General features: G+C 40.6%; 4 protein-coding genes across 4 annotated transcripts; all 4 read right to left on the minus strand.

Moving 5' to 3' along the window:
* Window positions 1-17,811: 17,811 nt before the first annotated feature.
* Window positions 17,812-30,439, minus strand: LOC311213368 (TPA-induced transmembrane protein; the record flags this gene model as incomplete). Its single annotated transcript, XM_084293321.1, has 7 exons — window positions 30,386-30,439; window positions 28,914-29,141; window positions 25,780-25,903; window positions 25,078-25,211; window positions 24,116-24,186; window positions 22,124-22,323; window positions 17,812-18,002 (listed from the first exon to the last, which is right to left on the minus strand). The coding sequence occupies exons 2-7, from the start codon at window positions 29,088-29,090 to the stop codon at window positions 17,812-17,814; spliced, it is 897 nt and encodes a 298-aa protein (XP_084149447.1). The 5' UTR covers window positions 29,091-29,141; window positions 30,386-30,439.
* A 3,005-nt stretch (window positions 30,440-33,444) lies between these two features.
* LOC311213447 (suppressor of tumorigenicity 14 protein-like) lies at window positions 33,445-56,995 on the minus strand (the record flags this gene model as incomplete). The annotated part of the gene is made up of 17 exons (XM_084293445.1): window positions 33,445-33,603; window positions 35,984-36,120; window positions 37,710-37,981; window positions 40,084-40,267; window positions 40,895-41,014; window positions 42,980-43,084; window positions 45,971-46,104; window positions 47,006-47,118; window positions 47,824-47,921; window positions 50,690-50,829; window positions 51,717-51,936; window positions 53,356-53,394; window positions 53,491-53,672; window positions 54,630-54,697; window positions 55,620-55,744; window positions 56,419-56,587; window positions 56,915-56,995. The coding sequence occupies 17 exons, from the start codon at window positions 56,993-56,995 to the stop codon at window positions 33,445-33,447; spliced, it is 2,346 nt and encodes a 781-aa protein (XP_084149571.1).
* A 1,993-nt stretch (window positions 56,996-58,988) lies between these two features.
* Window positions 58,989-91,769, minus strand: TMPRSS7 (transmembrane serine protease 7; the record flags this gene model as incomplete). Its single annotated transcript, XM_084286106.1, has 18 exons — window positions 58,989-59,159; window positions 61,414-61,550; window positions 65,676-65,944; window positions 66,131-66,308; window positions 67,857-67,973; window positions 69,116-69,226; window positions 69,835-69,942; window positions 70,856-70,992; window positions 74,823-74,929; window positions 76,979-77,091; window positions 78,389-78,519; window positions 79,479-79,707; window positions 82,122-82,160; window positions 83,038-83,231; window positions 83,430-83,497; window positions 87,268-87,398; window positions 88,167-88,359; window positions 91,719-91,769. The coding sequence occupies 18 exons, from the start codon at window positions 91,767-91,769 to the stop codon at window positions 58,989-58,991; spliced, it is 2,484 nt and encodes an 827-aa protein (XP_084142232.1).
* Window positions 91,770-112,582: 20,813 nt separating this feature from the next.
* TAGLN3 (transgelin 3) lies at window positions 112,583-123,070 on the minus strand (the record flags this gene model as incomplete). Its single annotated transcript, XM_084285490.1, has 4 exons — window positions 112,583-112,724; window positions 116,873-116,975; window positions 121,837-122,011; window positions 122,891-123,070. 4 exons carry the CDS (start codon window positions 123,068-123,070, stop codon window positions 112,583-112,585), a joined length of 600 nt encoding a protein of 199 aa, XP_084141616.1.
* Window positions 123,071-131,670: the final 8,600 nt, after the last annotated feature.

The raw sequence follows: 131,670 nt of genomic DNA on the forward strand, positions 1-131,670 counted from the left end.
GCACAGCAGCATCCCAGCCAAGGAGCACTGATGAAAACAACAGGTAGTGAAACCACACATCCTCCTCTCTCTGAAAGGTTTGAAAAGCTTCAGTGAGTCAAGATGCTTGTTCTTATCCCTTGAACTCATCTGTGAGATTAGATTTACTGCTCTTTAAGATGTGCAGGCTTGAGCACCAAAGGACTAAATGCATCTTCTAATGCCAGACAGTAACAGTGAATTTGTGTGTGGTGACACCTCAGGATTTCAGTTGTGGAGGTTTTATACTTACACATCTTTTCTTCCCTCTGGGTTGTCATGGTATCCCTCAAAACTTTTGTTAAAGATATTTTTTCCAAGCTCCTTCTCACCCTAGAAGATTTGCAGATGCTGTCATATTTAGTCAGCAGATGGGATGTACCATGGGCATCATTCATACCTACTTATTTGCTTGAAGCCAACTTGTGGGTTCCTATTTGTTTGAACTGTTTTTGCAGGGAATAAAGAAGGGGGAAGAGCACAGGCAGCTATCTTCAGCCTGGGTAAAATGCCAGGGAAGATCTGAACACCTGAGGACACATCTGTCCCCAGATCAGGGCAATCTGTTCCCAAGAAAGCAGAAAGAAATGCAGGGAGGCTGAGCTCTTCCACCATGGAAAGTAGTGAAAACAAGGTGTTTGGAGTTGGAGTGAAATCTGTGGGAATCTGACAGTACAAACTCCTTAGTAGGCAACAGGACAATGGAAAAGGTGCCCAAACCTCCAAACCTTACTTTTTTTTTTTTTCTTTTTTTGAAATATCAAAGTAAAATTTGTGTGTTGAACTTCAAGCAAAATCAACTATTTATTCCTCAGCCATAAAGTCGTAGCATAACTGAGGTTGGAAAGGACATCTGGAGGCCACCTAGTCCAAGCTCCTGCTCAAAGCCAGTCTAGCTAGCTCAGGCTGCTCACGCCGAGACTCATAAAGGCACATAACTCCATTTGGGAGTGCCGTTTCCCAAATACAAGGGTTCCAGGTGGCAGTTCACCAGCCTGCCCTCTACTTCAGAGCACAAGCTGATGGCATAGGGGTCCAAATCATATTCTACTTCTGCCTGCCTGTTTCTGATAACACTACTTTTTAAAATCATTTAAGTGCAGTGGTATCTTTAGTTTTATTCAAGTTTGAGTTAATATGGATGCCCTGTGATTTAACACTTGTCTGTTAGTATATTTAGTAGTACCGTATGCATATATTATTTACATAGCAAAAATAACAAATCAGCAAAATATTAATGCTGAAATTGACTTTTGCCATAACACTAGAAAACATGTCACTGTTATTCAGCAATTCTGACTTAAACCAAAAGATTATGTTTACTCTTACAATGAAAAATACTTTTTTTTCCCATTTGAGCACTAAATGAAGGTTTGCATATGAATAAGATCAAATGATCCTGTTAAAGGGGGAAAAGGTACATGGTAGCTGCATAATGGCACCCATAGCCCCCTGGTAAAATCTCATATGCACCTCATGAGGCTGTCTGGATTGTCCAAGTCAAAACTGCCAGCAAGACACTTTATACCATCAGCTTTGCTTTTTTTTTTTTTTTTTTTTTTTTGTGTATGTGTGTGTGGCTATGCCTCATTATTTACTATGTCTGTGACTGCTTAGAAGAATGATGTGGATATATTTTTTTTTTTGCATCACCCACAGACAGAAACTCAAACCCTACTGAACTGATGAAACCCCACTTGCAGTGCTGTGAGAGAAACAAGCAGAGCATTTAGGGGGATTTCAGCTGGAACTTCTCAAAATCTCCCGTGTTTGAAACGACACAAATAGTCACAAACAGTTTATGTTTTGATTAATAAATGATCTCTGAACTTCTTCTTTCACTCACGGGATCCATAAAAATAACATATCCACCCACAGAGTTAACTTTAAATATTAGGTTGCGACATCCAAAAGCAGTAAAGGAAAACTGTCACAGATATTTCCCTTGAGAGGGTTTTACTGGAGCAAGGGTGTTAAAAAGCAGGGAAGGCAGACTGGCACCATTGCTGCCATCTGGCAACCTCAAATTTTAACTGAGTCCTAAAGATTAAGGTGAACCTTGGCTTATAAAGGCACACAGATGGGGTGAGAAAAATTGCTCAGCATCATATCTTGACAGGCATACATGCATCCCACTCTTCTCACTAGGCAGTCTTCTGCCTTCCCATGTTGGACCCTAGGGAATGTTTATTACGTGGGAAAATCTTGCATGGTTGCTCTTCCCCTTATGTCTGTAACAGATGCACAATCAAAGCCTATAATGACCTTGTTTTGCAGTAAAGTCCTGCTGTGCTGCTTGTTAGTGTGTGCACACTGTTGAGGTTTGATGAACGTGCTTAAATTAACTTCTGCTTTTCTCTTTTAACAAAATATTTGTTTCCAGTGAAAAACTACCCACAGGACATATTGTGCTCAGGTACATGATGGACATTTTCAGGAATTAGAGTATGCCTCGTGAGTACATTAAGACTTCATGGGTAATCAGCAGCAATTTCCGTGCCTCAGTTTCCCTGTCTAAGAAATGGCTATGGCACTTCTCCACTGTGCTGGAGCCCTCCGGGTGGATGGGGCTATCTACCAGCAGACAGGTGTCTGACCCAGCAAGGTGTCTTGCCCAGCCTCAAGTGACACATCACCTCTCTCCATACCTAGTAACTCTAGCCCCTTTTTGGGTTTAGATCCTTTATGTCAACAAAGGTCAGCAAAGCATTTCTAATGCAAAACGCAGAGGGAAGAGAAGCCAGCAGTTCAAAGGAAACCTACCGAGCACACTTGAAAATACTCTGTGCCAAAATGGCTTTTGGTACGGGATAGAAAACTGCTGCTGGTTCTTCACCTTGCCCCTTTCAGCCAGGCAGATCTGAGATTCCTGCTGCCTGTACCTGTGCAGCTTTTCTCAGCACCGTTTCTGGTTCTGACTGTGGTTTCAATTCCCTGTGCTACGCTGCACAGGTCCTGGAAGAACCCTCTGGCAAAGGCTGTTGTAATCAGGCAATAACCAGCCTGTAAACTCCCTGGCCATCCCCGCTGGATAGCATACGCATGCCAGTGGCTCATCTGTGGCTGACGGCATTGTCAGCTGGCTTGCTCACCTTGCCCAGCTTCCCTGTGCCCTGGCACATCCCTGCCTGCTTCACCTTCCCAGCCTGCGTGCTCAGGGAAGTTAATCCCCTTGTTATCAGCTGGGGAACAGGGGAATACACCTGCAGCTTTTAAACAGCATTTTCTAAATTAGCTATAATGAGAGCTTTTGCTTACATGCTCAGATCTCTGTAAGGGGTGAATCATAGCCACAGGGCTGGTGATTTGGGGAAAATTTCCCACACTTGGATCAAAAACAGACAAGATAAACCAAAGCCAATTTAACCCCGTGTTTAAATTCACATGGTAAACAGAAAGGGATTTCTGTACTAGTCACTTGTATATTTTCCTGTAATGCCTAACTCAGCATTTACTGTCCAAATGACTCAGGGTTGAGCGACTGCACTTTCCCCCTCATATCTGAAACATCAAGAGGATTTCTCCCACTAATTTCTTCTTTCCGCTCTAGAATCTTTCCCAGGAGAGAGGAAAAAGGACTTCTACGTCAGGCCTGGTTTTCCCCCATTTCCTTCTCTCTTTCCCCTTTTGCTTAAGTCGTTATTCCCCTATAAACCAGGGTCGCCTGTCTTTTTTCCCAGGACTCCTGGCATGAGATTTGACTCTCTCCTTGAAGCTAGCTGATGTCGATATCTGTACAAGAAACAGAAGGGGAAGAGCCCCTGAGTGGCCCTGACAGAGCAGTGGGGCTGGTGGTCACTGAGCTTTGGGGGCTGTGGTGAGAGCAGCTGCCAGCCTGGCATTGAGCCTGGGGAACTCTGAGGAAGCCGTAGGGCACACACCAGCTGCTTTGTTGGCTTAAAGGGGAAGAAAATAGAAGAAGTGTTCAACGGCACCTCCCCATCAGAAGTAAAACCATCGAGGGATGCAGAGCCAGGGAGGAAACCAAGCCACCTTTCCCTCATAAATTTAGCAACTAACAGTGATAAGGAAAGGCTTTTCCCCATGGGGAACAGCCTGGTCCTCAAAGACACAACAGCCCACCCGCGATTACAGTGCCTTACCGTAAACCTTGAGGCACATCCTGCCTGTGATGGCCCCCGAGGGAAAGGTGTTGAAGATGCACCTGTAGCATCCTTCGTCTTGCAAGGTGACCCTGTGAAGGGAGATGGCCGAAGTCTGCAGCCCGCTGTCTGCGAAGCTCACGTGGCCGTCATAGTCCTTTGCTATCTTCTGGCCATTGATGGTACTGTAAGTTGCTATGTTGCCTTCGGCCCCATCTATTTCCTTCTGCCAGGTCACTTGTATCACGTCCTCATTTGTGGCCAGCTTGCACGAGAAAGTCACGTTCCCGCCTGTCTGGACCGACTGTACCTTCCTGTGCGTCACCTGCACGGAGCCTGAGGAGAAGCAGGACTGTGCTCAGCACATCTCACCACCCCAGCAGACACCCCATGCCTCAGCCCTCACCCTGCTGCCAAGGAAAACCCAGGAACATGATTCAGAGGAGTTGCCCTGGGAGTCTGTCTGGAGGCGACACCTGTCAGCCCGATACCTACTCTGTGGTTAGAGATCTCCAGGGAGAAGGAAAAACTAATCACTCGCCTCTTCCAGTTCACCGACACAGGTGGGAAAACTATTAAGGGACCAGCAAGTGAAGCGGATGCTCGCAGGTTTGATAGCTCAACCCCACAGTGCTCTGGCTCTTAGGATAATAGCTTGTAGAGTTTACCTGGGTAGATGCTGCACGGGAAGGGAGATAGCAGCAGGGACAGATACAGCACTGAAAATGTATCATTCAGTTTGCAAGAAAGCGAATTATTGTTTTTAAAGAGGAGTGGGGTTATCTGCAGTGCCCAGAGGTGCACTTATCTACCGAGGGAATGTCTAAACTGCCTGGCATGGCTTGCCCAGGCAGAGCTGTTCAGGACACCCAGAAGCCAGCCAGGCATTTTGCTGTTTAGTCCTCAGGAGCACCACAGGCAGAATTCAAGCTATTGCCATAGAAGTTATTTTGGAACAAACTCAGGCTTTTCTACATGATTGTTAATTATGAAAACAAATGCAACATGCTCACGCTTCCAGTGGTCAGAACCTAGAAGCACCCTGTCCATCATTACAAATAATTCCATCATAACGACAGAAAATCAGTGCCATGCTCTGGCACAAATCTCAGCCAAGTCGGGAAATGAAATTCAATTTCAGCCCTGTGAGTCACGATGATTTATGATGTGCAGAATGTAAACAGAGCCAAACACTGGTCTGCAGCTTACAAATTCACCAACTTTAAATAAAGGAGTGGATGCTGTCTTTGTCCCCTGAGGTATGCCAATCCATCACAGCACTGAAGGAGAAGGAAATAGAGACCAGGAGGTTACCTGAGGCGAGGCTCCAGAGGCTGCAGAGGAGCAGGCAGATGGCCATCGTTTCAGCTGTGCGTCCCCGAGACCAGCGAGCGACCGACTGATCCATCACAATGAAGCTTCCTCTTTTTTATACGCCTCGCTCTTACTCTATGGACATTCCCTATGTGCGCCTACGGTAAGAGGTGGCTCGTAAACTCACCTCACGTGCACCCAGCTGAACAACAAAAATTTGGGGGGACAAGTGTCACAGACAGAAACTGAACATTTCCCAGTTGTGCCACTGGGTGGGTAGGCTTTACAAGGCTGGGGTTTTCTGAAGCACTTTTCTTGTGAGGTGTTTGTACTAAAACACCTGAAATAAAAGTGCCTGGGTGAGGGCCGGGTGGTGCCAGGGCCAGGCGCAGGGCAGGAGGATCAGGGCTGCAGGTGCTGCTGAGGGCCAGGAACTACCACTGCCATCAGCCCAGCACCTCTACCAGGCAGGGAGCATGGGGGCAGCTGGACCCAGATCCCCCGAGTCACTGTGTTTGTGCCTTTTTTGCTTCATCATCTCTGCCTCTGCATTTCTCTTTTTCTGCCAGCTGGGATCACTCTGTCGAAACCACCACAAGTCTCTGTCCCTGGGTCTCTCACGTACCCTTCAGTGGGGCAAGCAGCCAGTGGGACCTCATTTACTAATCAAACTTTTACTGTCATGCTGAGCCTCCTGTTTCTGTTTCCTAGCTGGGTGTCTTGTGTTTTTGTAAATGATGATGACACCAAACTGAGAGTGCATTAAAAACGTTTTCGTTTCTTTGAATCACTGTATGGACCAGCCTTGGATCGTGTAAATACTTGAGGGAAGCTCAAGCCATAACGTGACAAAAAATCATCTGGCATGCTCATACACAGTTCCTACTATCAGCTTTCAAGTGGTAATTAATTACCTGGAAAATAAATAAATAAATACAAAACCAGGCAAAAAGCAAGAATGCAAAATCTACAAAAAATACTTCCTGTGAGGTTTTCCAGACCATTTTGCAGCTATTATACAATCAAGAGCTCTACCAGGTAAGGCAGAGCAGAAAACTGCCAGCTTTGAAATGGAGACCTCAGATTCCCAAGCAAACGTTTAACTTCTGGTGCTCACCCTCAGAACTGAAAAGCTCTGAGGATCTTCTGGAACTATGTCCAAAGCCTCCTGTCAGGGCGAGAGTGATCTGAGTAGTGATGTGAAGATCCCTCCAGGCTTTGGTGGCACACTCACGTATAGCTCTATTATGATTTTGAAACAAAGCATCGACAGAAGAACTTCCAGAAGCCTGCAGACACTTTTGGTGCCTTCCCAGTTGAAGCTCGCCACTTAGCGATCACAAAAGGAATTGCACTTTACATAAGAAAAATACGAGCCCAGTTTACACATCTTTCTCTTCATAGGAACAGAACCTGACTCACAACTTTAAACACACAGCAACAGGAACATCGGGTCCCACTCCTTAACCCCACCACTGATATCAGTTTATAATTTTAAGTGCACTTATTCAGACATTTCCCAAACTTAGCTGTTTGCCAGTCAAATCCCATGTTCTCCTGCTTCAGCTGCACAGCAGCTTCATTTCTCAGAACAGCACCCAATTCCTGGGCTTAAAGTGTTCTCCAAAACACAATGAGAATTTGGAAATGATCAGGCAGAAGATGGTTCTGCAATCACATCTTGAAAAACACTGATTCATGTTCTTCCCTTCCTTCCGGCTGCACTAGGATGGTTTCTCCAGTTCCAAGTAAATCAAAAAAGGGTATACAGGAATTAATTGCAGTCACTAAGTGACAGCATTTCCACACAGCCCCAGTGACTAATACCATTGATAAATCACAAGTCTGAACTTCTGGAAAACGCTGCTGGCCAGGCATTCACACATGATTGGAGATTCAGCTCTCACAATCAGACCAAACCATGGCTGTTTTATTTATAACCAGTAAAAAACAGGTTAATAACCAGGTCACCTACCACGTCAGCAGGTTCAGTGCAGCTTCTCAAGATGCTGCCTATAAATAGAGCAAAACAGAGAGAGATGGCTTCACTCACTGATGAATTTTAGTGACTTTGGAGGTCAGTACACCGCAAGTAGCACAGCTGTATGAGCAGCAGCACCTGCTGCTACTAATGGGAAACAGCTTGCCAAATCGAATGTGCCTGGTGCTTCTTACCACCACCATGAATAATGCAGATGTGAGACAGTGTGGGACCATGCAGTACTGAAACACCAGAGAGGGGCTGCTTAGCTGAGACCTGACCCATGGCAAAGTATGCCTGTCTGCAAAACGGCACCTTGCCAGGGGACAGCACACGTGAAAATGTCTGGCTAACCACCCACCGTTGTGTACATCTGTGCTTTGGGCAACATTGCTGCAGACACCTGATGCCTTTTTAGAGATACTTTTTTTTTTTTTTTTTTGGGGGGGGGGGGGGGGGAGGAGGGGCAGTCAAGTGTTGTGAATTATAAGATTACTGAACCATCAGCCCTCCAAACTGCATTTTTGGTTCTTTAATTATACTTCTCCTTGTAGCTCTGGAGGAAAAAAAAATAGATTAAAAAAAAAAAAAAAAAAGAAACAGAGGAGAAAGTAAAGCTAGCTTACACTGGAAAAATCTAGCAGCAAATGTTATGGTTTTGGGGGGTCTGAAGGGCTTGTTTTTTACCTTTTGTTTCATCGTGACTTTTCTCAGTGGCCAAGCACTCTGATTTCTTCTTGACAGCACTCCACATCCCCACATTGCTCTTTCAGTCCAGGGATCGTAGAGGGAGTCCATGCTGCAGCCCATCAGCCTCCTCGTGGGGGCCACCACCAGCAGCATGCTCTAGCTGGCCTTGGCTTCTCAGGAAACCACGTCAATCATTCATCCTCCCCTTCTCCTTTCCCCACCTCCACACGTCAAGTGGTTGTCTGTGGTGGAGGCTTTTTTTTTTTTTTTTTTCATGTACAGTATCTGGGTGGGAGAGATAAGGAGCCTGTACAGCCATTGAGTCTCCTTTGGTAACATATCCAGTACAGAAAATTCAGACAGCAGAGAAACCACGCCAAAAGCTGGTTACCAAGGGTGCAGAGATCCAGTGGGAGGATGGGAAACTGCCAGCCAAAAACAAGGTACGTTCAATGACATTTTGTGTTTAATTACTAAAGAATAAGGCTAAGAGAGTGGTTTCAAAATGAGAGAAATTAGGAGATACCTGTGATGAAACAACCTTAAGGAACCAGGGAAGGTACCACAAAGAGTCCCTTAATTAAATAAAAGTAATTTAGCAAGCAAGTTAAAACGAATGACATAATTCTTAGTATGTCAAAGAGCATTGCCTTGGGCTCTTCTTTACAGAGGTAATCCCATCCATAGGTCTCAGCACGGAGTCTGCTGAGACAGGGAAGGACATTACAAGCGGGGAGCACAAGGAGCAGAGTCCTTGTCATCTTCTCTGGCCTTCCTGGCTGGAAAATCCTATTTAGAAACTCACCTTAGTTTCATCCATTGCACTGCATCTCATAAAGACAGCCTTTTACATACACTGCATATAAATAAATTATTTGTATAATGTACATAAATACACAGAATTCACGTGCAGCAGTGCGTATGACCAGATTGTCTCCTAATGAGCTGTGAAGACAGAGGAGGACCCACCCCCGTAAAACCAGCTGCTTCAAACCCCCCAGGAAGCAGCTGATAGCCTTTGTCAGGCTAACACGAGCAGCAGATTTGCTCTGGGAAAGTGGTGGCTCATGTGCTGTCTTAGAGCAATGTGGGATTTCCAAGGATGCCCATCCCCACATGCACAGGCAAAGATGCCTGAAAAGGCAACCTTGCTTGGAGGACTCTTCAACCCAGATGTCCAGCCCCTCTCACCACTGCCTTGCCAGGTATTCGTGTGTCAGCCTTGCTGCTGCTAAAAACTCCCTCAGTTCTCAGCCTGTGCATTTGCACTTCCAAGGAACAGTAACCAGGGCTCTCCGGTAACATGGCTCTCAGGAAGAACAACCGAAAAACCACTGTGTGGACAGACGATTTCCTTGAAGGCTCATGGAGAGGAAAATCCCCTCTTGGTCCCACTGTGGTCTGAATGGGTTAAAGAAGAAATCGTGCAGCCTTTAAGTACTGTACCCTGAGAGCTTGCTCAGTCTTAAGGGGTTTGAAACTAGATGATCTTTAAGGTCCTTTTCAACCCAGGCCATTCTATGATTCTTAAGGAGCTCAAATGAGGCACTCAGGTTGCCATAATTAAACTTTCTGTTCTTTTCCAATGCGAGGGCATCCCTCACTTCCCTGTGGCCAGAGGCCAATGAATGAATGCGTTAACTGGTCTTGAGGGGAAACAAATAAAGTCCCCAAACCTTGAAGTCCTGCTGTCAGCGGCAGTTTGAGTCGAGACTGACTAAGCTCGCATGAAGCTGGTGGGTCCTAACCTGTGCCTGCAGAGTCTCGGCCCCGTGCTCCTGGCTCCCAGACTTGCTGAATCCCTGGGTTTTAAGTGCCTGTATCACTTAGGTGGATAGGACTCCTGCTGCTTTTGAAAACATTCCCAACTCTTTTCAGAAGCAGGAACCAGGGCACATTGAACAAGGTGTTCCTAAGGCAGATCTTTCCTACTAGGTGGTGGTGGGGCCCCGAAGTCCATTTCCCCCACCGAAGAAGACAAGAGGATGGTCCCCACAGCAAAGGGTGGCACCTCACCTTCAGAAACTCCTCTGTGGCAAACTGCTGCCAGAAGAGGTAGGTGGCAAAGTGTTAACAGGCTGCCCTCCTGGAACAGGGAGCATCAGGCAAGGTTGGTTAGTGGCACCCGCTTCCCCTCAGCTTCTCCTGGCAGTTCACCCCTCAGTCACAGCTGCCTGGTTGCTGATAAATCTATCTCTTTCTGAAAAATCACAGAAGTTCAGAGGGGTAGTTATTTTTGCGCGTTGTTCAGAAAACTCTCCTTCCCATGCAGTGACTCAGCATCCTGGTACAGCTCTGCTGCACTGTGCAGGTCCAGCCCTGGCTGCCCCCCGACCCCGATCCTATCAGAGCTGGTGCACACCTCCTGGCAGTCTGCCCATCCACGCCACCCCAATCCTGCCTCCCTGGCAGCGTGTGGCACTGCTGAAGGGCTGAACCCATAGCACAGCACTAAGTTCTCTCCTGTGGTGGCAGCTAGGCCTCAAAAAGTCCTCCCCAAAGCCTTTTGTTCCACATTCACAGCTTATATTGTCACGAACCTGAATTCCTAAGGAGCCAGGAGCAAGCAGTCACGCCACCCAGCTGTCCGCACCTCTGCTGAGTAGCTTTAAACAAGTCTGGAAAGAAAAAAAAAAATAAAGCAGAGGGGTATCAGCAGATAGTGTTTAGCTTTTGGGGGTCTGGCAGTTTTATGTCAGATGTGGCTTAAGGAACCAGGTAGGAAGAAAACTATTTCTGGACCATTACCTCTTGTTGAGGTAGAGCAAGCTGGATGGAGAGAAGGGCTGCAGTGGCACTCCACTGAAGTTCTCTGTCCTGAAGGCTCATGCTGTAACGCCCCACCACATCATAGGACCAGAGGAACATCATATTTCTGAAAGCAAAAGAGGCTGGCATCACCCCTTTCAAATATGTGTGCAACCTTAGCAGCAGCATATGTATACCGAAGCTTGACACTTCATCCCATCTATTCAGAAAGCTTACTTTTTAGTGGCACTTCTATATTTGTCTTGACCACTTCCCCTGTGTGACAGACCCTGGAGCCTGTACAAGAGCTCAGACAGCTTCTCTGCATGGTGCAAAGCAAAACTACAAAACCAAAATTAATTCTGTTTTTATTTCAATAACTGAATCACATTCTTTCTGTTTTGAGACTGCTGGCCAGGACTATTTCCCAGCATTTTCACTGATAAAGCAATATTTATAATTGCCTACAAAACCAAATAAATTAATAATAATAATAATAATAATAATAATAATAATAATAATAATAATAATAATAATAATAATAAAATAAGCAATGCCCCAAGCCCCTCCAACCACAGACAAGTCAGGGTCTCGTTCTCTAACTCAGCACTTGCCTCTAAGGAGACAGCACGTCTATATTATGAGCATGGCTGATGAAAAACATTTTAAATTCTCAGACTACGCAACTGACTTATTTTCCCACAGTATTCTGCATTATTGACTAAATAAGATCACTTTATGTAAGGGTTGTGCAGCAGTTCACAGGTCTAACTGTCTAAAGAAACATGGTATTTATTGACCATCCAGGACAAGAGCTATCCAAGCCTGGTGGCCAGTATCACTTCTTCTTAGCAAGAAACTGAAGAATCAGAAGCAAATTGAAAATAAACAAGAAACAGATGAATAAATTGATGAGAAAACAAAAATACTTCTATCAAATTTATATCAAATCCAGTTACAATATATTCCTGCTACGAATTTTGTGTACTGTAAACATACCTAACACATACACACACATTTTTATTTAAAATGTGCCTCGTAGGACTTCTAGGACCAAACTGCATGAAGCCTTCATGCTGGTGTCTCCTGCTAAATTAGAGAAGTTCATGCTCAGCGCAGGCTGTATGAAATTCAAAGAAAACGTGTAGGCCATCAGAAATGAAATAAGATCAGCTTTATCTTTATTCCCAGCTGCATTATGAGAACTAAATTTCCCCCTGAATGGGAAGGTGGGAAGTTATGCTCACTAATATTTGTGAAACTTCCTGCTGCCCTGATAAGAACACCACTTCTATGTGCAGGAAGAAATTATGTCACGCTAGCTGCTGAGCTTAGGAAGCATAGTTAATAAGTTAGACCTAGGACCTATGTTTATTAAGGAAAACTATTAGCAGCAGCAGAGAATGGTGGCATTGCCTTTTTACCTCAGGTCCTGGGAAAGAAAAATACAGTGCAAATGTTCAATTAGGGAGTGACTTACAATTCAAATGAATGACCACACTTATGCAAGTTCAACCTTCTGATCAAAACAGCAAAGCTTACTTCGGCTGCCACAGATCAGTCTCTCACAGACTGGCCTGCTGCTGCCCTTGCTGTGCCTGCAGCCTGTGTTGCACAATCGCCTTCTTCTTGTTCCTTTCGGTTTGTACCGGGACATGCATCTCCTAGTTTGTCAGTGCTGCTGCCCAGCCACAGGTCTGTGACTCATGCCACTCCTCCTGTGAGCCACCCCTGCTCCCCTAGCAGGTCCCTGCACATTTGAGATGCCATACAAAGGGCACCTGGGGAGTTGCAGTGGAGAGTGAGGTCCAACCAGCACCAGGCCTAACCCCCTGTCCTCGTGTCCCCATTCCAGGTGGGAGGTGAGCATCCCTGGGAGGAGGAAGAGGTACTCCAACAAGGAAAGTAAGTAAAGATGCTCCTCCAGCACCCCGAAGGTGGCAGGGAGAGGGAGGGGACGTGAGGTACCCTCAGCCACACAGCAGCACTGCAGCCCCAGCCATGGGGTGCTACCACAAGTGTACTGCCCCTCTTAGGACTGCTCCCAGAAACACAGGGCAGAGATATGTGCTTCAGTTTGGGCAGCAAGTTTCTCCACGTTTTATATCTAAGACATCTACCTAGAATTGCACCTCCTTGCACTTCACTATTGCATGGCTGAAAGATTAAAAACAAACAAGAAAGCTGGGGACTGCGGAAACCAGGTGTTCTGCTAATAAAATAGCTTTGGCCTATTAAACGTGAATAGGGAAGACTCATGTAGTGGCTGGAATCACACGCATTCACATGAACCACAGCATCTTGATTTTGTCTTGGACTGTTACCCTTTCTGTCAGGGGTAATGTGACCATGTAGTGATCAGTAATAATTTGACCAGTGTAGTTTAACATGCTCAGCTGCTTTCAGGAGCGGAATGCTTGCTCACTTGTTAATCATACACATTAATGATCTTGTGGCTGCATCAAGGCAGCACGATGCTATTTGGCACCACTGCCAGATCTGCACTTGGTAGGTTTAACGTGACATTCAGAGGCTGATGCCTTCCCTCCAGCCAGACTGCAAAGCAAGAACACTTTAAGTCCTGCTACCTTAGGCAGAATTGAAAGCTCAGCTCTGAAACTTTGTAGGAGCAAACAATAGCTCAACCAATTTCCTTACAAGAACCTGATAAGCAGCTAAAAATAAAGCTGTGAAAAAGGGTGACGCAAATAACCCCTTGCCACTTAGATGCCCACGGGGCAGAGAGACCAATTTCCCGACAAACCCTGGCTGCTGAATGAATGAGGTTATTCACCTTGGTTTCATTATGGTCAATGAGCAGTACAGCACTGTAAGCATGTGTGAAACCAGAGGAAAGATAAATCTTTACCAGCCATCAGATGTCTCTAGCCCTTGGAGGTTGATCCCTTTCCACAACCCGTGCTCCACAAGCTTATGATGTTGCACAGCCTGCAGCCAAGCCTGAGCAAGCCCCGTGCTGCAGAAAACCGCGCTCCATCCCCCCACAGGGCATGTTGGCCACCCACACCTCACTGCTTGCCTTGCCTGGCATCCTGCAGCTGTGCCGAGGACCCACAGTCACCTGTTTGCTTCCTCTCTCCCCAGCTCAGACCGACAGCTGCCCGCCGAGCCCTACCCAGGTAATGACTCAAAGCGGATGCTTTCGCTGCTCTGCCCGGGGGCTGGGCTCGAGACATGCCCCTGTCTGAAAAACAAGGTGTCCACCACCTTCCCTCGTTAGAGACGTAACCCCACCATTGGGACATTCCCCTGGGAGGCAGAAAAACAGCTCAAGCCTCTGCTCCAAGTAAACCAATACATGTATGCTGAAAGGGTGGGATGCAGCCCCACTCTAGGGCCCCTTTTGGAGAGCATAATGCTGCCTGGCCCCAGTCCCACAGCTCGGGGGCTTGTGCCTCCTCATTCTGCCCTCGGTGAGTGGCCCCAGCCACCAGGCAATGCGTGGCTGTGGGGTATTCCTCCCACCTCACCCTCATGACCTTCTCCCCTCGGCTGCCTGCTAGCCAGAGTGACCTCTCTTGTCTGCAGCTGCACCAAAATTGGCATGTTTTCCAGAAGAAAAAAAAAAAATAGTTTCGGTTTCAGCATGACATCTTTTAATAAAAAGCTGTTTATCTGGACTATTGCCAATGCAATTTAGTAACAAAAGAAGTCTTTGGTTGAAAGACTAAAGGAGATTTAATACTTAGAAAAGTTAAAAGGCTTTGGTTAATCTTTCCTCCGTAAAAAATAGTGATGAATGGCTAAATCACTGCTGGAACAGAATAAGGTTCCTCTTGCCAACATCTCCCTGCCTCTAGGAAAAAAGCCTCAAAGCACGCACTGTTAAGCTGACCGTTCAGTTTCAGTTTCTTATAAACCAGAAGGGATTAAATGGCTGCACTGCAGGAGGACTGGCGTGATGCCACATGGCTCAGTCCATCCTGTCTCTCCATTCTGGGGTCAGATTCAGGAGTTGTTGTAAGGCACCCTGAGGTAGTTTGAGAGGCAACCATCCCTTGGTGCATGCCTACTCATCTCTCCAAATTCATCTTTCTGGAGGCGAAAGGCAGAAGAGCAGCCTCCTGTCAGCTGAGGCACTTGACTGTCTCATGCACTCATGGTTTGGGGTTCACATGCCAGGCTCTGAGCACAGCACTTGAGTACCTGTGGTCTGCTACCTCTGCTAAGAAAACAATCTTAGCAGTGGGTAACTGATGTGCCTTAAATCACCAGTCATGACCAATCACCAAAAGCACTGTGTACTGCAGAGCAAAGCGCTGCCATTTAGCAGCCCACCCTATTTTCATACATTAAAAAAAAATAAAAAAAAATAAAATAAAAAATGACAGCAGTAAAGCAAAAGTTGTTGCCCTGAAGATACGTGGGTGTTTAACAGAAAATTTTAAGAAGGTGGTTGGGAACGATGACAGAAAAGAGTGTGATTAAATGAGCTCATCATTTGTGCGAGTGTGGGGTGAGCTGTGGGGGCAGAGACGAGGAGGGGTGGAACTTCAATGGGGAACCTGCCAAGGAGCTGTCTCGTTTTGAGACTCCAGCCCCAAGTGAAAGCCACAGAGCAAGGTTCGGAGACAGTCTTGGTAGGGTCTTCAGAACAATATGAAAGTCATTTCTTCCCTGTTTTAAACTCAGTGTGCGGATAGTGAAAGACTCAAACAAAATCCTAGGAGTCTTCATGCTCACTCCTCCTGCACCGTCAGTGTGTGGGACAAATCACCCCACCTCTGCACTTCGGTCCCCACTGAGAAGAGGTAAATGACAACAGCCTGTCAAAATGTGTAGGCTGGAAGCACTCTGGAAAGTGTAGCTACAAGTAAGGCGTAGGTAGCCCAGTGTGTTGGAAAGTACAAGTGGCACCCCAGCCTTCACTTAGTGGATTTGGAGCCAGTTAGTCATGAAAATAGAGAGCCTACCTGTTCTCATTTTGCAGGCACGTGAAGAGAAATGCCTGCTGCCCTCCCAGTTCTTTGTAATAGTGGCTAGGGGAAGGGAGAGCCTGGCTTCTGCAGGTAGATAGGGAAGACAGGGCCTTTTCTTAAGCAAGTCTTTCCTGATTCCTCCACTCTTTAAAACGTCTGTAATTTCTGAATTTCAAGAATTCTATAAAGCCTCAACAATAAACTCAGGAATTATTTTCAAAATGCTGTTTCCTGAAGGTCCTGAAGGAAATCTTTCACACCAAACTGAATACAAATAGACAACATGATTCATACAAGCTGGGAAGATCTGAAATTCCACAGAAATTATGTCCTAATGACAATTTCTCACTTCTAGGTTTGAAAAACAAAAGATAACCCCTTGGGTTTACTAGCCCATGGAGCAGAGACCTCTGTTCCACTTAGAGAACATGAAAGGTGGCTGCAAATGTCAACATGAACTCAGCAACCCCCACTTAAAATTACTGCTATTACTCCAGACTATAGTGGGTGCCACTAAAAAGGCAGTGTTTACTCACTGTCTTTATTAGCGAGTTCAAATCAAGAGCATCAGAGCGAGAAACATTTTAACTTCTGACCCCAAATACATACCCCAGTTCACATCATCCCTTTAGACTTAATGAGCCATCCTACTACCTATTTAAGTGCACAGTCACACAAAACACATTAGTGAACAAAATCAGGAGGCAAAAGGAGGGACAAGTCTAAACAGAGCTGGGAAGGCATTTACTCATGCAATCTTACCTTCTTCTTTGTTAATGAACAGTTCTTTCTTCTCCTCCTTCTGTTTTCAAGGAGCTTGTTAGATGAGGGCCACCAGGGCTTGGGCAGCCATCTCTGCATCTCTGATGTCGCTGGGCCCCCTTCCAGGAGCCCTGCCTCCTGCTCGGCGGGTTCCTGGCTGTATGAGCCATGGTCTCCATCCCCTCCAGGGCAGGCTGACAGGGGGATGGATGAAGGCCTCACGAGTGTTAGGTTTCAGTAAGTCAATCTGCGTATGTATGACAAGGTGTCTAGAAGCGTGAGATGATGGAGAGGGCAAGTTCCCAAGGGGAAGCTCGCTGTCTCTGTCCGTATCCCTCTCAGCCCACAGCACTGCTTGAATAGCCTTCAAATGCAGCCAGCTCCGACGCACAGCTTGCCTCCTCTTCTGCGCATGGTGACACAGCACGGTGGCTCAAGGGGAGGTAAAACAGATACTTTGATGTCTATTTAAATTCAGAAGTCAAGAACAGAAATGCTGGAGCTAGAAACTATCCAGGCTAAAGGAGTTAAAAGTCTCTTTTAAGTGGTAGGGAGCTGCCAAATCCTGCAGCTAAATGGAGGTGAGGCCGTTGTGTGTACACAGAATAGTGAGCCCCTCACCCAAGAAAGAGGGTTAGAGATTGAATTTAAGGAGAAGGCAGGGCAGAACATGTTATTCAGATGCCGTGTAAGGCCAGACAAGGGTACTGACCTGTTTACACGTGAGTGGCCCCATTTATCCCCCTATCCACCCATATTCCCATGCTTTTTCCTCCACAAATCCCCCTGCTCTCCCCATCTGCTTCCTCCCCTGAACACACCATGACAAGCCTAGTACAGGTCACCAGAAGCTCTCCCCCTCATGCACCAATTCCTTCAGGCAGTAGCTCCCCCTGCAACTCGACCAGCCAGGAAAGCTGGAGACACTCCCTTTGACACACAGTGTGGGTGCCATCCCTCGCCCACAGGGCTGGCAGCTTTCCTGGGACAGCCCTGGAAACAGATGGGGACAGGGCTGATTGGGGATCCCCCCACCTGTGTGGGGTGATGAACTTTTTGTCACATAACCTATCAGCAACAGTACCAGCCTCAGGAAAAGAGTCAGGCCTTGGCTCTCCAGCCACACAGCACAGGTGTAAGCACGCAGCTACAGCCAACACAACCAGGGAAATGGCAGGATTTACCAACGCTTCACATACTATGTGGGTTAACACCACTGCCTGAGCACACAGGCTGTGTGGACTGCCAGGTCTGTTCACGCTGCAAGCTTCTTCAGCAAGAGAGTATAACAGTGTTGGAGCTGATCGATCTCTTTTTCTCTATCTCCCCCCACTAGGAACATTGTGCCAGAAGAGACTCGATGAATGCCAGCGGGCTTTGGTATTCCACTGTCACCCACAACGTCAAACATGAGTCCTTTGCGACTGACACCAAGAATCAGACAGACTATGATCAGACAGAATATGCAATTGTCAGTGTGCCTACAAATAAGCAAAATACCACCTACTCCGAAGAGCACAGTGCATATGATTATGTCCTCATGAACTAGAGAGTGACTCTTTCTGCTCCCAAGAGGGCCTACTCAAATATTCACTTGAATATTTAAGCCAGCCTTCCTAGCCACTTCACCTGTCAACTCTTCAAACAAACCGGAGAGCATCTCTCAAGTTACAAAGCTTTAGGACGTGTCTACCAGTCAGTTCCAATGAGACAAATCTGTCCATGAAAAGGTGATCACAGGAACAGGGTACAGGGCTCAACAAGTAAAACAAGAGGAATCAGCAGTAACTACCATTGTAAAGCAGGGCTCCTCTACAGAAAACCAGGTGCTTCCTTACTAGAAGAAACTGAGACTGCGCAATCTTTCTGGATAATTACAGTATTTTTAAGGGGTTAAGCAGAACTAATGATAGAAATCTCAAAATTGCAATAATAATTACCCCCCTCCTTTTTTTTTTTTTTTCCCCCATAAATAAAAAGCATGAACTTTGTGTTAGGTGTACTTAGTTTTTTTTTTTTTTCCAAAGTTTTTCTGGCCAGCTTGATATAGAACAGTATATATACCACGATGCAGCATACAATCTGGACAAAGAACTCATTTCTCAAATTTTTCCCCCTGCCACTCCTTAACATAACACTCCTTGTCTCAGAGTGAAGTCTTAACAAAGTTGGATGCAATTAAAAAAAAAAAAAAAAAAAAAAAAAGGCAAGAAACTGTATACAAAACAACAACAAAGTCCACTCACTGCAAATGACTGCCACTTAGAAGACCATGAAACCTACAAAGACCCCTGTGCTGCACAGGTGGTAATTACACAGCTCTCAGTGGAGGTTTTGCCTTCGCCACTCAATGTTTCCAGCTCATTTCTGCTGGAGTTTGGCTCTCCACAACGCCAGAATATAACTTCACCACAGCCTGTCAACCTGCTGCAAACAGAATTTTTGGAGTTGCACGTAGGAAGCTGGTTATTGAACGATTCAGCAGAGCTCATGAAATGATTATGTGCCCATGTGCTTCCTTAATCATTATTTTTTTTTCTGTATTTTTGTATTAAAACAGTTTGAAAGAAAACATTGAGTGGTTTTCCTGATTTTAAATATTCCCTTGTATCCGATCTCTGGCTGCAGTCCTAGCTTTATAGCATGGTTCCTTTGCACATCCCACCTGCAGTTTCTGTGCCAGAGGGTCCCACAAAGCAAGTGGCTGCACACAGCTGAGGACAGATGTTGCAAGCATGGTGTAGGCACTGCTGCAGTGACAGGCAGCTGAATCTGCCCAGAATTCATGCTTTGCTACACAGGCTGCCTACCATGGGATTTGTAAAGGGCTGGCTGTACAATCCACAAGCTGAATTACCAGAAAAATCTTTATTTTCCTTTTTGAACCATAGCTCAGTTTCCTCAGTCATCTCCATGTCATCCACACTCCTATTAAAGTGAACATTATGCATTCTCAAATTAGCTAAACAGATAAAATATGTTCTCACACTGCTCTGACCCTAATGGATGAAGTCATAATTATTTTATCTGGCTATCTTCTTTTCCATTATCAATTTACCTCAAAGATATAAAAACAGATGACTGTCTTTTTTGTACATTTCCTTCAATTAGATTTCAAAGCATGGGTGGAGATGGACTGTAAAGTCAAATGTTTTCTGCTTAAAATAAATATATAGAAACTATTGAGTTAACTATATAATCATAGTGTTTCATCAAATGAGAACTGAGGCATGAAAAGAGAAATTACGTTTTTTATAGTCACTGCTACATCTTACAAATTAAGATGTGGTCAGAATTAGTCACAAGTGACAGACATGTGATACTGTAATTTGGTTTAGACTGTTTCAAAAGCTCTTTTAAAACTCAGGCAAAAACAAACGTGGTTTTGAGTGTATGTCTTTGCCAGACAGGCAATTCATACTACTCTCAGCATTTAGAATTCCCATTGTTATTTTTCAAGTCAAACTGCTGAAAGACAGGAGCTGCTGAAGAATGAAAACAATCACTCTAAGAATAAAAATAAATAATTTAATGTACAATATAGTCATCAGATTCTTTAAATAAACATTAGGAAAAAAAAAAAAACAATTCATCATAGTTCTCACAGTACAAAAAGTTTCTAAAAATATTTTTTCCTATACAACATTATGAACATTTATACAGGCTACAAACATTTCTAAGTGAGAAGAAGTTACACTTCACTAACATGGTAGTGAAACTTTCATATTCCTCAAAAAATTAATGCTTAATTTTTAGTTTTGATCTTATAACCAGTTACTGGCTATAACATTCATGCTACAGTGGCCTACATGATCTGCTTCAGCACCTTTTTCTTGGCATCAGTCTGTCCCACATGATTTATTGTCAACAATTGTTTGCTGCCTTATTAAGGCAAGAATTCTGCTTTTCTTTTTTTCCCCCCACTGCCAGGGAAGGGCAGAAGGGTGTAGACCCATTTTCCTTTGAATTTAGAGATGTGGGTCTAATACATGTGTGTGTCTTTTCACAAGCACCAGTAGCTAATTAATAAAGTACACAGCTAATTTGACCCTTGAAAGATTCCTGCAGCATTCAGATGCATTAGTGAACAAGTCACATTTCTTCACAATGTTTCTTCCTTCTTCATTTTTATTTCACATTACAGAAGAGGAAAAACAGTGCTGATGACAACTTCTCTAGGAAGAAGTACAGGATGAACAAGGGGATGATGAGAGATCCGTCTTACTTCAGAAGGAAGTGTAAAGGTTTTGCATATAATTAAAGAAAACAACCTTATAAGTTAAATATCCTTTCTGTTTTGAGAGAAAAGAACGTTGGGGTGGATATGGCAGATGAAGTTGGTGGGGAAAAAAAAGTATAAGACATGAGCATGGGTGAACATGAAAATTAAGGATGAAGCTGTACAGATAATTTTGCATAAGCCAAGAGCAAAAGAGAGGAGACACGTAGGACTGTTTTTAAAGCTCGAGCAGGGAATCTAGATTTCATCATAAGACAAATTAGAGTTTTCCAAGTCAGTAGAGCACTTTATCAAGCAAGATATATGATTTTCACAAGACTGACATGGGTAACTCATAAATCAGGACAGAAATGAAGAAGGAGGTAGCAATGTTCTAGGAGTACAATACTGTTAGCAATACACCACATTTTCATTTGAAGAAAACCATCTTTAGAAGTGTTTCAACCTAACAAATAGCTCCCTAACCTGGGATTACTAACAGACAGTAGAAGCCCATCTCTTCTAGGAGGTGAGAAACATGAGGAGTCCATTATTTCTCTGAAAGTAAAAACAGTACATTATTAACAATAAAATGAAATCTTAATGTTTCTGAATACTTTTTCCCCATCTTTTTGTATTTTTCTATGAATGCTGCCAATATATAAGGAACAAAACAATACTGAGATTTAGAACTTTTGACTCGTTAATCTCTTGTCCCTTGTTAAGGGTACCAAGGAATTAAAACACAAATTAAGCACAAATCTTACTTATATACATTGTACTGTGAAGTGTTAGCCTAGGATCATAGGATATGATAGGATAGGATTCAAGTGTGAACATTTGGTTCATTTAAAAGGTATCTTGGTGCATAACAAATTTTCTCAAAAAAAAATCCGAAAAGATACAAATTAGGAGGCTTTTTCATCCTTGACCGTGAAAACATCAGAAACTCACTCCCTAATTACACAGCCTTTTCACTTGGATTTAAATTGGTGAGGAAAAATAATTTTAGTTATTTTGCTCCCTGTTATGGTACACATACATAAGGAGATTTTCTTTTTAACTGTATGCATTAAATCTGGAGATCTGGAAAGTCTGGTTGGACCCTGTAGCTCAGCATTATCATCACTACTCAATCACTCATCACAGTAACAAATAAAGAATTCCGGGTTATAAATTAAGTGTAACCAGACTTTCTTGAAATATAAATATTTAACTTTTTTTTTTTTTTTTTAATAGAGTTGTGCAAAACATGAACTAATAAATCTCAACATCTTCCCAGAAAGATTTTCCTTTTTTCCTCCCTCCTTTTCCTAAAGAAACAGTTCCTGTAACTTATACCACTTACATGTTGATGTGAGAGAATCTGGGTCAAGCTTTAACGTGTTACATTCAGACGTCCCAGGATAAAAAGTATCTTCTTCATCATAAATATTCTGACGTAGAATGTTTCTTATAAAATCTGGGTCCATTAAATTTTCCATAAACCCCTCTGCTGATGGCGGTACAGAGAACTCTAGCTGGTAAAATACAGCGGAGCTTTCATTGCTGAAAAACAAAGTCAGCACTGAATCTTTCCTTTTTTTTTTTAAGACTGACTTTTCACAAAGTTGGCATGGATTATTTATTTTTTAATTTGTTCTAAGGAGAAGAAGGGAGAGGAAGAGGCTGCCATCAACAATTCTAGTTTCATTTTTCCTCTCTCTTCTCAAATCAACTCTTGACATTAACAAAAAGTAGGCACATTACCAGAGACATGTTTTCAAATGCACAAAGGGCAATTAGGCATGTGAGGGTGAGGTTTTCAGCACTCATGCCTAACAAGTACATAAGGGTAGAGGTGCTGCAACATCTTGCACATAGCTTAGCTGAGAATGTGCAGAAAGATTTGCTCTCCTGATAGCAGTACCTGGCACAACCCAGCTGTGCTCCTAAGCCAAGCTGTGGAGTGGATTAACCAAACCACTGAACCGGAGTCCATCTCTGGAGATTTCAATATTTGTGATCTACGAAACCCACAATGTACAATGAGACAGATACATTTTATACAAACAGAATTCAAGGCATCAAAAAATAAGTTGGATGGGGAAAAAGACAGAGAGACACAGATCAGCTAGTCAGTACATACACAATGCAACAGATTTGTACTTGTTCTAAATCATGATTTATACCTGAAAAACTAAGGAGTTGCAACTCACTCCTTGAGCGCAGCCAGTGTGCCCAAGGCTGATGGTGTTCCTTCCCCAGAGTGCCCTCAGGTCTGTCTCTTGCCCCAGCTCCAGAAGGGTTTTCCTCCACCCTTTCTCTCTAGGATCTTAGGCTTTTGCTTATCTACTTCCCAAGTTTTTCTCATGTTGTCTTAATCCACTTGAAACATTGCTTTTTCGGAAATGCTTCATAAACCCTTTCAGATTTTCACTCTGCTATGTCTCCATGACAGGACCACACTATAGCTGATCTTTCCAGCCCACTTTTCCTGCTGATTCTCAATCTCACCCCTGTTTCAGGACTGTGGTATTCCCGTAGCTTAAAATATTTGTGTCTCAAACACAGTGAACTCCTTAGCCCTCCTTCAGTGCCGGTTTCTGCTGACAGTAAGATCTCCCCTCTATTTCAGCTTGAAGCTTTCTTCTGCCTCTGCAAGACAGGTCTGGATGCTTTTCTCCTCCTTCCCCCCACACTACTCCCCAGGGTCCATCAGCCTTTGGTGGCTGAGTTTCTCCTTTGTGTGTACCCAGCCATTGCAGGGACTAGCCTAACCTCCATTATGCTGGCTGCTCTGCCTCTTGCTCCTGCTCCACCAGCCTGTCTAACACGCTGCTGCCTTGAGATTTGCTCCCATTGCCCAAAATAAAATGTGAGGGGAAAATGGTCCAAACAAAGCAGGAATGTAATATTATTGTTTTGGCTCTCACCGATGCTCTTGTTGCCTTTAGCTTTTAGGAGCCCTATTGTATTTATTTAATAGGGCCTTTCCATAGGCCCTATTGTATTTATTTAAGGTTATTTAACCCACATTGTTCTCAGGTAGTCCCAGTAGCTCATTTTCTTCTTAAAACATTTTATTGAATAAGCATATTAAGGCCATAACTTGGGACCAAAGATAACAGAGGAGATACTAAACAGCAACAAAATGCTATTGTCATTGTATATTACCAGCACTTGTCCTTTACATCAGAGAATCCTTCAACCAGTTTTCACTACCTATATTTTTTACTCTCCCCTAAGCATTTTATTTTTCACAGTGCATATTTTTCATTGTGCGTATTTACTCAGGCACATGTATGCCTTATCAAAAATTTGCAAATTTCTGACAATTTTGGTGATAGAAATTGCTTACCTGAAATGAACCACTTGAGCTGACCTAAAGTAGCGTCCTAGAGCAGGAGATGAACTGTAGACATCCGTTAACTTGGAGAGAAAAAAGAGGAAAAAAAAGAAAGAAAGATATATTTCTTCCATTCACTCTCTGTCTTCCCCATAAAAGAAAGGACAATGAATCATTCTTAAAAAGGTGTTTTAAGGGGCATAAACACAGGTGCTGAAAGTCACTTATCAGCACAGGAAAAAAATACGCATTCCCTTTAAGCTTGACAGACAAGTTAATCTGTGTGTTTGAGCGATTACTATATTACCTTAACACACTGGAAGGCATTCAGGGTGAACTAAAAGTATGTGCTCAGGTTGCCCTGTGCAATTTATGTTGTTTGGCTTGGGTTTTTATTAGTGGCAAAAAGCCATTCTATTCTTACTTGGTAGAGGAAAAGATGTCTCTACTGAGACTTCCTTTACACAGTAAGTCTAAATCAGTACTGCCATGCCTGCTGAGCTTACTTCATCTCTAACAAGAAGCAATGATTTTTCAATGGAAATGGCAGCTATAAACCAGGACTGACATCGTGTACTTACAGGGGAACACAAAGCGAAAGCCTTTTAATTGGCATTGGGCTAGAAGTCCTCCACAGATCCCTCCTAAACTAAATTGTTCAATGGCTCAGTGATAAAGGTGAAGGTTATGTCCCAGTTATTACTCAAATGTAGAGTTTTTTGGTTTTTTAATTAAACTGTTGTTGATCCTTCCCTGGATCAATGCAACTGCCCATGTGCTTAAAATCATCGATTTCTTTGCTTGGATCAGGACTTAAAATTGTACTACAAAAAATACATCTCAGAATTTAGTGAATTATGTGGACTTGCAAAGACTGAGTTGCTACACAGAGCAACAGAAACTTCTTTAAAGGAAAACACTGAATCTATGTAACAAGATGAATCAACTCCGCCAAGAACAGTGTCAATATGTACCTTCTTAGTAATGTCATCAATAAAAAGGTGTGGAAGACTACACTTCAGTTTGAACTTTCCAGAAAAATTGTGATAATTTCCACTCTGTAGTAGTGCGTCAGCATCCCAATAGTCATCCTCATCTGTGTAAACATCTAATATTCAAAAGAAAATGGAAAGAGTAGGAAAAGTTCCAGTTAGCAGAAGCATTGGGAAAGCAAAACAAAATAACCTTTTGACTTTCTCCAGGATGGCTTTTTCACAGACTTCCTAGGTAAGGATTGTCTGGGAGCAACAGAAAAGTGGGAGTCACCTGAAGAAAAGCAATAGCGCACAGAGGTCAGTGACCCACCCTCTCAGTGAGGGTCTGCTGCTCTGGGAGCCTGGCAGACAGTAACACCACGCAGGGAGAGGTGAGTGATCCAATGCACTTGCTGCAGTGTTACAAGCATCATTTATTTGCACGCTCATTCTTTTCTAGAAACATTTTCTCATTCAGCTACAAGAATTGTCATCTGATCATGATACAGGTTACTGGTTGCCCACAAAACTAAAAGCCTTCATATCCACTACTCAACACACCACCTTCTGCAGTCAGCATCCCAGTCTTCTCAGCAGTTTACAAAAAGAGTTTAAAGGATGCTACTGTTCAATATGTGTTCTTGTTAGATTGCACATATTGTACATTCTTGTTAGAAGATGAACCAAGAGTAAGATACTTACTAGAATATAGAACTAGGCTGATAAGAATGACCAGGAACAATACTACAAAAATTGTAGTTAAAACCATCCATAGTTCACACTTCCAAAAAATGACTTTTCTGCATGATTTCCACTGATCTCTCTCCTAGATACAAAAGGAAAGGGAATGTTGATTAATAAAATAAGGTGGGAAAAACATTTAAGAATACTTCTACTGTCACATTTACAAACACACACAAAAAAAACAAACAAACAAACAAACAAAACAACACATAAATGACAGAATGTCTCATTGACAAGCAATGCTCTATTCCAAAGGTTCCCACCCTTGAGTACTGCCACAAGTGGGAAGGTAAACAGGCAGAAGGCAAAGGACATCCAAAGGCAGTCTATTATTCGAGAGATGTAGCATTTCCCATTTGCACTGTCTACAATTCTTGAATTGTCTAGAAAGCTGAGGTGCTACAAAGGTGCTATCTTTGCCTTTTTTTTTTTTTCCTGATAAATTTGATTTGCATGTACCACGAGCTATCTGATTAAAGTCTGCCATCTCTCCCAGACAGAAATGTGTCTGGAACAACTTCCAGAATCATTCACCTCTGTGATGTTAATGATATCAGCCTGTATAGCTCCTGGATGCCGGCAACCAAAGCTAATGGGCCACTATTTATTAGATATTGTTGCATTGAAGACCACTGGAGTAATTAAGTCTTTTTCAGCTAACTACATTTTTCTTCAGAAGACTGAATACTGGAAGGCTATTGAGTAAATTTAACAAAGCTTACTACAAATCTCACCTGTTCTAGATGACAAGGAAATAATCTTCAAAAAATATGTGTATGCATGCATGTTGACGTAGGAGGGAAAAAATACCCACCTTTCATTTCAATTTTAATATGATTTAAGATTTGAGGTTGTTAGTTAGCCCAGTATTACTATTATTTAAAAAAAATACTTAGGTGACATAATAAAACAAGTGAACAACTCCAAGTAATTTCTTCGACAGACAGAAGCGTGAATGAAGTACAAGAATGCATAAGGAAGAAGACCATATTGCTTTTTAAATTCATCCTCCTCCCCACCTACTGTAAACCCAGGTGTAAACTCCATGTCCTTTTTGACTTTGGTACTTCCAGGTAAGGAAAATCACATTCTGTGGGTAGTCTGGGACATGCACGTGCAGGTAGGCAGGAACCAGCTGCTAGATGGAGGCAATAATCCACTTTACTTTCCTTTACCTTTTGAACTTTCCAAGAACCTAGCATAATAGAGAACTTTTCACTGAGTTTAACTGACATCCATCAGCTGGCTTAAAGCTTCCTGGGGAGTAGCAGTTGCACAGGGAATGAGAAAAAACACCTACAGAAAGAGTTTACGTGAGTCATTTCTCCAGGAGCAGGGGGCAAACTAAAAGAAAGTATCCTCTACTGATATCCCTGCATGGAGAACGAAGGGCAGCAAGGTTAACATATTTGCCCTCACACCATGCATTCATGTCATCACTTGTGTGACATGACATCACATCAACCAGGGGCGTTATTTCATATACATATATATATATACACACACACATATATATAATGCATCAGAAGAATGAATCTTCAGTTTAATACCTGACACTAGCATATCATTTTGTACCTGAAAAAAATAAACAAACAACAACAAAGAAACAGTAACTACTGTCTAGAGTACAATTATGAAATTTGCTTTGTTGTATCTGTTATAAATATTAATTATAGACAGTTATAAATAGTCCAACGTTTTCAGACTATCACGAAAGTGTAATGGCTAATCAAGCATAGTAAACTGGGTTGATCTTGAGCAAACATTCAGCTCTGCAACTATTCATCACCGGTTGGGCCAACACCTTCTGGACATTGCCCATATAACGTCATGAGAGCACCAGGAAGGAGCGACAGAGAAAATCTCTCCCCGATGGGGACAGCAGCTGTGATTAATTTGCTGGCCAAGCAGGAAGCAGAGCATAACAATTTTTCAGCAGTCCCCGTAGGGTAAGAAGCCAAATGTCAGAATCAGCAGAAACAGAGCCTAGATGATAATTCACAGTTATGGGAAGGGGAAGGCTGAACTGAAACTCAAGGGTAAAGTTTCTAAAAGCAGCTCAGCTGATCTAGCTCCCCTCTATCTCTCCTCCACCCTTTCTCCTGTTCCTGTTTGAACCACCCTAGAATTTGTCTGACCATGCAGCATGCTGATTCAACTCTCCACAGATGAGAAGTAACTGGCCCCCAGTATAGTATAGGAGATAGGGCTTTTGCCTGTTTAATGGGATAGATCAGCTCACTGAGATAATGAGTGGGGCTCACACAAGGAAGCAGGCACTGTTGTTTGACCCGGAGGAAGAAGGCAGAGATGGCATGACTAATGCTGCTGGGCTCCCAGGTGGGCTTGGCCATCCTGGAAGATCTGCCCCCACATAAAATCGGGAATATTCCTTTTTCTACCACAGATTCTCCCTCTGCTCTTGAGTGAGTAATGAAAATCTTTGTACCACAGCCACCCATGAGTAAATACTTCTCTTCTGCCAGCTTTATGCTATCCCGTAGCTTTAAGCTAAATGCTAGGTACTGACTACCTCAGGATTTACATGCTGGTCTTAACCGAGGCTTTGGGGCACTTTAGTCATACACATTCCTAGGTGTTAGCAACTGCAAATTTCTCAAAGATAAAAAGAGGGACAATCCAGCACACTTTAAAAAGTTTGCTGCCTATTCTTGATTTGGCAGTGCCATTTTCTGATTAATTTGTTCTTAAAGAAAGACTGATTTTAATATGCATTTCAACATTTCTCCTTTCTAGTTTTGAGCCTAATCCCACTGGCAGCACATGAAAAGAGAAAGCAAAACTTAGAATACCAAGTACAACTTTTGTTTGTTAACTTAAAGTTCACAAACATACAGCACCAAAAAATAACAGTGCTCAAAATCTGACTCCCGCATTAGAACTCTTCATTAAATAAGATAAAATAAATATACTTCACATGCTTTCATCCTTTACTTTTAAGTGAGCACTCTTTCCCCCTCCCTCAAACAAATCAATCCCTACAAGATGTTCCTGCAAAGTGTCACTTCTCTTACTGTGTGGTATTTCCCCAAGAGCTCCACAGGCATCAAATGAGCAACTGAAATTCCTACCTTGCTCATCGCAGCTGCTGAAGAATTTAGAGGCTTCTTGTGATCAACTTCACTTTCCTCCCCATTAACTTCTTGTAATTCAATAACTTCATGTTCCTGATTAGAGCTTTGCCTTTTCATAGCTTCTGTCTCAGTGCAAGGACCTCTGTCTATGAAGCAAGCACGGAGCCAACTCATTTCCTTCTGGTTTCAGCTGCAGTTACAGCCAGCGGCAGTTCTGGTATGAAGCTGGAGATGGTAACAGTGAGACAGCTGGAACAGCTTTCACAGGAATGATGTCAAAACATCGATAAGTAAGGGGAAATCCTTGGAAAGGCAAATATCATCTGAACAAGCCACATAGGAAAGGGAGGGTGAGGAAGGATTGATTCGCCTGTCTCCTGAACTACAGCCCTTAGCTGTGCAATACTAGGCTTTCCAGTTCATCTGGTTTACCTGCCAGCCTTTGACAAGCACAAGCAGGTGACTAAACCTTCAGCAATGCTGCCACTTGCTGAGGTGGTTTTGAGAGTAACTGAAATGCTATTCCTGCTGCTTTCAGCTGAAACAGTAAAATGCTTTTGCTGCTGTCGGCACAGATAAACAAACAGATGTGTTTCACGACAGTATAAACCAAGTAAAGGATCACATCGCTTGTGGTTCAGTTGGGATCTGAAGGGAACTTATAATTTCCATCAGTGCTTCTAATTTTAGTCTCCCAGTATAGCCTATTGAGAACTGAATGCTGCTGACAATTTGCTCTCTCTAGCTACTCTGTTGTCTGAAATCGTGCCTAGTGCTAAAGAAGCATTTATGTCTATTCACACACTATCAAGCAAAAATCTGAACAGTCACTTCCATGTAAAAAAGAACAAATCTGAAGAGAGAGGTGGGTGACCTTCAATTTTATCCCGTGTTCTCCAGGGTATACTTTTATAAAGCAAACAATCCTGTGAATTGAGACCTGATCTGCACTAGATTGCCACATGAACTCTCCCATGCTACATCAGTCACACAACAGCCGGGGGCTGACTGATCCCCTCCCTCCCAGTATCCTTCATCCTACCTCTCATTTCTCTTGTTCTAACTCCATCCTTGGGTTTCTCCTTCCTTCCCACATAGCACTTCTTTTGCTCCTCTGGATCAAAAGGGTTGGGCCAGTAACTGCACTCCTGCTCATTCTCTTGCCTCAGAAGAGAGGACAGGGAAAAAGAAGCATTAAGAAGGGAACAAAGCCTCTTTCTCCAACTCTCTCCTCTGCTGTATGAACACCCACTCACAGGACTGCTCCTTCTTTTCCCTGCCAAATGCTACGAATGCTTTCCCCCAGATTTCCTCATTGTGCAATTCTTCTGGCTACAGATGACTAGAGCATTCCCAGGGGGGTCCACTGCTGATGTCCTGTGGTAGTCATCCAGGCAAAGGCAATCAATCAGGCCGAGTGCAGAGCTTGTTTTCATTCAGCAAATAAAGAAACAAATTCCATGCCCCACCTTTTGGTGAATCCTTATAAGACTGGAGGACTGAGGATGAAGCTGAGCAGTCATCAAGATCAAAACCGGTGTCCGGATCCACAAGGATTTTCTTGGGAAAACTTTTCAACTAGAAAAGTCTTGACCTGCTTGTTCTCACTAGTCCTGCTGGAGATTAAGTTATTTAATTTCCACTCATATAAAAGACCTTACCTTCCTACCTTCCTAGTGTATTGTCTGAAACCAAAACTTTTTTTTATATGTATAAGTCAAACAAGTTAATGATTATGGATCTCACTCCATAAACGCCAAAGTCCACTTGTTCACCTTTCTTAATGATCTCTGTACAAACTCTTGAATTTCTGTCGTCTGGGTGATCTAACTTCCATACTTGGTGCTTTTCTTGCCTGTGAAGCAACTGACCCTTCTGATTCATGGAGCTGCAGAACTCTTAAAAAGGGAAATTGAGAACTGATCTGAACTTTGTGGCCTAGGCTCTTATCTAAAACTGAACAGCAGGATAACTGCTTTCTTCTGTTGTGAAGACATCTTTGGTTTCAATATCAGGAAAAAAAAAAAAAACATGACCTTAAGCATGTGCTTTAGTACAACAGACAGGTCTGGCTCAGTTTTATAAGTGTGAACTCCGAGGTACCATTGCAGTTCTGATCACATCACGGGGTTGAAGTTTCAGAGGCACTGAAAATGAAATGAAACATAGCCACTTACATTTTTATCATGTGTTTATTTGAAAGGAAGAAGCGAATGGCTGAGTAGTCTTTAAAGACACTAAAACCCCTATAGAATACCATTTGAGCATAGTTTAGGTAGGAAGCATTGCCAGGCACATAGCAGGCGGGAATGCCCAACACTAGCGCAAGAAAGGAGATGGAAGCCTGTCAGACACCAGAAACCTACTATTTAAAAATTACAGTACTAACTCATTGCCATGTTTTCCCCAAAGTTCTAAAGCTAAACAAGAATCAAATACTTATGTGCAATAGAAAAAAGCATGCTGTGAACAGCAAGGACTGGTACTCAAGTTGCCTGCTTCATCTTTTTCTTTTTTTTACCTTAAAGATGAAAGCTAAACACTTTCAAGTAGTCAGCACAATTTTAAGACAATCTAGAAAGTACAGGCAGACCTTTTATTCAACTGAATACCAGAATTCCGAAGTCTCATGAAGAGCTTTGAAAACTTTAAATCAGCTATACTTGGACTCATCAACAGACTATAATTTTCTAAGCTAGGTTTACTTCTAGGGATAAAGGATTGACCTTATGACAGGAGTGTAGCTGTAATTTCCTCCTCTGCTTTCTTTGAGACCAAAGATGCATCCAACCACCTAAGACCATTTTCCTTTTAAGTCTCTTTCAGTGCAGTGTGCCCATACGGGCACAACCCTTTCTTCTGGCTAGAAAGAGAGACAAAACAGAGAACCTGACCTCGAAATTCTGATCACTGCAGACCAAGGACATCAAGGAAAGCAGTGTGAACCCACAAGAAGCATGCCAAAGTTGAGAGAGCACTCTGCAGCCAGACTATGTAAAACTATGTGCAAAGAGATTGTAAGAAAGCGCTAAATGCTGGGCGAGATGTCCAGGTACATCAGGAAAGTCTCAGAGCTGCAAAATTTTGCTTGTGTTTACAAAAAGACTGATTTCAACATGAAGGCCTTCCTGACAGAGCAATAATCCTGATGCAGACTGCTTGCAGGTGCCCCAGGAGAAATGCCACTGTGCTGTGTTTCACCCAGTCCTGCATATGTGGTATCTTCTCTCCTCAGACAGCAGCAGCAATGTACCCCCTTATTTTAGCCAGGTGTATGTGCAGTTTATGGTACCAGAATCTCAGTGAAGCCACTGACATTAGCTTTCTATCACCCAGACACTATGCTCATGCTGGTTTGAAGACCAATATACCATAACACAATGCCACTACAATTGCTACGCACTACTTACAACATGAGAGACAGCTGAGTCTTCAGCTGTTTGGAGGGGGAGAAGAAAAAGAACAAAAAAAAAAAAAGTCATCTTGAAGTATGGATACATACAAACTCACGTTCTAGGGTACAGATCTGAGTCCTGTTGAGATCTGATTCCCACCTCCTTTTATAAAGGAAATCATTCTGGTTTTGGTGATTTCACCACAATCTAATATCAAAGAAGGCGATTAACTCAAACATACAATATTCTCTTGATCAGCTACATGCACAAATACATCTAATAAAGCCTATAAAAGTGATAAGAACGGACAGTATTCTAAATCCCTGGCATTTTGCTAAGGAACTGGTAGTTTGTGAGGTCTTGTAGAATTTTTTCTTGGGAACTTAATTGAAACATATTTCTCAATGCATTTTGACATGCAGTTTCCTATTGTTTCATTAGAATTCAGTATTCCTTTCCTCTTCTTTAAATGTTATGCCAATAAAATAAATTATGCTCTTACTGCCTTTTTGTTTTTTTATCTTAATGTTTGTGAGCTAAACTTTTGGTGGTTTTAGTAGCAGCACAGGAGACAGCCTAAAAGTTACAGTCCAGAAAACAACAGTAATGCAGCATAACTACAGAATGAATTAATCTCAGATTTGTCTACTATTCTTACTATACTAATTGTATTTTGAAGAAACATGAAATAATTATTCATGTTTAGAATCCTGTAACATCACTAAGTGAATGTTAGTATTCATGGCCACATCCCAAATATATCCACATAGGTCTATGCAGCGACATATACAGATAGGAGGAGAGATACGTGTGCATCTCAGAGATGGAAGGAGGGGAGAAATTTTTTTTCTCCTCCAGTTTCTAACCCCCCCACCCATTTTTTATTTTTATTTTATTATATATTTTTTTTTAAGGCTTTGCTGCTGGGGATAAGGAAGATGAATCCATAAGGAATGTGCAGTTGCTCTGAATCCAAACAATTCCTGCTGGATGAATAACAAATGATAGTTACTGTGTTAAGAAAGTGCATTCTTTCACAATGAAACAGCCAACAGCATTTTCATGTCCATGACAGACTACTGTAGGAATCAGCTTTCATAATGGAGATCATCTGCATTTTCTCCTTTCGCACATCAGTTTGTATTCTGACGAATCCAGTCATAAAGTGCTGTCACCTTAGTGTATACACCAGGACGATTGCGCCGAGCACATCCTTCACCCCAGCTCACAATGCCGGCAAGGTACCATCTATTTCCCTTTCCTGTGCAGGCCAAGGGACCTCCAGAGTCTCCCTAAAATGAAGGGTGTTGAGCCATTAGCACCAAACACAGACCACTATAGCAAAAGTTAGTTACATAGGGACAGTAAATACCTGTCTCTCTTCTTTCTCAAATTACAGTTCAATATTGGCATCTACTATATACTCTCTATATACTATATATAGAGTATATTATATAGAGCGCACCCAGACAAAATAGCAAATTTACTCATTTTGTTTTAAGTTACATAAGTAACACACCAATTAATACAACAGAAAGGCAAGAAGGTAAAAAATTGCTCATTGCTAATGTCCCATTACAGAATTCATAAAGCAAGTGATCACAAATTGAATGGGCAGAGGTAAAGACAGGGATGAAAAAGGGGAATGCTGCTACCATTTGACCATAAACTGTTCAGACTGAAGGCAGAATTCTCTGTGAGGTTAAATGGCAGCAAAAAGATGCCATGGAAAGGCACGTTTAGGTATTAGCAGCTTCAAATTCGAGACTGCAGCTACATTCATAGAAGAAGGAGAAGAAAAAAGACCTGAAGGGACATGCAAATAAGAACTGGCTTCTCAAAGGGAACATACAGGTCTGTACAGCAATGTAGAAAAGTAAAAAAAAATCCTATTTAGATCAGTTCACAGGATCAAAATGCATTTGGGCTCAAAAGTGATTTGTGCCCTATGTTTTAACTGTCCATGCCTTCAGTGAACAGATCAGTTCACTTTGAAAAGCTTATAAATGCAGCTCATCTCTGCAGATTCTCTTCATGCATACAAGGCAAACCCATACACAAGTCTGCGGTTTGTCTGCTGCCCCCAGTTGGAGCTAAAACATGGAAGAGGGCAGAAGAAAGCCATGTGTTCAGAAGAGTAACAACAGAAAGCCATCAGCAGTATCCAACATAACTGGTGTTTTTATCACCGAAACTGATAAAAAAAGCCAGAACAGTTATTCTCTCTCTCAGGCTGCTGTCATACTGGCATTTTTGATCATCCCAAGAGGCTGATCCTGAGGTGATTTGAGAAAGGAGGCTGGCCAACATTCTGTCCAATTACACAGATGGTTCCGAAAGACTGAGGGACTGTATGCAGTGGAAAGAGGAAGGATTCTGAAAAGAGGAACCATGAAAACCCAGCCTAGAGTGATAAGATGACTAAGTCTAAAAGAACACACACTATTTCTCACTGAAGTATCACATCATCTAAAGATGAAAGCTGTTTGGAAAATTCACATAAACTGGGAATGTACTGCACAAGTTACATGTCTATAAAGAAATAAGGATGCCTACAAGGCTTGATCTGTAGTAAAAGGGTTTCCTAAACTGCCAACATCATTATTCTCCAGCATTGCACAGGAAATATACTGGAGGCAGAAAGAAAAATATCAAACATGCTACCCAGACTAAGGAGTTAAAGGTCCAGAGGGCCAGCATACTTGTGCACAAACATGTTCTGATGAAAACTGGATTGACCAGTATGGCATATAGCAAAACTGGTTAAAATGACCATCTAAAAAAATGAACAGTACTTTTTAAGCAACATTTATTTTGGAGGAACAAGAAGTATTAGGTGTATTGCAACATGTTTTAAGCAGAACAATTCCAAGGCCTAAGGTTATAAACAAACCACACATAAAACTAGCAAAAATAATACTCCATTGAATTAGAATTTACAGACTACAGGAGGATCCTACAAACAGCCCATTGTGTATAAAGAAGTTTGATCCATTAAGAGCTATGATCTTGCAAAAATTTTCCCATTACGGTAAAGCACTAAACTTTATATGTTACACAAAACTTCTACCAAATTACCACAGTCTATAATCAGTAACATTTTTCTCCCTTTACATGGTATCTGGTAAAATGACCATGATTGTAATTTGGAATGATTGTAATTTGGAAAGGGGATATTCATCTTAGAACATTTAAATCATGACAAAGTGCATAACTAGTTTAACAAATGGGAAGAAAAAAGAAGGCAGAGCCAAGACAGTTCAAGTGTGTCCAAAGAGCAGTTTCTGAGTGCACGTGCAAATAAACTACGTCATGTAACTCATGATCATGATGTAATCAAAACTCATCATTATACACATGAATGAGCATATGAAACTAAGAGGCAGCATTGCAATTGCATTTACCAAATTTATCTTACCTATGTGTTTTGTATTTCTTGCAAAGAAATCTCTTTCTTAAGAGATTCAGATATTATCTGTACCAAATTTCCTTTCTAATTTTCTAGAGCCTTTAATTACTGTATTAAATTATCTGTACATCCAAGACATTTCACTCTACTAGTAAGGGAAAAAAAAAAAAAAAAAAGGCAACAAAATGCTATCCCTAAATTCTGAACAGTTTTCCAACGAAAGCAAACCTTTCTTTGCAGTTGCTTGCCAAGCCCCATGTTACCTGGCATGCATCAATGCCACCATTAAGATTCCCAGCACACAGCATACGTGACGTAATGAGATCATCATACAATTTGTTGCAAATGCTTTGATTAATTATTCTCACTCTAGCTTCCTGCAGTGTTCTGGCAAGATGACCTAGAAAAATAGAAATGTTGCAGAAGTTATGGCAGCTCTACCACAGAGATCACTTATCTAAACAAAGGAGAATTGATCTAAAATCAAAATCTACCCAACTGGAAGCAGGAAACTAATTCCTCTCCCTTCAAATGTGGTCTGCACTCAGATTTTGAACACTGCTTTCTACGTAGACAACTCTAGACACAGACAACCGTATGTACCACCACTGTACCTTTTCCATTTCCTCAGCCTTTTTTATGAACTTTTTCTGCTGGAAAGTAATAAAAAAGAAAAAGCCATGTACATTATAATACAAGATTCCACACAATGTATCTTTTGAATGCCATCTCAAATTATGCTCAAAGCTTTGTTATTTGCATTATGGGTGTGCTCCAAACATGGTTTAAGTCCTAGTAAATGAAATTTACGTTTTCTATCTTTTCACTTCTAGGTAAGGAGCTGAGGAATGAAGCTGAGGGGTTGGGGTGAGGAAATCGAGCCTGTAAGCCACAATTTATACTAAAAGTTTGATTCTGTACTGTAGCATTGTCATAGGGTGTCATTGTTAACTACATATGCTCAGTCGTGTTTTGGCCCAACACTGAAAATAACCTATTTAATACCTGGATGATCAAAAGTACTGGCTTTTGGTTCGTTTGTTCATTTGTGAGTGGGATAGAAATCAAATAAGCAAATCAGAAAAATTTTGTTCCCCCCCCCCCCAATACTTTTAGGTTGAATTTAAATATTACCTGCATTATGTTGTTACAGTACAAGAAGGCATCATTTGAAAAAATCTTTGCACTTTATTAGGCTGTTATGTGGTTATCTTCGATTTATTTTTTTTTAATTCACATTATGAAAGTATTAGCAGCTTCCAGTATTACCATATAGATGGCTTCTAATCAAACATGGAGGATTAATGAAGGATTAGGTCTCCATGCAACACTAGGGACTATTGCAATGCTGAGGAGCTGTCTAGGAGATGCTGCCCAGGTCTCAGAGCTGGCTCCAGTTTGATGCTGAGATAGGGCCAAGATCTTGCATGCTCCCCCACTACCCCCCTCCAACTCTGCTTGCTTTTTTTCTGCCTCCCTGCTTCAGCATGCTGCTCTGAGCTGTGCATGCAGAACTCTTCATGTGGCATATGTGAAATTACCTTTAGTTAAGACAAAAACAAACAAACAAACAAACTATTTTTGCAGTTATTTCTGTTCATGGCCCCATATTGTCAACCGCAGTCTTAGAAACAAGGTCTTGCTCCTCTGCAGTTTGAAGTTCCTGTTTTCCTGACCTGAAGGTTGCTTATAACCTATTCACCAGATAAATTGAACCATGAGAATGAAAGGGGGCTTGTGTTTGTTAATCTATGATCATGTGCTTTTCAACAATGTGTGACGCCATCTTTGACCGCCTCCTACAGAGTATGGGTTATTACCTAATATACAAATATTCAGAATTTACAGACTAGCTACAGGAACAATTTAAAGCTTTTTATTAACCTAAGTTAACCACAGGCATTTTTCTCTTAGGACAATAAATATTTCATTGTTAGAGTATAAAATTAAGCCAAGCTTGCAAGAAGTATATCCAGGAAATGAACATACTATTTTCTTTTATGGCTCCCCAGCCAGTTATATAGCAGACAGTTCCATAAAGAAATACTCTAGAGGTGCTTGGTAAACAAATAGGCTGTACCAGCTCGCTGAAGAATACAGGCATCTCCATCTCCAACAGGGCTATATCATAGTCTGAGATAGATTGGTCATACTGTGGGTGAACAATAATCCTTTTGATTGATCTCATAGCTACATGATTGCTTTTTTCATTAATAGTGTGTAAGCCCATATATGCTCTCCACCCTGAAGGAGCCGAGTATCTGTAAAGAGAGTGTTTTTAGAACAGCCCATTGCAAAGTAATGCAGCATCAGTTCACTCTGCTTTATATACAGTTTGGTATTTGTTGAGATTCATCAAAACAGTGACAGGAGTAGAATACCACTTAGGAGGATAGACATACTATATATAGTCTGTGTCTCCTGAAACATTAACTAACAGTATAAAATTCTATTTTGAAAATAACAACCTCCTGAAGCTATAAGATCAGTTCCATGCAATGCAGATTTTTCACCCGTCTTTACCATAAGCAAAGTATTCCATATACTCTGCAATACTTACAAAGCTGGCTTTCATTCAGGGATAATGAAAACAGAGTGGTACATGTTATGTTGTTGTAAACCATGCAGTTTCACTCTGTAACACAACTGTATAGTTTTCTGTTGGCACAAAAACCAACCCCATTGGAGTACAAAGGTCAAATCTTAGTCAGGCTAAAAAAAATACAGAGGTACAGATGCATGGGTAGATCATCTGTCTTGACCTTGGCCCACATGTGCTAGCCAAAGCAGAACCAGATCGAGCAATTAGCAATAAGTTTCTTGATACTCTGTCATTACTGCATTTAAACTTTCAACTAGAGTTGATGTATCACTTATTTCAAGTAAGAACCAGTAGTGGTCGTAAGTCAAACCTTGATCTTAGTAGACCAAAGTAAACTGTTCTGACATACAAGCCTCAAACACGCATGGCCATTTCACATTAGCAATGGTTCTTCAGGGTTTTGGTCATACTTGTGCTAAGTAACATGCCTGTTTCAATCATTAAATTACTTTGTGCAGATTGGATAATTAAACTTGAAAGTGGCTATTCAAACATAACTATATTCTATTTTAGCATGTCACTGCAGTCTTCAAATATTTATGGTCCAAAGCACAAGCATCAAAACCCTACTCAAAGTACAAATGGTCAGTTATTCTGAGAATTCTCTAACAGTCATGCTGACACTTTGCAACAGAGCAAAGCTGTTAGGCCTCAGATACCAGAGTTCAAGTTAAATCATGTTACACCAGGGCATACAGAACTGAAAAAAAATAGCTTTTTTATCCTTGTACACATACATGTTTCTGTCCTCTGGAGAAAAGAGAGACCATCTAGTCATTTAAGGATAACTGGGATGCATTTACAGCTCAGGAAAATTTTGTGTACAACCACCTTTATGCTGAATAAAAGCCAGACTATTTCATGGAAACACGCTCTGAATTGCTATGTCTCCAGTGTATCAACAACCTTTATTCAGCGTAGTTCCTCTCCCATTAATGCACTAATGCACATTCCCCTACTGTATGCAACACTAGTGCTAGCGGATTAGTAACAAGTATTATCATGAGGGCATTTGTTTTATCTTGAATGTAAAGCACAGGCATATGACGCTTTCTTCATCAACTGAAAAACTTATGTGCAATCATATCACATGTACACATTGCAACAAAAGAACCGTGATGTGCTTGACAAGCAAAAATATGATCTCAATCTTGTTTGAGTATGCGTAAACATATTGTATAATTTAGAGTATAAGATTGTCTTAGACAAAGGCTACACAATCTTTATGGTAAATGATGTCCAGCATACTGCCATGAATCCAATCTTAGTCTCAGCAATTGCCTTTTATGTCCAGAATACATTCAATCACTGAAATTGAAATGCATGATTTTCTATGCATTTTGAAACGTAAATGACTTAGAAGCCTTCTCAATTTACACTACCTCAACTGAACACTGGTGAGCTTTACTTGCTCCTTATCAAGAAATAGTTCTTTTCTTGTGAGAGAAAGGCCGTAGACTCAAAAGGGGAGGAAAAAACAAACAAAACTAAAGAAAAACCAACAACATTTACCCTAAATCAAAAACAAAAGTGTGTTTTGTCATGCAGGATTCACTGTCAATGGAAGCAAAATAACTGCTTCCAATATTTGAGACTTTCAAAGCCAGCATAATATGTCAAGGGTTCGTGTACCGTCACAGAGTTATATGCTGACTCAATTTATATACACCTGGAATACCTACTGCAAACTTTTGAATGCAACATTTTGAGGTTATCAAACTTCTCATTGCAAAACTCTATGACAGCATAACCACTCCATACCTTACAGAATCAGAATCCAAGAAGCAATGGGCAGCAGACACAAGCCACCTCTTGGAAATAACAGATGCACCACAAACATGTCCACGTGCTCCCATTTGTAAACTTGCTTGCCAGGGCCACTTTCCAGGTTTTGCATCTTCACCTCCAACAATCCTATTTTTCTTAAGCAGGTGTCTTCCACAAGCTAATAGAAATAAGAGAATAAATTAGTAAAGGAAAATGCAAGATCATTTTACTTTGTCATGCTTAATACATAAACACTTACCTACATACCACAAAGCCACTGAAAAAGAAAATAAATAAAAAACAACCAACCAATCAAAAACAAAAACATATTTTCTTAGTGTGCAATTGGAACAAAGGTAAGGGTACTTGCCCATTTTCACTCAATGGGTACATTAGGAATACACCAAACATTGCCTATCCACCCTTACAGATCCCTTAGGAGGTTAGTAACCCAGAAAGAAAATCCTAAACTGGGTTATTACCAAAACATTACTTGAATAAGATTCTTCTATTCCTTCTCTCCTTACACAGATCCTTAACTATTTCATTCAGCTCAAATGAACACTAAGACCTACTAATTTAATAAATTGTAAATGTGTATTCACTTGTATTAAGTCATCACAGACGGATCAGTGAGTTTAAAACAGGAAGTACAAAATTCAAGACAGACATTTTCATACAGATGTTACCAGCATTTTTTTTTTAAATTCAAGTCTGATGTTATCAACTTTTACTTGACCATAGCATCAATTCCTTACTTAGTTTCCCATGTCATTAACTAATCTTCAAACAAATGTTACCACACCACAGTTCATTTCATCAGATCCATCTGCACAGTCTCTTTTCCCATCACACTCAGGATTTGGTTTCAACAAGCATTTACCATTAAGGCATTTGTATGTATAATGGAAGCAACTTTTGTAGGCTGAAATGAGAGAGAAGACAATGTCACATGTTTAAAGCCATGACTTCAAGTGATTATAAAAACATGCACATTCAACCTACTCATCTGTTGTGAAGGTTGTTCAAAGCCACACATTCCAACGTGCCTGAAGCCATAGTCTGTGCAGGTGTAAACTGGTCCCTGTATCAACTAGGACAGTGGGAATCTTCTACTCAGATTAACGACTGCACTAATTTAAATCTCCACCATCTGTGAGGAAAGACAGCAGAGCCTTCAACTGCCCTCACTCCCATTTTATTTAACTCTAAACTGAGTGAACTAGGCTCATCAGATCTGCTGTTTTATCTTCACCAACAGTACTGGCATTGCAAATTATACATCTATGTAGCAGATGTCATCTAGAAGTCAGCTCTGTTTTTAAGAGAAAGTTGAGCACATATCATAGAAGAGCTTTATATCTTCCTCCAAGAAAATTTAGGTTAAGAGTTATCATAGTTTACTATGCAGGAATCCTGACAGATCTCAGCAGTGGGCATCCATTGCTATCATTCTTATTATCAGTTGTTTATAGTGACCTCTACACAGTGGCAGGGATTTTTCCAGCAAACAAGGACATACTGCTGGCTACTTCAAGGACCTTAGATTCAAAGCAAGGCAAATATTAGAGGCAAAATGCAGCAAGTCCTTAGGGAGGCATTAGTAGTACCAGCAATGTCATTAACAGTGGCATAAAGAACACGCACATGGCAAAAAAAGGGCAGAATTCCCCAAATTTATGTTTCTCTCCCTTACATTATTTGTTACTGATCTGGCAGTAGTTGGGGGAAAAATTGCTATTTTAACAGGATCACCATCAAGCTGTGGTTATGTCATCCAAATAAATCTTTGTTATCCTGGATTTAGCTTCATGAATTTGTCTAAACTATCCCAAAATCTAGTTATACTCTGCATGTTACATTTTCGTTATTATGAAACTTGCACTTAGTGCTATGACAAAATACACAGAACTACTAAATTCAGTAATAATGCAGAATCATTTCCATTCACATTCTATGAAAAGGCACTGTGAAGTAGGATGACTGTAACACTAAGATCACATCAGAAGAGAATTGAAGTTCTTTTGCAAATTAGATAGTATTGAGCAGGATTCTTAGATAACAATACTGTTATTACATTTAGTCATTGAGTTTTTAAGTCAGAGGACATCTCTAAGGATTCATTTATAACCCCAGTGGATCTCTGTGGTTACACCTTATGTTTCATTTGCACAGGGATCAGTATTTGAAGAAATATCAAAATAGAACAGGTTTTTACTTCAGTCATAGGTCCTTATCAGGGGCTGAGCATATCATTTGTATTAAACAGTGACAACCACTTGTGACAGCAGCATGAATCATTCCTGCTGCAAAAACAGAGCAGGGAATACTTAGTAGTTAAACCACAGCAGAGAGTAGCTAAAGTTAAATTATTTCATTAAGTTAGAAAAATAGCTTCTCAATTTTGTGTATTTAATTCTATTATTGATAGGCATTTGGAGATGCTGTTTGCTTTCCTTGCACTTCTCCAAACTTTTCTTAACTATGGACAGAAAAATCTGAAGAATTCATGTAAACTTGTACTGTATACTTATTCAGACAAGTAGAACCCACAAAAAGGAAGGGGGAGCCCTTTAAAAAAATGTATTTTCTGTTGTAGGAGGAAGAAGATGGTATAGGCTGGCCATCAAAATTAGCAATAGCTGCTTAAAGTCTTTTCCAGCAAGTTAATGGACATTTACTACAAAAGTACTTCTTAGAAGGAAAAAAAAAAGCTTGGCTTTGTTTCTTACACACAAAGAATTCAACTCTATTTCTAATCAGCATGTCTACTGGAAGATTCACAGACTTAAAGATACAGTTTATCTGTGAAAAAAAAAAAAGAAAATGAGCATATCCCTGCTTCTGCCTTGCACCATCTCTCAAATAATAACTAAAAATATATACTTACAGCAGTTCTCATCACTGTCCTCCCCACAACTATCATCACCTTCACAGATCTTGTACTGATGCTTACAGTTCTCATCACCACAGTTCAACTGTTCTGGCTCACAACCTGAAGAAGAAAGGTCTGTAAATTCTTTCTATCTCTCATATCTGGCTAGTGCTACCTTCCCTGCTACAGGTCAGCTTGATGTTACTGTGCCATCTCTGTCAGACATAAATCTACCTTCTTGATAGCTTCAAGGGATGGGAAGATTCACTGCATTATTTAACTTGTGCTGTGCTCTGCTCTCTAACACTGGATTACCTTCTAGTAACTCTTTCTGGAACCTCTTCATTGCTTCCCATCTTCTTTGATGTGCAATTTGGATATAGTACTCTAGCTAAGGCCTTCCCACAGGCAGCTGGGAAGATCTCTTAAAACTTCTGTCTTACGTCCTAGTGTGATGCTTTTTGTTTTTTGTTTGTTTTAAAGAAAAAAAAGAAAAAAGAAAAACAACTGTATGATTTTGAGTCTCAAGACAGATTTTGAGCCACCTAAGTATTTAATTACCTATTTTCAAACCTATACTTTTTTGAATTTAATATAATTTTATCTACATATTCTCCAGTTCATCAGATACATTTAAAAATCTGTCCCTTTTCCCACTGTGTGGCATTTTTTAAATTTTGTAATCATCTGCCCATCATATAGATCACTATCAGAGATTATGAGCTGTCCAGTAACAGATACTGTCAAAATAACAATATAAGAAAATATCCATTTTGGCAATGAACCACTGGCAATCACACTCTGAAAACAGTTTTCTGTAGTTTGCTTTCACCTTGGTTCCTCTAAGTTTCTGACATAATACATTGTTAAAGTACAACTTCTTCTATATTTCTCATGGCATAGATCAAAAACAAAATCAAAAACTCCATCATGATTGCTCTTAACAATTTGATACATTTTTTCAATACTTACAAGTAGTTTATTTCAACTACTTGTTGCTTTGTTTCCTTTTTCTTTTTTTTTTTTTTAAAGCTTAACTTGTGAAGACTGTTATAAAATCCACATTTTTTCCTGTTCTCCCACTCTTTATAGGGATGCATGACATGGCCTCTCCTCCAGACCTTTCAATTTTCACCCGTATCCTTCATGTCACCTTAAAGATAGCCGCCAGTATTTTATAGACTTCAGTCTTTCCAAATATCCTACAACAAACTGATTACAGGACACAAACGAGAAATAATTGCCCTGCCAATAATTAATCACTACCATCTGAACAGCCTTTCCAACCATCAGACTGATTGCCTGAAGAAGTGCACGTTCCATCTGTACATCTAAATTGTCAAAGACAAGCTAAAAAACAAGAAATTAATGGCACTAACATGTTGTCACAGACTAAATTCATTAAGGCAGGACTGTGTCATGAAGAAATGTTAAAATGGCTATTAAATAACAAGGCTAATTCATTTACAAACTCAACTGAAAGTTAAAAAACTAAGTGCTATGTCACTTGGCATAATCTGTCAAAGATTTTTATTAAGCTGTCTGAATTAAATGGATCAATATTTATTAAATGGATGTAGAAAATTAAATTCACATTTACTTCCATAAATTAAGATCAACTTTGAGGGTTGAAAGTGATGCAGCAGAGGTACATATTACAGTTGATAGCAAGCATCTGTGTTTTTTCACTTTTTTTTTAAGATAATACATTTGACACACAAGGATATAACGAAAAAAGTCACAAGTAGGCTTAGCATCACAAGTTTCCTAATGTAAAAATGTTTTAGCAATTCATCTCTGTCCCGCTACACTCCGAATTTTTTGATGTAAATGTTTTATGAAACACTTTTCAGGCCTAGAAATTTCATTATGAAACAGCCTTTCAACTAGAAATTCTTTCACTTTCACTTAAACTAACTATTAATATCTAGGCAAAGGTGTTTCTCAGCAATATATCAGAAATGTTTGTTCTCTTCCACTTCTTCAGACTTATCACACACACACACACAAAAAAAAAAAAAAAGTCTTAGGATTTGGCTTCTACACGCAGATACACAAATATCTGTAGAAGAATAAGCATACAAAAAGTTCCTGCTTCTCTCCAGGTCAAGGAGACTTAAATGTTTTCCCCTCTAGCACTGAACGCAAATCAACAGCTAAATCAGTTTGAAGGACAAAATACATTTGTCCCACATTTATCTATTTATCTAATCAATTCCAACCTGAAGTCATTTAATCCTGTTCACTGCCTAGCACATGATGCTGGCAGGAGGAAAATGCACACTATTCAGCCAGCACTAGCTCAAAGCAGGAGTCACTCTGCCCTTATTTCTGATGAGATGCAAGAAAAAAATGTATTTCAGACATAAATACTTCTAAGACAACAACAAACAGAAGTGCACTTGGTAAAAGCAACCCAAGGATCCAAGGTTTCACAATCAGATCTTTTGAAGTCACAGTGAATTTAGCTCCCTAGAGGTTAACTGGGAAAAGGAAGTTGGTCTGTTTAGATACAAAGAGAAAGCATGTATCTAGAAATTATTAAAAAATAAGCATTTACAAAGAATATACTGCATATATGTCTTGTCTAATTAAAAACACAAGTAAATGTTTCCATCTTCTTAAAATCCCTGTTTCACCCTCTGGATGTCTCAAAAAAGAAAAAAAACACTCACGTTGGCAAAATAGTTGTGCTTAGAGTCTCTCTGCCATACTATTTGCAGCTTGGCTATTTTAAGGTGTTGGTAAAATACCAAATAACTAGTTCTACAGAAAGTAAAAAAATTGTATTTCCACTTTCCATTTTACAGAAATTTTGTGAATAGTTAGAAACTAAAAGCATAATGTACCCAACTTTCTACATCTAGTTGTTCAATAAAATGCACAATAACACTTCAAGCATTCCTCTTGGAAAATAAATTAAGGAAAAAAATGCACATGGAGTTCTTGTGTGTTGTTTGTCTGTCAAAGCTCCTTAAGAATCCAAGTGCATGCTTATTCACTTACGGTCTGTGTGACTGAAGGCTTTGTATTCAATATAAAACCCTTTATGGGTGACCAGCTCATCAGAATGGAAGTTGATTGCAACAGAATAGCCATATTCTTTGTTTCTGATGTCTTCTGAATTATCTTTACAGTATCTGACAGGTAAAAGAGAGAACAATGAATTTCTAAGCAAAATGACCATTACCACCCAGTTACTTCTACTGCTGAAGGGTACAAATGCCAAAAAGTAGTAAAGATAAGTTTTTGTTGTCATTGTTTTTTTGTTTGTTTGTTGGTTTGTTTTTGGGGGTGGTGGTTTAAGTGTTAAAAACTTTTCAGTGCAACAGAAATATTATAAAGCCTATTTGCAAATGCTGTCCACTCCATTCCAACCCACCATACCCACAGCTTTCCTGGGACAGCAAGATAATCATCATCAGAATCTACCTTATAAATACCAACCATTTCTTAGCATGCTTGCCTTCAGTTTTCCCATTTAGGTTAGCAAATTCCAGAGGTTACAAATCCAGCAATGATATCATACAACCAAACCCAAAAGCTGTTGCTATTTCAGTACATTCCTTCCAAGAGACAAATCACTCCGAATATTCCCCCTTCTCCCTCCTCAACACCCCCAATCCCCCTCCTAATTTGCTTTATTTACTGAAAACAGTTACAATCTGTAAAGAGTAACTTGCAAAGAAAATGAAATTTCAGATAACAAAAGCTCTTCACCCACATCAGTATCATATCCAGGAATTCACAGTTTCACTGCAGCTGTATAAAATCCCAGTTTTCTATGTGGTTGCTCTCAAGCAGCACAGCAAAGTAAATATTTACCATTGCAGGAAAAGCAGGATGCTTAAATTAACATAAAGACAAATGCTTAGTACTAAGGCAGGTTTAAGAATATTATTCTACTGTAATTCAATGAAAGTATGCCTTTATTTCTTGAAATGTATCGTTCTACACTGATGTTTTTTCCTTAAGGTGTTTCATGTTGCATAGAACATTAAAGAACACATTAATATGTCAGAAAATAGTGTATTTACTCACCTAACTCCTTCAATTTCTAACCAGTCTTTGTCACATTTACTGGACCCTGGCGACTTCTCTTGAATTTGTATTACAAGGATTTTTAAGGAGAGCTTGTAGGCTGGCAATGGTGCCTAAAAATCAAAGGACATGTATCCCAACATACACAACCACAAACCATAAAAGGCCTAAGCTTCTGAGATAGTAAATCTTGTTTACTTATTATCAAATAGAAAATATTGCCTTTTTTTCTTCTTTATGATGCACTTCAGCACCTTTGAGGAACCAAAAACTTTCTAATTTAAACATATATATAGAAAGATTTTTAGGCCAACCTTTGGCCAGAACGTGCCAGATAAAACCTTCCTGCAGCCAAAATGAAGTACTATATCTTGAGGTTCACGCTATGTTTGCATTATCATGTGGTTCCAGTAGGTCAAATAAAATAATTAAGAAGGTCCTGCTTCTACACAATTCAGGGAAATAGTGTATTGTGTATTATAAGGTCATGTAAATCATGTCTCAATTTCTTTTCCTAATATAGAAGCAAAGCACAGACTATTAGCCATTTACTCTGGCTGTTAGGAATTGTCATCCTATCCACCATTTTGCATCTGTCACTAGTAACACAACCTTTTGGAAGCTGGAAATTTCTCTCTCCCATAGATGGCACATGTACATTAAGAAAGAAAAAACAGGGTGTACTAGAATAAGTCAGGTGCAGTGGTCTTAGCATGCTCTCCCTTCATTTCACCCACGTCAAAGAACATTTCAGCCAGTTTTATGTCCATATCACATGAGGTAAGTCACCACAACTCAGAAAATCTCCCAGCACTTACTCGTATGATCCAGCTGCAGTCAATATTTGGAGGGTAGTAACTCGGGAAATAAGGAGAGCTCAAAGTTCCATTCCAGGATATGTAATGACCACCACACACTGGGAGAGAAATACATCAACAACAAACACAGTTAGCTCAAATGGGCTAAACTTGTGAGCCCACTTCACTTGCTAGGATCCTTCTCTATGCAGAGTTGGAATAATGACTTGTAACATGATTAAACTCAGTTCTTGCCTCTATTAACTGAGAATCATGTAATTAAGCTCAGTTCTTGCCTCTATTAACTGAGAATCATGTAATTTCCAGCTTCCTCATCTGACTTTTTTTTTTTTAAATCAAATTTCAATTGAGAATACGTACAGAACACCTCTGACTGGAGTTTTAAGAAAATATTCTTTGACATGAAATGGAAGAATGAATCAAATGCGTACACAATAGAACATCCCTCCCCCTGCTTCTAGTTTCCTTCTGACCTTTCCGTGGACATTTTTAGAAATTAAAAAGCATTCAATGAGTGAAAACTCTGATTATCTTCATGTAAACCAGGAAGTTTGAATGTGTCATTTCTCTGTCTGAAAATGCATACCACTTCTGAGCAATATCTCTGAGGTTTCATTTTCTACCAAAAATTCTCCTGGATATCCATCCCCTACTGTTTTTGCTTTTCCTTTAGCTAACAAAGGAATGCAAACATGTGTGTTAGTGAAACTGAAGAAATTTTTTAAAGTACCATAATTTTGATGCACAGACTGGGTGTTACATAATTCTGAGCACACATCTTCAGAACAAAGTATTTCTAATTTTCAATGCCCATAGGAAGAGTGTTTGATTAAACAACACCCACAGAAGCATAAGTTCAAATGGATAACCTCCTCAGAAGCTTACAGATATGGTATCCTCTATGATTTGTTCCACATTAAAAAAAATAAATAAACGACTTCTTAAATGTCAAAAACTTTCATTTGGACTGTACCAAATAACCATGGGTTAACTTTCTCTTGTGAATCTTTTCTATCTCCCATAAAGCATTAGGGCTTATCCAAAATATTTTACTAATCACCCAAAACATCTGAAAAATTCATAGTACTCCATAGGTTTGGAATGTATTTCTTGGGACTTGGATCCACTTTAATTATACAGTCAACTACATTGAAAAGTGCTTTCAGAAAAGGATCAAAGATTAATATTAGAAGTCTTTGCTCTCATTTTCAATTTTTCATCAACACACTTCCCCTGAGCTGGGGAGCAGTTAGCAAAACTGGTAGTAGTGCTACTCTGCCACTGGGGCGTTTGTCTAGACAAAGTGCCTGTAGTGTTATCTGGTTGCCTACTCTGATTCTGTTACTCATGGACAACAGCATTATCTATGTAGTGTGAGTAATCTCTGGGAAAGATGACTTGGGTAGCAATCAGGAAGAAGAAAAATCTTCGATACCAAAGAATATGCATACTAAGTCAGTTTGCAGATGATACTAAATTAGGAAGAGTTGTCAACTCCCTCAAGGGTAGAGAGGCCTTGCAGAGACGTCTTGACAGATTAGAGGGACAGGCAATCATCAACTGTATGAAGTTTAACGAGCAAGTGCTGGATTCTGCCCCTGGGATAAGGCAACCTTGGATACACATACAGACTGGGGGACTAGAGGCTGGAGAGCAGTCCAGTGCAAAGAGATCTGGGCACTCTGGTTGTCAGCAAGTTGAATGTAAGTTAACAGTATGCCTTGGCAGCCAAAAGGGCCAACCATATCCTGGGGTTCACCAGGCACAGCATCGCTAGCTGATCAAGAAAAGTGATTAAGTGATTGCCCAACTCTGCTCTTTACTGGTTTGGGTACTCATCTCAAGTACCATGTGCAGTATGGGGCACGACAGTATAAGAAGCACAGAAAACTATGAGACAGTGTCCAAAGGAGGGCTACAAAGATGGTCAAAGATTAGAGGACAAGATGTATGAGGAGCAGCTGAGGTCACTGGGTTTGTTCAGCCCAGAGCAGAGCAGGCTGAAGGGAGGCCTCATGGCAGTCTGCAGCTCCCTCACGAGGGGAGCGGAGGGGCAGGCGCTGAGCTCTGCTCTCTGGGGACAGCGACAGGACCCGAGGGAAGGGTCAGTCTGGGAGTCAGAAAAAGGTTCTGCACCCAGAGGGTGGTCAGGCACTGGGACAGAATCCCCAGGGCTGTGGTCAGGGCACCGAGCCTGCCGGAGCTCAGCAAGTGTTTGCACAATGCTCTCAGATAAAGGGTCTGATTTTTGGGTGGTCCAGTGTGGCCTGGGGCTTGATGATCCATGTGGGTCCCTTCCAGCTTCGGATATTCAGTGATTCTATGATATTCTCTATTCCTTGTTCAGTTCTCAGACATTTATTTTAAGTGGGTCAGAATCACAATTGCCTGATTTATACACCAACACTCACTCCCCCAGATATAAGACACATTCGGGCAATGCTCTTTTTAGGTACCTCAAAGGAGGCTGTAGCGAGGTGGGGGTTGGCCTGTTCTCCCACGTGCCTGGTGACAGGACGAGGGGGAATGGGCTTAAGTTGAGCCAGGGGAGTTTTAGGTTAGATGTTAGGAAGAACTTCTTCACTGAAAGGGTTGTGAGGCACTGGAACAGGCTGCCCAGGGAAGTGGTGGAGTCACCATCCCTGGAAGTCTTCAAAAGACGTTTAGATGTAGAGCTTAGGGATATGGTTTAGTGGAGGGCTGTTAGCGTTAGGTTGGAGGTTGGACTCGATGACCTTGAGGTCTCTTCCAACCTAGAAAATTCTGTGATTCTGTGAATATCAGCTTTTTTTTTTTTTTTTTTTTTTTGAGGTAATGAGGAATAAATCTGCTTACGTAAGACATTTGTTTATATTTAGTCACTTACTGACTTTAGGGATTGCCTGAAAGTGAGCTTTTAGTATGTTCCTTTCTTCTCTTTTGTCCAGTGAGAAGGTAAGCAACATTACATTTCTTGATGAAGTTAAACGTATAACAGGAGGTGACCAGGCCCCAGATCCACACCACCTGGATTACAAAGATTGCATTTAAAAAAAAGAAAAAAAAAAAAAGAAATGAAATGAAAGAAAGAAAACAAACAAAAAAACAACTCACATTCCTGTCATCTTTGCTGAGAAGCTGGGCAAAAACAACACTGATTGGTCATCTGTGTTTCAGAAGTGTTCCCCTGGCTACCACTTTGCTTTCATTCTTCCACTTCATTGATACTACATGAAATGCTAGAGTTTCATCACATCAAGGCTGAGTCACTCAGGCTAAGCATCACAGATATTCTTGCCTAACAGGGACCCTATGTTTTTCAGACCTAAAGAAGAATCAGAAAATCAGTGCTGGATTAGGTTACTTCAGTAGCAGCAATAGTACTGAGAAGTGGGTAGTGCTGAAAAGGCCACAAGTGCTCAGGGTAGAAGTGTTGTGCAGCACCTATGCAACAGATAACAAGCTCCAAAACTTTTCAACCTATTCACATTTAGTCCCAAGAGCTGTTTCAAGATCATCTGATATCATTTATGCAAGTGGACTACAAAGGGACTTTGGGGAGGAAGTCCTCTCTAGATAAAAGCCTGTTTTCAACAGAGGTTTGCCTGTGACTGGACATATTTTCTAAGTAACAGAATACAGTACTATAAAAAATTAAAGCCTTTATCTCTGTATCAATAATTGTATGAAATCAAACACTGAAAAAATAGAATGCAAAAAAAAAAAAAGGAGTTATAAATCAGTGGGGGTGGATAATATGGAAGATCTTTTCATTACCTTATTCAAGATTTTTAATTAAGATCTAATTGGAGGGTTTTACATTTTGGCAGCCTGTTTAATATCAATTTAAAACTCTGCAGTTTCAGAGATTTTCTGTACAACTCAAAAAACATCTTTGTCCTGTACTACCATACCTTGCAATGATCTTGTTCTGCAGAGGAAGAAGGAAATCATATGCAGATAAGTGGTGTGATGCACAGTTCTCTGGAGCGACACCATGCAAAGTGGTAACTACCAGTCTCACCACATAGTTAGAAGGAACACGCAACCTCCATTGATAAAAAGACTTCTTGGGATTCATCAGAGTTAGAGTTCTGTTGTTACCTGGCTTGGCATACAGGTCAAAGGATACCACTACACAAAAGAATCTAGATTAGTGTCTGAAAAACTGTTAAGTTGAAAGATAAGTTATTGGCAAAAGTTTCAGAAGAGGTGGCAACAATCACCTACCTGCACTTCTTGACTATTCTAATCTCTTCGTCACTTACTTCCACAAATCTACCCCTTTCCCTTCCAGGCTGCTTCCCTGCTCCCAGCAAGGAAGCACAATGCTTCACAACCACCACTGGTTCATCACACATGCAACAAGGAGAAGGGGACCTGGCTGTAACTGCTATTATCTCTGATGGAAATCTACTGCTTCCTTTGACATTTCTTCGTCCATCTTCATGTAATGCAAACACTAAGTATAGGAAGCTAATCTTGAGGCTTGTTTGGTATAGAAAATTCACAGAATCACAGAATCACAGAATTTTCTAGGTTGGAAGAGACCTCAAGGTCATCGAGTCCAACCTCCAACCTAACGCTAACAGTCCCCACTAAACCATATCCCTAAGCTCTACATCTAAACGTCTTTTGAAGACTTCCAGGGATGGTGACTCCACCACTTCCCTGGGCAGCCTGTTCCAGTGCCTCACAACCCTTTCAGTGAAGAAGTTCTTCCTAACATCTAACCTAAAACTCCCCTGGCTCAACTTAAGCCCATTCCCCCTCGTCCTGTCACCAGGCACGTGGGAGAACAGGCCAACCCCCACCTCGCTACAGCCTCCCTTGAGGTACCTAAAAAGAGCGATAAGGTCACCCCTGAGCCTCCTCTTCTCCAGGCTGAACAAGCCCAGCTCCCTCAGCCGCTCCTCGTAGGACTTGTTCTCCAGGCCCCTCACCAGCTTCGTCGCCCTTCTCTGCACCCGCTCAAGCACCTCGATGTCCTTCTTGTAGCGAGGGGCCCAAAACTGAACACAGTACTCGAGGTGCGGCCTCACCAGAGCTGAGTACAGGGGGACGATCACCTCCCTAGCCCTGCTGGTCACGCTGTTCCTGATACAAGCCAGGATGCCGTTGGCCTTCTTGGCCACCTGAGCACACTGCTGGCTCATATTCAGCCGACTAAATTCAGGCAAAGCTAACTGAAGTTCTCCAGTATTTGACTGAACACTAAATATGAATAAAAAAAATGATCTAGTCATAAGGTAAATAAATTTTGTATAATTTTATGCAGTAGCTTTTTTGAAGATGCCAAGGAGCCACAGCTCACTGCAATTCAGTGAGGACTACTCAACGTCAACCACTCTAGTTAGCACATCAGATTAAAAGCTGTGAGACATTTTCAAACCAGCCCTTATTTAGTGCAAAAATAGGCCAGGGAGATCCTTACTCTGGTTTGTTTCATAGGCCCTACACCCATATAAGAATAATTGGGAAAATGTCTTTTTCCTTTTACTGGATATATGTTTTCCCCCAAAGCAATTCTGCTTTGAACTGAAAAATAATTACCTGATTTTAGCATCACATCATATTCCGTGGAATCTGAAACTGAAATTTAACAACTGTCAGCTACGCAAGCCAAAGACACAAACTGAAGAAAGCAAAATAGGCAGAATAGATATTAAATGACAAGTACATTGTTACCAAAAAGCTCCATTGTAACAAGATCAAAATCTTTCTCCCCAGAAGTACTGAACAGGTGAGGGATTTGTTTACTACTGATTTCTTTTTGTTCCAATGGGATTAACTTTTTAAGAGAATCAACAATATCTTGTGGTGCCCAGAATGTATTCCAGTAGTAAGCTCGAAGTCCATACTCTCCTTCACTGTGTGTGGGGAAAAAAAAAAATCATAAATACACTGTAATTAGTATTTTGGACATGCTTTCCACTAGTCTGCATTTTTGGCTTGCATAGTTTTATAGTCAGTTGTAACTGCCAAGGGCTGCAGCTTCACATGGTGGCAAAAAGCTCTCTCATTCAACATTTTTTAATTTTTTTTTAAATACATTAGAAATTCTTGGAAAATATACTGCTTAAACAGTAACACAGAGACTGACAACTACACCTAACAGAAAATCCTTGAAATAATTATATGGAATTGGATGTTTTCATCCCTGCTGTATAATTAAAAGGTCATATTGTTCTAGATGCATTTTACTTGATATATTTTAACTGAGGCTACACACTATACAACAATATAATTTTATGCCCATACTTTGATACAACACTGCACACAATTCATGTTAAAATAAATTATCTGCATAAGTACAAACGCAAAGTAATGTTCCAGTGATTCCAAGAGACTGTTCATCACAAACCTCCTTCCAAAATGGCTTACAGACTGACCTCTCAGAAGTTTTTAGTGATTTTTTCAGAGACTTGGGACAGCAATACATCTGCTCAATGTATTTGCATTTCTCAGCAGGAGCTTAAATAGAGTGCCCTGCCCACAATTGCACATTTAAATTTTGTTTGGAGGGGTTAAAAAGGAACTTCATTTAAATAGACAAAACCAAAATAAGTAGCAGAGGAAAAAAAAAAATACAACATGCCGAACTATGATTTCAAAAAACAGTAGGTTAATTGTTTATGGGTGGCTCCATTTCACTCACCAGTTCTACAGAGATCATGAATCACACTGTTAGCTTAGTTCACGTCTTTATTATGTGTCTTTCATTCCCTGATATAAAGATCTGCATATTATCCCAAAATAACTCATTTAAAATCAACCAAAAAGACTAGAGTAACATAATTAAGTATCTCATATGTAAACCTACCTACCTGAATGTAGCCACTACAGATTTCAAGTAGTACTTTCCCAAGGTGGAATACTCATAGGATTCTGCAAACTGACAATTCAAAATATATATTAAAAAAAATGTGAAGTGTTATGTTTTACTGTTAATATAATCTGTCATGTTAAAAAGTATTTATCTTATTTCTTCCCTTAACAAACACCCTACATATGACAGACACCATTCGTAATTTTCACAAAATGTGTCAAATAATGATCATAAATGTGCATTCATTTTCCATTAAAAAATAAGCCATCACATTTACAAGAACATTGAGAAAACCCTTGATAATTACCCATGGAAAAGAAGCATTTATAAATACAGCTTTTTTTTTTTTTTTTTTTTTTTTAAGAGTTTACATAGTTATCTAAAATTTGTGGCAAATTTCTGTCATGCAATCTGGACATGAAAACTTGTATTGGCTATGCACAAAACAGCTCTGAGACACTCAATTAGCCCTTTTGGAAAATACAGGCTAACAGAGAACTGCTTTGTGTTTAAGCCTTCTGTTTGCAAGTACCATAGAAACAGTATTGATCTAAAAAATACAAACCTGCATGAGAAGCTTTAGAAAGAAAGCATTGTTGTGGGAATAAAGGAAAACAAAATAAAAGGTCATGAATCAAATTCAAGCTATAATAAATAAATAACAGATCAAAGAGAAAGTAAGTAGCAAGGAAAAGCGTTCAACTATACCAAAACAAAACAGACTCCTAGGCTTGTTTAAGAATAATTCATCCATAACCTTAAACCTCTCAGACACTATTTTTTTTTTTTTTTTTTTTACCACGAGGGACAGATATATCTGTCTATCTGCATTCCTAACATGGTACACTTCCAAGCCACTTGTTTATTTTAAATTTATATACTTTGAAAGGAAAAAAAATTTGTCTCAAACTGGAATCTTCTCCTCAATCTCAATTTGATTCTGTAACAAATATTTTTAAATAATTACTATACTTATATAGGAACTTACGTAATTTTGGATTGCTTCTGCTTGCAGGAGGAATTTCTGTGATTTTGGATCACTGAGATCATTTGTGTAAGTCAGATTAGGAATTTCTATGCTTCCACCAATATATATAAAAGAGAAAGCTGGAGCTGAGAAAAAAGCATCAAAAATTACCACATCTAATAACGTTATGGAAAAGACTCCAGAACAAGAAGCTTGCACAAAAATGTATTTGTCCTAGCACCAACAGGCATTAGTTCTTAAGAGAAACAAATACTAACAACAAGAGTGCTGAGACAGTTCCACCGGTAGAATAACAGAGAGAAGAAGAATGAGGTATAGGTTCAGATAAAAGCATCTCCTGCAAAGCTTTCAGATAAGCATTTACTAATAAAACTCTAATCGTTAAACTTCCATATTTTACAGTGCAATCCTCCTGGAGAGAGACAATTTTAATGTCTATAAGTTGAGATTTGGGAAGAACCATACAAAAATCAGTTATCCATTCTGTTTTGAAAAAGTGAAGTTAGACGGTTAATTCCTATAGGTTCTTAGAAGAAATGATAGCAATTATCATGATGGTATTCAGAAACAGAGACAAACAATTAGGAATAAAACATATACCTTCACTATACTTGTGCAACTATCAACCACTAATTATTGTGCATTTTGTTCCCTTTGTGAAGATGTTAAGGAGAAAGGAAAGTCAGTAATTACACGCACATTACATGTCTAGCTATTTAGAGCAGAGCTTTTTACACTAATTATTCACACAGTGCAAAACACCCATCCCATTCACACTATGCTAGGCAGTAACACTTACAGAATGAGTAGTGCAGGACTAGCACAATTACTGTAACCATTAAAGAAACCAATGGCAGTATTCCCAGAAACCATCTTCTCCAGAAACACAGCCTCTTCCATTTGAAAAAATGGTATTTCTGACACAAGCCCTCTTGGTAGGACAGGTAGTAGGGAATATATGGATTTTCCTAAAGATAGACACACATCAGTTAGAAGAGCTCTACAAGAAGAGCCACTGTCTCTCTCCTTTTTTTTTTTTTTTTTTTTTTTTTTTTTTTTTGATGTATTTGCTCTTTTAGTTTTTAAGAGAGATTTAAATTAAGATCATGCCTTTCACATTATAAGTTATGTCACACATGAAACCCACATATTTCTGGGTCACCTTGCAATTGTCATTTCAAATTATAAATGGGGAAGGAAATTACTATCACTTCAGTTATTAGCAATTACATATATGAAGAACATAGAACTAACAGAACATGTTTCTGTTTTAAAGCATAGCTGATATCTCTTACCTGCCCAGCAGTCTGCTCAGAGTGGTATGGAGTTGGTATGCTGTACACAGAAACCCGCCCAGAGCTGATAGCCTGTATCATGATGCCTTGACAAACACCTTTCAACAAACCTAATAACAAAATCATAGATGAACCTCATTTATTAAATATAACCCAAAACTGAAATGTAACCCAGAAGAGCATACTGCTCTCCCCTCAACACAGACCAGGCTTCTCTCATTTCACCTTTGCCATCCTGCTCAAAGCTGGAGCCAGGCAATCTGCAATCAAAGAAGGTGGGGAGGAAAAGTCACAATCACTGTAACTCTTTGTTTTCCTAACTGGCTAGGGTACGACATGGATCCCATAATTTGGGAACAAACTGGTTGCACCCTTCTTTTAGATACGCAATGGAGTAAGGTAATTTATGTCACAATGCAAAAGACATACAAGCAATTTACATGTAAAAAATCACAGATCAAAGCAAATGATGTGATTTCTAGACAACATATAATATAATCTACAGGAAGATTTATAAGAAAGAAAAAAAAAAACACACAATTTTAAAAAACACATGAATTTTTCAGTTGCAAATGTGATAGCCTCAAGCCTGTACCACAGAACAAACATTAACTGCAGAGCAATTAATGATCATATTACCTGTCTGGAATTAATAACAGTATCAAGTCAGCAAGCCAACGACTTCAGGGAATTTATGTATGTGTATATATATATATATATATACACGTGTATATATATATATATATATGTGTGTGTGTGTATATATATATACATATATATATATGTATATATATATACACACATACACACACACACGTGTGTGTGTCTATAGAGCAAAGAATGAAACCAGAGGCGTGGGGGGGTAGGGGGGAGGTACCACAGAACTGGCCCAAGAAACCTGTGCTCCAGAAAACAAATGGAAACAAAAGAAACACAGGTCACTACAGAAAGGATTTACTGGAAGGCAATCCTCACAGATAAGGAATGCAAAATACAGCTGTAGACAGACAGCTTTGTTCAAGTCCTCCTCTTTCTTCAATAGCCCGTCTCCACTACACACACAACCTGCTGAATGACTGATACGTGTACTTTGCCTTCTCCTTCAGGGAAAAGAGACCTACAGGAAAAGCCTAGAGTAAATAAAACCTCTTTCACATCGTCTCCAAAAATGAAATCAGGATTTATTCTTTTCTAAAATGACATATATTCACGGAACCCAATTTTAGAGATGTTTAAGATAGTTAAGATACCTCTCAGAGGGTAGAAGCATTGGTTTTATTTTGTTAAGGGCAAGATCATTGCAATAACATCACCACATTTATTCATCTTGTCAAGGTTGACTCAGATGAAGAATTCAAATTCTGAGAAGGATGAAGTATGAATGATCTTCAATAAGAAGAAATTAAGGTAGGGAATAATGAGTTAGCAGCTCTAAACCATACAGTCAATTACAAACAGAAACTGGAGAAGATATACTGCTAATGCTTTGTGTTCCACGCTTATCTGCAGAACTTCTGATCTCCGAAAACCAGTGCCCTGCAGATTTGAGAGAATTGGGCTCACTTGCTGCAAATCCTTCTCTTCCTCTGTCAGCTGTCACCCTAGGAGGCAGGAAACGTATGATTAGCAGGAGTACTGATGGTCATTTGCTATTTCACTGTTACTACTGTATTGAACCATGCACACCTCAGAGGAGATACGTGAATGAGGCTTAAGCTGTCTCGAGCTGGAAAGTTGACTCTTCGATTTCCTGACAGACGATTGCACGTGTGTATAATTTGTGCTAACAGTAAGAGTGAAAATTGCCATACATTCATTATCACTTCTCCTGTGTCAACAGACACCTGTACAGAACAACCACCACAAGATCAGTCTTCTTCTGATACTCATTTCACCAAGGTTTGAACAAAGGGTGCTTGTTACTGCTATATGTGTACTCCAAAATTAAATATTGTGTCAGCAGTATTGTGTCTTGTGACATGGAAAGAAATTCCAACACTGAATAGTTTTTAATCAACCATGTTTTAATGAAGATATTCAGTACATATTTTATTTCATTAAAACAGTTTTCAAGTTACATGACTGAAGGCACATATTTGTGAATCCATGGTGCAAAATTTGACACTCTTGTGTAGACACCAGGGAAATTTGGTCTTCCACATCCGTAACCCCAGCTAACAATGCCAGTCAAAAACCATTTTCCATCTCCATTGCTTTGACATGACAATGGTCCACCAGAATCACCCTAAAAAGAACATATTAAGTTGTATGAATTTAAAATCTAGAAAATAAAAACCGGGACAAAATTCAATGGGAGTCATTTTGCACAAATAATTGAAGAAATGCTTACATTTTCCCCACTCACAGACTTCAAACCAGAGTGAATAGTTTTATGTTTTTTTGTTTGTTTAATTGAAGCAGATGGGATCACACAGTTGTACCAAAGTTTACTCTTTTGCATGAGAGAGGACTAGCTGTCATTCTTTAAATGTATTAATATACTACTTTTTGTGAGCTGTATTTCAAATTGACAAATAACTTCCTAGCCTCAAACTAACAGTTAAACCCCAAATCTGCTACTTAATACGTATGTTCATTTAGAGGCTACACACCTGACAACTCCAAAAAACAAGCTTTTATAAAAAATTCAAAACTGTTCTAATATTTTTTAAAATTAGAATATTCAATAGTCAACACAACTTCCTTCAAATTAAAAGCAAACGGAAATGGAGTGTGATCCATCAACATTTAAAAAAACAAAACAAAACACTACGTGTTGTCCTATAATAGACACTAGCTAGCAGATAATGCTTAGGGGTACCACAATGCTTTTGGAATTAAGGCAGTTGAAACAAAGTTTGTAATAGACTTCCAAGTTTTATATAGAATAATAATGCTACAGAACAATGCAAGCAGTACCCTTCCTTTACAGGGTAATTCTTCTGGACAATATTGGCAGAAATTCAAGCAAAAAAAATTGCCACCATTTGCGGAAAGTCTCTTGGATCAATCTTTTTCTTCCTTGTAAGACTCCGTTGCAGACACAATTCCTCTGAAACAGCTGTTAGTAAACTGAGCTTTACCAAAGCATTGAATGTAAAAAAGTATTTACAAAAGCGAAGTCTGAGCTGGTAAGATTTTGATGTTTGCAAAGGAAGTGCTTTCCTTCTACACATATTTTCTGTTACAGCCAGTAACAGAAAATCTTTAACTTTTATAGGATTGTAGGACATTCCATGATCATCCTGAATTCTCATAAAATTATTAAAGGTTTCACATAGAAGATCTTTTTCTATGCTTGACAATTAAGATTTTTCATTTAGAGAGTTAAGCATTCAATTGATTCTTTAATTACTAGGACAAAAAGAAACAGGAACAGCAGCATTTTTCACAAAACAGAAATCCCACAAATCTATCAGCTCTAATAACTGCCAGACATAGTCAGACAACATTTTTCCTAACAGAAATGCAGCCAAACAACCTCCAAATTATGCCTTTCATTGACTGTCTTGAGTGCCCAAAAAGACAACTGAAGAAACAAGGTTCCCTGGTTAATGGAAATGATGCTTGCTGTCAGTCTCATGAGCTGCTAATAAACAGCCATTGCATTATACTTTTCGAAAACACTAAGATATTACTTGCCATGAGAATTCAGAATTGCACATACATTATTTCACAGCATTGCCGGATCAGAAGAAATATTATACATTTGAAATTTTATGTCTAGTTGTCTGCATCTCATCAGACAGCCCTCTATTTCAACACTAGGGGGAAGGGATCCTGAAAAGGAAACAAGCTAGCTTCTCAATTTGTTCAGCCTGGAGAAGAGGAGGCTCAGGGGTGACCTTATCGCTCTTTTTAGGTACCTCAAGGGAGGCTGTAGCGAGGTGGGGGTTGGCCTGTTCTCCCACGTGCCTGGTGACAGGACGAGGGGGAATGGGCTTAAGTTGAGCCAGGGGAGTTTTAGGTTAGATGTTAGGAAGAACTTCTTCACTGAAAGGGTTGTTAGACATTGGAACAGGCTGCCCAGGGAAGTGGTGGAGTCACCATCCCTGGAAGTCTTCAAAAGACGTTTAGATGTAGAGCTTAGGGATATGGTTTAGTGGAGGGCTGTTAGCGTTAGGTTGGAGGTTGGACTCGATGACCTTGAGGTCTCTTCCAACCTAGAAATTCTGTGATTCTGTGTGATTCAATTTCTTTTTTCAGTTTAGAGACCCTCTTGCCAGATACAGCCTACCTTCATCACGCTTTTAGGACTTGCAAATCCATTGGACCTCGGCCTGCAACTGAACCTTCATGAAGCTATTCATTCACACAAACCAGCAAATCTCTGAGAATACCCAAATGATAGACCACCTATTAAACGGCTCTTTTACATAGCTGTGTTTCAGAACTAAACCATATGTACCACATGGTGGTTTGCCACCAAGTTCTAACATCTCATCATGCAACAATGAAAGGCAAAATAAACTCTATGTGAGTTGTGATAAGATACATACTTTGCACCCATCTCTTTTTCCAGACATTAGTCCTGCACAAAACATCCTAGCTGTGATAATCCCATATGTGGAATGACATAATGATTGGTCAATAATTTCTACTTCTGCTTTCTGAAGAATCGCAGCACCTTCCTCACCTGGGAAACAAATTGAAAGGGATGGTTCAACAGAGCTTAACATATTACTTGTCTAGTGAAGGCACAACCAAGAAGTCTTCAGAAAATATCCCCACATACTTTTGAACTCTGAACTGTTCCAGATTGCAAACAACTAAATCCCAAAGGCGCAGAAAGCCTCTTCTACCAGGCATTTGTATAACATGATCATGGGCCCTTGGCCACAGCAAAGACAATGGCCTAATCATCAGGGTTGGCCAAAAAGCCTTCTGTAATGTCTTTTGCAAAATGTCTCAAGATTTACTAATTTGGGAAGATTCTACTTTGAGAAAAAATTCAATCTTATAGAAGCATTTGGATTTTAACAAGACAGATCTGCAGTTAGGGTGGTGTCTTTCATGAAGCTACATCCAGAACTAAAATCACAGATCAGTGTTACATATCAAAAAATTCTCTTTTGGTAGCTTAAAAGTTCAGACTTACCTTAAATTCTGCCCTCTCTATCCAAATGTTTTGTTAAAAGACATCTTTTCTGCAAAATATACATTTTCAGTAAAGCAGAATTAAACTGAACTGTTCTGTCCTTTCAGCACAAAAGCTGTAATAATATCATGAGGTCCTCCCAAAAAAAGGGTAGAGCCAAAGAAATTTCACCAACATATTCAAATGTGCAAGTTGCAGGTTTGTTTTGGGTTTAGGTAAAGGTAGTGTATACTAAAAAATAAACTTATAACATATTTAAAAGACTAATTTTACAAATTATGTAAACTGATGAAGAAAAAGAGGGAAAGAGAGGAAAGTGAAGAGGGAAATGAAGAGAGGAGCAAAGGGAAAAGAACACTTCTCCCTCTCTTTTTTGAGGTATCGTGTTTATCTTTCAAATCACCATGTTTTAAAATTTCCTAAGTGACTAATCAATAGGTCAAGGAGACATCATGCTACACATTTTTATCAAAATCTTGACCTGGTAGGATGGCTGTACTTCATTCACAACCATACATTTCTCACAGCTACTTGCAGAGCCTGAATGTAATTTGGAAGAAACGTAATTTGGAAGATGGTGATTCTGGCTGAGAGCATCAAGTCAAAATACTGGAGGCTGCCTACGTGCTGCTACACCTCACCACGTTTGCTTCTCCCACTCTCATGTGAGTGTGGAGGGGCAGCATGGAGACAGCCACCCTGAGATGGCAGGTGAAGCTGGGGCAGGGCAGCTCTGGAGGTGTAGACAAACCGCCTAAGTCAGGTGCATCCCAGCAGAGTGGAGGTTTGGCATGGTGGTGGTTACATGACTGATGCTGTGGGCAGCGTTCACACCTGTGTTTCCTCATCTGGGAAAGCCCATCCAACAGCACACAGGTGCTAGCAGCCACCGTACCATTACCCAGTCCTTTCCTAAGCTCTGCTTTCTGTTACTGGATGGCTACAACAAGGACAAAGGTACTAGCATTTGTGCAAAATAAGAGGCAGCACGTGACAAGGTGTGGGAGGGAGCCAGCCCACCATTGTAATAGCAGCCATTTTGTCAATGTGGTGTCCATTTTCTCAGCTACACCCTGAGGATACAGGTGGTGGTGCCTTGCAGGCAGCTCCGTGCCTCAGAGCTCATCATGAAGAGGTTGAAGATAGGAGTAGGGAAAATTAGGTTTGTTCCCCTGCAGCAGGCAAGGAAGAGTCCATTTAGGCAGTTTAATGAAACTCTAAGAGTAACAAAGAGCTGCTCAGGACACTGGTTGGTGGAGTCCCTTGGGAGGTGGTTCTGAAGGGCAGAGGGGTCCAGGAAGGCTGGGCGCTCTTCAAGAGGGAAGTCTTAATGGCGCAGGAACGGTCTGTCCCCACGTGCTCAAAGACGAGCTGGCGGGGAAGAAGACCGGCCTGGCTCAACAGAGAATTGTGGCTTGATCTTAGGAGGAAAAAGAGGGTTTATAAGCTTTGGAAAAGTGGGCAGGCCACTAAGGAGGACTTTAAAGAAGTAGCGAGGCTGTGCAGGGACAAAATTAGGAAGGCCAAAGCTCATCTGGAGCTCAATCTGGCTACTGCCGTTAAAGATAACAAAAAACGTTTCTATAAATACATCAACACAAAAAGGAGGACTAAGGAGAATCTCCATCCTTTACTGGATGCGGGGGGAAACTTAGTTACAAGAGATGAGGAAAAGGCTGAGGTGCTCAATGCCTTCTTTGCCTCAGTCTTTAGCGGCAATACCGGATGTTCTCTGGATACTCAGTACCCTGAGCTGGTGGAAGGCGATGGGGAGCAGGATGTGGCCCTCATTATCCATGAAGAACTGGTTGGTGACCTGCTACGGCACTTAGATGTGCACAAGTCGATGGGGCCGGATGGGATCCACCCAAGGGTACTGAGGGAACTGGCAGAGGAGCTGGCCAAGCCACTTTCCATCATTTATCAACAGTCCTGGCTATCAGGGGAGGTTCCAATCGACTGGCGGCTAGCAAACGTGACGCCCATCTACAAGAAGGGCCGGAGGGCAGACCCGGGAAACTACAGGCCTGTCAGTTTGACCTCAGTGCCAGGAAAGCTCATGGAGCAGATCCTCCTGAGAGTCATCATGCAGCACTTGCAGGGGAAGCAGGCGATCAGGCCCAGTCAGCATGGCTTTATGAAAGGCAGGTCATGCCTGACGAACCTGATCTCCTTCTATGACAGAGTGACGCGCTGGGTGGATGAGGGAAAGGCTGTGGATGTGGTCTACCTTGACTTCAGCAAGGCTTTTGACACCGTCTCCCACAGCATTCTCCTCAAGAAACTGGCTGCTCTTGGCTTGGACTGGCGCACGCTTCGCTGGGTTAGAAACTGGCTGGATAGCCGGGCCCAAAGAGTCGTGGTGAATGGAGCCAAGTCCAGTTGGAGGCCAGTCACTAGTGGCGTCCCCCAGGGCTCGGTGCTGGGGCCGGTCCTCTTTAATATCTTCATCGATGATCTGGACGAGGGCATTGAGTGCACCCTCAGTAAGTTCGCAGATGACACCAAGTTAGGTGCGTGTGTCGATCTGCTCGAGGGTAGGAAAGCTCTGCAGGAGGATCTGGATAGGCTGCACCGATGGGCTGAGGTCAACTGCATGAAGTTCAACAAAGCCAAGTGCCGGGTCCTGCACCTGGGGCGCAATAACCCCAAGCAGAGCTACAGACTGGGAGAGGAATGGTTGGAGAGCTGCCAGGCAGAGAAGGACCTGGGAGTGATGGTGGATAGTCAGCTGAATATGAGCCAGCAGTGTGCTCAGGTGGCCAAGAAGGCCAACGGCATCCTGGCTTGTATCAGGAACAGCGTGACCAGCAGGGCGAGGGAGGTGATCGTCCCCCTGTACTCAGCTCTGGTGAGGCCGCACCTCGAGTACTGTGTTCAGTTTTGGGCCCCTCGCTACAAGAAGGACATCGAGGTGCTTGAGCGGGTGCAGAGAAGGGCGACGAAGCTGGTGAGGGGCCTGGAGAACAAGTCCTACGAGGAGCGGCTGAGGGAGCTGGGCTTGTTCAGCCTGGAGAAGAGGAGGCTCAGGGGTGACCTTATCGCTCTTTTTAGGTACCTCAAGGGAGGCTGTAGCGAGGTGGGGGTTGGCCTGTTCTCCCACGTGCCTGGTGACAGGACGAGGGGGAATGGGCTTAAGTTGAGCCAGGGGAGTTTTAGGTTAGATGTTAGGAAGAATTTCTTCACTGAAAGGGTTGTTAGACATTGGAACAGGCTGCCCAGGGAAGTGGTGGAGTCACCATCCCTGGAAGTCTTCAAAAGACGTTTAGATGTAGAGCTTAGGGATATGGTTTAGTGGAGGGCTGTTAGCGTTAGGTTGGAGGTTGGACTCGATGACCTTGAGGTCTCTTCCAACCTAGAAATTCTGTGATTCTGTGAAAGAGAAGAAACAATACTGTATGACTGAAGAAAATGTGCAGCTCCTTGCCAATCTTACCCAACACAAGCACAGAGCACTTCCAGATCCACAGGACTGGCTGCTATTTTTCCTAAGTGCATAAAGTTACATACATGCAAGAAACTACTTCCAGAGGAGACTAAATTCAAAACATTACAGTTTTCTGCGTGCTTCACGCATGCAAGAACAGCAGGTGTCCTGCACACAAACCTGCAGCTAATCACTGGGGGAAGAAATGTTAACTCAACTGATGGTATTAAACTCACCCACTTCCTGCTTTTGGCCCCAACCTGTTATCCAACATTTGTCACCACTGCGGACTCTGTGTGAAAATGGAGGTACACAGATTGGCTGAATGACGTGGCTCATTGTTTCTGGCCATGGTTTGCTCAGCTGTAGCAATGCAATGTCATAGTCGTAGTTCCTGCTATTATAGTATTCATGGACAATGATCCGTCTCACAGCAGATACAAACTTTGCACGGCCTTGTGTTTGCATCCCCAAGTGAGCACGCCATGCTCTGGGGTCAGCCAGCCTGGTTGGGAGCAAAAACACACACCATCTCTTCAAAAAGTACTCCACAATGCATCACCTTCCCCAACACTGGGCCAAAGAAAGAAGGGCACATCACACCTTAGTACAGTTCAAACTCTGGAGGCTAAAAGTGTTCCAGAACACTAGTGATATTTGGGATAGGGTTTGGGGGAAAAAGACTGCTTACTTGCTCCCTTGAAAGCAGTGAGCTGCAGATACAAGCCATTCTTTTGATATCACTGATGCCCCACAGTAAGCAGCTCCCACAAAATGGAGGCTGACCTGCCATGGCCATTCGCCTTCCTTTGTGTTTGTACCACCTACAATCCGAGAGATGAGATTGCTGCTCTTGCTGCTGCCACAACCTGAAAGGGATATTTCAGGTTACTATCTCTGTCCTGCGTTCTTTCCTTTAATGAGAGTGCTTCCCACATGTTGTATGAAAGAATTTTGCTCTTTAAAATGTTTTGAAGTTCATTTCCTTGCCCCAATTGGAAAACTTGTCTATCCACCTAGTCTGTTCCTGAAACAAGAGATGACACCATAAAAAAGGGCACTGGCCTTAGAAATAAAACTTTCTATTCTAGTTCTGCCACAGAAATTGCTCTCTAAATCTTTCTTGTGTCAGATATTTCAGAGGATCCATTGATTTCACAAGCATCACAATGAATATGTGAAAACAGACAATCCTTCAACTCTTTTTACTACCCAGTTCAGTTAGTCCTGAACTGAAAGGAGTGCTTCTGGAGGGAAGGAAGTTCAGGAGCATCTGCATACTTATTTTCAGCCAAAACATGAGTATGAGAAAGATACTTACAGTATCAGCTATGTATACACAGTTTGGTCATTTATTACTTCAGAAACCAGGTAATCCTATCACTAATTTACAATGGAAGAAACTGGAAGTCTGAAAGCATTGTATATTGCTAACTCAGAAGTGAATAAGTCATGCCTCAACACAAAAACCTTCACACTATTTTGAAGAAGGGAGAAGGACTGTGCTACAGGACCTTGTATCCTTCTTTTAGTCCCATGCTCCCATAGACAGGTGCTAACACTTCCCAGCACCCATACAAAGAGTCAAAAGCAGCATTAGCATTTCCAAACAGAAGCAGGCATATAATTCATCTTTTAAAATGTCATAGTTGATCCAAGGCAGATGGTGGCAGGTTTGACATATACGTAACATTGCAGGAACAGCTGAAGGCCAGACAAAATACCCTAGGATATTCAGTTTAAGCAAGTGAATCCTAACGCATTTTTTAAATTCCTACTGCAGTAACAATTGTATTTATATATATATATATGTATATGTATACACACTGTATAATATATATTGTTTTACATATTATATACTATGCATTATATAATATCTGAATGTGTTATTTTATTAATTACATTATATATAGATATAAATAAGCCAAAAGAACTTGTACAGAGGTTACTTTCAGAAGGTTTAAGATTATAACCTAGACTGATACTATGAGATATTGAGATCTTCACCATCAGGAGACAGAAATGAAATGCGTTTCTCACTGCAGATACAGAACTCCAGAAGTATAAATACTGTCTGACTCCAATAAAAGTACTCAGCTCTGCTGGAAGCTCTAAGAACACTGCCTTTCCAGTTGGCCAAGTTAATTCTGCAGTTACCCCAGGTTCTCTGTTCCTTAACATAGCTGCAATAAACATCATAACTAAGACTCCTCATAGCGGTAAGCCCAATCTCCCGCAAACACTGCAACCAGACCTGACATAAGCTGGTATCAGACTGTTATCCTACTATGACTAAGCAGACAATAAAAACCTCATTATGTTCTGCTACATGAGTTATACAAACTCCGAAAGAGAAAGAAATAAAAAGGCTTTCAGGTGTGAAAGGTTTGAAGTTCAAACAAGTGGGAGGGACTTACTGCAGCTGCTTTCATCACTTCCATCAGTACAGTCCACAGTCCCATCGCATTTTGCATTTTGTTTCTTAATGCATATATTATTCCTGCACTTAAATGTGTGATTGGTACAAGGAATACCTGAAATAGTTGTGGGGGGGGAAAAAAAAAAAAAAAAAAAAAAAAAGGAAGAATATTGGACCAGATTTACATGTTTATACATCTGCATAGATGAAATTCATACATGTATCAACAGGCAGTAGGGAACGTAGCAAGAAAGCACTTGGTCTGAGATGGCTTAAGCCAGCCTTTAAGTTGAACAAGCTATTCCAGTAGAGCTGCATCTAAACTAGTGCCTGTATCAAGCTGACAGTATTTTTGAACATGGATTTCCTCTCATCTGTTCTCAAAGCACTAGTAAGCATAGGTATACTATCAAAAACTTGCCAATAGAGTAAGTGCTAGGCAAGAAAGAGAAGAACATCCAGTACTCTGGAAAGAAACCCTCTTTATGTCTCAGCATTACCTATGAAACAAAAGATGGCAGTGAAAGCCATCTTAGTAATTACAGCCAGTTAAACTGCATTCCCAACCCTGGTGCTTTCCTATTTCTCTGTGGCTTGCAATAAAGGATTCCACTGAAAAGGAGTCTGTTTTTCTTCTTAACATAAAGAAGTATCCTGTAACCATTTACACAGACTGTCAAAGTTAAAAAGGTCATACATATTAACATTTCTTTTAAAATGTTTCTTTAAAAACATGCAGCACTTCTTGGTTGGACTCCCTCTCACATGTCATGGTGTCCATTGGTTCTAAGTTAAAGAAACGGCAGATTGAAAACTTTCCTGTGCCTACCGCCAGGCTTACACTTACACTGCATTTTAAAACACATTAGCCTTATAAGCCTGAAAACTGTTCCAAAGAAACAGTCCTCTTTATAGTTATTTTACAGATGGTAAAACAGATCCAGGAAATCATTTGCAGAGATTTTGCTTTAGGGAGATAAAATTTCGGAATCAAACTTCAGGTTTCTAGATCCCCATTTGTGCTAGTATTTCAACAGAAATAGATGTTCATGATCTCATTAAAAATAAATAGTTTAAATCAATAACTGTTTGTTTACAAGCATATCAGAAAACTGAACAGAATTATACATCCTGTGTTAGATTTGACAGCGCCTCTTAACTCTTTGAATCCTGCATCAAGTATTTAAATCAAGATTGAATAAATGATAGAAGGGGAGGAAGAAACAACAACAACAACAACAACAAGAGTAGCCTTACTGTTGGTACAGTTCTGCTCATCATTTCCATTCTCACAATCACTTACTCCATTGCAGGCAAGCAAGTTATCCTGTATCGCAAAGCTGGAGTTACAGTTCCACTCAGGGACAACTTGAAAACATGAGTCAAATCAGTTTCAGAAGCATACTTGTAATGCTAACACTATCCTTCTGACCATGTCCAGGTATCACTTTCATAGCTCATTGCACTTTACAAGCATGAGGGTGAGGGCTGCATTATGCATAGAGAAAATGAAGTGCAAAAAGACTTCAGTAACCCATCCCATTTCACACATTGCCCCAAGTGGGTGGCTCATGCTCTTTCAACCACTGACATTTATCATCACTCTCATCTACTCTATCTGCAATTTGTCATTTCCTCATGAAAATAATTCATCTCAAAAATAGCATTTATCACAGAAGGAAAACCTGAATTCCAACCTCTTACAATTATTCTTGCACATTAATTCTCTTCCTCTTGCTTTTCCATGTCATACCTTCTTCATTCTTAGTTCTTTCCTGTGCTGATTAATTATGAATTATACATGCAAGATACCAACTGATAGCCTGAATGTGGAAATTCAAAGAATCCTAGAAACATCTTCTCTTCCTCCTCTCCCCCCGCAAAGTTTCACCTCTGTTAGCTACCTTTTAAGACTTCAGACTAAAGAATACATTTAGGGGGGTTTGCATCAAGATCTCTAGAAAATAAATACAAACCACAAAAGAGTTCATCACTTTCATCAAAGCAATTGTTTATCCCATCACAGCGCTGTATCTGCTGGATGCATAAGCCAGTGGAGCACTTGAAATATCCAGGTGGACATGCTGGAGGTTTATCAAAACAAACAAACAAACAAACAAACAAACACAGCTTAGAATGCCTTCTTCTAAAGGATACTCTCACTTTCAATAGCCACTAAGTTAGTATACTGTATTAAGGGGATTTTTGAATTACAGAAATATTAGCCTTTTAACATAAAGTCATGAAGATAGCGTCTTTTTACATACTCCACAGGTATTCAATGCATAAAAGAGCTCTGGTGTGGTACATAGCTGTGACTAAAAAACATTGTTACTCTACTACTTTAACATCAATGTTTATAAGACTAACATAAGAAATTGTTTCAGTAAATAGTTGTCTGTTTCTGGATTTGAAAAATCTGGTGGTTGGAAAAGTTTTGGAATAAGCAGTTGGTTATTCAGTACAGCTCATTACTGTGTTCATTACCTGGAGCTTTTCATGGTAATAGGAAGATTGTTTTCATTGCCAAAGTTTTGTTTGTAAATAAGAATAACTGACTTGAGTTGACTGACACTCATCATCTGACAGATTCCAGTGTTTGACATCTTTTTTATTTTCAGGTTTTACTAAATAGGAAGTAAATAGCTAGCAAAGCTATTGGTACAGGTAGAAGCTAATGTGGGGCTTGAGGAGTTCACCAGGCCCATGCATGTTCTGGCCACACAGGAAGCTTTAAGAGCTGTGCAGAAGAGAAAAGACCATGTATGCACAGGAAAACCAGAGCATGCTGCACATGCCCGCAAACCTTTGCCACATAGCCTTGATGTGCTATAAAAGGCTCTTTGCTAGTCACCTAAAAAAGTAAAATCAACAAATAAACAATGCAACATGACAGTTTCCTGCATAAAGATAGTCAAGTCCCACTGAACCTGAGATGTTCAGTTTTACAGGGCTGAAATACAAAGATGGGTTGAAAAAAAATAAAGTCCATCTTACGTTGACTGATGTTATAGCTGCCGTACTCCACCAGAAGTGGCTTCTCTGACACCTTTGAGCTGCACTGAAGCTCAACATTAACAGCAGAGCTTGCAATATGAAAGACTGTTTGGTGATCAACATAGTAACCACAGTACCTAAAAGAAATCAAAAGTTCTAGAGCAGCCTTTACATCAGGATTGCCTTACATGCAATTTTAACATCAACATTACAATACAGTCAGCTAGCATGCTTTAATTAAGAACCAACATCTAAAATAGTACCCAAGTTCTGAAAAACATTACGTGTGATCCACCATTCCTCAGTACAATATCCCACACACTTTCAAGCAGAATGTTTCACCAGAAAGTTAAGAAGATTGTCAAACATGATACTTTTGTCAACACTGATGATAATTACCTTCAAAGATTTGCATTTTGGCAAAGGCATAAGCAGTTTGGTGGGAAGGGAAACATCATCATAGTTTAGCTGCTCTCATTTTGAGAAATACTCTTAAAAAAGAGCGCACAGGGCACTGATCTGACTGCTTTGGAGGCAGAGGGAAAAAGATTTGGGGAAACTAGAAATATTTCTAGGTAGCCACCCAGCTTAATACCATTAAGATCACAAAGTTTAACCTTTGAAAGACATGTCTTCAAGTAACTAGTCTAGATGAAAAGATTCTTTCAATGTGCATCTATGTTAAACAGCCATTTTGGCAAAGAGCTTCCTTGAACTTCTGCCTGGTTACCACTTAACTTGGAGAAACCTAAGATAACCTTCATCAGAGATACCAAAGACATTGCAACTGGCATTTATATGCTACTCTAGCTAAGGAAAAACAACAAACAAACTCCAACCCCTTTAAAAGGGTAAGGTTGCTGTATGATGGTTTGAAAAGTAGAGAATATTTTAAGTGTGGGAAAACTTTGAAGACTGACAGTTTAGGTTGCACAAGAAATAGAAATAAAAGCCTGTCTCCTCTGTCCCACCAAACCAACACAAAAACTCAACACTTGTAAGAGAGACATGTGGCCTCAAGACTCCTGTCAAGAGAAGTACTTACTAGACTAAATAGATATAAGAACAGAAGCAGCTGTATTGATTCTTGGCACATTTAGCATATACATTTCCTTGACAGCAACACAAAGGAACACAGCGCAGTTCAAGTGATCTTGAGCAATAAATGAGTTATTTTATTGTTAAGTGTATTACTACAGTATTAACCTGAGGTAAATATTTTTCTCATTTATTTTGGCAACACCAAAAGGATAGCTGATAATGAAGGGAAGCCATTGCATTGCTTCAGTGCTGCTCTTCATATCAATGAATGCAAGTAAATTGGGCAGTGATTTCCATGAGGACGGATGTTGTCTGATGTCCTGTGCACCCTACTGAAGCATGCCATCAGGAGCAGCCACCCTTGCTCATACATTTTCCCGATGTGCTTTGTTTCACTCTGAAAATGAAACATCCTTTTAACAGGTCTAGGAGGTAACTCCAACAATGTCAAATATAAATGAACATAACAAGAGACCGTTCTCACACATCCTGGAAACAGTGTCAAGAAATGTTTTACAGCTTTCTAATATAGTACATTTAACTGTCGAAGGAACAACAACAAAAATCTATCAAAGCTAAGAGTGAAGACCTTCCTGCTATAGAAAGTCGTCTTCTCGCTCATTTTAGTGTGTCATGTCATCACTGTCCCCAGCCTAAAACAGCCCACCTAAGCACAAAAGAGAAAGTTCACAAGCCATCTGATTCTCCTTAACTAACCCACAGATGTTCTCTGTTTCTCCTTCTGTCAGTTACTAGGACACAACTTCCCTCCAACAAACCTTGACACCATCTCAAAAAAATACATTAAAAAAAAAATCACAGACTGCTTTACGTGGGTGAGAAGTGGTCAATTCAATCTCATCTCACCAGCAATCGAGGAAGCTCCTGACCATCTGTGGAAGAGCTGAGACAGCTAGACAAAGGAAGCTGCGTCCTGTACACAGTAAGAAACATCATATGATTTGGGGGTTTGTAGGAGAGCTGCATATCCTTGTGAGCCTTCTACTAGTGCTTTGAGTCCTTTTTCCAGGGCCAACAGAGTTTGCCAAGCACCATCTGTAACTCTGCAGCAGTGCTAAAGAAACTAATGAAGGTGATCCTATCGCATACACTGAAGCAGGGAGTGGGTTGCCTTTTCAGGGGATGAATAGATGTGCGCATCCTGTTGCAGGTTCAGTGGGACATTGCACCAAAGCATTTAAAAACAAAACATTTCTTAGCTCCTGTACATCTCTAATGTTCTGCTCACAGGGACTAACTGATCTCTCTGCCAATGAGAATTTTAGCTAAAGCAGTTATTCAACTGCAACTCTTCCAACTGGGCAGATCAACAAACACACATCCTCTGCAATAACGACAAGAACAAACTGAATGGTCATGTTCAGTGCCTCTGGTTAGATAAAGCTGACCCTAGAGGGTCAAAAAAAACCTTATCTGCAGAATATTCATGGTCACAGTCTTAGTTTACAAAGATCAACTTCCTGAATCTTCCTAAACAGTTTGACACAAGGTAGCAGAATGTGCATGCTCTAAGTTGCAATTGCAGGGACCTGAAAAACTGGTGTGTTTTGCCGTTTGCTTCCCTCCACATTCCAATTTCATTAACCATTAAATTTTGGAGGGAAAAATGTAAATATCAAAATGTTTCATACTTTGTCATTATTTTCCATGGAAAGTAAGCACAGAAATGAAGATCACTGAGTTCAAAATCCTTATTTTTCATGAAAAAGACATTTTCTAAAGAAAATTCATATTGGCCTACTTACATCAGCAGCAACTAGCAACAGAAATTAGAAGCATGCATTCTTTTGCAGTACTTCAAAAACTAGCCCCAAATGCATTTCATAAGATCATACTGCAACATTTGATTCTGTGAAATGTTTAATCAGTAGTTTTATTTAAAAGCCGGTCTTTCACAGAGAGAATCTTTGTAGTACGAACCCATCATCATTTTTTTCTTCAGATTTTGCCTTTATTTGATGCATCTCTCAGCAATCCCTAACATCTCAAATCCTTCCAACTATGCCACAAAAAGAAGACCAAAAGAAACACACAAACACTCCGTGTTGCCTGTTTTGACTGGCTTTTTTCATGCACATGTTGTCCAGCCACCAATTTCTATCAAGACATAATGTTGGTAACATCACGAAAACTAACTTTTCTCTCTATGTAAGCACAGTATAGCTTAGTTTCAGTAGTGAATTCAGAAATTCAGTTTCAAGTCTGATCTTATTGATGTTTCCATTTGAAAAAAAAATATATATATAAAAATAGAGTCCAACTTCCCAAACCTAGCCTTGCCTCATCATCCAGTGACTGGAAGACTATTTTTTAAATTGCAGAAAAAAATGGGTAGAAGAAGTATATGAGAAAGCAGCAGTAGCAGCAGTATTTAAATACAAACCACTTAAATATAGTGTGTCTTGGCAATCAATCTGTGGTGTCCCTTTCAAGAGCCCATGACTGAAACACAGAAGCAGTTTCTTTCCTACTCCCAATAATCTCACTGTAATACCGTTTCACTGAAAAGTTAATTAGGTTCAGTGTCATCATGAGCAATCATAGAATTAAGTTACACTTAAGTGTTTTTTTGTTTGTTTTTAAACAGACCTTATTCAGTCATCACAGAAAGACCAAAACTACGTTGGGTTTACTGGATATCCATTTTCACCCACTCTTCTAATTTCTTTCTCTTAATAGAGCACCAAGGGCCCTTATTTTCAGCTTTTTGGTACTTTTCATTAGAATTTTTTTTTATTCTATTTATGAAGATTCAGTTACATTATCAGCCAAAGTGAAACATGAGTTATAAGAGGCACCAATGAAGTATCTCTGTCTTTGTGTAAACTTTCTGAGTGAACTGCAGTAGTGATGGGAAAGTCTGTTTTGGTTATGTTAGTTTAATAACTCATGCAGAAGTACTTACATGTGCTCGTTAATTTTCCACCATCCTCGTTCACAGCCTTTAATATTCTTCTCACTGATGGTATAGTTATGAAACTTCAGAGCTATACCAAGGTTCTTCTGTGGAGTCTGTTGTAGGAAAGACAGTACATGCAGGCTTCCTTTTCTTTTTGCGGATATAGCACATTAAAGTCTTTAGGCTTATCTCAGCAATTATAGTGCTCGGCAGTGCCAAGCTCTGGGATCTGTGCTGACTTCCCCAGCTCAACAGCCAGCACTTGAGACACCTGCCAGCTATTCAGTCCTCAGCAAAATGAAATGTTGGCAAAGGGCCACCACAGGTACAGGCTCTCTTCCCCTCTGGCCAATAGCCCTTTCATCTTCAAAAAGCAACTGGCTGTATACAGAAGTCAGCTTTTGTGTCAAGATCAAAGCATTCAGACACATCCAAATTTATTTGTGCAGGGACAGAGAGCCCCAGCAGATTGTTAGCTAAGATACTGTACCGGATACCTGTACTGCCTGTAATGCAGGGAGTTATTTCTACCAGAATATTGTAGTCTTTGCTAGCATCTATTCAGCCAAGTACTTGCTAGTGTTTTATAGAATGTGTTAACTGGCAGTATCATGAAGATTCATGATTAATTATAGCTTCCTTTTTTAAAAGGAACAAAACCATTAAAAAAAAAAAAAAAAAAAAAAAAAAAAAAAAACATGGCCACATCTTGCAAAAGCAAGGGCTGATTTGGGGCAAGAATCCAGAAGTGAAGATTCTTCTTCTTTCTCACAGGAAATATATAATACAGGAAATGAGGGAAATTTCAACATCAAACTATGGGGAAATTAAATGGTTTTAGAAAATAGCATGGGCAACTCCCAAGACTAAACTGGGCAACCTTTCCCTCAGAAGTCCAGGCTGAATTGAGGACAAAGTTTAGCAAAAAGGTCGTTGACTTAGTTTTCTAGAGGGAGAAAAGGATGTAGGTCCTAGTTAACTAGACTTCATTCATATTGTTGTAATTCTACCTGGGCAACCAGTAGCTTAAGAAGAAAGACAGGCAAAGAGTAGGCTGTATTGTATCCATTTTCTTGTTCTTTAGAGATTAAAAACCCTTGGATACCAAACAGGTACCAGAGAAGTTCCCAAAAATATCCATCTTGCAGTTTGTTTTATTTGCTGTTTTGGAGACTGATCATGCTATAAAAGAGGATGTACTAATAAATTTTGTTCATAACTTGAGACACCACACAGGGAAAAAGGGCAACACTTAACAGAAAGAATAAGCTCTTGAGGCCATCCAGAAAACAAAAGAGAGCTAAGGCAGTGCATAAGGTTATGAATTTGAAAGCTGACTAATAAGAGCTACTACAATAAATTGTGAGCTTGGGAATTTGAACCAGTAAAGAACGATAGAGATTTTGCATAGTCAATCACAGTATGACTGTAATGCACTAACATAACTTCACTGTGATGGGGAAACCATAAATCAAAGATCATCAGGTACTACATTTCTGATAGCAGAAAACCTACTATCAGATTTTATGGAATAACTGGAAGAGTCTAATACCATCAAGACAAGGTGTGATAAAGTTAACTTAAATTTAAACTTCTGGTTATTTGTTTTCAGAAAATACCTGAAAAGACAAAGAAAAAATGATACTTGAGAAAAAAAAGAGACCAAGAAAAAAGTCTGTGGGGTTGTGCTGATTGGGCAGATCATCTTTGAATACAAAAATTTGATTTATTATGTTTATTATGCGTAACATAGGAGTTATCAGAGAAGCAATAGTACTAACTAGGTTAGAGGACAAAAGTTTTCTTTTGGTCTCCCCCCCAAATTTTAGGGGTTGGAAAGAGGGGAAGAAAAAACATTTAAGTCTTGAATTCTCTTCAGTGAAGTGATTCTGTAAGCCAAACATCAAAAATGTATTTCATCTCAGCTCGTTACCTTTGTAATAAATAGGACAGCTTAGGAATTATGTTCTCTTTGTTAAGAATAAGGACAAAGAAATCAAAATAACTGGGCACAACAGCAATTCAGCCGTGCCATTTCTATAAACTACCACATCTATGAGGATGCAGATTACTCCCTATTCAATCATTCCTTCTATGCACACAGGCACTGTATGCCCAAAAAAAAGAGTAACAGTGCTTAGAGAGAAAGAAATCTGTATTACCTGGAAGTTCCATGCACAAAGACATTTTGGAGGGTAATAGCTTGGGTAATAGGGACTTGTGATTCTCCCTTCATAGCCAATCTTTTCTTTTGTTGCTATTGCTTTTCCACACCCTAGGGGAAGAAAAAAGAAAAAAAAAAAAAAAAAAAAAGAGAGAGAGAAGGCAAGAGTTGGTAAATCTTAATCTATTTCCAACAAAGCTATTCAGTGGGATAGGTATTCAATTTTATCACAAGGGTTTCACTGTAAAACAGGACAGCTATGGAGTTATGTTTATCTAGGTTCAGGTTGTAATAAATTCACTGTAAATCCAATGTTACAGACAGATAAGGCTCATAAAAGTCTAGGAATGCTTGCTGTGATACTCTGTTGAGTGTGCCTCTCACAAAACAGATAGTTCATATTGTCTGTTAGATGCTCTAAGACTGTCAGAAATTACCCTAACCTCTCATTTCAGCTCAAAGATTTGGGAACGATAAAGTGATTTTTTGTTTTTTAAATAAATCCCTTTACAGGACTATTGACTATTATTTTGTCTCTGCAGGACCAGGAGATACAGGAAATACAACCAGTTAGAACAAGAATGGACAACGTGCTAATCTAATCAGCCTCACAGAAGCCAAAGTGTCTTTGTGTGACTGATTAAGGGATTAAGACAACTCATTAAAGCAAACAAAACACAAACAGTAAAAACATCGTGCTGAATTTAAAATTACTTATGATGCAGAATTCATCACATACTTTCATATTTCTGTGCTTAGTTACTCTCACCATTGGAAATATGCAGCACCTTTCTGAGCAGCTTAATTAAAGCCTAATTTCCTCGTATTGGAATGTGATATACTTTTGTCTTTGTGCTGCTTGGGTGACATTCCTTGTGCTATTTGTGATTATGACCAAACCACTTCTTAAAGCAGTAAGAAGCAGAAAAGACTTGATGACCAAACATCACTGAATCCTTTGTGTTAATGAGGCAGAGACCAATAGCAAAAGGCGGACAGAGCTACTGACACTTTGTACTCTGAAAGTAGTTTTCAGTGATGAGCAATTTCCACCTTTAACATCATCACAAAGTCCCAATGTAGGAAAAAGTCCACAGCCACACCTGGAATAACAACTCCATCTACTGGCGCATTGCAGTTCTGACCAATTGAATTCAGTCAGGGTTGGTTTCAGCCTTCTATATGTTTTTATTTCATATAGACAGCTAAACAGCTGAAATTACTCAAGAGGAAGGCAGCCACTTAATAATGCAGAGGACATGAAGAAGAGAGACAGGGATGTGGGAGAAAAAAGAAAAAAAAAAGAGATACAGATTTGCAAGGAGTCATTTATCCATAACATCGCCACATGGGGCTCTGAGATAGAAACAATACAACAAATGCATCTCCAAATACATTACAAACCTACTTTCTTGTGTAATGATCTCAAAATAGCCATGGAACTCCTTCCGTTCACTTATCTGTGCTGCCTTAAACATTACCAGCATGAGGTTATTTGTGGACACAAGTGACACCAATGAATCAGCTGGCTCGCACGCTCTGAGGAGGAATAATGGAGAGTACATATCTAAGCCATTTGTATCAACAATACATTGCTCTCATTCTTTGCTTTCCACTGCTACAGTACTCACATACTTCAAAGCCTAGTGGGGGGAAAATAAAAAAGCATGCTCTTATGCACGGAAGTGTACTTCTTAAAAGGCCAGTTAGAAACACCTGCAACCTCTACAGGTACTAGTAAATGAACATCATCTGCTGCTTTACAGAGAAGTCAGTGAATGTTCCAGGTCACTGGAGAACAGATCTCTAAGATAACTGGAAGGCTCTCTTTTGAGGCTTATATATACACCGACAGGCCACAGAAAGGGCTTTCAGTGGTCAGAACACTGAGCTCTTTATCCACTTGATGGAGATGCTCCCCTCACTTTTCAGTCTGACAGAGTCCTACGGAATTAATAACCAGGAATTTCATTCAAAAAATTCCAGACAAAAATTCTAGATCATAAAAGATAAAAACAAGTAGTAATTCACATGCCTTGACACATCAGTTTCAACTCTAGATTTTAATAAGTCTGAACAACTCAAATAAAGCAGCTTAAAAAGGCACTAAAGAAAAAAAAGTGAAGTATACAAAGAATCAGGATACTTAGTTTTACAACTTCAGTCTTCCTAGGAACACTAGTCTTCATAGGGAAGAAAAGTTCACTTATAGGATGGAATTTTGACAATTTGTTTTAGTTAACATGTTTCCTGACAAGAAAAATTCCACCCAGTAACGTATGAACTTCTTATATTTTGATATGTAGGTGAGGATACAGTCTATCTGAAGAATATTAAGTTCTCTTTAATTACTTTTCTACTTTTTGGGGGGAAGTAATTTTGGTGTTCTGTATATAACATGAAGATCAAAGTACTTTAAACAAAGAAAAAAAACAGATGACAAATCTTCAGGAAAAAAAAAGAATGCCAATGACTTCTCAATTAAAATTTATACTCACCGGTACAGTATCTTATGTTTGATTGGCATCAGAGAGTCATAAATGGTTAGCGAGTCAGTGATGCAGTTATCTGCTCCAATCTGAAGGGATACTATTGAAAGACGAATAAGATGACCCACTAACGCAATCAGTTTAAGATAGCAGATCGTTCCCCCTGAGGTAGCATGGATATCCAAAGGAAAGTGCTCATGTAGACGATCAGCATGCAGATCATACATACAATTTGTTCCTGTGGAAACATATTTCCAACACTGAACATCTGCTCTGAAACTGGTAAATCCATGCATGGGAGTACAAAAAAAAAAAAAAAAAAAAAAAAAAAGATCCTATATATAATTATGAAGTAAAGCAACATATGAAAGCATATCCAAAGAGGAAAAACAAAGTAGCCTATGCTGTTCACTGTTTTCATCTCAGTTACAAGTCTCTGGTCAAGGAAATGTCTATTCATAAAGCTGCAGAGCTTGGCAAACAGCACTGTAAATAAAAACATGTAGGGGTACTAGTGCCAAAGCACTGCCATTTTGTACAACACATATTTGCTGTTAACAAATCTCTGTGGAAACTCCAGAGGATAAATGACTTAAGTGAAACATTTGTTACCTGGGAAACGTTCATCTACTGCCAGGATAGATATCAGCTGCTCACCCCTACAAGTATTTGGATATTTATTTTAAAAAAAGACAAATATATATATATATACACACAGATACACACATTTTCATACTACTCTAGGTTTTATAGATTACTGCTCAAAAATCAAGCTACTCAATGTTTTATGTGAAATGAACTGGACATGCTACAACAGATTCACCTATTAATTCCATTTGTAAGGGATGCTAGGACCTTTGCTGTTCAACTTCCTGCTCAAAGCAAGGTCAAAAGGAATTTGAACCTGGATTTTCTCATGTCAGGTCCTGAAAGCTTTTAAAGCATTAGAAGTCACTGATAGAAATGGAAGTACTGTGAAATATACGCAGTACAGACTAGCCTACACAACCTAGTTTTACTAAAAAAAAAAAAAAAAAAAATCAAAATTCCATTCGTGTTGTAACTTAGAAAAGAGTCACCAGAAAATTACCCTACTTCGATCCAATTTTCTAATTAAGCTAATACAATTGTGGCTTTCAAGTCAAATATATTAACATCTTTGTTTCAGTTTGATGTTCCAGTTCCCATCCAACAAAAAGCTTAGGGATTTTTTTGTTTGGTCATACTTAGAACTCTTAACATAGTTCTTTTGAAAGGTAAGAAGAAACAAAAGAGCAAATTAGGGAAAATAAGACCCAAAGTGAATATTTGCATGACTCTGCCTATTACAGAAACAAATATCTTAAATAGTTACCGTGGTGGAACATCAGTTACAGCACTGTGGAATTTTGCCATCAATTGTTAACTAGCAGTTAAAAGGCCAACGTTTACTTTGAGTCAACCAAGACAGGAAATAGCAGGCTTTGACTTCCACTTTTAATTTATAGTCTTGAAACAGACGTTATAAATGCTTATGAACAATTTGTAAGAGTCACATGCTCTTCATGTTCAGTTACTGTTGTAACTATTTAAAGCTTTGGTTGACCCATTGTTCTTCCTTCTTCTTTTGTATCTTCCCAGCAACTTTTTTTTTTTCTTTTAATAATAGCTTTTTTTTTTTCCTTCTTGTTTACTCAGCCTTAACAAAGCCAGTTTTGATATGAAACTCTGTAGAATTATGTGACTGCCTTTATTGCTATTATGCAATTAACAGTGTGACTAGCTCGCTGCTGGTGAAGCATGGTGTATCTAAGTCAGAGCTAACACTAAATCTAGAAGCAATATAAGCATACCAGTTTGAAACTGAAGCTAGGTACAATCATTAAGAGACCCTGCTCAGCCATATAGTGTGGCAATGCAAGTCAGTTGCACCAGCTGAATCTGTACAAGTCCTTTATCCAACCCATCCTTTAAAAAACCTCCATCCCAGTGCTGGGTCTAAACCAATTACTAGGTACATCTTCACTAAAAAGTTACTCCATTGCCCTCAAAATACAAACCAGTTATCTGTTCCATATAGTAGTGAACACAACTGGGATGTACTTTTAGACTGTACATGTTGTCTTGTAAAGTCTCTGCATACCACCAAAGAACCCCACCAGGAAACGTAGAACACAAAACCAAGGAGGTATATGAATAGTGTCTCCCATTACCCTGGAAAAGTTGAACTACTTAGACTAACTTCTGCTAGGGATCTCATTCAAAAGAAAAACACAACATTAATCTTGAAGAAAATGGAGTAAATGATGATAAAGGGTGGATAAAAGCATTGCTATTGTTCAGGGTGAAAGCCAAAAAATAGATTCAAATCCAGTGCTGCCCAAGTTAGAAAAAAGCTGGAGTGAATAGAAAAAAGTGAGTGACAGAATTTATTTCCCATCCTGCCACCAGGCACAGCTGAATTTTACCACTCAAAATAAAGGCAGATAGTTTATGTATTTGCCATATGCAGGACTCTTGGACCCTCTTACTGCAAAGTCAGGACATAAATACCAAGACTGAATTTAACCCTTTTAAATTAACACTAAGTAATATCTTTGTGTCTGAAGACATGAATGAGGAGCTTTGTTCTCCACCACACTTCTGCCACAAAATTGCCAAGTAGTGAATTACCTGTTCCTGTTGTTGACCAATAATCTGACCGAAGACCTGCTGCATAGAAAAAAAGGTTTTGTGAGTCTTCTAATATGCAGAACATCCAGAATTCAGTGTTTGATTCAATCATGCTTCACTAAGCACACAGAATAAAACAGCTCTCGATGTGGGAGACTACTCAATCCCACACCATCTCCACAAATTCTGCTACCATCCTTGGAAGCAGCTGTCATGTCCCCAGGCATCCTCAGTGCCCGAGGGATGAGGGTATTGCTGGTCAATTGAGCAGTCCAATTTAATTGAAGGCCTGAGGCAGAAAAACCCAGGGAGTTATTTCCCCACCCTTGGCCACAAACTCTTTTTCAGCTTTCAGCTGGGCAGAGCTGTTCAAATGAAGCTTGTTCCATCCTTTATTTGTAGAGCTGAAAATCATACGCTACTTTGTAACTAGTTAGATTAAACAGGTTCTTGAACCTGTCTTGGTTATTTCCTCCACAGACAAAAACAGCACAGGATATAGAAACTGTTTAATGAATAAGCAGCTTTATGTTTGCATTTTTTTTTAAATCTAACAGAAATGTAACAACAATCCCATTTTCCATGGTGATGCTAAAGTTTGATCCTTGTATAGAATAAGACACTTCATCTTTTAATACGTTTTAGGTTGCAGCCTAACCCAAATCTGAGCTGGCTACGAGTTGTCAGGCTTAGCTCCTGAGTTAGAACATAGACTTTGCATCAGTGACAAAACCATTTTGTACCTTAATATGACCTCCAGTCTGTTCTTTTTTTTTTTTTTTTTTTCCCCCACCAGTCCCACCATAAGAGACACAGGATAAAGACTTTGGTATATTTCTAAAATCTGCTACTTTGAGATAAATACTTGTTGTTAATAAGTGTTTCTTCAACAGTAGGGACACATGCTTTTACTAACCACTTAGCACAATGGAGTCCATGTCAACCGCGAGACCCTGAAGACTTCCCACTGAGGTGCGGTTAAGGATGCTTGTCTGAATGGAGTCCTTTAAAATGGCAGCCACGCAGTCCTCACACAGCACTTGGCCTTTTGGCTGTGGTACCACAAATACAACCCAGAAGTGGATAAGAAGGCCTCCATTATTGTTGTTACTGAAATAATAACAATAAATTAAAAAAAAAAAAAAACAAACAAACCATGGATTACCATTATGCTGAAAACTTTCTGAAGACCACACACACACACACACAAAAAAAAAAAAAAAAAGAAAAAAAAAAAAAAGAGGCTTCTCCTGTGGGCTCATTACGCTATCCAGCAAAAACACAGACACATTAACCACAGTTTTTTACCTGACTTCTGAAACAGTGGCCTGCTTATAAAACTTGGAGAAAGAGGAGGTTCTGTAAACCAAGTTCATCTGAAAGAGAAAGTATAAAGCCGGTGAAGATTAAGCATTGTTGAAAAACAAGCATACCTTGAGATATCTTGTGCCTGGGATGTCCCAGGAACATGCTCTCTTGCACCAAAAGGAAGCCATGAACCCACCTGTCCTGATACACAGCAGACATGCTGGGCAGAGCAGCAAACACGATTGGGCCAGCTCTGCCACGTATCCCTACCAGCTCCAGCACCCCCAGCAAACACCAAACCTTCTGCACGGGGCCAGCTGACACATACAGTGAACACTGGTCCAAAATAAATGAGTTTTGGAAAGGGTGCGTGTTCTTCTTCCAGAAGAATCTCAAGTGCAGGGGCCCACCCTCTCCCAGTGCCAAACATTCTGAGCCAGTCATTGGGAAAAGAAAACAAGCCTCTGACGTGCCATGCAGCGACTGCCACTAAGGTTCAGGTAAGGGTGCGTCCAAGCTCTTCAGCAAAGCCATGGTATGGCTGGGGCCGGAAGGGGTCTCTGGAAATGCAAAACACTGACCCCTCCTCTCAGAGCAACAAGGGACAGCTACAGCCCCCAGAGGGGGCCAAATCCAGGTGGTCACATGGGGTTGGGCTTGCTGTGCTTTTTTTTTTTTTTTTTTTTACACACTTTTTTTTACTTCTGTTGCTAATTTTGTTCTTGTTTTGGTTTTGTTTTTATTTCTGTTTTATGTGTATTTCTGTACTTTTTTGTGTGTGTTTGTGTTGTTTTTTTAACTTTTTGAGGGTGTTACTTTTGGGGATGCTTTTTTATTTATTGGGGAGTTGTTTTGTATCCTCTTTTTTTTTTTTTCCTCCCCTTCACTGCTTTTCTTTGTTTTTCTTTTCTCTGTTTCTTTCTTATATTCCCTTTCCTTTGATTCTTTCATTAATCGACAGTATTTTTCTGTTTGTTTTGTTGTTGTTGTTTTGTTTTTTTCCTCTTTAGGAGGGATTCTTTTTTGTTTGTTTTAGTATTTTCTTATTTCTTGGGGAGGCTATGAGGGGTTCTTTTGTCTTTTTTTTTTTTTTTTTTTGTAATTTTATTAATGTATTATTACTATTCTTTGTTAGCTTGGGGAATTGATCATTTTTTCTTGTTCTATTTTTATGGGGTTTTGTATTTTGTCTTTTTTTCCATTTTCTGTATTTTTATTTTATTTTAAGTTGGAGTATCGTTAGGATTTTTTTGTTGTTGCTTTTTTGCTTTCTTTGATTTAGTTATTTTCTTTTTATAGGGTAGAGATTTTTAGGGAGTTGCCCTTTTTTTCTGAGGGAGTTTTAAAAGTTTTTAAGATTAAATATTTTCTTTTTACTTGTTCTGGTTGTTGTCTTCTCTTGGTTTTGGAGAACAGGGGGTTTTGCTTGCTTTTTGTCTTCTTTTTTTTTTTTTTTTTTTTTTACATTTTATGTATTGTCATTTTGTATTGTTTTATGGGTATTTTTGTTTGTTTGTTTTTTTTTTGGTCACTATAGTTTGGGATTTGTTTTCATTTTTTTTTCTTTTGAGGGGTGTTTTGACTTTTTTTCTTTCTTCTGTGTTCTTTGGATATTTTTTCCTCGGTTCTTTACCCCCTTTTTCTGTTTTTATTTTGTTTTTACTTTTTCTTTTTGTTATTATTTCTTTACTTTTTTGTAGTTGGATTTTTTGGTGGTGGTTTTATGATTTTTTTTTTTTTTTTTTTTTTTTTGCTTTTAAGGCAGTTGCTTTTATTGCTTCTGTTTTGGGGGGAATTTTTTGTTCTTTTTGTCTTTCTTTCTTTTTATTTTTTTTTTTTTTTGTCATTTTGCTTTCTTGGTTTCGGGTTATTTTACTGTTGTTTTTATGAGGTGTTTCTTTTGTGATATCTTTTCTTCACTTTGTTTTTCATTTTTTTTGGTTTTTTTTTTTTTGTTTGTTTGTTTGTTTTATTTCTTGCTTCTGTTGTGTTCTTGGGCTGAGGATTTTTGTTTGTTTGCTTTTTGCTTTTGTGTGTTTTGTTTTTTTTTTTGATGGTGTCTTTGGTTTTGAAGGGTGTTTTTGTACACCCGTTTTTAAGGAGACAGTTCAGGATTGCTTTAAGGGGTGTGGGTTGTTTTTTTTTTGTTTGGCTTGTTTTGGGCGAGCTGTTTTTTTTTGTTTGGTTGTTTTTTTTTTTTTTCAGGGGATTAGTTATCTTTTAGGTATTTTTTTCCCCCCCTCCATTGTTTATGGGCAACTTCCTGCCTTTTCATTCCATTTGTGTCTATTTTTTTTCCCCAACTAGCAGTTTAGCATTAATATATTTCTTTCCAATATAGTGTAAAATATGTGAAGAGTGGAAAACTCTGCCCCTTTCTTGATGCACGACAGCCTTTGGGAAAGCATACTCCCGCTTTCACCAGTTCTTTAGATAAGCACGCGACGGTAACATCCTTATCCTTGTTGAAGGAGGCACACCACTAGCACCACCAGGTGGCACGTACCTCAAGCTGTTCAGCCTCTCTTCCTGCTGCTTAATTAATGCCCACGGGACTGTAACTAGGATTCTTTTGAAGCCAAGGCTCTCAAAGTCATATGGATGTTAGTCCATAATCTTCATCATTTGACACCAAGTTGGAGCAATCAGTTTAAGGGCCTAAGTAAAATGAGTAGAGCTAAATCTGTCTCCAGATTAAGCTATGAGGGATTCTATCTATATATTGCTTTTACTGTCAAAGGGGGAATGAGTCTAACTTGAGAGGTTCTTCAGCTATTGTTCTAGAGACCTCTGACACAGAAGTCATAAACAAAAGGGTTTCAATTAGAACAAAAAAAAAGAAAAACCTTACAAACTCAGATTCCCAACATTCCTGCTAGCCTTTTTAGCCAATAGTCATGTAACTGAAATGCACATTATTAGCAGTGCAGAATCTATTGGTGAGTATTGGTTGAGATTAGAGAAAAAAATCATTTCCAAGTTATGTCCAAATAGAAGGCGGTGGCACTGGCAGTTCACATGTTCTTGTCTGTCACCTCTCTCTGCTGTGTGAGAAGATGGCAGGATGCTCTGGGACAAGAACAAGACAAATGGCCCACAGCAGGTTGAAACTGCTCCCTGGTAAATTGGGAGGGACAATACCTGCACTGCTCCCACCCCTGGCCTGTAAGCACTTTGGGTCATCAAGAAATCTTCCCTCTGATCAAAGAGCTCGCAAATAGGAGCATGAGTTCATGCTATAAGATGACCAAAACTTGGTAATTGTTCAAGAATCTCTGGGTGCATTGAGACAGCCACCTCTGCCTGCTGTAGAGCAGCTGTAACTGCCTACGACTGAGTGCTGTTTCTGCTGTGACTGGTGCAAGGTGTTTGGGAGGAATAGTGTTCTTTGGAATAACTGGCATCAGAAGGAAACTAAGTGTAAAAGCATATGAGAGCTGTAGTGTAATTATAGATGCTCTAAGGCAGAAGACTGGCAGCAGATACCACTTTGAATGCAAAAGATTTCATCAGTGTCTCAAAAGTGGCAATTTTGAAGGTTTTTTGTAGAGCTCTATTCATAGACTGGTTTGTGGGGAATAATGTGTAAAATTTTAGTCAATGTGTATGTCAAACAGACCTTTCCAAAATTTAGTTTGTGGTTAACAAGCTAAAAGCACCCAGTTCCTTCCTGCCTTCAGCTAGCCACATCTGCACAGTCTTCTGAAAGGGCATAAGGAGGAAAATAAAAACTACACAATGCTACAGCAGACTCGATGGCACCTGAGATTTGCAATTATTGATCACAGCTCTGGTCTTTTTGCTACTTTTTGTTAACCAAGCAGCCCACTCATCTTACCACATGCTGCACGTTCTGCGCCACAGAGAGAAATTCTTTCGATTCCTTCTGCCTATATTCTGGGAGAAATTCTATGTTGGCAACACGAAACAGCCCAACAAAGTACAACACATCTTTGTTTTCTGCCTGTACTGCAAGAAACAAAGACAGACCCCAATTATTTTCAAGTAACAACGAAACATTTTTTTCTGATCAAATTTTAAACCAAGCTAATCTATTCAACCTTAAAGTGGAGATGACTACCAAATCAACCTTATGTATTCAAAGACATTTTTTTCTAGATGAGTACCAAAATATGGAGACTAATCAAGCACCTGCTTCCTAAACACAACCTAAGACACCACAGTACAAACCAACTGTAACAGAAGTCATGTCAGCATCCAAGTTCAAGAATATCCCTAAGGAATCTTAGGCAGCACTTCTTTAAAACAAAAGAAAACAAAACAAAACAAAAAAACAATTACAGATCAAGTATTTGCTTTCCATATTTTAGTGTCTTTTTAGCCTTTTAAAATCTATTCTGCCTAAGGCACAGATATCTTACCCAGTCTCTAGCAGGCCAAGAAATGCAGTGGAGGTCAGAATCTTTGTGGAATCAAGTTAGGGGAGTTGTCTACACAATTAACTAGCACACATACGCAAAACTTTTGTGTAAGTCTTGGGTTGGGAGAGGTGTGTGGGGGCTGGAAATTCCACTTCCTAAAACAGCAGTTGTGCCTACTGCTATAATTCCTTGTTCATTGAACCCTGTGAAGCGTAACAAAGGTATTCCAGGTTTTATGCTTATCTTAGGAAGAGCCTTCAGAACAAGTGAGATCCTACAAGCAACTGGTATACAAAATAAAAGTGCTACTAGGAGTAGTGATATTTGAAGTCAGTGTGAGCTTTCAGCAACTCACCAATGAAGAGCCAAAGTAAAGTCCAGGTTACAACTCCAAAAATAAATAGAATGAGGGTAAAAATAATTATTTTGTTTTGAAAATTCCACAGCAACTTCTCTTTTTTCTTCAATTTGTCATGTTTTTTCCTTGCCAGAATCCTCTTTGCCAACTTATCTTCTGCAGATACCATTTGGACTGAAATGTTGGCTACCTAAAACAAGGTGGAAGACAACAAGCGAATGTGGAACATTGCAAACAGCAGCTGACCGACCAACAGCTAGAACAGAATCCCACACACATTTTTCTGTTACTCACATACAAAACTATTGTTAATACAGTAGCAGTTTAAAACTGCAGAGAAGTAAGGTCCAGACGCTTGCAGATACAAAACAGTCCAACCCTATGGCATACAGAAGTAAAAACACAGCATAACCTAGGATAACAGCTCACCATGCAACAGCCATCTAACATTAACCATATGAACAAATACATATATCCTTGGGCATCTTTCATTAACATAAATTAGCCCTATTTTGTCTAAAGGACAGGTAGCCTTGAAATACCTTGCACTGGCTGCAGCTGAGATGTATATACATACACAAGTACTGCAGAACAGCAGCTTTTCACTGGTGGCTTGCTAACGTGACCTAGCAAGCCTTCTCACTACCCAAACATTTGCTGTTTTGATGCAAGTTCTGCGTACAGGCAGACATATGTCCAGTCAGTCATTCCTCTATTTGTGTGAAGCTGGAAGAAGGTGGTATTATGATATTCAAGTAATCAATCCTTTTCCATATACACTAACTTGTCCTTTACATGCTAAGTAACTAGGAAACACGTGTACGCACACTATTCATGTGTCTTCCCAGCCCATGGTCAAAACATGACTGCTGTTCCAGAAACAAAACCACTTCCTTCTCAGGCCAGCTTAATTAATTTCAATGACATTTTCAAGATGGATCTCACCTGTGGCTGGGACCTACTCAGAGCTACATGATCTCCCAGGAACACAAACCAGAAGTCTTTGACACAGCCTGGTGCATCATTTGTTCAAGGTGCAGGTGGACTCACTCTACTGAGGGACAGACTCCTGCCCCATCATCCCTCCACTTCAGTGCTCAAACACACGGAAGAGCTTACAACCACGCAAGAACAGATGCACATATAACAGCACATGCCTCATCTAGGGCAGATCTGGTTGTTCTTTGAGCTGAGTAGTCCTCCTTAGCATCTACAGAGCTACAAGATGTAGACATTGAGGAGAGTGACTGCAACAAGTTCTCAGGCTGTTTGACAGCATCTTGTCTTCAAAGCCTCTCAGAAGGTACATAGCAAGAATCTGTGGCCTACTGTAGAATGAAAGATGTGAGCACAAAACTCATTGTTCATCCCTATTTTTCACTGGAGGAGGGAGAACACTATCAAAGTCAGGAAGCACCTAGCTAAGAATTGCACTCCAAATTACTAATGTGGGATGATACATTCATTCAGTGACTATAAAAAAATAAACACATGCCTTTGGAGCTTAACACCAACGAAATGCCAAGCATAAATTTGCCAAAGCACTGCCATGAAATCAACTGAAATAAGTTGTTTCCTTCTTTCCAGCAGTATTAGAGCCACTTGTGAATTATTATGTCTGGTTTTGAGCCCATCAGTACAACAGATACATTGATAAACTGGAGCAATTCCAGGGAACAACCACTGAGAAGTGAGGGGCTAAGGCATGTATTGCACAGTGAAAAGCTGAGTGCTCCAGGGATATTTAGCTGTAGATGAGAAGGCAAAAATCAATGCAAGTAAAGCTAGTCATAGATTTCCCTGCTTACTGTGGCTTACAGAAAACACAAAACCACTATTTTCTCTGTGATATACAGTGAAGAGAGCCACAACAGTCACATGTGGCAGCAATGGAAATTCCTTCTGGACACATGGAAAATAAAGTATTTCACCATGAGGGCCAGGCACCTGGGCTATACCAGCAAGGTCAGGGAATCCGCGTCCCTACATATACACACAATTCAGTGGGACAAGGCCCCAAGAGATCTGGCCTGACCTTATGTTAGCTCTGTTTGGAACAGAAGTGTTCAGTAGATCCCCTTCAGAAGCTTCCACGAGCCTAACTTTTTCTATGATTCTCTAATATTATGCCTTAGTAATACTGTTGGTAAGAGAGCTCTGTACATCCTCACAGAGAGGAAGAACATAAGCTCTGTCATTACAAAGATCCTCCTGCAAGGCCCATAGTCAAAAATAACAGCAACCTTTCATTTCAGTGTTTAGAGTGTACAAAGGTGAGTTGAACAATGAATAAATTGAATATTAGAGTAATAAGACCTAGTAGAATGCTTCACAATTTCCTCAAGCTAAATGGGAAAATATCCTGACTCATATCTTCTGTCTAGGTAACTAGACAAAGTAACTACCAGCACTTATTTTTCATAAGTGCTCTTAAAAAGGAATAAGTTTGCCTGTTTTCCAAACGTATTTGTTTTTTTAACTTGAAGTACAATTATGTGTAAAGATCAAAACCAAACTGCTTGTTTGTTTAAAGCTATGATCTGTCCTGTTAAGTTCCTCTATAGTCTCAGGTGTTCATTAGGACAACTTGAGACAGCTTGATGAGCTCTCAGCTCTAACACCTGAACTTAGGGCTGCTTTATGGAGCAGTGGGGACACTTGCTGCTTTTATCAAGACTGACACAAGAAAAACATATTTAAGTTGTTCTATGTCATTCTCATTGATGTCTGTAGAGCTAACCAGACAGATTCATTCTTAAAAATTAGGTACAGAGATCTCTGTCAAGGATCAATAAAGACTGCTCAGGATTGACACCATCGGAATATAAATGTATGCTGGGAACAATTAATGTCTTCATTCCATCTACTCCAACTGTAATCTTTTTTTTTAAAAAAAATGCACTTCATGTATCAAAGCTTGCAAGGCAGACTTCTGTTACATGGGATTCAGAGCAATACTGAATATTATGCTCCACGTTATAAATATTTCCGTAAGTTAAATAGCGTAACATAAACACTTTGTATTAAGGAAAATAGCAAAGTTATGCTGTTCCCTTCCCTGAATAAAAATCACAATTCTTAATTCATTTTTTTATTATTATTATTTCCTATATTCTAGAAGTGGTTTCCAGCTAAAATTCCAGTTTGACTATCACTATATACTGAATTATTTAATCACTTTGTTGTCGTGGGTTAACAGTCATGCAGTAATCATCTTCTGTATCTTTTCAGGAATAAACAAGCACTTCACCTACTCTACTGTTTACTTTCTTGCGTAGCAATCGATTTCTTTTTGGAAAAACATGACACCAACATTAGCCTTTCATATTGTCACTCTAGCAATCCCATTATTTCAGCCTGAAAATACATGTTGTTAGAAATCCGAAGATACACTAACAAGCATTGACATTTTCAGATTGAGCTGTAAAATATAAAGGTATAACAAATCCAACCAGAATGTCAAAGTTAATACTTGATAATTAGATCATAGCAGATCTAATAGTCTGAAGAAGTGTATGAAATCAAGAATGCTTAAGCCAGCCTACTTACACTTAGTTCATCTTCAGGTTTAGCTGCTGGGTGATCATTTTTTTCATCCATTCTAGAAGAATTAATTTGATTGCTTGTCCCAGCTAAAAAAATAAAAGTTTTAAAAAATAAATAAATATTAAAAGCCTTGCACTTTTCCCCTAGGCACTGCTCTTGCTTCTGAAGCGGAAGACAGCTAACAGCAAAGACCAGGACCAAAAGAGGCATCAATTTACTTTAATGAGTTTCCAATTGTAATCTCATCTGCCCTGTTGCTCATTTGTGAATATTAGAAGATGCTATCAAGTAACTTTAGACATCAAAGTCAGTCTGAATAGAATAGGCTTTTCATAGTCTTTTCTTTTAAGCTGAAATAGACTCCAGCTTGTTAACACATCAAATCAGTGCTAAAATCTATGCATCATTAAAATCTAATCAAATTAGTTGCCATGAACAAGAAAAAAAGTAGCAAGTAAAAGAAATGAGAGCAAAATTATGCAGCTATAAAAAAGGAAAATAAATGTAAGCATCTTGAGCAAGAGTGCTGCATGTAACAAATGACCATTTCAAACAAAAATAGCATTTTGACTCTTACAGGATGTTGTGGGGTACCTTTTGAAAACTCAAATTTGCTTATTGCAACCTAGAAATAAGCTTCTCCAGACAACATATTTTGAGTTGTTAAAATACAACAGGCTTCCAACTGAGACTCCTTTCTGCAACCAAAGGCAGGAAGTCACTTGTACCATAACAGTCCCATCCTACTTTCTTGGGTAATTAAATATTTACAGACTATGTAAAACAGTACTTTCCTGAATGGATGCTAACTATAGAGCTGTCTTTACTTTCAAGTGATTAACAGTTTCAGTTCCTTCCTTAGGACAAGTTCAGAAGTGGCACTGGCAACAGGCCAAGTTTTTATTATTAAAAATGTGCACATTCTGAGTTTATCTTCAAAGATATCAAACCTAGACTAAAAACCTTAACAAATTTAGCAACATAATAATGCAGATGTATAGAATGGAAAAGATGCTTGGAACTCACCTGTTACAGGTCTGGCTGCAAGACCTATGCTCCATAGGCATAACCAGCAATAGAATTATTATTATTTTTTACTATAGGGCAAAGAAATCCCAGAGTTACATAATGTACTTGTAAACTAAGATACGTCTTGTCTGCATGTCCGTCTTTGGCTAATGCCCTGAAGCACAATATTTATGCCCTCAGTCATTTTTTATTATTTCTGCTAGAACTGCAAATTGTTTTATCCATATCATATGATACCATAAACTCTGGGCCTTTTTAACTCTTTAGTACTTTAAGAGAGGAAAAAATACCACTACTCACTTATCCTACATTACTACAATTCATCTCCCAGTTAAAAGTAAAACAACAACAACAAAAAAAAAAGCACACCATTTTGCCAGAAGTAAAATAGAAGAACAGAATGCAGTTACAGAGAGTAGTGGCGTCACCTTGAAGGATTCTCTTCTCCAGGCTGGACAACCCAAGCACTTCTCAGCCTCTCTTGGCAGGACATGCCTTCCTCTTACCAGCTCTGTTGCCCTCTGGAGGCATCCAAGGACCTTAACATCCTTTTTATATTTTGGAGACCATAACAGCACACAGTATTCAAGGTGCAACTGCACCAACACTGCATACAGTGGGAGAATCATCTCTTTTGGCCATCTGACTATGTTTCATGAATCCTTAAGTGAGGTTTGCCCTCTTGGCTGCCAGGGCACACTGCTGGCTCATGTTAAAACTTCTGCTGACCAGCACCCCCAGATGCCTTTCTGCTGAGCTGCTCCCCAGCCACTCACCTCCCAGTATATCCATGTGTCCAGCATTATTCTGTCCCAAATGCAGAATGAGTTATTTTCCTTCACTGAACTTCACCCTGCTAATGATTGTCCAATGCTCCAATCTATCTAGATCCCTCTGCGAGTCCTCTCCTCCCCCCAAGGGAGTGAACAGTACCTCCCAGTTCAGTATCACGAGCAAACTTCCTGAGGACGCACTCCATTCATGCATCCAGACCACTGATAAAAAACATTGAACATAACCAGCCCTAAAACTGAGCCTTGAGGAACACTGCTAGTGACAACTGCATGCAGGCCCATTTACTACAACCCTTTGAGGTCCACCATCAAGCCAGTTCATCACCCAGCATAGTGTGAACCTGTTTATCTCACAGCTGAACAATTTATCCAGAAAGATGCTATGAAGGATGGTATTAACATCCCTACTGAAATCCAGAAATATTACATATACTGCCTTCTCTTCATCTATCTTATAATAGAAGGAGAACAAATTACTAAGGCAGGAGTTACCCTTCATGAGCCTGCGTTGACTATGCCTGATAATAGCTTTGTTCTTTAAGTACCTTTCAACATCTTCCAGGACAATCTTCTCCACAACTTTTCCAGGGACTGAGGTTAGACTAATAGGTCTGTTGTTTCCTGGGTCTCCTCTCACTCCTTGTTTGTGGGCAGATATAACATTGACTAGATTCTGGTCAGCAGGGACCTCCCCAGACTACCATGATCTTCAGTAAATTGCTGAGAGGGGTCCAGCTATAACATCTGATATAATTCCTTCAGCACTTGCTGGTGAACTCCATCAGGTCCCATGGACTTATGAATGTTGAGTTGATACAAGTGATCCCTTACAATTTCAGTAACCACACAGAGCAAGTCACTGCTCCCCAGCAGTCTTACAGTTCTGAAGTCCTGGTAGCCCAAGATCTGTCATTACTGTTAAATACAAAAACAAAAGAGGCATTAAATGCCTCTGCCTTTTCCTTCTCCCCTGATCAGCCCAATGTTTTCATTTGACATCTTGCTGTTGGCATACTTGAAAAAGCCTTTTTTATTGTCTGACACCCCAGCGGTCAGTGTCAATGCAAGTCAGGCTTTGGCTTTTCTCCAGGCAGATGCAGACTACAGCTCTGTATTCTCCCCATGAAGCAAGGCCTTGCTTCCAGAGGTCATATATACTCTTGTTCAGCCCTAGTTTCAGGCAGAGTTCCCGTTCAATCAGGCTGGTCTTCCACCCTGCTTGCCTAACTTGCAGCACAGTGGGGTTGCCTGCTCTTGGGCTTTTAACAGGTGGCTCTTGAGAATCAACTGGCTCTTACGGACCCTTAAACACACTAGAGCAGATCCCAGGGGATGCTGCTAACTAGCTCCCCAAGAAGCTTAAAATCTGTCTTAAAGGCTAGGGTGGCAATTCTGCTGACCTTTTTTCTCTCCTTACACCAAAAAATAGTGAACTCAGCTTATTCATGATCACTGTAGCTGAGACACTTGCTGTCACCTCTCTCACAAGGCTGTTCTCTAACAACAGATCCAGGAGGTCTCCTTCCCTTGTTGGTTCACTCCTGTACTTGTGACATGAAGTCATCTTCAACATGCTTTGGGAATTTCCCAGCCACAGCAGTATGATAATCCCAGTTAGTGTCTGGGAATTTGAAGTCTCCCATAATGAAGAGGGCAACCAATGCCAGGATTTTCCCCAGTTGCCTACAGAATAGGCATCTATGTAATTGTCTCTCCACATTACGGAGAGGATTGAGGAAAACATCATCTGGGCTCTTGAGTCTTTTTGTTCTCTCCCCAGGGCCCTGAAGTCTCTGTCACGAGACCAACACAAGGCATCAGGACTCAGAAGACCCCCTAAGACACCTCACAAGCCTCACGCTCCTCTCAGCATACAGCAAATGCTGCTGCCACCACTGCCACTATTACAGGGGGCTACTGTGATGTCTGAGTGTTCTCCTAATGCTGAAAGCCTTCCACTAAACTAAGCACAGGGAGTTACTACCATACAAACAATATTTCAGAAGCTGATCCACAGATTAATAGAGCATTGTACAGGGAAACCCTTTGCCTTTGTCAGCATCAGTGTCTTCTGCATGATTATTCTGTAAGTTTTTACACTCTGGAGAAGCACAAATATCCTCTCCAGATTTCACTTTGCCTCACGTGAAGTAACTTCAAATATTTTTCCCCAAAAAAATATAAAAATAACTGTGATGTTGTTATTAAGTTAGCAATAAAAATTGATCAAAAGTTATAGTGCTAGATGTATGCTTTAAATATGGTAAGAAAATTAGATGCTGTTTTATCCAGATGACAAAGACAAACTGAGGTAAAAGTTATTCCCCTTCCTTCAGTGAGGTAAATAACATCATAATGCACCTTTCACATACCTCAGCTGTATCTGAGCCAGCTCTATGAAATAAATGAAGCTTGGTGTGTAAACATGTTGGAAAACGTATTTAAGAAAGGGCAAAAACAACTAATGAAGAGAAGACAAAGAAACAAAAGGAACAAGAAACAATCGAGGGAAAAACAAGGTCAGAAGAGGATAAAGAGATACTCCAGGGGCTGGAGCATATATCCATGACAAAACCCACAGAGGTGACTACGCAGATGGATTTTCCTGAAGGACTGTGGCCTGTGCAGAGCCTACATTGGAAAAGGAAGGAGTGGCAGAGGTAAACTAACCCCCCATCCCCACTAAACTGCTCAGGGCTGTGGGGGAAGTAACAAGTAGGTATGTCATGAGTGAAGATGAACCTAGGAAGGGGGGTGAGGGGAAGGTGTTTCCAAGTTTGTTTTTGTTTCGCACTACCCAAATTCATAGCTGTGTTTTGAATTCTCAACAACTTAAATCACTTTTCCTCAAGTAGAATCTGTTTTGCCTGAAAATGATTTAATTGTCTTCATCTCAACCCACAAAGTTTCTCCTCTTTCCTATTCTTCCTGTTTCTCTCCACTTCCAGATGAGGAGGGGAGTGAGCAAGTGGCTGGGTAGTAATCCACCTGCAAGCCAAGACTAACCCAAATCATTGCTGTGTTGCATGGTATTTTCTTTCCCCTTCTCTCTTTTTAAAAAGCAAAAGCAGGGTTTGAGGGTTCCCTCCCCCAAGATAAGTGCATTCTATTTCCAAGTAACAGAGGTTAGCAAATACAAGACAGAGAACACATGAGAAATAAAATCGTTTTATGAAACAGTATTGCTGCTTTTTCAGTTTCATTAGCCATTAAATGCATGTTACCTATATAAGAAATTCATAAGGTTTAACAAAAAGAATACATCTTATCACAACACAAATGATAGCTCTACTTTCAGGTTTCCTTGAGGGGCACCCCAGATTCCAGGTCAGTGTGAAAGGTTAATGAGACAATTACTCCATTTCTGAGCTCTGTGGAGAAGTGTACTTTCACATAGTGAAAGTACAATTGGCTTTCACAATGGCTACCAGAAGTAGCCATTGGCTCTGAGCCGTCACTATGCGTGCATCAACTGGTTTTAAGCAGTTTTATTTCATCTCCTGCAAGTAACATGTATCAAAACATGCATGTTAACTCTTTCTGACCTGAGTCAACATGATATGTACATCAATTAGTTTCAGAACAATCTATTTTCATGCCCTTGCCATGGCTTTCAGACCAGCTCCACTTTCTTCTTCCAGCTACTACAAAAACCACTGTCACAAATCACGGACTTCTCCATTTATTGACACACTGACTGTGACACTTGGTTTTACTCACATCACTGTCTCTCAGGGCTGTGGCTTCCTCCTGCACATTTGTTTGACAGCCTAACTTTGCTTCCCCTCTCTCCAAGACCCTCACAAAGCCAGGGGAAGCCAGATCACCTTATCTGTGACATCTCCCTCCTATCCCCCTACCCCACCCCACTGGGTCTCAGATTAATGGAAAGACTGCAGAAGATGCACTCAACAGCCTCAAGCCACAGCTGAGCTGCTTACCTCTGTTACAGAGATAGCATGGAGAAAGACAAGATACCAGCAATTCAGCTTCCTGGAAAAAAATAAATCAAGTTGTACTGCACAAACCTAGTGATAAGCTAGATGAGAGATAGAAACAGCTTACTTACTTCAGGCTGCCTAAAAGTTAGGCACATAAAACCAACCTTATTTTCCAGACTTAGACTATAATCAAAAATGAAAGAAAAGCATTCAAGACAGAAGATGAATCATAACGTCACCTTTGACTACAGATAGAAAAGAGGCTTTTTTTTTTTTTTTTTTTTTTTTAAGATTTGAACAATTTTCTACAAAATCCTCTTTATAACAGAAATCTTTCCTTTCTGACCATGATCAGTTCAGAACCGATCTCTCTTCCTTCTTTAACTGATAGGATCCTAGATGCAACTTGCAAATATCAGCCCACTAACTTATTAGGTTGATCTAGAGAGCTACAAACCTCAGCATACCCACTCACCCCACGCCAGGCATAAAAACTGGCACAATTTGCCCTTATTTCAGGATCTCCCCTATTAACAAACACCACAAAAAACACAGAAGGAAGAAGAATCCATAGACAAAGCAAAGTTAGTTCTACTAAAACTTGGTTTTGGTACCTACAAGAATTCTCTTGCATATCACTTGTAACAAGTTTTGTTTAATCAAAACCCATGCAAAACACAAGTCTTAATATATCTGCAAAGATTAAAGAACAGTTTAAATGATTTATGGTAACACTTGAGAAGGCAGTCATAAAGCTTCTTGAATCCATTTTCATCAGAGCTGACACGGACTAATACTGTAAAATTGCACATTTTGTCCTCTGAACAATTTCTTCAAATTACAGCCAAGATCACCTCCAAGAGAAAAGAAAAACAAAAAAAAAAAAAAAAAACAAACCACACAACAAAACGGTTTGACTGTCCTTTTAAATAGCTGAAGTTGAATCACAAATTCAGCTAGGTTTAAACCTAAAGAATACCTATGCTTTCGATAAACATGTCCTGATAATAACTAGTATGGTATTTGTACTCTCCAAAGATCTGTACACACACAGGTGAATCATTAACATTTTGGATACATCTCTTCCCTCAGAGGAGGGGGAAACATACACAGAATAGCTCTCCCTCAAATATTCTGGGAAGTTTAAGTTGTGAGCAAGTTGTGAGCAAATTAAGCTTTTACAGAAGTACAGAAGTGGATGACAATTGCTTACTAGATATTAAGCAATTAATAGTCATCTACTAACTTACATGTATGTTTTAGCATCATCTTTGAACCTCCTTCACTAAATGAAAACCATGCTGCTTACTTGTAACATTTTGGCCATCCAGACATGTACATTCAAATTATGATGCTCATAGATATTTTTGTTCTCCTTGAACTCTTCCTTAATTTCTAATTTTTACCAACACAAGACATAGCACTTATGCACTAGAGGCCTCTGATATAACAAAAATAGTCTCCAACAGATAAAATCATCTTTGAAATCAGAAGCAATTGAACTCTCTTCAAAGATCCAGACACAATACATAACTGCCACTGACATGGCATATAATCTGAAAGGAAGCAGCTGACTGCCTTGCATATCGTCTTCCCTGAGCACTAATAGAGCTATTTTGCCTCGCCTGTGCAGACTGAGAACAGCTTAGTTATTTCTATCTCCATCAATTTCAATTAAAGCAAAAAGGCTAAGTGAGCATATCTTTCAGCCACAGCATCCATTTGTCAGTCTGTGGCATTTTAAGAACTGACAAGCCATGCTATCCCGTCAGTTAATGGTCTTGCACCACTCGCCTCTTCCTGTGGCCACCAGCTAATTTTACTCTCAATTTCTCTTTCACTTGCGTGAGACTAAACAGCTAAGTGTGGCAGGGAGCAAGACAAGGAACGTTGATGCAGAATACATAAATCATTCTACCAGATATGTTGTCCCTCTAACAAAAAATAAAATAAATAAAATAAAGCCACAGGATTTCTACAATACTGAGGTTAACCTGGTTCACCTAGAACTGAAGCCAATGATAGCACCCTCTACAGAAGTCAAGCTGTGCCAGCACTTCAGCCAAGCACAAGCAACATCTGTAGCTTCAAGGTGATGGTATGTGCTGATGTGCAAGCTCCCATCCGTCCAAGTACTCAATCCCATGTTCTTGTATAGGCCAGGACTGAGGAGAATTTGACTGGTGAAGTCAAACTACCATCATCAAAACCTATGTGCCACACGGAAGGTAAGTATCACTCTTCCCAGACTTTTATAGGTAGCAGTCAGTTGTCTTAATGCATGCCCAGCTGCAAACAGGTCACCATTTAGTGTAAGAGAATGAAAGATACATCGCTTACATATCTAAGACTGCAGCATCTCCCCCAGTGAGCACTAGGCACAAAGCCTCCACAACGCTTCTGCCAGCCTAGTTACCCATTAACCACAAATCAAGTTCACCATTAAATTGCAATATAACCTGCTGCTGTGCCTTTCCACAGTTGGGTTTTCCTTGCAATTAGGCAGGGAATATCTTCAATGACCCAGAAGAAAAACACAGCATAGGAAGTTTAACTCCTCATCATCCTCTGTCTTTAAGAAATATGCCCAAGCCCCTTGCTTTCAGTCTTGGCCTTTTACCTTGTTTCTATTTCTCTGATTATATTACAAATAGAAGGAAGGAACAAGATGAGGGGGAGGACTTTTTCTGACCTCATTTTTTCCACCTAAAAGACTTCAGCATGGCATTCAGGTTACCTACACCACCTTTTCTCCCCACTCTATCTGGTCCCAGTGTCTTCTGACACTTATTATCCAGACAATTACAGCCTACAGCAAGCACTTGCTATTTTAAGCTGTTTTGGTTTTAAAGCAACTAACGCAAATTAACCTGCTATTAAATAGATTTTCTCTTCCAAGTTTTAAACAAGCCATTTCACTCGGTTTCAACCCCCTCATTCTGGGATTACGGGGCAGCTCAACTTACAGCCCCCTAGAAGTGACATGGGGGTCACCGACACTGCTGATGTCATCTCATCCACCAGAGGTCTGGTAGTTGTTGTTACTTATCAAAAAGACCTACTGAGGTTAAGTGTGTTTCTCAGCCCTTCAATTAACAGGGAGGGACACCAGGAAGTTGGTCATCAATTTGGCTAGGAAAAGTTTAAGCAAAGATGGTTTTAGTGTTTGATTTGTACCTAACCAAGAATTGCACTGACTCCAATTCACTAAATCACACATTCTAGGTTCAAACTTGTTTTATCCCCAGAGATGCTCCTGATGTTCTAGCTAAATCAGTCCCAACCTTGACATCTTCGGGTACTTGCAGACAACAGCTTTGAGCTGCAGGGGTAGTAATCTTCATTAAGGACTCTTAAACTCACCAGCTTGGCCGAGTGCAGCGTGATAACAGGCAGAAATTAAGAGGATCTGGGCTAATACAAACAAAAATGCAAGTCTAAATACCAAACTTGTTACTGTGATCCCTATAAGCTGTATTTGTTTCTACTCTGTCTGCTTCTAGGTTCTAGATTACAGAAAAGGCCATTGGTACATTGCTTACAGCAGAAGAGATTCAAAACATCAGATTTGGTCATGACCTACCTGTGACAGTGTCCTTATGTACTCATGGCTGAATGACAAAGTTGCAAGAACTGAAGAGTTGTTTGCACAAGGGAGAGCTACAGCCCTGTGGACTCTGTTTGAGATGCCATCACATTCCTGACTAAAAACTGATACCATGTTTTGAATTACAGCTCTGGGCTTTTTGTTTTGTTTTTATCTTTTGTGCCTGCTGTGTGGAAGTTACAAGCAAGAAAGCCTTGGGCCTCCATACAGCCTCAACTCAAGATAGCTGTGTGCCTTCCTCCGGCACTGTTGATTGATGGAGCTATGTAACACAATATCTCAGCAACACTGCTTGAGACAGCTCTGTAGACAGAAGGTCTACCACAAGTTAAAACAGCATATTTCCTTTTCAGAAGCAATCCTTACTCCATATTCCACCTTTTTTCAGATGGACAGCCTGAGGTTCAGCCCTCTCAGTATTAGAGATGATACATCACAAAAGGTAAAGTGAAGGTACTGAAGACCATTAGGGAAACAAGTCTATTCAGCAGTTTGCCAAATTGAGGGAGCCATCTGAGATTTAAGGATCAGTACTTCAGGATCAAAAGGTTAAACATGAAACAGACATAAATCATGTGTGTATGAGCACAGTGTCTAGCTGGTCACAAACTCCATTTGCCTTCTGTAGCAAAATTTCAGTGTTTTTTGTTGTCCAAAAAGCAAAGGTCCCCATGCTGAATCCTTTGTGTACTACAATACACAAACCCAAGAAGACTCTGATGTTTCTGACTTGCTACCAAACAGATTTGAGCTTCCATGATTTGGCCTCCAGACACAGGGAGCATCCTATACACACTTCCAGGTTGACTAGTCATCTTCCTACTTTTTGTCTGTCCAAATTTGTAGGGTATTTATTTTAACAGGCAAGATGGATTCCTCATGGTGTTTTATGAAGTCAAAAGAAAGGGAGAAAAAAAATAGGATCATCTGAGACACTGAGAGCACCATCTTCCTAACAGCTTTTACTGCCATGGCCACATAACAACCCAAGTAAGGCAAGGAGTGCCTATGCTTTTACATGGACAGCCTGGACCCATCCTTGCATAACTTGGGACATGGCACAGCCTAATGGCACCTTGTCTCTCAGTCTTGTCAGTAAGAAGTAACATGCAGGGCTGTCAGTGTCCCTCCTGCAGAACCATCACCAGGAGGCAGCTGTAAGGGCCCCACTACACTCATACGCTTATGTAGTAATTGTTTTGTTCGTTTTATGTTCAAGAGACCATATTTCTCAATTTGTCCCAGACTGATCACATCTCAGGCTTCCCTTCATATCCACAAAAGCTCCATATCCATGTGTTTTAAGAAGAAAATATTTAGACTCCAGTTTCCCTGTGTTTCTTGGGTGAGGTTGGGGAAGCTATGTATAGCAATTCCTACATTTTAAGATGGTTGGAAAAAATGAAGTTTTTTTTTTCCTTCAAAAATTGTTGATAATACATTTATTTTTTCCTCCTGAAGATTTTAAATGACTGCCAGACACCACAGTGCATCTTAGAAGTGACTCGCATTTTTAAAGAATCCCAAAGGAGAAAACATGATTCAATCTGTAAAACACTAAGCAATAACCACAACCTTTATCTCAAAGGACAAAGTGTAGTTACAAGCACCCAGCTCATAAGTAATATTCTACAGAGAGCTATTTTTGGAGTTCGTTTTCCTCACCTCAAAGAGCAAAACGGTTTCAGGGAAGATAAAAACACAACCCCACACTGTTCTTTTGGTGGTTCTGGTTTCCTTTTGATTGATAGATATTCATTCATGAGTAAATCTCAGAATGAAGAGGCTCTGATGGGCTTTTGCTGTCCGCTGTTTCTTCACATCAGTAGCTCCCACCAGACATGGGGACAGCTCATACAGTAGAGCAGCTTTTCCTGTGCAGAGGTGAGGCTCTGGAAAGAGCACATTAATTTTGCTGTGCATTCAGTCTTATTTTCAGACAGCCAAGTAAACAAATGAGTGCCAGTTCTCTTCAACCAAGGTACATTACCGGTCTCTGCTATGAGCAGCTTCCCACTAATGCACACCAAGATCTGCCCTCCCTCATTGCCAGCCAAGATGACAGAACCTTCACCCTCACTTGCTAAACATAGGTTTAAATCCACAATATTAACTGGAAATACACAAGTGTTGGCCAAAGGGACAAATCAAATTCAAGATCCTTGATGAGTTGCAATGACAGGAGTGGTATCGATGACGTTAAATCTGAATGTGTTATGTTTCCATCTGCAGAGGTCATTCATCTCCTCCTCACGAAGGTGGGGATCCTCCTTTTTCATAAAAGACATCTGGTTCTCCCTCCTAGCAATCCTCTCCACTCTAGTCTTATTTCCCCTGAAACATGTTTTCCTCTGCCCATCTTTCCCTGTGTTTCAAAGTCTCTTTCAAGCCTCCTCATTGGAAAGGTAAATTTAAATCCATCTGTTCTTCTAATTAATTTACTTTCTAACTTGATATTTTTGGGTGGTGTTTTTATTTTTTTTTTTCCTTCCCAAAAAAGCCTCAATGCTTATAAAACAGGCATTTCAATAGCAGGTATGAAGTGTTTGCTTCTAGGTTTTTCTTTCCTGTCAGACCATTCTCCCCCTTGCCCTTTTCAAATCTAAAAGGAGTCTAGCAATCAAAATAACACCTTGGTTTTATTCACCCATTAAGGGGTGTTGCATGTGTCACCCCTCATACATGGGATTCACAACCACTGTGGTTCAATTCTGTCCATGCTCTGCTGTCCACAATGTTTCTCAGGGCTCACAGCTCACTTTGTCACTTCAAGCAAAGAAATCCAGCTGTTCCCATCCTCCATTTTCAGATTCTGAGACTCCAAAAATAGCACTGCAAGGAAAGGTTTTTAAGCTTAAAGCATGTTAATGGTTCTCAGATTGCTCTAACTGTGAATCTTAAAGTACAGATGAAGCTACCAATATCATTTTAAGGAAGTCGTCCTAAAATACAAGAACAAATCACTGCTTTTATTTTAAAATTACCGTGAAGTAGTTAACATTTGCCAAGACTGTCCTCGAAACTAAAAACTGATTCTAGATGAACCCTAAGGTTTGTGATTCATCCCATCACAGCCAGTTAAAGAAAGCAGAAAACATTAAAAACTGAAAACTCCTTCCTCCGTACCTCCCAGTTTTCTAGAGGACAGTGTTTGCACTCTGTTGAAGGACACAAACATCATCATTCTTCCAATTAAGTGCTCCCTGGACCCATTTATCTCCTTGTAGTAATCCAATTTGGCTGGATGTACTTGACTCTGCTGGGAGTGCAATTCACAGAGCAACTGCAGAAGGCAGTTCTTGAGGGACTTATCGTGTTACACAGAGGCAGACATTTTAAATACAGAACATTTTCTGCTAACGTGAGGTTCACATATGCAGCCTGCTCCAGTGACACCGCAGTCCTACGGCTTGCTTTTATTTCACAATTCCCACTTCATAAAAACCAAACAACACAGAACTGGTTTAATCATTCACGGCTTCATTTTACAGTACACAGATGCTGCTAAATCTTATTGTCAACATTAGTGTTGTTGTTTTAGGAAAAAAGAGTAGTATAAAAAGAAAAATAGCTACTTACTACAAATGCATTACTTTCCCCCCCCTCCCCCCACTGACCTCTAATCAACCAGTAACGTGTGGGAGTATCCAGAAAACACAGAAAAATACCCCAACAATCACCTTCATATATTACTTCTCTTTGTTTGCAGAAAGGGCATAGCAATAAGTTGACTTATTAATATCAAAAAAAAACAAACAAACAAACAAAAAAAAAACACTCTGTTTTCATTGTACTTGGAACCTCACAAGACAGCTCAAACTATGGTAACAGGTCTGGGGGAAAGATGAAAATAACTACATATTTCACAGCCAGAAAATAATTTTTGTTTTACACAGAAAATAATCTCTGTTTTCAAGTAAGACTTCCAGAGCTACACAAATCACTTCCAAAATGCACACTAGGAATTCAGTTGCAAGCAAAAACACTGCTTAGTTTTATTAAAAAACCCCCCAAAATAGATCCCTTTGAAACAAATGATAGGGACCTAGACTGAACACATAAGAGCCTGAAAAATAATTCCTGTGACTTAGGAACCACAAATCTGTTCCTTAAAAATTACTCGACTGACCTTGGTGGTAGCAGTCAGCACACCCTGGTACGAGCCTTAGCCCAGAGACCAGCTGTCCTCTGCCACCAGCAGCTCCCCCAAGAACCAGACAAACTCAGGAGACAGATGCCTGCACACAGCCTCACTCCTACTTGCTCCATTTTCAGCAGCAGCCATACTGCTGCTGGTTAATAGCTATTCCATCAACATCCAGCAATAAAATGCACTTAATAACAAACAGCCAAGGAGGATTAACAGTTGCTTTGCTGCATTCCCAGCAGCTCCTGCTCATGCTCTACCACACAAGGAAAACTGTCTTTACACTATAGGAAAAAGAAATATACTTCAGGAGATACACAAGAGCCTAAATGTCCCTTACCTTACCTTATCTTTCTTAAGTTGAGTCCTAAACTTTTCACTGCATTTTCTTCTTATGATCTAGCAAGCAACTTTATCCAACTACAGATTTTTTTAAACTCTGACTTTTCACCAGCAAAACCTTCTCCAGCTGCTACCAATGTGGGGGCCCAGCTGTAGCCAATCTTCCCAAATACTCATCTGAGGCAGGTGGGAATACAAGAAATGCTGCTTTGATTTAACACTACCACCACAATGGTAGCATACTGTTTGATTTATCTGTTCTGTTGTGGCAGTTCAGGGGAAAAGGTCTCTCCAGAGGTTATCAGGAAATGACACTCACTCCTAGCACACAGACATCCTTTGACATCCCTCTTATGCCTTCCAAGGCTCTACCTGAAATACTGATTTTCTATTTGTCTCAAAACAGAGGCTGAACTAGTATCCAAGCACTTTAATGCCAGACCTGTGTGGATGTGACATTTCCCCAAAAGATGGAGAAGTGTTCTTGTCCCCTTACACCAAGGGCTGAACCCACAAAGACCGGTCAGATGCTCAGCAGCCCTTTGGTGTTAAGGCACATCCATGGGGTGAGGCTCGTGAGCGTCTTTAAGAACTGATCACATCTACGGGGATATGTGTCGTAAGGAACTGGAAGTGGCAGAGCTACCTTTTATCTATGTTATGTGTGGGAGCTAATACAAAGATACTCGGCACGAAATGTTGACTCATAATAGTGCTAATGCAAAACCTGTTCCTATCAACACTTACTGCACACGTTTTTCCTTCTCTCTTTCTGTGCCTTCATAAAAAAAAAAAAAAAAAAAAAAAAAAAAAAAAAGAGAGAGAGAGAAACAAAATATTTAGATGATGGTGCAAACACAAAAGCTCTCATGCACCTGGCATCTTTATTGACAAGACAACAACACATACCCTTTATTAAAATTGGGTTTGGAGATGCCCAGTTTTCTGTCTCTGACAGGCTGCATCCAGGTACCTGGCCATGCCTGCACCCCTCGTCCAGTGTTGCCTCCTCGGGCCAGGGCAGAGAAGGGCCCTCACCTACGATGCTGAGCATCGCTCCTGAGCCTGGGCATGTGCTTCGGCCCCGCCACCTGGGCTGCAGGGCACCAACCCACTGGGGCACGGGATTTAGTCATGCCGAATAACTGAGTAACATTTCTAGCAAAGTGAGCCATTTCATACAAATTTCATTAGGGAGAAAGGTCACCACTCTAATTTCCTTTATAAATCCAACGGGACTGCAGATAAATTTATTTCTGTATCCGAGAAACAGCATTATATCTTCACTTGAATGTCACAGCATCATGCGCTCAGCTGTCACATGAGCACTGCAGGATGAGAGCAGAAGAATTACCTCCCATCCGAGGCTGTGATTTTCCCCCACTGTAATAGTTAATATTTTCCTCCCATTTTACCTCATGAATTTCTATTGCTCGGGCTTAGTCACAGAGCTGTGGTGTTTTTATTTGGGAAATTTGAGTGGGAGGAACAATCTCAGTGAAGTTTAAGTAGTTAAATGTACTTGTTCGAGCAAGGAGAGCTAGTTGCTGTCCTTTTTTTCCTTAGTAATATGCTGTGCTGTCCTTGTGCCCGTGTAACTGGCCTTTTCTGCAGAGCAGCAAAACCCACTGAGGCAAAGGACAGGTTTCCTGTCAAAAACATACAGATTTCCAGAGATAAGTGACAACAGGATTGCCAGTTCCTCTCCCTGTGTGTTTGGGGATGGGGGTTTGGGGATTTCCATGCCCACCCAGAGACCCTCACTGCCTACCTCAGGAAACACCATGGCAGCCACAGGGTAGGCTCAGTGCAAGTGGCTGAACTGCTTTCATCACTCAGGTTGCTCACTGCCCTTATCAGCACACATAACACTCATTTCTGTTAGGATATACTCACGTACCACCAATCCTGTTAGTGCCTGAGCTGCTCAGACTGTCACCATTAAGTGCTTTCATGTAAGAGTGGCCCAGGCAGCTAGTTCAGACAGTGCAGCTGGAGCCAAACACGATCAATTACAGCCATGGAAATGAAACTGATGCACTGAGCCCTCGCCTTTCCTTCCTGGTGGCTCTGTTTTGGCCTCAGCAGTCAGGAAGATAAGCAGCCTTCACCTGGACTGGTGGTGGCTAGAGTGTGAATCCCTGACGAGGACAGCAGCTGGTTCTCCTCACAGAGCACGGGGGTGCTGTTCAGGACAGGCATGCTGCAAAGCAATGCCACAGGCAGGTTTACTGAAGAGCAAAGTCTCTTCATGCCATTCACCCTCATTGGTTTCTAATTTTAAATGTGCCACATTATGTTAGCCTAATAGTCCTCAAGCTCTAGCTTAATTGAGCCTACTGAACTTAATATTGACTTTATTTGTTGTACTTTCTTTCTGCTCTCATTCTAAATGAGGATAAACTTGGATTCCACACTCAGGTGTGTGGCTCTTCCTCACTCACACGCCTGTGGAGCACTCTTTCAGGAGGCCATTAAATGCCACCTTAACATTATAAAGAAATTACTGAGCAATTGTCCTTAATGAGGTCACAGTCATGAAACCTTCATGAAGGTAGACAAATGCCTGAAGCAGCAATGCTTCAGGTGTTTCTGGTCCAGCCTGCTGTTGGGGGGGATGACATTTAAAGCACTTGCTCCCAAAGTAGTTTGTGTTTCTTTTAACGTAGGTAGTTGTTCCAGCTACAGCCAGGCTTCACAAAGGGTTGTAGGCAGTATGTGAGAGGATGTACCTTTGCTCATACTTTCTATTAAATTGAGTCCGCAGCCTGAAGTGAGATGCTGCTCGGCTTATCTTAACAGAGCTAGAATCACACCCCCAGACACACCATCACACTGCTCCCTTTAGTACATGCTCAAAGCTCTTGCTTTTCTTTTCCTCCCTTTGTGAAACCAAGTTCAGGTTTCACTCACATTTCAGCCCCCCACCCCATACCTTGCCGTCTCAGAGATTTCCATTCTCTGTGATTTATGAATTGCTGAACATGAGCATAATTACAACCAGTGCATGTGCAGTGTTTGACATTTCTTGAGTGCATCTCTACCACTGACAACATGAATGTATTGCTAATGCATATGCAGGCTTTTAGTGAGAATAATGCAGAAGGTTGTCATAGAGACTAATTAGGCTTGTGGGAGACCCGCATAAGTGTTTTTGATGTGATAGAAGCAAGCTTACAGTGGTTTATTGTTAATATAAGAGAAGCCGTAATGTTTCCTGTCATCTTTGTTACTAAACTAGCCTTGAACTATGTTAATTTACCTCTTAGCTTAAGATGTTCATAAACTTGGGGGATATAAGTAAGCCAGCGCATGTTAATATTTAATTAATAATAATGTTAGTATTTCTGTATCATCATATGGGAACATGAAAGATAAGGTTAACCTTTGGAGCAACTCCTGCCAGATATTAACAGCCAGATAGCCAGATTAGTTTGACTGTTTTAGGTGTTGAAAGCAGTTGTTGAGAGCTGGGGGAAAGGCCAGATTCCAGATATCACTCGATAGTGTTGTTCCCACACTAAGCAGGTCCTGCGTGTGCAGCCACAGCTTGCAGATTTTCTTTCCTGGAGCCCTAGCTCTTGTTGCTTATATGGGGTGTTAAAAGTGTAGTCGTTTCACTGTGCAAGCATACAATGTTTTCTATAACCTCAGTGAGGCCATAAGAATGCCAAACCTAATGAAAGCAGATTTGATTAGGGAACACAGCTTTGATGACAGGACATTTCATTGGTGCATGGTCTTTCTTTTGCTGGGCCATGCCTTATTGCAACAACTGCAGATGTAGAGGACAGGAACTAGAGGGACTAGAAGGACAGGGACTAGAGAAAGCAGCCAGGCTCCAGTGATCTCTTTAAATAGCCTCTGTTTTTGCCACTGGCAGAGGAAGAGCACTGGGATAAATGGTCTGCTGCTCCGCCAAGAGGTGTGCCTGCTGTGTTGAGGTGTTTGGGAGCTGCATTTGGCCCTGTCCCCTCTGCTGGCTGTGAGCTCAGGGAGAAAATCTTACAGAGAAGGGGCAACCAGGGATGCCATAGTGCACCGTCAGGAAGGCACAAAGCCAGTGGCATTCCATTGTGAATGCAATTGGCATGGGACACTTAAAATGGTGTTTCCAGAGACAAGGACATACAGGATGACAATTCACTAGCCAAATGGAGGGGAGGGATCCAGGTTGGCAAGTTCAAAGATGGCCTCTGCAAGTTGTGTTCCCCGTAGGGATGGTGTGAAGCAGAGGTCAGGCTGTGAGCCTCTCTTACCCACACAGCACATCTTCTGGCTCCTTGCATCCATCTGATGACAATACAGCCGTTTTGTCCGTCACAGCTGTAACTTTCTAGTTTCTGTGAGGGGAAGATGGCTGCTTTTCGTGTGTGCACTCCAAGGTGAGGTTGTCTTGTCAGCCTAGAGAAGTTCAGTGAATTTTGTTTTTTCTTAATCACTTTATTTGCTTTCAGTAAGAAAATTGTAATTCTATTCACATTACACCTAAAGTAGTATATAGGGAGAACTTACATGTAATTCTTTGTGCTGAGCGAACCTCCCGCCACAGCTGCAGGGTGAGCTCCTAGCCCCAGATACATCATCTCAGGTGGCCATCTGCTCCTGTACTGAGCTAATTCACCTCAGTAACAGAAAAGTAGCCCTAAGCTGGTAGCAAATATACAAAAATGTGCTTAATAAGAGCACAGTAGAAAAGTCGAGATGCCCTAGCAAGTTTAAGAGGAGGTACAAGTGTGGGCAGGACCTTTTCATAAGCAGCTGCTACAGCTTAGGTCGGCCCCAAGCACATGATGTGACCTTTACATCACTTCTCACTTGCTATGCTCCATAGTGCATCAGCAAAGCTTGCATTAAGTGGGTAGGTATTAATCCCATGCTCCTGACAGGGAGACTGGAGCTTAATCTGAGATAGGAGAATGACGTCTTCAGTTTATGTGCTGGTAGAAACTTCTGAAGTGATGTCAATCTGTGTGTCATCAGCTCCAGGACTGCTTAGTGGACGACTAGATAACACTGTGTGCCACTAGGTTCAGACCTAGGGCAATGACAAATGGACGGAAGTCACCGCTATGTATGCACATAGGCCGTCAGATTGCAGTCAGAACAAATATCCGTTCATTTGTTACCTTTCCAGATATCACGCCTTTAGGCCTTCTTGTAATTCTGTTATGAATAAAAAATCCCACAAAGTTTGATTATCACATTTCTTTTCCTACTTGCCTCGAGGGAAGAAGTGATAGGACTTTGCAAGGGCTTTGAAGCTGACAGAGATAGTTATCAATAGGAAAAGAAAACTACAGACAAAATATTGTGTCCCCTGAGTATATGTGTCAGGTATCTGCAAGACAACCTGCACTAGTGAGCAGGTGAACTGCTCTGGTGAGCTCCTGTGGCCAGATGACCATGCCAGCAAGCAGTCCTTACTGGTTCTCCAGCAAACTGTCCCAAAATGAACAACCAGCCAAATTTGCAACAGGTGTGCATAACAAATTCTTTGAATTTGAACTACAAATGACTTTAAAGTCTGAAGCCTTCTGGCACATCTCTTCTGTTTCTCCCTTTGTGTTTCAAACACTCCTTAGTTTGCAGCATTTTGTTTGATACAACATCAATTATCACAAAGTAAAACCTGCTCTCACCTCCGACAGAGTTTCCTTTCATAGTGAAGAACTCACTGAGGATTGCGTTGCATTCATGAAGACTCATCTGTTGCTGGCTGAACCAGTTCTGGCTGGGATGGAGTTGACGATCTTCACAGCAGCCCTTATAGTGGTATGTTTGGGATTGGTGACTAAAACAGTGTTGATAACACACCTGTACTTTGGCTGTTGTTAAACAGTGCTTGTACAATGTCAAGTACAAGTGCCTCTTTCTCTTTTTCTTATCTTACTCCCACAACTGGGGATGGACAAGTAGTTGGGATGGGACACATGGGACAACAGACCCAACTTGGCCACGGGGATTTTCTGAATCATAAGGTGCTGTGCTCAGCAACAAAAGCTCAGTGAAAACGAGGAGGAAGTGGGGATGTCTGTCTTTCCGAATAACCATCACATGTTCTGAGGGCCAACTTTCAAGGAAGTGGCTAAATAGCTGCCTGCTGATGGGAAGTAGTGAATAAAATTCTTATTTTGCTTTGCTTTCACACTTAGAATCAGTTTAATAGGGGAAGAAAAAGTTAGCTTGATCCACCAGTTTTCTTGCCTTTTATTTTCTCCCCATCTTGTGGGAAAGAGGTCTCAGTGCGTTTGGCTGCTGGCTGGAGTCAACCCATCACTCTAGGTGAAGGTAAATCCAAGCTGAATTGGGTAGGAGTATATGTTTCAGACTCAACAGGTGAAATATCTTTTTTTTTTGTGAGCATTTTTAGGAAAACCTAGTGGGTGTGCCTTTAGATAAACACCAAATTGAACAGATAACAGATTGTAAACCCATAGCATGGACTCATGCAGAGAAGGCATTTGATTAGAGGCAAGACACATTGAGCAATCAAAACAATTAACTTCTCAGCACCATACCAGGTGCTGGTTGGTTTGCATTGCTTTTACTTCCTTTAAAGAACGAGTCTGAGATGTGTTTTAATGTCTTTATTCTTAGGTCAAACAATATCATCACTGAATTGAAGAACGAGGTTACTGGTTGAGATACAAGATTGGTGTGAAACAAACATGGAAGATAACACTTTGCAAATAAATTAATACAGAATAATTGTCTTTGCATAGTTCAGAAGTGAAAAGTAGGAGGCAGCAGTGCGCACGTGCTGTGAACTGACACACAACACCACGAAAACCCAGGTTCCTAGATGAACTCTTGCAGCTGCAAATAAAACAAACCAAACCAAAAATACCCCAAACCTTAGAGAGGGCTAACTATGAAAAACCAGGCAGAAAGAGAACTAACGAGCTTTTTTTTTTTCTTTTTCTTTTTCTTTTTTTTCTTTTTTGTTTTTCTGTTAAACAGACCATGCTGCAGAAGGAGTGTTTGCTCTACAGACACAGGTGCTTTTAGATAATCTGCCTTGGCATGCCATAGCCTGTCATACCCGACTGTGAGGCTCCTTTGTTGCTGCCCATCTGAAGGCCTATTACGTTCTGTCCCTGACGAAGCTGCTCTTCTGAAAATCCTCGTCGATTCTGCTGTGCTTTCCTGTCCAGATGCACACAAAAAAGTAACACACACACACATGCAGTCATTCTGCAGATGCCCAAATGATCACGAAAAGCAATCTGAAATTGGCTTGTGTTAACAGATGTTCCCCTTGTAACGCAATACTTCATTTGTACCATCCCACAGGGTGGACAATACTGGCTGCGCTAATTGCTTTCTTGCAGTTAGAAGCAATACTCTAGTCAAACCCACACTACTTCAGAATTTCACTGTTCCTCTTACTCAAGACCCCCAGGGTTATAGCTTCCCCAGCAGCTGTGACAGGTAAAATATTTATGTAATGCTGTATAAAACACTCATAATAGGCTTAAGTTTGTGTTCCGCCCTCTTGCTCTTAAAAGCTGTTGTCTGTGGGATCTGATCACTGAGATACTTATCTGTGCAGTAATACAGTTTGATATCCATCCAGAGCAACAGGATACATTATTGGCATAATTCACTTCAGTGAAATGAATGTGAGCTGGATGTACCCAGAGAAACAATGGGGCAGAAAAATGACTTGCTCATTTTCACAAGAGTGGATGATGGTTGCCTGCAGGACAGAAAAATTATCCTGTTGCCTTTTCCAGATCTCTCTCTTCCAAAGACTTTGGCCTTTGCACCTGTGTCTTAACTGTATGCAAGTCCTTTATCTTCCGTCAAAACGCACTGACCACTTTTGTTTGGTCCTAGTGGTCTCAAAAGCCTTTTAGATCAATGAACATTTGTTGGCCCTTAAAAGGAGACTCTTTTCCCTCAAAATAGCTCTGGGGACAGAAGTGGCTGTCAAGTCTCTGTTAAACACAAAAGTTTGTACGCTATTAATCTTTCTTTTAAGCAAGGTGGTGAAAACAAGCCACTTGGACAAGAGAAGGGTCGGTCTGTTGCTGCAGCAGAGGCCCAAAGGGAGGGAGGCTCTCAGTCAGCTCCCAGACAGGTACAATCTGACTGCTTGCTGTGACTGTTTGTCCTGGGATCACCTTACGCCGCAATACAGCATCACATTGCAATTCTCCTCCTCTCCCCACCCCACCACTAGATGGGAATGCTAGATTAGGTGCCTGCTGTGATTGCAAGCCATCAACGCCATCCTCCGTGGGGGTCTGTCCAGTACTGTGCTGAGCGCCATGGCTTGAGTCCAGCAGAGCACTTAAGCTCTGTGCCGGGCTCAGGGTGTTCAGGACATCGCAGGAGAGGAACCCATGTTCATGAAAGCAAAGCAGAAAGTTAAGGAACAGCCTCAGACAACCAGCCAACTGGTTGTTGTTCTTCTTTGCATCTCTGATGCTAATGCACAGACTAATATGAGGGTTTATAGAGGCCCACCGCAGGATCTCAGGCCCAGAGCTCTTCCCAGAAAGTACGCCACTCTGGAGGGAAGCATGCAGGACTTGGGGCGCCTCAGAAAGCCACCCTGTCTCCCTGCTGCTAAATGTCTTTTCCAGAATCCTTACATGGGCAGTGAACCACTGCCAGAACCTCTGAGAGAGGATGTTTTTGGAACTATTCCTATGACTTAACTCAATCTCAGGTTCACTGCGTCTGCCTTTATTTAATTAAAATCCCAGGAACACTTTTTTTTTTTTTTTTTCCCTCACAGACTTTTCAGCTGTGCCAAGGAATAATTTCGCAGAAAGTTGATATGTAACTATCTATGATCAGGAAATGAGAATTGCAAGGAAGACATCAGAGAGAGAAAGAGAACCAAAAGGAAGTCTGGATAGGCTAATAAAAGTTGACTATATGTACAGTTTGTATCATCTAGCGTTATTTTTATGATCATAAGCACCGCCCTTAGTCTACTATGACATTACAGATAACAACATGTACTTAAGATTTGCTTTTAGGTTAATATAAATGGCCTTAAATGACACTGTAGAAACGCAGGTGAGGGCAAGCCTACTCCCCTCAAAGCCTCACACTACTACAAGCTGTGCTTGGTCTCTCTGCCGTCACCCTTACCACCATGTGAGCACACGATACCACCACACAGCCTTGTTAACTTTTTGTGCCAGCTTCGCATCAGCACTCGAGGCTGCCAACCCACTAAACAGCTCACCAGGACACACAAGGAAAGGACAACCAGGCACGACGGAAGCAGGCATGAGAGACACTGGCAATGGAAAGTTAAAAGCTTAGCCCAAGTGTGGGGGTATCTTGGTCACTGCAGATCCACATGTGGATACTCTTATTCCACTTCATCTCGACATCTTTCAATTCAATTTAAGGTGATTAAGGATCAACCTGACAGCCCTGACTCACGACTAACACTGGGTGGCAGTGAGGGCCTTGGTCTGCCTAAAGGGGTGGTTAAGCTACTCAGAAAACAGCTCCTGACCTGCCATATGTTATTTCCTTATAGAAATAACACCAGTTTTCCTGAAGGCAGTGGCTACAGAATAGTCTTTCAGGGACTGCAGTACATATGTGTTGGTTATCCATACAGCACAGGCAGAACAGACAGCTAGGGGAGGAGGGAGGTGATCGTGTCTCCAATTACGCCAATGAAAACTGTTCCCACCCACAATTAAGAGCCCAGATTAAAATTAATTTTTCCATGTAGGACTTTGTTGTAGTTACATAAAACAAATAAGCCTGTCTGGGTCATAGTGATTTCACGTCTGGTTTACATTAAAGCTTGTAACTGGATTTGAATTTTAAAACCAATTATATTCAGTAAATACAAATCTCTTTGTGGACTGTATTACATAAATTTAAACTAATTTCATATGAAGAATGTATAGGAGTTTTCACTTGTTCACCTAAAATTCAAGTTTCCTTTAGCCTCAATTAAACCTGCTCAAGCTTCTAGACAAACAAAGCAAAGTTTGCTTTGTTTTTGCTGATCCTCACCTAGACGTTAGAAAATTCAAAGAAAACAATGACCAGGAGGCAGCACTTTTTTTGCTAATATGCTTCAGTCATTTCAGTATTAGAAATACTCTTGGATGGAGGAATCTCATTTCAATACCATGCCCGTGGGGCAGGAGGACTAACTGTGGGAAGATTTCCTTTTCTTCCTGTCCTTCTTCTCAGCCTTCTCAGCCAAAATAAATGGCGCTTTAGAGCAAATAAACATCTTAGCCAAGACAGGGAATTCTTCCCAGATAAGCGCTACTCCACAAGATTAAAAGTGACCAGGGAAGGAAATCAATTTCAGTTTGAAAAAAAAAAAAAAAAAGAAAAAAATGGAAAGAGGCTCCTTGTCTTCTGTTTGCTAGGTAAAGGGTCATGTTCTCAGCATGTCTCTCCATGTGGGGGTTTGCTGACATATAAGACAGCCTTCTCTTCATGAGGCTTTATGTTATCTGATGTGGGGCAAAATGTCACCTTTCCTGCCAGCTACTCTTAGGACACACACATCTGCACAGCTGCTGCCACTTTAATTCTCTTTTCTTCATAAATGGATATAGAGGATTAGCTGAAGCTGCTAAACAGATGAATGTCATCGAAACTGGTTGCTGAATTTCCCAAGTTTTATTGATCTCCTTCCAAGGACTAAGAGACAGGGATAATGTCAGGGGATAAGAAAATTTTGCCTCTTCAGCGATCAATGTTGGCACCTCGCACAGCAAGATGGATGTGCTGCAGATATCCCTAGGGTGGGATGCTGCACTTCTCCCTGTGTGCAGTTCCAGGAGGGTCCCCATGTGTGCACGCACACATCCATGCCAACACAGCCTCCTAGCAGCCTTGATATAAAAGGCTGCCTCCAGGAGGAACCCAGAGCTGGAGCCATAGGCAAGGAGCTCCATAGTCCTGGTACCAAAAGTGCCTTAACAATCCCAGGGCAGGAGAGACATGTAAGGTGGGATGAAGAGGGCTATCTGAGAAAAGGCAGCAGCATGGATGCACTGCACTGCTCCCATGAAGTTCCTCCCCAGCAGCCCTAGCATAACTTCAGACTGAGGAGGTATGGTTAGGCATCGTCCTAATAGTGATGTCAATAAGCTGGGAACCAGTGAAAGGCAGAAAATGCTGCTGCCTGGTTGGGTATTTGTTTTCCTCATCTAGAGTCCAGAGAGAAAATCTCTGCATTATAAGGAAATGTTGGAAAGATTCTTCCTTTCCTTCCCCAGTAAATTTCTTCAAAGTCTAAAGATAGAGAGCATTACCATCTTCCCATGGAAGACAGCTCTGGGTGTTACCTGTGAAACCAGGATGGGTCCCCTTTGTAGCATCCGTCATCCTTGGTGACCGCCAAACTGCCTAGGGCCATTAAGGTTCTCTGCACTGCTGCCATATCCTTCCCTGGAAAGCCAAACAGTGAAAACAATATAAGAAATCTTTGCACAACAAATAGCTTGGCACACGGACAAACAATTTCCTCCAATGTATTAACTATTTCCCTTGGCTCCCCTGAACAACTACATTAATAGCATTATAAATGCTATTTTAGACTTGCTCAAATGGAGGTGCTGACATGCAAGAGCTTATTAAAAGTCAGAGGGACCATGCTAGAGCAAAACTTAACTATTCATGCATTGCCAGACTTCCAGGCTATTTTAATGCCTTCCCCCATGCTGTTTTAAGTCCTTCTAGATAATTGCATTGGCAGAAATTTTGTCTTTAGAAGAGGTCATTTTGGCATACAGGGAATGAAAATACACTCAGTAAAATGTGGCTGAAGGAGAGCTATGTGGCAAGTAACTGTGCTGTGCCTCAGCTTCTCCACCTGTAAACCAATCCCACTATCTAGCCACCAGCAATTTCAGACTGTCCCTGTGCTGACAGAATTCCTGGCAGTCCTCGAGAGGTCCCGTGCAGATAACTAGGATCAGCCCTTCCCAAATTGCTCTTCAAATCAAATCCCAAATCCTCCCTACTGGCTTCCTTTCACGGGCTGCCAAAAGTTGATGCTCTGCACTTTCATACCTTCAGTTCCTGCCATCCAGTCCTGACTTTCACTGTCCTTCGACATTCTCCCACCTTACCTTATCTCACTTCATTCCTCATTTTGACAAATCAGGGCTCATTCCATCTTTAGCCAAATAAAATTTCCATATCTGGTCTCCACTAGTTGTTCGGGTTCCCCCAACAAACAGTGGAGAGAGAAAAGCTTCTTGGGGGATAATTTCCCATCTATAGCGGGAGAGGGTGACTTTGCATATCATTTGCTTAGATTAATGCTTTCCACATACCCTAAAATTCACCAGGTTTCCAAGATGGCTCCTTGAAATGTATTTTCAAAAGAGGTTGCTATTCCCACTGCCAACATTGTTTTTTTAATTTAAAAAAAATTGTATCCACTCCTCCTGTCCCTCCTTCCAAAATAAAGATAATAAATTCTCATTTTGCATCAGTATCTTCTGTTGATTCCTCCAAAAAGGAATCACTTTTTAAAAAAGTGATTTTAAAAAAAAAATTAAGATTTTTCCTATTTTCTTGTTTCTTCCCCTCCATTTTGCCACTTGTTGAGAAAAGGGCAGAGAACGTAAAACAGCAAATAAAACCAGGCAGACTCTAACTCATTACTCAGCCCAAACAAGGTAACTTTTGGAAAACTTTCTAGCAAAAATGAACAACTCAGCTTCACTAGGAGTTGACTTATGTCTATCCAGTGGTGAGGGTTGGTAAGTTATTGGAACTTGTCTCATACATCTTTCGCATCTCCCTTCTTCTGAAATGCCTCCCTAACTGTTTCCACGACTCCCCTCCCTTCCTTTCTTTTTCAGTTCTTCCTCTTTCCTGAAATCACTTTTCTAGTTAATGGATCTGATGTTGAGTGCAAGTTCTTCACATAAGGAAATGAGTTACTCACAAAAACACCCAAACCACGTGATACTCGAGACATGACTATGACAACAGACTTCGGGAATACCTCCAGTGGATGGATATTAATGAAAAACATCATAGACCAGCTGAAGCGCACAGGAAAGCAACTGTGTGTTTATGGTACACATAGCCCCAGTTGTGGGCAGATTAATCTCAGGGCTCTGTTTCACACCAACCTAAATGTGCATAGCACTGGCTCAGGTGACGGATGCACCCTAAAGCTGAAAACGTCTAGCAGCTTCCTACTGCGACTGCCATACAGCCTATTAAGTTTACAGGAATCCTCTCCACAGGGGACCATGTGTGCAGAAAACAAATTGTCAGCTGAGCAGAGTCCTTGCTTTGCTGTGCTTGTTAAGGCAGGCTGTGTCAGATGAGGTTCCTGCTTAAGGGAGGGCCATGGGAGAGCCCGACATCTCGCACGTACGCAGGCACACGTGGAGCAGCGCGAGGTGGGGACTCAGAGCTGCCCGAAGCAGGGAATGTACCATATGCTGTAACAGATGCCACACATAACGTCCTCGGGATGCCTCCCGTGTAATGAGGAGCATCGTAACTGACTGGGATGAAAAAGGATGTAGGAAAAGGATTTGAAAGTGAATGAGCTGAATAATGATGGCGAACACACACACACACAGAAAAAAAAAAAAAAAAAAAAAAAAGAGAGAGAGAAACAAAAGACGGGTAGCAAAACATCATGATCAGCCCGGCAGAGCCATCTGGCAGCCTCCCCCACGCTCCACGCTCTGCTTTATCTGTCAGCGGCGAGGGGGAGACGCGGCAGGGGAAGAAGGGCCCAGGAAGGAGCCCGGCGCCACGTGATGAAACAAAGCAGCGGCTGAGGCCCCGCTTCGTGGGGCCCCCGCGATGTGTGTGACAGATGCTGTGGGAGAGGAACGACCCCGCATCTCTGTCATCCTGTGACATTCACCATCCCGTCCTTCATGGTGTGCTCTGAATGGCACAGCCTCGTACAGGAGAAGGAGGGGGCCTCTGGTCACTTCTTTCTTTGGGTGCCCTCTCTCTCTGGGGGAAACCTGGCCTGAAGGCCTTCCTCTCCAGGCCCACAAAGGGGAAGGCCTGGACCCACAGAGGGAGAACTGCTCTGTATCCCCAAAATGCTGCTTTGTGCATCCAGAGACACATCTGCCTCTTACCTATCTGGAAACATACCTGGGAAGTATCTGTAAAAAACAGTGACCATCCTTCTCTTGGGCATGGATTAGGGAAAGCTGCTCAGCCCAGTACATTTAAGAAAGGACCAAAAGAGGTGACAGCTCACTTGGACCAAGAAGCCACAGAAATAAAGGAAAATACAACAGATGGACCGAGTGAGTTTGAAAAAAACAACAGCAGACTGCATACTAAAACATTTTCATTAATCATTACTAAGAATCTCAAAGCAAAAGCTCTCAGAAAACAATCAGTGCCAGAGAGAAACTGTTTTGTCAGACACACGTAATTTCCTTTCCCTATAAACATACACTGATGTCCCCTCTCTTTCTAAACAGGTTGTGGTCTGGAAATATTTTATGAAATGTAGGGGTACTGTAATTATGAAACAGTGAAAAAGATACCGTCCTCTCTGTCTAGCTAATGCAGCCAGGTTCAGCTGCTCCAGCCCCGAGGCAGCACAGATGCTAGAGGTCAGAGCTATGGTTAGACACAAGAAGCTCACACAGACTCAATCCTGGAGAGACATGCTGTTTCATCTCAGCACAGGAATAAGCAGCAGGAGGAATAGAAAGAGAATGGGGAAGTGAGGAGACGCATATTAGTTTTGGGAAGTCCTAAAACAACATTGGAGAAAAGTCCTGTATGTCTCACTCCTGAGTCCTGAGTTGTGTTTTGATTTTCTGACATCTGGAAGTTACCGGTTTATTCCCTTACATCTGCTGAAGAAAGGTGATGAGTGAAAGCAAGAAAATGAAGAGAGAGCTACCACCTTGAGGAGCTTTTTCTCTTAAAAGGAAGTGCTTTTCATCATAAAGATCAGCATACTGTTCTTTCACTTTCATCATGCAAAGCCATTACAAGATGCAGATGACAGCAAAGGAAAACACCTGAAATAAGCTGTTATCATCCCTCACAAGATAGATGGAGCTTCTCTTTCAACAGCCTGCCAGGCTGGGGAGGAGGATGTTACCCCAGGGAAGTAAAAATCCTTTAATTTAAAGGTGGATTGCAAGAAACACAAAACACTGACCTGGAAAAAACAATCCAGCCCTTGTGTCCAAGGTGGGACCTGTCAAATAAATCCAGTACCCTGAGAACATCACAGATCCCAGCAATGCCAGCTGTCAGCACATCCTTCCTCCCCTGTAACTCATCTGCACAGAGCTCCCTCATCCTTTGTGCCTCAAGCTGTCCTTCAGAAGAGTGATCCTTTCCACATCAGCCTGTGGAAACATAACCCACTCTTCGCTCCACGTTCATTCCTGCATTAACTATACTGACCAGCCTTCTCCACCTTTCTCCATAGATTGTTCTCCTCTTTTCACCATTTCAGTCTCTTGGAAGATTTCCCAGTTTCACTTCTCCACACACCTGCCTTTCTCTGCCCTGCTGCTGTCTTTGCTTTGAGTCCTTACATGAAGCATTTTGCATCACCTCACCCAGAGAGATGCAGGATACAGCGCATATTTTGATGGAGCACCACGAAGGGGTGCATCACCACAGAAGTGACTCAGCTCTCCTGCAACTGGAATGCACGGTGTCCACTTCATGAATGGGATGGAGAGAGCCTTCACCTGGTTTACTGCAAAGCTACAGGGGCACTCTGGATTTTTTTGCTGTTGCCATAGTGACCTTTCTAGAAAGATTGTACTGTTGCAGAGAGATGCTCAGCTAACATGATGTTACCAGTGGTTTCTGCTTCTCACTAGTCATAGATGAGCCCTCATTAGCTCTATAGAGACATATCTGCTCCTGGCAATGCATTTTATAGCTCTAATTTGAGCTTTGCTTATAATTTGAAAACTGCAATAAAAGCTTGTTGTCACAAAATAAGGGTTTTCCATAGTTGCTATTAGAAGTTATTTACTTGGAAATAATTAGCACAGAGAGCATTTGTTTTATTAGGTCTGCAGATTTCTGTCAGAATGATGGGCTTTTGGATAACACATGAGCTTGGAAAAGCTCCATTATGCCCTCAGGGTAATATAAATCTCTCAGAGGAGATAATGCACCACCGGAAGAACACAGTAATGAGATAAGGCAAACAGAAACAAAAGATAATTACATTAGAGAATATGCCTTAGACAAAATGCACCATTACAACACATCAAAGCAAAGTAAAATGAAGGTTGCAAACTGGCTTCCAGTTTATTATTTTTACCTTCCCACAAATCCACCGTCTGGAAAATATCTGTTGTTCTTACTCCGTAGATTTCAGCAGCTTTTAAGAACTGGGAAATTTGTTCCATCTGCTTGAAAGCCATTTTTGATTCAGAGATCTTTGCAATGGGCTCATTTCCCTTTGGATGTAAACTGTTTATTAACTTGCATAACAGCTGAGAGAGAAACACAGAAACAGAAGTAGAAAGAAGTCACCAAAGTAGAAGGTAATTTCTGCACATGAAACGATGCTGCAAAATGCTTTTGACCTGGCCGGTTTCTATCAGGGACATAATTTCTTTGATTAAAAAACAAAGAAGAGACTTGGTAATAATCAAAGTATATTAGAAACGCATTAGAGCTTTTGTTAACTGATGGCAATAGCCTGACCAAATAAATCCTAATCTGCTAGAGACAACAAAGCAATCACTGGTAAAGGTTATATAATGGCTGAGAAGAAACCACATGCCTGAGCCAAAAAAATAAGCAATGTCAATTGAAATACTGCTACAGTCACTTTGGCAGAGGTTCAATGATTAGCGTATTCCTACAGCCCACTGCAAACAGCAGCATCTGCCTGTTGTTCAGTAAACCAACAGAATACAATGTTTTAGCTACAGAACGATTCCCAAACAAGAAAACAGTTATGACATAAACCAGTCCATCAGATTTTCTACATCTATTCAATTTTTTATGTTGACAATGATGATTTCTTGAAGACAAAATTGTACATCTAATTTTAAAAACAGATCTCATTTAACTGCATGAGAAAAGGCGCTGAAGGAATGAGTCATACTCATATATAATGTGCATGACTCACAGGAGTCATAAGCACTGTACTAATCCCAGTACACTGGTGGAATAATTATTTTCTTAGATTAAGATTCCCAGCCAAAAGGACATCACTCAGATGCTAAGGTACACATTTCTGCACTGTCCATGAGCACAAACCAATTTAGCCAAGATGAACACAGAAAATAAGGACACATGATAATAAATACAAATTTACTGTGCACATAAAGTCACAGAGATGCAGAATTAGACAGAACACTTACCGTCCCATCCATCAACCAGGTCTGAAAATGCTGCCTTCCAGGAGGAGGGTGCTCTATCTGTTCTCCACACTGTACAATAATCCAGTTCACCAGCCTGGACTCTAATTCCGGGTCATATTTCTGTTCAATCTTTTCTTGAACTTCTCGGCTTAAGCCATAGCTTGGTCCTCTGTTAGCCATCTCTGGAACCAAAGCAGAACTTAGTTAGTGGGCAAGATCCTGTTCTGCAGCTTTGGAGAAGGCACCAGAAAATTAAAGTATAAAAGAGTGAACAGCCTGCCCTATAGGCAGTCAAACAGTTGTTCATCAACACTGAAGGTAATTGTATGGCACCGCTTATAGCTGTTCTGCAGAACAGGGGAGGGACCGGGGGGGAATATCCTTTTCCAAAAGCACACATCAGCCACAACATTAAAAAACAAATAAAAGAGAAAACAGAAATACACTCCCCTAACCCAACCACAAACACAGAGGATGAAAAGGAAGATTTAAAGCAGGGAAGGTTTTAGAGAGAGTTCTGTTCTGATTACAGAGAGTACAATAGTGTTCTCAGATGAATGTTAAAAACTGCCTGCAAATCCAGAAGCACTTGAAAATTGCCTACCTAATGCTTGCCAATAAGGAGGAGGTTATACATGGGAGCCCGAGGAATCCTTTCAGAGATGCAGTCAGGTTCGTCTTCAGTAGCGATGCAGGGATGGATATCCAGAGATTGGCAAGCTGAAAGGCGACGACGAATTTAAGAGATGAAGGCTGCCACAATGCTCTGCTGCTGCTGCAGCATCGTGGTTTGAAGACGGGTGTATTGATTTGATTTCCCTCACATATGAGGAGGGTCAGAGCAGGGGCGTTGCTAAGAGCCATTAAAGAGGCCTGCCTACTCAGTCACAGCCAGGGGAGCCTGTTTATCTCGCCCATCTGCAGCCTGCTCTCAGGCGTGTTTTCTCAGCCCTGTGCCGTTCAGACTCTGTTTTACTCCACCTAGTCTATATCAACCCAAACTACATCGAGCATCCAAGTGCCTGATAGTTAGCAGTACAAACAGAGGGACTTCACCAGATGCTCTGTTAAACAAAGGCAACATAAATTTGTACGCATCTCATGGATTTTTAATCACAAAGCAAAAGCAAGCCCTTTTTCTCCCTGTTCTGCATCATGATGCTAACAAGCTTAGCGTATGAAAAATAATTTCTCTTCTTCCCTGCTCAAGTACTCATAAAAAGTTTCAATAAGGGGCTAATAGGATTGAAAGTCAAGGAAGAGAAAGCTTGCAGCAGAATATTACCATCACTCTATCACTTTTTAGGCTATTAAATAGCATCCCAACAAAACAAGTTAAACCATTAAAACCAAAGGAGAATCACTAAAAAATAGCAAACGTTCTGCAAAGCACAAGGTTCGTACTTTCTGCTGATATGAGTCAGCATACTTACAGTGATAGCGAGGGATCTCTGCCCATGTAGGGATGTTTAAGTTTTGGTTGTACCACTGAAGTGCCGGGAGGGGAAGGAAGGAAAGGGTTGAGACAAGAGACTTCTTTTCAGGTCCCATTTATGCAGATTTATTCTTTATTAAACAAAATCACTTTGCTCCTCTCTGAGTTGCACCAGGCTGTCAAATGTCTTTCATCCACATCAGCCCAGCTACGAAATAGCTCCCATTTGGCAAATGAATCTTGTTCAGCTGGATATGAAAGGAGATCAATAAACCCAAGGTGGATTCACAGTCAGCTTTGCCAACAAAACGCCTGCTGTTGCCTTTAAAAAAGTAAGAAGAGGAAAGAGGTACAGCTCCTTGTATATCTACCTCATAATGGTCTCCTCGTCCATTACTTCTTCATTTTAAGACCATGAATTCTCAGATTTATACTGCTTGAGATGCTTCTGGGCTTGAGAACACTCAAGAAATGAAATATTTAATAGATGTCCTAATTCATTGTTGTCTTCCACGGGCATTTCATTTAGTGCTTTCTCCTCTCTGCACCGGTAGTTTTAAGCCCCTGTGAAGCACTTGATTACATAACTCAGAGCATGTTACGTGATGAGGCCATTACTTGAGCGCTTTCTGTCCCAGAGCACACGCTGCTGGAAGCTCAGCAAATGCACAGAAACCAAGAGGGCAAACCAGGCCTGAAGATGGGAGAAGGAACAAACCGCAGCTGCAACAGTAAACAAGAACATGTGAATTTGCTGGCCTTCCCCCTCAAGCAATGGTTAAGGGCCTAGTGTTCTTTGGCCATCCCACAAAGAACGAGAAACTGCATTTTGTAATTTCAAATCTTTTTGCATTCTTCTATTTAAAAGGGAGCTACCAAGATTGCTCGTCTGTTTCTGGTCACATCAGGGTGCTCATTGCTCACTAGCAAAGAGATTTCTCGAAAGCCATGCCCCTTTGCATAAGCCTCAGCCCCCCTTTCTGATTTGGGGGCAGGGGTTGGTAATTTAACTCTCCTAAGCTGCAGAGCAAAGGTCTCCCCCTGCACAGATGTTGGCTATGCAACCTGTTCTCGAGGGATTGTTCCGTACCGTGGCAGCTGAAAAGCCATCTTGGCCATCAATATCAATTTTTAATAAGGCTTTGAAAACCAGGAAAGCTGCAGAGGGTTGGAGAAACGCCAGCCCCATACCAATATTTTCAAAGTATAAGTAATCAAATCATAAGCCCGTTATTGTGTCATCAACCCTGGGAAAAACAATGGACTGAGTTTGGTTTTCAAAGAGATGGCGTTGACACAATTTACTAAAAGCTCTTCAGTGTATCGCATTTGGTTACGGCCTGATATGTTGATTAGGGAACTCAACTGATTCTGAAGCAACGTGACACATTAAAGAGATTAAAAGCTGGCTAACTAGTAGGCCCTATAATACAACTGCAAATTAGAAATCAATGATCTTGTTTATTTTCATTCAGTTTGTACAAGGATGTGTTCCCACGCCTGAACTATTTAATGTTAATTAGCAGTCACAAAAAAAAAAAAAAAAAAAAAAAAAAAAAGCACAAATTCTAAGTAATGTTCCAGCTCATACAGGCTTTGATGAGTAAACAACGAAAATAAAAATTCCTCCACAAATGACGATAAGGATCAATATGAACTCAGTGCAAAAGCAGGGCCTTTTCAGAGAGCTGCAAGGACAGAGAAGTGCTCTGGAGACTCCTGGTTTCATTCATGGCCTTGCTTTGGCAGAAGATACTTGGAGATGTTATACAGAAGAGTGAGACTGGAGGACAAAAAGAAGCTATTAGAATATCACTATCTTTTTAACTGTGCAAACTGGGTGGCAGAAATATCAGAATTGTGGGGACACTATGACTTTCAAAAATTATAATAAAAAATAAAACAAATTGAACTTTCCCATTTATTTGAAATCCAAAATCTAGAGAGCCTCAAAGACAAAACATGCTGGCTAACTTCAGCAAGTATCTTTGCTTTCATCTGCAAAAGACCTTCTTTGACAGCTCTGAAGGCAAGTCCAAAGCACAGTTTGAAAAAGGACCTTCCTATTTGTGAGACAGACAGAATGCTTCGATGCCTCAATCTGCAATACAAGGCAGCTCCTCAGGCTGCCATGACCAGAAGTGGTTGCCACTCACCACTGGCAACCAGCTCCTGCGGATGCAGTTGCCAACATTTTCAATGCTTTAGGTGACCTAGGAGGCAAATTGTCTCTTTTAAGTCTTTGAGTGGACTGACATACTCCTTGAAAGAAAATCAGCCCAGTTCATTGTATCACCTTTTTATCTTCCCCCAGCAAAACCAGTACCTTCTGACAACTACCTTAGTTTGAAAAATTACACATTGCCATACACATACAGAAGAAATCCCCTGAAAACATGCTCTATTCTTATTCTTAGAGATTTCAGGGTCTCCTAGAATTGGTACCCAAAGACTAGCATGTTCTGGCATGCCTTCTGCCAGGCAAGCCCTACTCCGAACAGAAGCAAAGGAGAGGACTCTCCTGAGGCCCAGCTGACCCCGGACAGCCTGTGTCCTTCAGGAGTTGCTCTCCCAGGACCACAGTCCGGGCAGGCCATTCACATTGCTCCCACCTCCAGGCGTGCTGCTGCTCAGCATACCTTTGCCACAGGCACCGGCACCTGCTTCCACCCCGACGGGCAGCAGTGACCTTCTCACGTTGCCCCGTGGGAGGAGAGTGGACAACTTTGGGCAGGTCAGAAGGCCCCAAAAGAGCACAACCTTTTAAGTGCCAGCCCAAAAACATTTTAAATCTGTAGTTTAGTTTCAGAACCAAGCGACTGGAAGTTTCAGCAGCTGTCATTTGCTTTTCATTCCAAATATAAACGCCGAGCTGGCCAGATCACCTTGCCAAACACAAGACACTGCAGCAGGCTGCGAATGTGCCTTTTCCTCACAACCCCGTGAGCAGATCACAAGCTAGGATTGCTGCATTTCTCCTGTTTCTCTTTAATGAGGTAGAAGCACTGGACCATATAATATACATATGCAGGGCTTTGAAGAGAAATACAAGGTCGAGTCTGCAACTACAGTGTAATAGGTCCTGTAATTTAGATTTATGCCTAACACGTCCAAGGCTATAACTAACATTCTTGTTGTAGGCAAACATACTGTGAAGAGATGAGGTCCTACAGCAGCAAAGTAAACCTGTGCTATAGGAACTGCCCTAGGAGCAGTAAATCTGAGAGCAGTATATTTTTGTCCTTCATCTCCGTCTCTTTCCAGCCATTAATCTCTTCCCCCAGCAAATGCGGTGGCATTAAAGCAATGTAGGTGGCAACCTGCCTGCTGTCAGGCAGAATAGCGAGTTCCCTCCACCTTAGCTGTCGGAGCTGGGCTTGAGAACAAAGGCAGAACAAGGAGATCACACTCTGATTTTTAGCATTTGTGTACATGTCCATTACAGCTGTTGAATTTTCACCAAGCTTTAGTGAAATTCTACATACTTACACATCTGACCAAATGTGTAGATCAGCCCAAAGCAGAGACTGCTTATCTTAGAGACAGTTCAAACACACAATCCTCTTTTCTTTACAGGGACACCATCATCTTTAAACACATAGCTTTAACCTTATTATTTTTTTTATATATAATTCTTAAGGGTGCCTCTTTCTAACAGCACAACTAACACTTAAAAATCAAGTTCAAATCCTACTATTCTTATGGCTTTTCTTTCTTCCACTCTTGTACTGGTTCAGAAAACCTTTTAACAGGGTATTGCAGTCTGACTAGAGCACTGAAAATGTTTGAGCAGCTGCAGACATCGCTAGTTGAAAGTTTCTCTCTAGCACATTTTTATTTGCTAAGAAAAGCAGGGTACCATAAATCTCTTCGCTCCATTGAGTAATTGTGTCCAGGAGAAAGCATGTAATCAAAATTAACATAAAAATGAAACAGCAGGAGGCAGTTCCTCCGAGGCCTACCCAGCTAGGATTTTTTGTGAGCATCGCTTTGTTGATATTCAGGGTTGATGCAAGAGAAGATAAACTGCCTCAACTGAAACTACACAGAACACGTTACCATTTAATTCACACACATAACAGAAAAATAAAAGAAAAAAAAGAAAAAAAAAAAGCTGTGTTGCACTACAAAAAGAAATGAAGTAAGACACAGAACAAGCCAAATACATGACAAGATAAATATACATGCAACGTAAGTTGCATTAGCACAGCTCAACATATAGAGACCAAGAGCACTTGCTTATTAGGAAATTAGTTTAATAAGCTTTATAGACTCTTTCAATGCATACCAGTCTATTGCAGTTTGATTCCAAATACATGCAAAAGAACGCCTATTTTCTTCCCTTTAGAAGGCAAAATAAAATTTTGTTTGACAACTTTCAAATAGTTTCACAGATTTTGCAACAGATCTGAAAAAAAAACAAAAAACGGTGCTAAGGGCTAAAGTCCAGGGACAGTTGAAGTCAGCTGATACTGCTTTTTTTTTTTTTTTTTTAAATTAAATATATCATTTGCATCTTTGGTATTATAGGGTAACCAAGCTTCTGTGCCTAACTGCAAAGGACTGGTTATTTACTCATGAAACTTGAATGACTATAATTAACTCCACGGCAGGAGTTTGAGCTTTGCATGTAAGAAAAATACCTCCAGGTGCTTACTCAACTAGTATTGTTTGATCAAAACCAACAACAGAAGCAGGTGAGCTGCTCAGTTAGTGTCTAGAGCTTCCACATGCCGTGAGAGTGTCAGTCCCAACATGTCCCTACGACACTCAGTGACAGGTGAGCCCAGAAGTCATTTTCAGACTTACCAAAAGTGCAAGACCATGAAAGTGCTAAGAACTTAAGCTTAGCGCATTCATGAAAATGATTAAGAACTATAGATTAAGGTACGCAGAGAAAACCACACCCCAAGCACCACAAGGTAGAATTGCTTATATTGGAAAATTTGGACTCTAGCCGTTCTGTGCAAACGCAGATTATTGCCGAGGAAATACATGTTACATATTCATAAAATACCCTTTGTATGTGGCAGAAAATCAGATGTCCATTAAAAACACAACCAATAAACCCAGAACATAATTCATTTCAAAGTCTCCTAATAATTTGCACTATGCAAAACTTTCCAAATATATAACACCCAAATTTAATACAGTGTTTCCACAAAAGAGAGACATACTTTTTCTTAAACATGACTAACATTGAAAAGAATTCACTATGCAGGCATCTAATGACAAAAATGAAGGAGATGCCTCAGGCAGTAACTTGGGAGACAAACATGGTACCACACAAGATCAGAACAACACTCTAACCTGTGAATATTACTTTACCCAAGACTGTTAAGACTTCCTGATAGGTCAAGAGCTGGTCACAAGTAGGATGTGAAACCCTGTGGTTTCAGGAGTGCTAAAGCAGGACAGCTGTGCCATAACACCAGTTTTCTTCAGGCATTCTGTTATTGCAATTAGCAAAACAGCTTTGGCAACATCAGCACAGAAACAGAGAACGTGTTGGAGCACACTGGTTATCATCTATCTATTCCTACAGGCATTTGAGCACAAGTTGGCAGTGACCAAAATGCTGGCAGTACCCAGCATGAACATGAGGAAAATGCTGTGCTTGCAACTCCAGTACCAATACTTTGTAAATATGAAGAGGTGGCTTCAAGGTAGGCCTTACACAGACATATTTCTTCCTGTCAATTTGCCTAGTAGTTCTAGGGGAACTTCTCATTGTAGGCACAGCCATTTTCCTCATGTTCACATTGGAAACCGCCAGCATTTGGATCAGATACTGAATGTATTAAGTACTGAGCACAAAGAAGGGCACTATCACTCACTGAATCTCAATATACCACCTCAAATACTGTCGTCATTAAGAAAGTATAATCAGCCTTTGCATTTATGCTATATGTAACAAAATTTGGCTGTAACTGTCATGTAAATGTTATCACTCATCTCCATTTAGAAAGTGGAGAAGTAAGGAAAACAAAGATCTACAATATAACTAGCACAACCAAACCAAACCAAACCACCTATGATTAAGCTTTGGTAAGGCTGAGGTTTGAGCTTTAGTTTTGTATCCTCAACAATTGTGTCAATTTAGGCTGCTTTTCCCAACCTAAATGCTGTTACAGCAGAACAAAAACAAAAAAAAGAAAAAAAAAATCACTACAGCTCCAAACCCCTCACACAACTACTCCACTTCATTTTCAGCTATCTTACTCCAAGGCACTGCCAACAGAAAGGCCTCACCCATGAAATATGAATTATTTAATAAATGCTAAAGTGAAGCTTTGAAAGATTACAACGCAATTATTCCAAGAAAGTTACATAGTGCCAAATTATGCAGACATACAAAGACCTTTCTCTGTCTGAACTACTATAGATAAATTTACCAATTTAAAAAAAAAAAAAAAGTAACTTTTCATTTACTAAGTTTTTTTTAAAAGTAAATGTGAACAAAAATACATCTATCACAACTGGTAACTTTAGGCCTTACTTGATAGCATTTATTCCTGAATTACTGCATCCCACTTTTTTCAACTTCTTAATACCTAGAGACAAAACCATCTAAGAGATGTGAGAGAAATTAATTTTAAAAAATGTCATAGGAAAGCTAGGAGCAGAGAATTTTGGAATAAACTAATTCTGATTTACCTGTGTCTTTAAAACTTACAAAAATTTACTTTTCAGATTTTATTATAAGCAACAGTCGAATGACTACATATAAATATAACTCAATCTTCAGGAATGGAAGCTGCTGAGCAATTTGCTTAAGTTATTTTATTTAATTATTTAATCATTTTTGAAGGATGTCTTCAAGAGGTTTTAAAGCTTCAAAGTTTAAGAAAGTTGTGAACTGTATATACATACAGGCAGAAAAAAGGTCTAGTCCTCTCAGAAATACTTGGAAACAAATTTTCATGGAATGTTATAATTCCTCAGTCAAGCAACCTGAGCTAGATAACCTAAGTTAGGGAATTGTTACATTGGAATTATTATTATCATTAGTGACATCACAGCTTCTTGGTTTTTTTTTCGGTGTTGAAGCCTAAATAGGAAGTCATAGGAAGTCATCTGAAATTCAGGTGGTGTTTTTTTTTTTAGTACCCCATCAAATGCAGTGTACTTCTGCTGCCAATAGTAACATTGAAAAATACAAACCCTGTAGAAATACCTTGTCTGTGGAAGCCATAGCCTTATAAAGTAGCAATATTGCTGTCACTTCCTACTTAAAATAGCAAAGCCAGAAACTACTAAATACTTTTGACTGATGTTTCACCTAAAAGCCAGCCTGAACAAATTCCAATTTCTCATCTATGTAAGCTCCTCACTCTCTTTCTAA

The sequence above is a fragment of the Netta rufina genome, assembly GCF_964035555.1.
Source record: "Netta rufina genome assembly, chromosome: 1".
NCBI lineage: Eukaryota > Metazoa > Chordata > Aves > Anseriformes > Anatidae > Netta > Netta rufina.